This window comes from Barbus barbus, assembly GCF_936440315.1.
Source record: "Barbus barbus genome assembly, chromosome: 2".
Classification (NCBI taxonomy): Eukaryota; Metazoa; Chordata; class Actinopteri; order Cypriniformes; family Cyprinidae; genus Barbus; species Barbus barbus.
This window is the reverse complement of record NC_136730.1, coordinates 19,757,874-19,902,052: the sequence shown is the minus strand read 5'-3', so window position 1 is coordinate 19,902,052 and position 144,179 is coordinate 19,757,874. Positions and strand designations below refer to the sequence as shown.

General features: G+C 37.0%; 1 protein-coding gene and 1 pseudogene across 2 annotated transcripts; both read right to left on the bottom strand.

The window, feature by feature from the left end:
- Positions 1-59,775: 59,775 nt before the first annotated feature.
- LOC306881265 (membrane progestin receptor gamma-B-like) lies at positions 59,776-66,400 on the bottom strand (annotated as a pseudogene). Its single transcript has 8 exons — positions 66,347-66,400; positions 65,929-66,056; positions 63,779-63,984; positions 62,280-62,406; positions 61,151-61,194; positions 60,781-60,877; positions 60,355-60,499; positions 59,776-60,047 (listed from the first exon to the last, which is right to left on the bottom strand). The product of its transcript is annotated as a membrane progestin receptor gamma-B-like (transcript).
- Positions 66,401-72,118: 5,718 nt separating this feature from the next.
- On the bottom strand, positions 72,119-143,016 carry LOC306883382 (D-glucuronyl C5-epimerase B-like). Its single transcript, XM_079438587.1, has 5 exons — positions 142,870-143,016; positions 103,718-103,824; positions 95,597-96,102; positions 78,896-79,135; positions 72,119-75,925 (listed from the first exon to the last, which is right to left on the bottom strand). The coding sequence occupies exons 3-5, from the start codon at positions 96,090-96,092 to the stop codon at positions 74,901-74,903; spliced, it is 1,761 nt and encodes a 586-aa protein (XP_079294713.1). The 5' UTR covers positions 96,093-96,102; positions 103,718-103,824; positions 142,870-143,016; the 3' UTR covers positions 72,119-74,900.
- Between the last annotated feature and the right edge of the window lie 1,163 nt (positions 143,017-144,179).

Here is a 144,179-nt window from a genome sequence, read left to right as displayed (position 1 = left end):
GGCCTAATGGTTAGAGAGTCGGACTCGTAATCGAAAGGTTGCGGGTTGGAGTCTCGGGCCGGCAGGGATTGTAGGTGGGGGGAATGAATGTACAGAACCCCCAATTGCTCCCTGGGCGCCGCTGTGTGTGTGTGTGTGTGTGTGTGTGTGCGTGTGTGTGCATTTGTTCACTACTCACTGCTGTGTGTGTGCACTTGGATGGGTTAAACGCACAGCACCAATTTCAAGTATGGGTCACCATACTTCACAATACGTCACGACTTTACTTTTTTTTTTACTTTTTTTTTTAAATATAATAAAGAGTTAGACATTTAAGTTCATATAATTTCATTCATGTCACTAATTCAGCTCATCTAGTTGTGCTTATGAACAGCAGCTGTGTGAATGGCCAAAAAGAGACAAGCATAGAAAACGATATGTAAAGAAGGACGAGAACACTAATGAGCGAGAGAGAGAATCAGGATGGAGTAGTGAATGAGAGTGACACTGAGAGAGACAGAGAGATACGGAGTGGTGGCACTCGAGGGAGCGAGTAGGCAAGGTCTGATGTTAAGTGTTTTATTATGACAGAATGACTATTGCAGCAGTCAAGTGGTGCTGCTGTCAGCCAACAGCTTCCATTAGAATAAGCACAGGAGCTCTTCAGGCAGACGCTAGCACATTTTAATCCCACATCCCTCATTACAGAGCCAGCTAGGTCAACTCTCAGCGCACACTAGTCGAAATAAACTCTTCATCCACACCCTCCCTCCACCCCTCCCTGTGCCACTTTATGAAATGGTGGGTAATGTGTTTTTCTATTGTGGTTGCTATATTAGGTGGTGTGTAATGAAAGTGAATAGCATTATCAAGTAGAACACTGTTTGATTTTCAGACATGTATCATTCTGAAGGATCGTATTTTTGATTTTATGCTACTTTTTTAAAAAACTTTTTTTATTGGGTCTAGAATACCGGCATCTATCAAGACAATCCTTTATTACACCACTAAACTGTAATCCTTCAGTTTGAGTGTCTACAGAGAGGACTAGTGAGATGTAGTCTTTCAAAAGCACTGCAAGTGAGTGAGATATAGAATTGGAAATAGCATATTGTCTGTGAGGATCGAGGTAGAGCAGCAGAGTGGAAGGAAAAAAAGGCATAAAATGAAGAGGAGACAAAGAAAAAAAAAAGAATTGAAACAGGTATTTTTCTCTCATTTGTCCATAAATATAGTTTAAGATCTGCAGTTAAGTAACCTGATATCCTGATGTCACTCCTATTTGATTTAGATTTAAGTAAAATAGTTCATATTTGAGATGATTTGTTGTTGTTATTATTTATTTTATTTTATTATCGGTTTTGATCAATATTGAATATACCCATAGGAAGAATGTATTGCTCAGTGGTTGCTGTTCCAAAGCTCAGGAGACTTTGTTGAGATTGACATATATCTCTCATTTTAGTATCAACAGCTAAAACATCAACATTTCAGATGTTTCTCCTAAAATTTCTTAGGAGAAATAGAAGTAGACACAAATGAGACATGAAAAAAAAAGAGTCAAAACTGAGAATGTGGTGGTAGAAACATAGAATATCTCTTTATTGTCTTGCTGCAATCTCTATCAAGACTCCAATATTGAAATATTTTATTGCTCAGTGGTTGCTCTTTCAAAGCTCACGAGACTTAGTTGTGATTCCCATATGTCTCATTTTAGTATCAATAGCATTTCAGATGTTTCTCCTAAAATTTCTCAGGAAAAATTAAAGTAGACACAAATGAGACATGAGAAAGTTCTGAAAGGAATCCAAAATGACAATGGGAGAGAAACGTGTGAGAAACATCCGTTTATTGTCTTGTTGTAATCTCTTGCAAGACTCCATTATAAAAATGTTTTACTGCTTAGAGACTGCTTTTTTTATTTTTAATGGTCAGGACAGTATGAGTAGAAACAGGAAACAACTGGACAGGTGAAAATTGAACAGGAGCAGGAAAGTACATTTAGCTGGGATTCAAACCCATGCTGCCTCAGGTGCCTTCACATCGATGCGCTGCCCACAAGGCTATGGCTCTGACAGAGGTTACTCTACACTCAGGATACTAAGGGGTGATTCTCTTATATGTCTCATTGAGACATCAGCTTTGTCTTAAGATCTTAGTTTTATTTTAGGAGAAACATTAAACTTTTACTAATATTGTAAATACTAAAACTATAATTTCAGAATATCAAGGGTTACTAGTTTAAATCTCTCTCACAATAGTCTCCTTTAAAGCTTTAGAAGAGATCTCAACAACTTTACACACCGTGCTCAGATTTTTCTCCTAATCTAAAGACTCAGCTGGTCTCATATTTGTCTCCTCCAATGCTTCAAACAACATCACACACTGTGCTCAGCTATTTCTCCTTAGCTAGAGATGTTGGATCTCTCCCATGTGTCTTCTCAAAAGTTTAGAAAAGATCTCAACAACATTACACATTGTGCTCAGATTTTTCTCCTACAATGAAGACTTTGGAGATCTCACATTTGTCTCCTCTAAATTTCATAAGTGATCTCAATAACTTTACAAAGTGTGCACCAAGTCAAATGACTCAATATGAGCTCAAACATTTCTACCATATAATACGTATTACTAATCAAATTAGTCAATTAATAATCAAGACTGAGTCATAAGCCATTTATGTGCTTTTCAGCAAAGAAAGGTCCAGGGTTTCATTTTCTGTAAATCAGTTTTGATTAAGGCATCCGGTACATTATTATTTCCAACAACAAATTATGTGACAAAGTACAAGCATTGTCCTAAGTAACATTATTCTTATTTCTGCATAATTTCTCTCTCAATATAGCCTTTAACTCTGAATTTTTGATATCCCCCCTTTATTTAGTCCCTTCAAAGTACTTGACTTGGCGCACACTTTGTAAAGTTGTTGAGATCTCTTCTAAAGCTTTACAGGAGACAAATATGAGACCCCCAGATTATTTACCTAAAGAGTGAAATCTAAGCACAGTGTGTTATGTTGTTGAGATCTCTTTTAAAGCTTTAAAGGAGACCATTGTGAGATTATTAGATTTCTTGTCTCAGGAGACAAGTTTGAGAAGCAGGAGACTCGAGCAAAAATCTCCATTTGATCTTCAAGTAACCTCATTTCTGTCTAGGATAAATATTTGAGATGTTAAAGAGATCTCATTTCTTTATTTTTCCATCCTGTTGGTATTGGCAGATATTGGATATTTAATTGTTTATGCTTATTTCCCATTTATGTAAACTTTTATATTACATGTATTAGCTAATGCTCAGTTTAAGTTAATCTTTAAAAACAGCTAAAATGTAATAAAACTGTTAAATGTAATCTTTAGTAAATCTCAAAATGACTATGCATGTTTTGTATTGTACATTATAATGTTGTTATGTCTAAATTCATTGAAAATGACAATACTCTTGTATATATTTTTATAAAAATGAATATAAAATATAATAATAATTTATCTGTGATAGATAGCATGACAATAATTACTGACCAGATCTTTAATAGTAAAACTGGTGCAAACACACATACAAATTAAAATATTTAATATTACTATTTACTCAAAAATATCTCAATAAAATAAAAAAATACAAACAAACAAAAATGTCATCTAGTTCACAGATGTTTGTAATCATTTCATGCCTGTTGCATGGTGTCATTTCTCTCTCACTCTGGCTCTAGGCCTTTTTACCCAGGTCGACACCACAGAAGGAATCTGCACTGCTGCCTGGCGACCAGTCCAGTTTCTAAGGAAACAGTTGTCATGGCAGTGATTATGGTCTGGAGAAAGCCCATACTACTCTAATGAGACCATTTACCATCCCCTCTCAGTTGAGACGGAGGGCTGTTTCAGGCCTAATTTGGCAAATTAAATGTATTTTTTCATCCGGCCTGTCATAACGCTGCACAGATTTCTACTGCAATGATGAGCTGGAGTGAACCTTATTAGCAATAACAGGCTGATACCGGCAACAGTATCACGTAATAGAAGCCAATATGTATGAAAATTGTTAATACGACTCTTTCCGTCACAGAGGCGTCGTCGTGGAGGCTGACGATGTTTCATACATCACAATCGTCATTAGCTACACGGAGAGCCAAACTGACTGCGTGCACAGCTGAGACCTGAACCACCTCAATCAATGATCATGGCAGGCTGTTAATCAATGAACCTGTTTGAAAGAGACGGCCTTCAGGGACACCCGAGCCAAAGCCACAGAGAGATGGATAGAGCGACACAGAGAGAGAGCTATGCTGAGAGGGGGACAGATAGGAATGTTGGGGAGAACGGGGAAAGAGAGATGGATGGAGAGGGCTGTATAAGTGAGAGGGGGCATAGCTGAGGGCAGATGTATTTATCTGGGTAATGATAGTCATCTGGCGCTCTGCGGCCGAGCTCTGCATGCCGGTGACAGTGATGTAGAGCATTGTGTGTGCGTGTTTTAGTGAGCGAGAGGGAGGGAGAAAGAGAGAGAGAGAGAGACGTCCCCATGGTGCTCATTAAGCTGCCAACGACTGCCTGCTCCCCTCCACAGCCTCCCCACGCTCCCCTCACCCTGGGCCTCGAAAGTGCCTTTTATTAATTCATAAAAACACATTGCACAAGTGAGTCTGATGAGCACTAGAGCAGCAAAAACAGGAGTCGAGGGTGATGGGGGGAGCACAGCACACAGCGGATCGTTCCCACCTCCCCCTCTCAACATCGCTGGCAAACTGGCCTTGCATGAAAAAAAGAAGATGGCGCCGACACAGATGTGTTGTGAAACTTTTATAGCTGCTACTGCAGTTTCCCTCCGGCTGACAGAGGAAGGACAGTAAACGCGACTGCTGCTGCTCTTGTTTTCTCTCTCTCTTTCGCTCCATCTAGTTATTCTCACTCCTTTTTCCTTTTGCTTTCTCTCACTGTCTGCCTGACATTTCATTAGTTCGCAGATTAGGCTTCATACACTTGTCACTACTGGCTGTCTGAGGGTCTGTGATTGAATGTGTGTGTGTTGCTCTGGCGAGTTGGTGGTTGCATGCTTATTCTTATCGATACTCGACAGGCCTGCCCCTGAAGATCAGTGGGGAGTGTGTGTGCGTGAAGGGGGGGTGGGTGGGTGTGTCAGGTTGTTTATTTGCCCGTTCACCTATCTCTCTCTCTCTTCCGTCTCTCCCTTCATCTCTTTCTTCCCCCTCCAGAGTGGCTGAAAGGAACAAGGCCCTGGTATGGATTGCTGTGATTGAATTAAATACATTAGCTCCAGGGCAAAGGGATGAATCCTCATGTGGGATCCAGGGCGAGAGAGGAGAAAATGTGTTTAGCTGCAGGAGCCCTGAAAACCAAGGCTAATGGATCAGAGAAATCATAGAGGGCTGATGGAGGGGGAGCAAATAGCCTAATATTAAACACCATTACAGGCTGCTCTGTAAAGATGTGGCCCATAGGGTTAAAACAGAGCTGGAATGAGCGAGAGAGAGAGAGTGCAGAGAGAACAGTGGAGAATATAGTTGTTTCAGGATCATTCAGGTTCAGCTGTGATTACAAAGGCAGTTGGAACAAGCTTCACTGAGCAACCTACAAAAATGTATTGTGTGCGCATATATTGTTTGCTTGCATGTTTTTTCATAAGTTTGTCTTTGTTCTTTCATTGTGTTAACATATGAATTCATTCATTCATTTTGTTCATCCATTCTTTTTTACTTAATGAAATGTTCATGGACCTGTGTTCATTTGTGTGTTCGTTGTTTATTTGTTTACTCACCTGTTCATTCATTGTGACTTATGTACTCATTCATTCTTACATTAATGTGTTTATTCAATTATTAATTAATTCATGCGTTCATTCATTCATGCATTTATTCATTCATTCAGTCAGTCAGTCACTCGTGCATTCATTCTTCCACTGTGTAAACATATTAATTCAGTCGTTAATTATTCATTCGTTCGTTCATTCACTCACTCATGCATTCATTCTTCCATTATGTAAACTTATTCAATCATTATTCATTCATTCATTCATTCATTGTCACATTTACTTATTCAATTATTAATTCATTTATTGTTTTAAAATATTCATTCAATCTTTTTTTGATTGGTTATAAACTTTCATTCAATCTTTCATTTTGTTCATTTGTTCATTGATTGGTTATGGCCTTATTTACTCATTCAAATTTATTTCCTTGTTCATTCATTGATTGGTTAAGTTATTTTACACATTCCTTCAATATTTTGCTTTCTTCATTCACTGATCAGCTATTAACTTATTTACTCATTCCTTCAATCATTTCTTTGCTTGCTTATTCATTCATTCACTGTGTTATTTACTTATTTATACATTCATAAATCATTCACTCGTTTAATTTGGGGCTGTATGTGTTTGTTTCTGTTTGTGTGAGCATGTATTTCCTGTTTTTAATGCATGTTTAGCTATGATTATGGTCTGGCTAGCATGGCTGGACATAATTGGACACAGATGCATGGTGTTACTGCTGTTTCCTAACGTTTGTCTATGATTAGAATTATTTATTATAATTACTCTATTTATCTACATAATACATTATTGAATGTACCCAGAGCAATTCCATCTATCTCCTAATTAATGAATGAGTTCAACAGTATGTAATTATAGAGACACACTCGCTCACTTTTTGTTTTAAGATTTTTAAATTCATTGTTTTGTGATATTTTAAGACTATCTTGTGTGTCTCCTCACTAACAAATAATTGCTAAATGCATGTGTAAAAAAAAAGGCAGCGACAAACAAAGATAGTGAGAAAGGTAAAGAGAGAGAGGAGAAGGGTGATGTGTGGGTGGCTGGCAACAATAAACAGTTTATGTTCTGCCACCTTTTCTTTTTTCTCTCTCTCTCTCTCTCTCTCTCTCTCGCTCTCATTAGCAGTTTTCACACATTGGCAGCGAGATGGCAATCAAAGCAGCTCTGCATGTAGAAATGTATAAAATAGGCTGTTCACTGATGCTTGCGCACGCAAACGCACTCTCGCATACAAACAACAAAGAGCATTGAGTACACACTGTCACACACACCACAACTATACACACCACACTGTCACAAAAGACTGGAGACCTGCGTGTGAGACTCTGTGTGCGTGTCCTCTATGTGCGCAAAGTGATAGTGACGGGGTCAGTGCTGGTTGTGACCTCCTGTCGGCAGGTTGGCCCAAGCGGCAGACTGAGTGACATCTGTGAGGTCATCACTGCCGAAATAACAGACGTAAGGGCATAAGAGGTCAAATCAGTCTGCTGTCCCCAAGAGACTGTTCTGGTGAGAAAGAAACACTGTTTGTGTGTAAGAGTGAGTGCCCTCTGCTGGGTACTCCAGAATAGTTTTCTAACAAAGTGGCTGGATTGAGGATTGCAGGTATAGTTCACCCCTAAAAAGAAGCTCAATGAAGGGAAAGGTTATCAGTTCATAACAGCTTAAATTAAATTTCGGTCTGCTCATCAAACAAAGTTATTGTATGATTAAGTGTGCAAGTGTTGGATACTTTTAAGATGCATTTGTGGTCCCTTGTAAGCTTCAGTCCTCATTCATTGTAATTGCTTGGAAAAGAGTGACAAATACTTTTTTTAAAGCATCCTTAGTTTCTCTTTCACAGAAGGACAAAAGACATACAGGTCTTAAATACCTGAATACTAATTTTGGCTTGAACTAATATTAATATCTTATCTAATATATTCACTAATTTGTTTAATCTTGAGCAATAAAATTATCAAACAAACCTGGTTTCCTAGAGTCTTGGAAAACCCGGATATATATAGCCTTATTTTAAAAGTGTGATTTCTAGACCTGGAAAAGTAATGTATTAAAAATATAAATTTAAAATAACACTGTGTGCATTTTTATAAAGAATATAAATTGCTCTAATTATGGGGTAGTGTTACGTTTGTACTTCAGGAAGGTAAACAAGACACGGCAGGCAGGCGGGTATATCAAAAACAATAAGCTTTACTCACGACGACAAAGGCAGGAGTAACACATACAATAGCGGACAAATGAACAGGGGAGAACACAGGATATAAAGGCAGGTCACAATCAAGGGAGAACAGAAACAGGTGTGGAGAAAATTAACTAATAATCATGGGGATAAACTAGGAAGGCAGACAGAGACATAACTAAACAAAAACAGATCAGAATCGTGACAGGTAGGAACTCTACCTGAGTTAAAAAAATAATTTTCCTTAATCCTTATCAGAAATGACTGGAAAAGAATATCCTTGAAGAATATCTAGCTCTTAGGACTTCTGGAATCCTGAAATTATGTTAATTTTTATTCTAATTGGTTGTGTAAGTATAATTTAGTGATTTATTTTAATTTACAGAAACTGTAAATTGCCCATAGACATAACTAGGCCTATGGGCCTTTGAATATTTTGGTTGACAGTGATGTGTTTTGGAGTCATAAGGGTTGAGTATTAAATCTCATGAGTATTAGTCACGTCCTTTAGTGTTTTTGAGTTTATCTAAATCTAGGCCCGGATATTTTCTGCCCTATAACCATCTGACAGCTATGTTTTCTCAGTCCTCATCATACCTTTTTAAGTATGAATGAGAGTGTGTCTCAGGGACATTTGGCTACAGTGTCAGAAAGAGTCTTACTTTCTGTCACCTTTCGTGAAGAAACACACAACCCCTGCCTGATTCTCCACCACTCTAAATGTTCCCAGTGTGTGTGTGTGTGTGGAGTCAAAGTGTGTGTGAGCAAATAGATGCTCAGACACGCATATATATAGAAAGGACAGTCGTGACAGATAGCAATTCTAAGGCATCTTGATCAGCAGAGGGGAAGGCAAACACACCTTGACACTGGCTGACATTTACTGCAGCCTCGAGTGGAGTTATGTGGGATCTCGTCTTTCCTCTTTCCTGGGACAAAGATTCTCTCTCTTCCTCTCTTTGTCATCAGCAATAATTGATGTGTCACACCTGCATAATGAGTGGTTGTTGAGTGCTAATGATGCAGTGAGCATAACTAATGGGGACTAATGCAGGGCGGTGGGGTCGTTCGTGCTTCCTGCTGATTATAGCCAGCAGAAGATCTGCTCAGTAAGGGCATGTTCTGGGGTGAAGAGTGGGCAGCAGGTCAGAAATGTGATTATTTGTGGATCGACTTAGTCAGGTGTGCATGTGAGCCTGTGTGTACATGTGCAGTGTGTGTGTGTGTGAAAACATGTTTCAGCATTAATGTGTCTGTTTCCAGTGTGTGACATGTAAAGAATGTGTCACGTATCTAAGCAGACATTTGTTTTTTTAAAGTGAAGTGGAGTGTGCTTACAGTTAGTGAAACTGACAAATGTTTCTATGGAACAGGCAGTGCTGCTTTACTAGAGCAGCTGTCAACCCATACATGCAACTAGACCATATTTAGGGGGGCTTCTGTCCCTGTCTTTCATCTCAACACCACCCTTCCCCCCCAAAAATAAAATCTGTAATCTGCACCCTTCACAAGTCTGTAATTGTGATCTCTCTTTATATTTGCTCTTTATATAAAGAGCGAAATAAAAATTCCACTATGTATTTTCATGTATATAATGACATTTTTAATATTGTGTAAGTAATGTAAATTTGTGTAAAATGTTGTCTGGAAACAAATTCTTTTTTTATTTATTTATATATATATATATATATATATATATATATATATATATATATATATATATTTATCTTCCCACCATTAAGAAACAATAAAAATGTAAGTTTTGTTTAGCGACCATTTCTCACTATTAACTGTTAGCATGTATATTACTTGCATATTGGCTGTTAGTACATATTGATGCCTTATTCTGAATAACCATATTTTAGATCCCTTAATACAACTCCATATACCTAATCTTAACAACTGCCTTAATAGCGGATAATAAGCAGCAAATTAGGAGTTTAGGGCAAAAGTTATAGTAAATAGTTAGTTAACAGTGAGAACTGATACTTTCTTTTTTTTTTTTTTTCGTTAAACTTTTTCTGAGCAGTACTCCCTTGAGACCCCCTGTTGGCAAATGGACAGGGGTTTAAACCTCCCAGTTCAAACTGGTCAGTGGTCAAAATTTAAAACAAACAAAAAGAAAATCAACATGACAAGTATTATTTTGGACCCACAAACCCTGTGCCCCTTGCTCACAGATACTGTTATGACAATAATTACCAATTTGATGTCTGATTATACTGATCATACTATCCTGCAATGATTCCATGAAAAATACTGATTATTTGTTGTAGCCTTGAGCAAATGTTTACAAAAATAAAATAGATGCAGACTTGATTCCTTTGCAATCAGTGTTTCTTTCTATGATTTGCTGGCAGAAGTGAACCAGAAATGCAGCCAAGGAAGTTTAAGAAGAGACAGAAATGAAGAATAAAAGGGATCTTTACTGGCTTTGTGGTTATTTGTGAGAGGTCATCAGGCAGTCATTGAAAACAGACAAGACAATACACAAGATACAGGCATTTTACAACAAACAACAGTTGTAACAGTTGTTCTCTTTCTCTTCCAATCTGTGTTATGCTTTTCTCTCTTCTCTTCATTTATGATGCATACATTTTCCTTGTACCGCTGATGCCAATTTGAAAAGTCAAAAAGAAAAAAGAAGTCTTAGCGTTGTGTTTCTACAGTGGCTTTACTGCATGTATACTATTTGTTCATCTCCCCTTCATTCTTTTATCTCTCTCTCTCTCTCTCTCTCTTGAATTGGGACGAAAGAATAGGGCAGAGCAAAGTGTGAGAGGACGGAGTGATCTGGAGAGAGACTGGAATTCATTAAGAATAAATGATTGCTAGATGATGACTTATTTAATCACAAATGAGTACTTTGGGCCTGGAGTAGTGAAGCAAGAGGAGAAGAGAAAGTGAGAGCGAGATAAAGGGTAGAAGTATTAAACCTCTGAGGCTTTTATAGTATTCAGATTTTCATCTCAATTCATGTCATTGAGCTGGTGTTAGCATTTGAACTTTGCTAAGACACGTTTGAGTGTTTTAGAATTTGTCAGCCAATCAGACCCTTTTAAAATATTTCAGAGCCCTCTGCATGTAATAACGATACTTTAGTGTCTCCATCGCCTTTTGTATGAATAATTATTCAGCAGGTCCAACTGGCAGAGTGAAATATCTCTCCTCTGGAATGTTCTTGTGGCCTCCCCTGATTTTCTGCTCTGGAAGATTTGTTTTCTCTGTTTACCGGGATATCTGAAGACGCTCTCAATCTCTTCCACAGTGCCCCTCTTCTCTCTCTTTCTTTATGCGTTTGGCAGAAAGAATCAGGAGAGCTGGCACCAATCAGGCCAGGAACTGAGTATGCGGGAGAGAGGATGCCAGGGTGCCCGGGCCAAGCCACTCACTAGGGTATTGTTTTGCTCTGACAGAGGATTATTGTGTGTTTGTGTGTGCATGCGTTTGTACATCAGTGTGTATCTGTGCTGTCAACAGACCTCCTCCTTAACCCTAACACACCCCCGTTCTGTCTGAAAGCATCCTGCCATACGGATAAAGAGATGCAGGAGGAAGGACAATCACAAAAGGCTGACTCCCTTGCCAACCCCTAGTGTATGTGTGTGCGAATAGCTTTCTCTTATCTTTCTTTACACCTTTTTGCATCTCCAATAAGATCCTGTGTAGAAGAAACACTTCAGCTTAAGTGTTTTTATCTTTCCTGTTTTTCACAGGATTGCTTCACAATTTTTTTAAAACTGTTAATTGGTTAACTTTCAGATGTCTTTTTGCAAACAAAAAGTAGAATTTGTATATTATTATACACTGTTTAAAAGTTTGGGATCAGTAAGAATTTTAATGTTTTTAGAGAAGTTTCTTATGCTCATCAAGGCTGCATTTATTTGATAAAAACTACAGAAAAAATAGCAATATTGTGAAATATTGCAATTTTGAATAGCTGTTTTCTATGTGAATACATTGTAAAATGTAATTTATTCCTGTGATGCAAAGCTGGATTTTCAGCATCAGTACTCCAGGCTTCAGTGTCAGAAATTTGCAACAAATTATACACTACTGTTCAAAGGTTTGAGGTAAGTATTTTTATTTTAAGAAATTAATATTTTTATTCAGCAAAGGTGTATATAATTGATTTTAAAAAGTGATAGTAAAGACTTATATTGTTAAGATTTTTATTTTGAATAAATGCTGTTCTTTTAAACTTTTCATTCAAAAAGAATCCAGAAAAGTATCAAAGGTTCCAAAAAATATTAAGCAGCACAACTGTTTCTAACATTGATAATAATTCAGCGGTAACACTTTACAATACGGGTGCACACATATGCATTAAATAATGCTTAATTACTACACAGATAATCATGAGTTAATGTATAACTCATGAAGAACTAAACCATTTATTAATGATTACTGCATCAGCAACAAATGAACATTCAATATGATTCAAAGATTAAGTAATCGATAAATTGTAATTAGGTAAATGTGTCATAATGTATTAATTATCTAATAACGTATTTTATTAACTAATGAAGTAAGTAAATACCACATTGAGTTGAAGCCATGCCTTTAAACTTCCAGTTGCCTGCTTTAATTAATCATTAGCTAATGATTTGCAAAGGTATCATTATGTTATGACTTTACTTGTTGAGGCACAGAACTATTAACTAATTGTTAAGCAATATGTCATTGTGGTTATAGATTTTGAATTAGTCAGTTAGTCATGTGCCTCAACAAGTAAAGTCACACCATAATGATACCCATGCAAATCATTAGCTAATGATTAATTAAAGCAGACAACTGGAAGTTGAAATGCATGCTTGAACCCATTGTGGTAATTAAAACATGAATTTACACTATTAGTTAATATAATTTGTCATTAGGGAATTAATACTTTATGACACATTTAACTAATAACAATTTATTGATTACTTAATCTATGAATCCTATAATGTTCATTTGTTGCTGATGTAGTAATTGTTAATAAATGGTTTAGTTCTTCATTAGTTATACATTAACTCATGATTATCTGTGCATTTGTTAAGCATGAATTAATGCATATTAGTGTCACCATATTGTAAAGTGTTACCAATTCAGCATATTAGAATGATTTCTGTCACGTGACACTAAAGACTAAAAATTTAGCTTTGCATCATAGGAATAAATTATATTTTAAAATATATTAAAATAGAAAACAGTTCATTTAAATTGTAATATTTTACAATATAATTTTTTTTCTGTATTTTTGATCAAATAAATGCAGCCTTAGTGAGCAGACGAGACTTTTTTAAAAAACATTACAAATCTTACTGATACCAAACTTTTGAACGGCAGTGTATGAATGAGGAATGAATGTCTTACTATTCAGATTTATAAATTATATGTCAGCATATGTTCATGTCCGATATAGCCAAGTGGACCACAAGGTTGTGAAATAGAGGACATATACCTGTAGTGCCAGCTCAGAACTGAAGTAAAAATATGATCCTTATACATTGATGTATGTGATGTTAGTGAGGACATGCATTAGATGGAGAGGTGTTATATAACTGAAATGTCACACACTTTGATCCAGACACACTTAAGCACATTTATGCAACACAAAACTATACATTTACACATCTCACATAACTCCTTATCTCTCTTTCTGAATTTCAAAGTACTGATTAATACATGCAATATCATTATAGAGATACATTATAGATCGTGCATAAAATATAGAAAGCAGTGACATTCTAAAACAACAATAATAATAATATGCATGCAATTAGTTTTTATTAAGTTAAACTAAATTGAAGAGAGGTATGTTGCTTTGGCAACTACTTGAATTTTTTATATTGTATTTTGTTTCAGTTAACTACTTTACTTCAAATAATGAAGTAAAGTTAATGTAATGTTTTTATGGTTTTATTTTAGTATCAGTTTTTGTTAACTATAATAGCCTTGAGGCACGTATACTGAAATAAAAAGTAATGTGCAGACAGTTTAGTCTACATTTATTACACACAAGAAGCAAACAAAGTGGTCTGAAGAGGTGACCCAGCTAGGATTTGGCGAGGTGGTAGCCTACTAAGTGTAAATCTAGCTGGTGTTAAACCGGGCTGCAAATATGAGGTCCCCTGTTGCTAATGAGGGGGTTTAGGCGGAGAGGTCCTGGCATAGCTGGAAAGCTTTAAACTACCCTGCTGCTAAAAGGCATTTACCGAGGCAAGGGATCTTATTTTCACACCCGAGACAAACATGACCCTCAGTGTGAGTGTGTGTGTGCGTGCCAGATGCTTTTTCGTGAGGGGCTAAAACGTAAGCACATTTCTGGGAACTATGATTGCCGCTGGCGGAGTCACAGCATGCTACTGGCCGCTCTGATGGAGAGGGGAAGGACACGCTCTCCAACACCAGTTACACACTGTGCACTCAGGATACTGGCCAGGAGTGTGATTTGCACTATGCTTGCTTATGACTCTGTGTGCGCGTGTATGTGTGTGAGAGAGAGAGTGGTGGGGGTACACAGAGAACATTTGAGCAGGGTATTTACACAGGGTCATAATTAACAGTACATTAGCATTCCTCCACTCTCATGGTAATGTGGTCATTGTCCCAAAAGAGTAACACTATCCTGAGCTCACATGAGCGGTGTGACACTTTATTACAGAGGAGATGCTCCAACCTCATGAGATGAATTTACTTGTATGGCCAATGGAAAGTTATTGCTTTCAGCACTTCAACCAATAATAGACATATAAACAAAAGAAAGCCCTATTCGGACAGTAATACTTTTATGTTGAGAATTGCTGTCAGAATCAGAAATGTCAGGGTTTTTTTCACCACCAGTAAGAATATTCCTGACTGAATTTCCCTATTGTTTTTGGTTTGGTTGTTTTTTGGGCAAACACCAAGGTCATGCTGTAATTTAATTCCTGTCTGAATACAAAAGTAAAAAAAAAAAATCAAACTGTTCAAATAATGGCAGCAACAAGCATGTAATAAAATACACATATGCATATAAATATTATAATTTATATTCTAGGGTTCAGTGTTATTTAAGTATTACATATATACCATTATAATATTTATATTTATATTGCTATTACCATTATTATTACTGTTTAATATTGCATTTTCATTTTAGTTGTTGTCATTTTGTATTTATTTATTTTAGGTACTTATTTTAAACTTTTTTTTGTGTTGTTTTTGTTTTTTCAAACTTCAGTTAGTTGCCAAGGCAACATTTTTAATTTTCTTTTTAATTTTCACCTAATATTATGCGCTATAGCTTTTTTTCAATAAAATATTTTCTGATAGTTTTAGTTACCAATAACAACATGATCATCCTACTTGTGTCATGTTTACAATGTGAGAAGCGCATTTGTAACCTTGAGAAACAAATCTGAATAGTGTTAAATGCATTATACTACCATTATTTCCAGTCTGATTTGAAAGGAAGCGCAGTGTCCCAAGTGCTCTGGCAGCACAGGTACTTTTCACTGTTTGTATCATTATCATGTGGTTTCAAAACAGTTTTAGTGACATATCATTTAAGTCAAACTACAGATCTCAGATGAGCAATTTCCAGATAAGTCTTTCTATATAGCTTTTCTATACATAAACTCATTCAGTGCATTCAGTGAGTGGCACTTGCCCTTCTATAACTGTTTCTTGGATGCGAGTGCAGCAGTTAATGTGGCACATTGTTTGGGCATGGCAGACACATTGGACGACTCATATCTGTGTGAGCTAGTGGAACCAGCAGGAATAGCACGACATTCTGGGTTGCATGGAGCAGAGGAAAGGGCGATGGAGGACAGACCGAAAAAAGGATAGGGTAGAGAATGTGGACATTAGCTTATGACAAACAGACAGATGGACTAACAGATGGATCAGAGGTCGGTGGTGGTATTTGTATTGCTGTGGTATACCCTTATATCTCACCCCACTCAACTGTTTCCTTCTCTTTCTGTCTGCTTATCTCTGTTTCCATCGCTCTTTCCCTCAGTCTCTGACAGCAGAGTAGCAGAAGCAGCTGAGGCCGGTGACACATGTCAGCACAGAGATAGTGTATCCTCTCTGTCTGCCTCTTCCCCCACCGCTCTCCTCCTCTCTCTCCTTCCTCCACCTCCCGCCCAGTGGGTAATAAGCACAGTGGTGCTATGCCATCTAGGGACATCCTCACACACACACAAACGCACACACTCCAACACATTCGGATTGCCTTTAACAGCATAGGTTTAGTATGCAAAGACACATCAACAACCGCAGAAGCAACTGTAATGTGACATTATGAGTGTTATTGAAGCTAATAGCTTACCAGCAACATTAAATATGTGCTGATCTTACTGGGTTTCATTTAGGCTGAGTATTCCTGGCTTCTGTAGATATAGTTGAGCCAAGTGAGCATTAGAAGTGTGGAAATGACAGTTCAGGGTCTTGACATATACTGCTGGGCCTTCCCAACTCTCCAATTTAGTCTAAGTGTATTTTGAGAGAGCTGGTTGGCGCTGACACCCAATACACTGACTGGACTAAGCCGGCCTCGGGAGACTGGGGTCAGGTGACATGCTGACTTAAAGCAATGTCAACACAATCATTCTGACAGCCTTTTATTTCAGCAGCTCCAACACCAGCAGCTCAACACACACATACACACACACACTTTATCTGAAACTGTGTTTACGGGATAATGTGTTGCATGATGCTGTGGAGAGTTATAACACAAGAGATATGACCTCCACTCTTAAATTCTCTCTCAGCTATAAAGCACACATGCACTTTAAAGGTTTCATTTCAGTTGTACTAAAACAATTAAATAGCCATTTAAAATGGCATGTAATGTTGTAGACAAGGTAGAGGTATCATGGTGAATGGTAGGAACACTGTAAAAAATGTTCACCTGTTTCAACTTAAAAACTTAATTAGTGGGTGCTTGCCAAAGGCACTCACTATTGTTATTGCTCATACTTATTATTTTCTTCTATATTCCGCCGAAAGTTTGGTGCGTAACTCCTCCCGCAGCTTTTGTCACAGACCCACAAATGAGGCGTCAAATCGTGTGGATTATTCGGGAATGGTGTGCTATGACTTTTATAAGCGATCGGGGGTCCGGTGTTCGCCCCAGGGGCGAAAAAGCGGCCAAAAAATCCCATAGACTTAACATTGCGACAAACTTTGACGAGTCATATCTCAGAGCGAGGATTTCGCAGAAACTTCTGATTTGCCACATTTCAAGAGGCTGGCAGGCTCTGTAAGAACCTACCTTACAATGGGGTAAAAGTTGCACTCCTGGGGGGCAGGAGCTGCCCAAAATTTCCCATTGACTTACTATGGAGCAGGACGTCCCATGAAATGCATGTGTTTCACCTACTATGGTAAATTGCATAGGGATATTGTATTGAACATAGCTCTGGATCACAGTGTCATAGAGACAAGGGGGCGGGCTCATTTTACTCAGACGACCAATCAATCTCTCAGGATTATTGTGAAGCTATCAAGCCACGCCCTAGCAACCATTTAGAGCACCTTAGCAACAAGTTCCATAGATATCCATTGAAAGAGATTAAAGGTATATCTCCGGACTGAATTGTCATAGAAACATGAGGGTGGTCTCATTTGAGCCGGGGCAGCAAACAGCCAATCACGAATCACCTCAACACTTCCTAACCCCTCCCTAGCAACCATTGTCGAGCACCTTAGCAACCAAATTCCAAAGAGGGATATCTTCCATTCTGAATGTCACACAGGCATGGGAGTTGGTTTATATCATTCATAGTGACAAGCAGCCTTTGGAGTTTCATGATTGGCAGCTGTCAAGCCACTCCCTAGCAACCAAATATAGTACCCTAGCAACCAAAATCCCAAGAGGGATATCTTCCATTCTGAATGTCACAGAGAAATGGGAGTTGGTTTATATCATTCATAGTGACAAGAAGCCTTTGCAGTTTCATCATTGGCAGCTGCCAAGCAACTCTATAGCAACCAAATAGAGTACCCTAGCAACCAAAATCCAAAGAGGGATATCTTCCATTCTGAATGTCACAGAGGCCTGGGAGTTGGTTTATATCATTCATAGTGACAAGAAACACCCTAGCAACCGAGTGGCGAGTTTTGCCACTGCAAGCACCCACTCACATGTTCTTCAGGAAATGTACATTCTAGTTACTTTTGCTGCCTTAAAATTTTAAGTTAAATCATTTTAGAAGTACAAGTCATTACAACTCACTTTGTTGTAGTAAGTTGAAATGACTTGTAGTTTTAAGTTCTAAGGTGATGTACGTTTTTGGATATTGCAAGAAATTAAATTTTTTTTAGTTCAATTCAATGCCAATTTTATTTTAAATCATTTCAGAATATTTCAGTAATTTCAATTTTGTTTATATAGGTTTTCCACCCGCTAATGCTGCAAATGAAAAGTTATTACTTATTTAAATGAAATATAATTAATATAATTTTATAAAATTATTTAAGTGTATTATGAAAATGTTTATTTAATATACACACTACCACTCAAAAGTTTGGAGTAAGATTTTTTTTTAAATGTTTTTGAAAGACGTCTCTGCTCACAGAGGCTGCATTTATTTGATTAGAAATGCAGTAAAAATAGTAATATTCTGCCATTTCTATTGTAATATATATTTTTAATGTATTTTATTCTGTAATGGCAAAGCAGAATTTTCAGCAACCATTACTCCAGTCTTCAGTGTCACATTATTCTTCAGAAATCAATCTAATATGCCGATTTGATGCTCAAAAAACATTTCTCATTATTATTTTACAATATTGTATCACTATATGTAGTTACTATATGTATTACTGGAAGTCATTTGTTCATTAATTGGACTTGTATGCTGATATTTTTTAACTAGTTCAAAGGGGACATTTATTTGTGAATCGGGTTGTATTAATTATGCTGTATGTATTGTGTGCGGCCTGCAAGAACATCTCTGGAGGGAAAGGATGTTTTCTTACTATTATTTTGTGGTACACAGCTTTTTTATTGTATCAGGAACAGCAAAATGTTAAAAACACTTGATTCTGAGCATACTGACAGACACAGACAGTAGCCAAGCCCCACAGTCCAGTGGTCCAGACAGGACACATCATTCAGTGGCTAGCTGCTAATTGCCTGATCATTAGAGTGATGCTATTCCTGGAAACAGAGGAGCTCTGGGAGCTGCGGTTTTGTTTTAATTAGTGAGCAGCACAAGCAGTCAGGCAGGTGAAATTGAGAACTGTGCTCGTTTTCTCCTCTTCTCTCTGTTTGTTCATTTAACTGCCGACAGCGCTTGTTTTTTCCCTCCTCTGTCTCTTTATTTATCTTACCATCTCTCCTTTTTTCTCTCACTCTCTCGCTTGGTGTTCCCTGAAAGCACTTTGCAGCTTGTTAGTGCGCAGGAGGGTTGGTGCAGTGCCCTCAGGACTACAGCAGCAAGGTGACATCTATCAATTTAATGCGTTGGCACGCTATAAATACACCTGTCAGCCCTCCCTGCACTCCACCCTCCTTTACTCTCCCTCTCATGCTCGCACATACACAGAGCAGCTTGTGACAGCAAAGGGAGGAAACAGCTGAACTCAGAGGGAGGGTGGGGGAGAGAGAGTGAGCAAGAGAGAGTTTTATGTCTCCAGTTCATGCTGTCACTTCCAGAGAGGTCTTAATTACACCGCTACAGCTGTGAGTAAAGGAACACAGACTGCCAGAATCGGCAGCCCCCCGCTATGATACAGTGCTACTGCAGGGCTGCACACATGTAGTCTTGCAGTGAATGTGCAACGTTGAAATGCTTTGGTAACATTTTGCAGTAAAGTTTGGTTGTTAACATTAGTTGTTGCATGTGGTATCATGAAATGAAACGGTGAACAATACTTTAGAGAATTAATTTATATTGAATAATAGTTTATTTATATATATATATATATGTGTATATATATATGTGTATATATATGTTTTTTTTTAAAGAACGATCTGGATTTGGAAATCCCATGTTTTGCTATCCAGGATCAGGTAACCCATCTTACTTTTGTGCTGGTTTTTCAAAGCAAAATTGGATTTGATCACCCTGATCCAGATACACACTTTTTCAGATTTCCAAATCTGGATTACTAATGCTCTACGGAGCCCCTAAAGGGACATGGTGATGGAAAAAAAAACGTTTTGCATTCTAGTTTTGCATTGCATTTACACAAATGACTACTTCTGACCGGTCCATGATTGTGCCAATGTAGTTTACAATCAGTGATTAAAAAAAAAATAAAAAACTTTAAATTAAATATAATATTTTTGTTTGATTTTGACAGCTGTTTGGGGATATATTACGTTACAAATGTTGTATTTTTTTTTACCAGTTTTAAAGTTTTATTACATTTTTGTTCCTGAAATCCACGTTTCTCCTGGGATCAGAATAATCTTTTTAGTTTGTTTGTTTGTTTGTTTTTATCAAAAGTATCCCAATTTTACAAAAACGTTTTGAACAACACAAACTGAGGATTTAATCCAGATCACAACCAAGATTGGATTTTGTGATTTAATCCGAATTCAGAATAATTTTTTTTCTTCTTTTGAACAAACTTTTTAAAGATTTAATCCAATCCGATGGCCAAAATCTAATCAGATTACTTTTGATCAACTGGCCCCAGATTAAATTAACACTTAATGATGAAAACTAACTAAAGTGAACTAAACTTTAATATTTTATATTATATTTGAAACAAGTTGCTAAAGGAATTATTGTGGCATTACCAGTACTTCCTGCAAAACATTTTTGAAATACATTTTTAACCTTTGTACATTTTAAATTTAAAGATACATATTATGAGCATTTAGTTGTTTGGTAAATATGAATGAATTCCTATTAATCCACCCTATATACATGCACGTTGTTAGTCAAATGAGTCATTCCTGCATGCTATTTTTTTTTTTTTTTTTTTTTTTTTTTACATTATAACATTAAATAAAAATATCAGTGCTCTCTGGTCATGTATGATGAATTTCTCCAATTGTTTAGTCTGCTTAAACCCCGCCTCTTTCTTGCCATTGGCTGCAAGCACACATTTAGCCATATGCCTCCATTCAATCAACAACAATGGGTAATCCATTTCGCGTGGGATGTACATCACCGCATTGTGACTTTAATATTAAAGACAATTTTTAGATTGCATTTATGCTTTTGCAAGAATTCTTCAAAATAAATGAATAATTAATGCAACCAGTAAGGAACTGGAATTAATCAGTTCAAGCAATTAAACAATTTATAAATATATATACAAATCCTTTGAGGTCAATAGAAATTTATTTGAGAGATTTTCCAACCCTATCTCTATGCTACTATATTTTAATCACAAAATAGTCAAAAATACTTGAAGTACGTGTCATTCTGCGACTGGTGGTCCTGACCTGGCATCCCATGCACTTTTAAGCTTGTGACTCTTAAACTAGGCCCGCTAGCATGTAGTAAATGATTATTGGAAACCCGCAGTGCCTGATCTCACTGCAAGGTGTGAGCTGCACATTTGACCCACTCCTCTTTAATGCTTTCTGGGAGAGAAGGGCATTCTGACACGCCGAGCTGTGACGTCAGCTGACATTCTGATGACACTCAGAGGGTATTAACAGATGTGTCTTTGTCACAGTCACTGGCATGGTAATAGCTTAGCAGCTGATTGGGTTGCAGGGCTAGTATTATGGTCGCCCCGAGCACCTGTCTGTTTAATGAAAGGAGGGGAAGAGCTGAATGAGCTGCTTTTGGCTGCTCTCTTAGGTACTTATGCATTAATGCGCTTCTCTCATTGAGGAGATGAACTCTACAGAAGGCCATCTTAGCTGATGTTGTTCAATAATGTTCATTTCCCATCATGTCTATGTAGAATTTAGTAACAGATGCTTTTTAGTGTAATGGTTAAAGGTGGTTGTGAAAAAGGTACCAGGTTTGATCTCTGGCGCTGGAGTGTTTTCATTTATTTGTCATTTAATCATTTAATGGCCATTCACACTAAGACAAAAAATAAATAAATAAAACAATAACTATACCTGTGTCCACACCAGTGCACAATAACGTTACATTAATCTTAAGTATATATTGCAGTTTTGTTGTCTTTCACTTTAAATTTCTGATTCTGTCAACTTTTTTATGATTCCAATTATATAATTCCTCCTGTTTCGTTATTGTTACAGTTGTGTTGTTGAGTTCACTTTTCTCATAGAATTACAGTAGAACAATTATTAAAACTTTATAGTTATAGAGGTATTATAATTGTTGTAAATATTTTATAATATTCAAATATTATAAATGATAAAATATTATAAAGTATCATAGCTTTATGACCATTTATTTTTATATAAATTATATTTAAATATACATTTTATAATAATCTAAAAAAAAATTGAATTAAAAAGGTTTTTAATGCACACAAGTAGAGTATGTTTGTGGATCAACAACCTTTGTTGTTCCTGGAAGCATCCAAACATAGCCCTCCTAACTCTAAACTCAAAATGATTGGCTGATGGGAATGTTATTCCAGAAAAAAAAGGATGCTAATCTAGGAAAATGTTCTATTTGTGTACAACATGTTAAGTGTTCTTAACCTCAGACTGCTCCAGGTGGGCTAATCCTATAATTAACTCCTTTTTTTTCTGTTAGCATGTTCCCTTGACAATGGACACAAGCCTCTTATGAGTCACTCTTTATAAGAGTGTTTTGTGTTCATGTGGTTTCATGAGCTGATGTCAAAATTGCTGTCTCGTTTAAAATTGCATTGCTCATTATTCCATGTTAAGTGATGAACTGAAGCAGGCTGGAGGAGGGATTCAAAGCACACTCACCTCGTACCTGATTCCGGACAAGCAGCTTTTTATCATAATCATCTGTTTTCTCCCATAATTAGATGTAGTTAAATGTTTACACCATTCTTAAAGCAAAATGATGGTAATTACAAACCAGTTTTTCCTCACTGAGTGGATCATGAGATGTCATCCAAGTGTGGCTGTTCTTTGCTTTTCAAAGCAAGCATGCACCACAGATATGTAGTTTGCTATATCCCTGTGCTTTAGTCTGTTTTTCATGTATATTGGTATTTTCAGAAAAAAAGTATGTTCTGAGCAAAATAATATTCAGAAGGTTTTTTTTTTTTTTCAGGGGGTCGTTTTAATAATTGTGCTGATTGAACACTTTGATTTTCAGTAATCACCCATTGATAATAACAGGACAGGCAGTGGACTTGTGTGTGTGTGTGTGTGTTTATGTGTGTAACAGCAATTATTATAATATATACACTATTATGTGTCAGTTTTACTTTGCAGAATAAAGCTCTTTTGGCTCAGACTATGCGTTGGCTCAGAGTATGCATAACAATTCAGTGAAGTGAGAGAGTAAAAGAAAAAGAGATGTGAGAGTGGCTGAGAATGATAAAATGTGGTTAGGCGCTAAGGTTTGGGGATTCCTGCCAGGAGCTGTCAGAAAAAAAACACCCAGCAGAATAAGAGAAAAAAAAAATCCCAGTCTTAACGTCAGGAAAGAGGAAAGCTCTATAATTATGTTCTCTTGTCTATATCCCAGGGTGTGTTGTTGTTGTTTGGTTTTAGATAATGGATCCAAACTTTGCTTAGTGGGGGCATTTCTGCAGCTTCAGGAAGCCCCCTAGCAGCATTTGCAGAAATATTCTAATATTCTATAAACTTTGTGGTTACCTCGTCTCTGGGTTGATGTTTTGCTTGTTTATTCTATTGTCATGAAAATGCAAATAGTGTCCACAGGCATGTAGTGTGGAGAGATTCTTGGAAATGGAAATATCCCCATTTAAACACCTACTGTAGACATGAAGTTTTTTTTAAGCAAATAAGTAACTCATTCTTGAAAAACAGTCTGAATAAAATTGAATAAACACAATACAAATCTCAGAATGGATGAACCAGTTACACTACCCTTCGTAAGTTTGGGGTTGGCCAAGGCTGCATTTATTTGATCAAGATATAATAATAATAATAATGCAGAACAATATTACAAATTAAAATAGCTGTTTAAATTTTTTAATTAAAAACTGTTTAACATTCTTCCAAAATAAACAAACTCTTCAATTTCCCCTCATCTAAACACAGCTGAAGGTTTTAGGGTTTGCTCTTTTTGACTGCTGCTACCCATTTTCTGATTGGTTAAAAAAGCACAGACCACTCTTCTGGCTATTTAACAATGGGTGTCAATGCTACTGCCAAGGCCTCCCTTTTGTGTATCTTGGCACCCTTTAATGCCTGCGGAGTCACCAGATTTAGCTCAACATCCATTGAGATGGCCACACCTGCTCGTACAGGTACAGATAAACAGTCAAAACCAATGAAAAAACAGATAATAAAGCAAAATGCAATGATTAATCACCACATATTTTATTATTGTGTCGTGCAGGCAGATTTAATCTTTGTTTGTATACATGTAATCATTGTGAACAGTTTTTATATAAACTGCCTGGAAGTATTGGATGCTAACATTTGGTTGAGAACTGTGGCGAATTATTGCTAGCTGAGTTTGTTAATAAGCTAGTGGTATGTGGCTTGCTGCCACTCTGCTTGTGGTGGGACAGATTGGGCAGGCCATGGTGAGGTATGATTGCTGAGGAGACCAAACGTCACCTGGCAGATGGGCCAACTGTGTGTGTGTGTGTGTGTGTATGTGTGTGTAATGATAGCTTTCTGCTCTTCAGAGCACTAAGAAACACAGCATTATAACTCTCCTTGACAGAAATTATTTAGATAGTTTAATAAGCCAATAATGAGAGATAACTAGCTGAGTGGCTGATAACAAACTAAAAATATAAAAAATTCAAGTAAAGCTAAAATAAAAAATGCTGTATTAAAAAAATAAGTTAATAAATTAAAGCTAAATAGAAATATATAAAAAACTCACAAAAGAACAGCAAAATGACTAAAACCTAAATTAAATAATAATTTAAACAATTAATTACTATAATGTTTTTTTTTTTTGTTCCAGCATAATACGGTCACCACTGATTTAAGCAGCTCTGCATTGAAGCATGCACCATTGGGTTTCAGAAATGTTTTATGAGTGCCACCTACTCAGCTAGTGTCCCTGGTGCCAGTATGCAGTGATATTATACTCGGGCCTCAGCTAGCAGCCTACAAAGAGACACTCAGTGTCCGAAAGCATGAAAAGACCATTAAGAAACCTAGGCAGCTGCTGCTGTGGGATATGAAAGACAACTGATGCGAACATCACATCATTTCCCTCTCATGCCCAAACGTTTCCTGCCCTCTCCTCTCAGTCTGGTCAGCCTGTTTCTACATTGTGCACATGACTTTCTGTTAAGAAGCTTTATATCTATATATTTGTAATCAGAGTGAGAGACAGGTGAAATTAAACAGAGAGAGGAAAAGAACAAACAGAAAGAACAAAATACTCATTAGTACGTGTGTATATAGGACAATGTGAGATAAAGCCGAACGTAGAATAAGAAGTGGAAATGAAAAAATGAAAGACACCGTGTGAGTGGGTGAAACAAAACATAAAAATAACTTTAATTGCTAATTTTCTGCCTAAATTTCTATTTAATAGAATGCATAATATGACTTGTTCTTCACTTTCCTTCTGCTACAAAAGCATCTAGTGACCAGCTATATCCAATTGTCATGTCATTGACCTATAAAATACAAATTACTGAACAAAACACAACATCAGTATATTTCCAGTGTTGTCAGTAATGGAATTATTAACAGGAATGGTCAGAATTTATGGTTTACTGAGTGAAATGTATTTGAAATAAATTGGAAACACTTTAGTATAGGGACAAATTATTCCTATTAACTAGTTGCTTAGCATGCCTATTATTAATATATTGGCTGTCTATTACTTATAAAGCACCTGCATGACCATATTCTGCATCCATTATTGAGGCAAAAGTTGTGGTTAGTAGTTTGTTTATAGCGGGAATTGGACCTTAAAATAAAGCGTGACCATTAATTCTGATAAGAGCTCTCTGTTATGTATCTTTGTTGATGATTTTAAATGTATTTTGTCACTGTCCTAATTCTGACTGTAAAACAGGTGTGCTTGATTTCTGAAACCAACAATCTAAAATGAATACAGACATGTATTCATCATCCACACTGCCTACACACATGCACCCCCTACTGATATAAATACCATTCTTTGAATGGCAGGTAATGAAAAGTGTTGGCTGGCTAATCCGTGACGGAAGGCAGTTTCATGCTAGTTTAGCAGTGATGAGGGTCCGTGTCTTTTCTTGCTCCCCAGTCTTGTTGACAGCCATGCCTCTCGCTCTGTCTGATGAAGGAGAGAAAGAAACGTCCCTGATTACACACAGAGGCCTGTAACATATGCTGGTAAAGCTGATAAGACATGTCAGCGGCCTGGTGTGTCATTAGTGAGCATTGTTGCGATGGATGACAAGCAGACCGTGGAAGTGATTTGAAGACAGGACAAGCGGTAATGATAGAGAAATGTGGATTGGAGTTTGCTGCTGCGTGTTTGTTTGTCTTTGCTTAAGTTTGTTCTTCTTTTGTCTCAAAAAATATAACATTTTGCTGAAAAAGTGTAATGTTTGTGTCAGATGCAGTTATCTATTCTTCATTACATTTGATAGGATGTGCACAAACTATTTCTGACAAACTTTTTTATGCTTATTTTCAATGATGAGACATTTAAAGGGGTCCTTGATTATGATTTCACTTTTTTAACTTTAGTTAGTGTGTAATGTTGCTGTTTGAGCATAACATCTGCAAAGCTTACGATGCTCAAGTTCATTGTAAAGGGAGATATTTTCTTTTACAGAATTCACTTTTTAAGGCCTACAGCAAACGGCTGGTAGGGACTACAACCAAAATCCCTTTCAAAGAAAGTCCGTTCACTTGGCCGCCATATTTGCAATGCCTCCGGACAACTCAAAAAAGACCAAGTCCTATCTAAATGAATGGGGGAATCCTGAAATCTCAAAAACTGCTCGCTGAACTCGCGATTAAATTACATATTTCAAATCAGCAACAAAATCTGAAATTAACTGCTCCATGAATGTTGTTTCTTATGTTCAAATAACGTTTAAAATGCTTATTTTTCAGGCTAGACCAACCAGTGCGCATGTGTAGTTCCAACGCACTTATGACTGCGCATGCGCATCGGCTGGTCCAGCAGCCTCAGGTTTCTATGGGAACCGTAGCTTCTAACAGCCGCTGCAGTGACACAATGACTTTACCAATCAACGATTGGCTCTCTCATTTAGAAGGTGGGATTATCCCGCCATATTATGCGTTGTAGTTTCTCCCATTCAAAGTATAACAGTGAACCGTCTTTGTATTTGTAGTCTTTGCTATAACAAGCTACTTCCTTGGTTTTTGACACCATGAACCCTAAAATTTAGGCTACATAAAATCTGCCCCCAGGAACATGCAACAAAGGGGGGTAATGGTAAGGGGCGGGACGATTCCGGACAACGTGCACAAGGCGGTCAGCAAATCAGAACACACTGGGCCAACTAACCAATCTGCCTATTGCGTAACAGACCATTTTTAGGAGAACAGAAACAGCAATGTAGAATAAGGTAAAATTGAAAAATAATGCATTTAAAAAAAAACATGCCCCATACAGTGCCCCCATAAACATAATCAAGCCTTTGAAAATAGCTGATTGACGACCCCTTTAAAAATCTTATGACTTTTGAACAGTATGTATCTACTATATAAAAAAAACTAAGTAGTCAAAGACAAAAGGTTGTGCACTTATTTTGCCCTTTGTAATAAACAGCTGTTGTACTGCGAACTTCACTTTGATGAAGTGTCAGCGCTGCTATTCTGACTTCAGTAATCACCTGTTGGAATATTTATAGCTTTTAGAAGTCAGGCAGTTGAATTTACACACCTTCAATTTATTGAGGTTGAAGACCCCTTTGCCACATCATGTGTACTCTATACTAAATATTGCTACCATAATGGCATTTATGGGCTTATTTTAACCATAGTGAGGCGACACATTCTGATACAGCAGTTTTAAAGAGCGCTTAATGTCTTTATGGATTTTCTTTATATATATATATATATATATATATATATATATATATATATATACATATACATATATACATATACATATATACATATATATATATATATATATATATATATATATATATATATATATATATATATATATACACACATATATATATATATATATATATATATATATATATATATATATATATATATATATATATATATATATATATATATATATATATATATATATATATATATATATATATATATATGATTAAAAGATAAATATGAGACAAAACTACAGAATGCCACATTTTATTATTGAGTGATTCAACACATAGATGTTTTACCAGATAAGAAGTTCAGCACTTTTAGAGTTTCATCCCTCTCTCTGATGTGAGCATAAGTATTGGAACAGTTGCCTCACATTTCTTTCTAAGTGATCAGCTGTGTCCTGTTGCATTAATTCTTCACATATTAAAAGCAGGGAATGTGTCGTATCAGTTATATCCATTACTTCTGTATTCTGAATCTTGCATTCGATGATGACACACACAAACCAGGATGAAGATGACGGAGCTGACTTTGAGAGAAAAGCAAGCAATTTGGATGCTAAAAGAAAAGAGGAAATCAATTAGACCTATTGCAAAAACAAAGGGCATGGAGAAATCAAGAGTTTGGAAACCACCAGCAACCAACAACGACCTGATTGGCTGAGAAAACAATAGTAGTTGATGACAGACAAATCATAAAAGCTGTGAAAATGAATCCTAAAAGACGTGTCTGTAAAATCACCAACAACTTCCAGAAAGCTGGGGTGATGCTCTGACAATCTACTATCTTCAGGAGATTTTGACACAGAATTACAGATGCTACACAGCAAGATGCAAACCTCTGACCAGCACCAAAAATAGAAATACAAGATTAGAGTTTGCAAAAATGCACAAAGTTGAGCCAGAAGAGTCTTGGAACTGTGTTTATGGACCGATGAGACAAAGATGAACCTTTATCTAAGTGATGGGAAAGCAAAAATGTGGAGAAAAAAAGGGAACTGCAAATGATCCCAAGCATACAGCCTCATCTGTAAAGCATGGTGGAGGTGATGTCATGGCATGGGCATGCATGGCTGTCTCTGGAACAGGCCTTCTCAACTTTACTGATGACTTAATGTATGATGACAGTAGCAGAATGAATTTGGAAGGGTACAAAACCATCTTTGCTACCAATATTCAAGAAAATGCCACCAGATTCATTGAGAAGTGCTTCATATTGCATCAGGACAATGACCCAAAACACCCTGCCAGTTCAGTCAAGGAATTTATAAGGGCAAATAAATGGAAAGTCTTAGATTGCCCAAGTCAATCTCCAGATTTAAATCCGATTGAACATGAATTTCACCAGCTGAAGAGGAAAGTAATGACAGAAACTCCCCAAATTGGCTGCATTAAAGGCTGGGAATATTATTTTAAAGGATGAGACCAAGAGTCTGGTGATGTCTATGGGTCACAGACTCACTGCTGTGATTGTGCGCAACTAAATAATAGCTTTTAATATTTTATATCTGCCTTGTGTTCAACTGTCCCAATACTTATGCTCACATCAATGAGTGGGATGAACTCTAAAAGTGCTGTTCTTTTTATTTAGTAAAACATGTATGTGTTGAAACGGCTAATAATAAAATGTGACATTCTGTAGTTTTGTCTCATATTCATCTTTTAATCATATTTGCAAATGTCTTGACTCCACAGCCAACAGAGCAATTTTGTCTTTACTGTTCCAATACTTATGAAGGGCACTGTATATATGAAGTACATCACAGTCATAGCAGTCCTCATCTTTTCTCTGGGAATTTTGGACTATATCTTGTGTATCGTGCAGGTTTTTCAGACAGTATTAAAGAACCGGCCCGTGTGTCTTGATGGAAGCTAGCTTGCATGTAGCTTGGCAGCCCTTCCAACGGAATAGGTAATACTGAGGGAGACTTGGCTCAAAAGAGTGAGAGCACATTAGCAATTCAAACACAGAAGAGATGTCTGGAGAGCTAAAAGACTGCAGGATGAAAGTGCTTACATTGTTTTTGCTGGGGATTTGACATCCGGTGGTCACTGCTTTATACAGCAGTGTATTGTTAAGTCATCCACACTGACAGGCATTTCATCCTCTTCTCTGTCAGTTCTTTCTGTAATGCATTAGCAGCTAAATAACACAACCTGCCCTTTAACTATTCAAGATTCAAAGGATGGAGAGCATTAGATATGTGATCAAAGAGAGAGTATGTTTGTGATAAACTACAATGGCAATTTCCTCAAAGTGTACAAAGCTGTGATGAGCAGAAGAAATGACACTGTAGTGATTTGTGAGTGTGTGTATGTGTTTGGTGTTGTGGTTAAAGCTAAGGCCCAGAAAGTGGAAGGTCGGTTGGTTTAACATTGAATTTTACAGCAACGTTATTTAGGAATCTGATTAGGACTGTAATATATTTGAAAATACAGAACGTTTACTGCATTAATTCTTTATGAAATACAGAACGTTTACTGCATGTAAATATGTCTCTGTGTGTCTCAGTATATCTACTACTCTTATTACGGTAGTTTGGCAGCTTGCTGTAAATAACAGGCTCTCCATTCCAATCAGCAAGTGTCAGCACTACCCACACAGATATTAATGAGAAACACACAGGCCGTTTCATACTCACACACTCAAAAACATTCACACTTACACAGATTTTACTCACGCACACATACTACTCCAGGGCTGGAGGAAATGGTTTATGAACTTTTGGTTTTCTGTTGTCCAACGGGAAATGAAAAATGAGGCAAATGTTTTAAATCTCTGTCTGTCAGGGGAGACAATACTCTGAATGATTGTGATGATAAATGACTGAAAAATAAGCTTCAAACATTCCCTACGGTCAGAAAACAGAACAGCTTGTTTACTCTTTCAATGCATTATAGTTTATTTATAAATTGAATTTTTAATTATTTTTAAGTATAAAAGTATAAAACCACGAACAATGAACAATACATTTATTACAATGTTTACTAATCTTTGTTAATGTTAGTTATTCCATGGTCTGTCTGAACACTGGATTCTGATTGGCTGGCAGGTATGCAGTAAAACCGTTTAATTGATCCGATCAATAGCCTAATTATTTGAAATGCATGCTATAATTAATTCAAATAAATGTGGTCTTACCACACTATTTCATCTATGTGTCTAATAATAATGCATTAGTAAATGAAATGCTGAAATTAACATTAACTAAGAATAATAAATGCTGTAGAAGTATTGTTCATTATTATTTAATGCTAACAAATGTAGTTAACTAATGTTAACTAATGAACATTTTTGTAAAGTGTAACCAGAATTATTTTAGTGTTATTAGTACTACTCTGAATGTATTATTCCTGATTTTCTGAGATTTAATTTTGAATAGTTCCCATAGTTATCATGTCACTCACAATGTCATCCTGTTTTTAATTGTGAACTTTAATTGTGTCATTATAAAACAAAATGAGTTTCCCTACAGATTCCAATTCATCTTTGTTTTTTATTTTTAAATAACTATTAATGTGTAATAGACTAAGAGAGTGAATGCATTTCATGTAAAAATGGAGAAAGCCATCATATCAAAGGCTGGACCTTCAGCCTTTTTTAAAGAACGATATATAGTTGATTTCATCAGTCTGCTTCTTGTTCTCTCTCTTTCTGCTTTTGCCTGGAATCCAAACAGATGCTTCACTTTCTCAGAGGACGACCATATCTGTCTCAACTCAAGTGTTTGCAACATCACTGCAGGTGCATTATCTTAGCAAGGTTAAGAGAGCTCACGGATGAAAAGAAACAATCACGCTCACAGTCTGTGGAATGTGAGGGTTGGTGCGGGCTGCCCGTACAGTCTTTGTCAATAGGAGGTAAACGAGACTGGCAGTCAAGACATTTTTGTGCTTACAGAGCGTCCCTAGTGTTTCTAGCGAACAGATTAGATCTGAGCGAACAGCACAAATTTTGCTAACAAACTGAACAATCCACTTTCACATTTCTCCTTCAGTCACATCATGTTTGTACTCCTCAATGCATCCGTGTAATCTTAACATTCCAAATCTGCACAGGAATGAATTTTTTGTCAACACAGTTCTCTAAAAAAATTACTCACTTCCTAGTAAGCGAATCCTGTAACATGGTATGTTTGTTGTACGGGACATGTGGCTACCCCCATAACCACTGCTTTCTGATTGGCGCTCAGATAAAGCTGTAGTGTTTTAGCAGCCGTGTCTGACCCACACAAAAGACACTCTAATTTATCCACCTTAATCAAAACACTATGAAGGGAAGGAAAGGGTTGGAGATGGTCATCTCGTCTTTCATGACAAAGGTCGTCTGCTTTGGAAAGTCTCACACCCCCATGTACACAGTCTTGAAATGGTTCACTTCAAATCAAAACTCCTGTCAGTTATCACAGAGCTGCTTTCTGACAGATTTTACGTGTGATTTACTCAGGACTTCTGAGAAAACACATACACAGGCTGTGAACCGTGTAGTCACTGACCTGTGAACCTTTCTGTGTGACTGTTAACCTGCCTTTTATTCCCATCGTGTGGGTGCGTTTCTGTTGACGCTGGGCTTCCTCTCACTCATCTCAGAGTTTTAGCCCTCATAACCTTCATCACCTGCTCCTGCTTCTGCTTCCCTACCACTGTTTGTTTTTGGAGCAGCTGCAGGCCTGCTAAAGAGTTAGAAGGAGCGTTTGAGCCTCTCGCTGGCCGAGAGGAAGTCGGTTGAGAGCGCAAACGTCATTTGAGGGTCGAGAGAGAAGAACAGGTGTGGCATGAGGCAGTAATCACACATCAAAATACCGCATACATCCACACAAAACAAACAAAGCTGTGTGTCCTAAAGGAAGAGGAACAAGCTTGAAAAGTGAGAACAATCATCTTGATTTAATAATGCAATAGTTTAAGAGCAGCGCGACAGTGCAGTTTAAGTGTATCAAGTTTTATCCTTTGTAAATCTTGTAAACGGCAACTAACACGGTGTCAAATTACATGTATGTTTTGCTATTTATTCTCCCAGCAGCTAAATTCATAGGAGCAGATATAGGAGCATTTATCACATTATGTCATTCAAGAGGTCTTGAAAAGACATTTGGCAACTCAGGAATTCTACGCACTGATTTAGTGGCATGTGGACTTTGCCAGACTTAATTTAGTGTGACACCAATCTAACTTGGCTGAAACAAGAAACTGTCACCCTTACCCTGTGAAACGATCCACCTCCTGAGGTTGTGTCAGCTCAGTTGTCTTAACAGACATATTCTCTCTCACACACACACACACATTTGTGGTATGGGGACTCTCCATAGGCGTAATGGTTTTTATACTGAACAAACTGTGTGTGCTATTGCCCTACACCTAAACCTAGCCCTCACAGGAGACTTTGTGCAGTTTTAGATTTTCAAAAAAACACTATTTAGTATGTTTTTTAAGCCTTTTGAATTACGGGGACATAGGCAGTGTCCTCATAAACCACCTTCATATTGTAATACCTCTGTCATACCCATGTCATTATACACATTTGTGTCCTCATAAACCACATAAACATGCACACACACACACACACACATACACACACACACACCCCTACCTCCATTCCAGTGTTTCTTATCGTTTGCTCTGGAACACATGATCACCACATTGCTGTCTCAGGTTCACCTTGAAACTTAACAAAGAATACAACCGCTGAGGTGTCAATCTGGAGAGCAAGATGTGATCTGTGTGTGTGTGTGTGTGCATGTATGTGTGTGTGGGTTTGTTTAGCTATAGTTCAGGGACAAAACTGTCTAGAGAAATTTGCTACATCTCAGAAAAAATGTTTAAAGTTTGTTCGATCCAAGTTGGACAAAGTTTGACCAATTTGAGATTTCCCATATATATATATATATATATATATATATATATATATATATATAAAATTCATAATTTCTTTAAATGCAAGTTTTTTTTAGGTCAGGGTAATTGTCTTGTATGAGTGGATGAATGAATATAAATGAAATGAGGATGACAGATATTGAATAGATGAAATATGCCAATCATCCACACTCCCACACCCACATTTGAAAACACACACAAATGTTATTAATGTTTCATCGCACTACTTTTCTCTCTCTCTCTCTTCAGCCTCACACCTTTTTGTCCTTTCTGCTTGTGCAACATTCCATGAATTACATGCTGAGAGTTGCTCTTTAATTTGTAGAAAGTATGCTTCACTGCCTCGGGCTCTCTCTCTCTCTCGCTCTCTCTCACACACACACACACACACACTAGTATGCTGTCATAATAAGGTCAATATATATTCGTAATAGCTTTGCAGATGCAGTAGATAGTTGTAGAATATGTAGCTCCTGTAATTCCTGCAGGCTGCCAGGGAGCTTTGATTGACAGTTTGGCTGAGGGGATGTGAGGTCTGTGAGGCCTACGGTCTCATCACTAATGCATGGTCTGGGCCAGCAGCGTGCTTTAACTAAACACACACACTCTCTCATCCTGTGTGTGGTGTCAGGCTGCTAGTGCACTACTTTGCACAGAACTTTCATTGCATGTCAATGTTACATAATTAATGGTCACAGTGTCCATATGGAGTGTGTGTATATATATATATATATATCATGTATATAACGTGTGTGTACATATATATATTGGCATCAATGGTTCCACAAAGAACCTTTACCATCCATGGAACCTTTTCATTCCACATAAGGTTCTTTAGATTATTAAAATGTTCTTCACACTAAGAAAAATGGTTCTTTTAAGTTGGTTAAATGATGGTTCAATGAAAGATTCTTTGGGGAACCAAAACTGGTTCTTCTTTGGCATCGCTGTGGAAACCCCCTTTTGGAACCTTTATTTTTAAGAGTGTATATATTTACAATGACTGTTTTGTCATTTATGTACATGCTCTGTCTCATTATCCTTCATTTATACTATTCTAGTATGCTGATTTGGTGCTTATCAAACCATGATACTTTAAAAAAAATACTTTTTATAAAATTATTTGAAATAGATTTCTTTTTCTTAAAATGTAAAAGACTTTACTGTCACTTTTTATCAATTACATGCGTTCTTTTTGAATAAAAGTATTAATTTCTTTCAAATTAATGTGTGTGTGTGTGTATATGTGTTATAAATAATATATAAATTACATTACAAACCCTAAACATTTGAACAGTAGTGTATATATGTGTTATCAAATGCACACATGAAACGAAAACCTGAACCAGGTTTTATTACCCATAATGCATGTATCGGGAAGTAACAAATTCCCCTTACAAAAAATATAAGTTCCTATACCGAATATGTTTTTTGTTCTTCCCCTGATAATTACATGAACAGGGAAATGTTTCATGTAATTATTTTCAACAATGAACTAGGTGTGACTATTCATGCAAATACTGTGTATTTGCAAACATTTTGGCATGTGCCCAGATGAGCTCTTAGGGCAAAACTGCTGCTGTTATTCCCAAAAGACACACTGGGTAGATAGTTGAGCCAAAAACTAAAATCCCACAACCGTTTCCCCACCCTCATGTCATTCCAAACCTGTCAAAAGTTATTTTGAGAAATATAACTCTGTTTTTTCTCCCATTCAATGGGGGTCAATGCATGGTCACCAAAACTGTTTGGTTACCAACATTCTTCAAAATATCTCGTTTTGTGTTCTGCAGAAGGAAGTAAGCCATACAGGTTTTGAACAAAATGAGGGGCAATAAATGATAACTGAATTTTCAAACAACCAGAGACTTTAAAAAGACCAGAGAGAACATGGAAAATTTACAGAGCAGTTTCCTTTGGCAGTTTGTGTCTGTGGGCTGAGAGTTATTAGGGGGAATGGGAATTAATTTACAATTTTCTTCCTTAAAAAGCCGTCCATGATTAATGAGGGGTAATTTCACGCTCAGAGCTTCAATTTCCCCCTCAAATTATATCAATTCCCCTATGCTTCATCATCAGAACTGATCAGTGCTAGCCAACTCTTACCAAGCTGACAGGCATGCTCCCTCTCACCTGACTTTCAGCGTTACTATTAGAGCTTGGTGGCATGAAAAATGCCAGAACTGGTCAAAACGATCAAGAATGGAATTAAACAAACAGGCCAATGGAAGCTAGAGTATCATTATATGGTCCGATGAAGAGATCTTCGCTAGGCCGCTGATGCTGTCAACGGCATGTCAAAAATCTGGTTGGGTCTTCATTAATCAAGCAAAACCACTGACATTTTCATGACTTCCTCTGCTCATTGGAGGAGGAAATGTGGATAGCTGGTGTTTAAACGCAGAGCGATCCTGAATGACGCCAACAAAAACAGAGGCTTCTTTTAGAACTGTGCTCGCTGTTCTGTAAGGTGCCACTCACACACACAAACCTCATGTTTCACTGATATCTGGGGACTGGGACTATTAAATGTAAAAAAACAAACAAAAAAAATATAGAAAACCCCTACTGAATGATCATAAAAGTGATCCATATGGCTCCTGTGCTGTCTTTTGAAGTCATAATTGCTTTGTATGACGAAATAGACTCAACATTCTTTTTAAACCACTGTGACCAAATTTTTGAGTAAGTGAATTGAACTCAAATAATTTTTTTCTCTCTCTTTAGAACCAAATCAACTGATCTAACTCAAAAGAAAGATTTATTTATGAATGGGACATCAGTACTCATGTTGAACTTCAGTGAATAAGTGCTTAAAATATGCCCTGTACCTCACAAAATACTACTGTATTGCTTCAAAAGACTGAGAATATAGTGTCATATGGACCATTTTTATGATAACTTTATTATGCATTTTGCCCTCATTCACTTTTATCATATTGAAAATATTGTTCTGGATATTCCATAAAACATCTTTTGTGTTCCACAATAGCAAAAAGGGCTAATGGTTTAGCTGGATTACAATTTAATTCTGTAGGCCTGTAGTTCAGGCTTTGGTTTCAAATTCCAACATGTTCAATAAACATTTTATTATTTTTTTTTTTTAATTGCTAATTTAGTATGCCATTGAATTAAAGTTGTATGAATCTTTTTTGAGGCTGCAGTGTACCACACAGCAGTGAGAACTGGTGTATTTATTTATGTGCTGTCAGTTCACAGCAAGGTAAAATCTCTCGGCCATAACTCTGCTTGCTAAGCACAAACATCCTTCACATTATGATTGAAATACATCGATTCCCTCCCTCTCTCTTTCTCTCTCTCTCTCAATCCGTCTTTTTCTAAAAGTCTGAACAAATTCACAACAGCTGCAGTTGAGGCTTAGGTAAACATTGTCACTGAAGAGTCAGTTAACCAAAGGGTTAAACACACTGTCTGTCTTCTCTTTGTTTTTTACGCCTAAGACAAGAGGAGATTAACATCTCCACAAACATTTCACAACTGCTATCTATTCTTACATTCGTTCTTTTCATTACTCAGACTAGACCAAAGTTTAGTTTAGTCCAATTTTTCTTTTTCAGTTTCTTCATGGGTCTTGTTGTCTTTCTAATCAAACAGTTACAACGAAAAGACAATTCTTAGAATTTTAGGTTAATGTAAGGACGCACAATGACATGTCCTTAGTTGTGCATTGACTTTTCCAATTATGTTTGTGTATAAATAAAACACACTTACTGCACAAAGCCAAAGACCCGAAAAGCCAGGAATCTCTATTGAAGTTTGCCTGAACATGAGCTGAGACATGTTGACACAACAAAGATAATGACAGGAATCTAAAGCTAACAATAACCAATGCACACAAATGATAGTTGTGGAAAAGAGGGAATGTCTTTCATTGTTCTTTGTCAAACAAGGAATAACATCATGAAGCAAGCAAGCAGAATATTTGAGCTCCTTCCCTTTTTTAGATATACCCTTCTTTGTTGTTGTTGCTGGGTTTGCGAGGAGAGTACACTTAACACACAGTAGCACACATAGCAACTCTTCTCCGTCTGTATGCTCAGCCAATATTTACTCTGCTGCCAAACACTGCCACTATTGAGTTTGGCCATTTAAAATACTATTTGATGAGCATTAGAGCTACAGTGAAATAACAGCCCTGCCTGGAGCTGAAAAGAACAGGAAGTGATGTCACAATGGGCAGGTGTTGCTGTATGACGCTAGCATTTGAATCTTAACTGATTCCAAAAATGATTTTGTGACATTTTGAGTTGTATATCTTTATGGCTACTATCGGAACTGATATGTTAGTGCATATGACCTAGACAGTCTTAAGTTATCACTTTCTATTATGAATGCCTTGAAGGGGGATGGGGAATAACCTTGCAAGTGTTTGGATATGATTTTCCACAGACTTGATAACAGTTTATGGCCTCAATGCTTAACAAAAGGAACTATACAGCCCGGTATCGTTCTTTATTGAAACTGCCATAAATTTGCACAAACACTGTAGTCTCTTATCAGCTACTGGCCAGGATAGTGTGCACTAGCTGAGATGTTTCTTAGTGTTAATAAAGCTATAACTACTTTATCTAGGATTAATACTGGGATTGAGACCAGTAGATGGTGTGTGTATGAGAGAGAGAAAGAGACTCATCTCTGATAGACGGTACTGCCATCTCCTGGAGAGAGTGAATTTAATGGCCTTTATCTTAACTGATTGTATAACAAAAATTGTGATTCTTTCCTTTCACCTTGTTATTTCAGAATCGTTTGCTGAATCACATTTATTATCTGAATGAACCAATTGTGAGATATAACCGGTTAGTCATCCAGGTCAAAGTGTTTTCTTGCCATCTCTACAAGAGTATGTGAAAAACTGAAAGAATAATATGCAGTAAACCATTATGTGCTAGCACTTTTCTCTAAGTCCACTACAATAATTATCCAATTCGTCCGCAGTTGGCGGGAAAAAATGGACAGTCTTTATTGTGTCCTTATTGAAAAAATCAGCATGACTTTTCAGTGTTTCCAACAAGCTTCTGCCAATAATATGCTGGATAAACATTAGAGATGGCAGGATGCAGCATACGCAGAACACATCAGGTTGGCACATTGATTGGTTTATGGATTCTTGGGGAAAAAAAATGATGGAGAGAAAAACAGAGAGCTAAAAGAGAAGTCTGCTCTCCATTAGAATCCACTAGGTGTTTTGGCAAACACGAGGAGCTCTGTGCAAACAGGGTTGTTGGAGGAGACTTCTCAGCCCGCCATTAGCTCTGCAAACCCAGCGCTGTGCAAACAACTTCAAAGAATGTGGCCACCTCCTCCTGGCCCTTTGATGTAGGTATTGATTGAGGTGAGGCAGGTAGTAGAATATGGGAGAATGGGAGAGAGAGAGACTCTGAGGGGCTCCAGCGAGCCAGCGTGAGGGTCTTCCCTTCTCCACTGGAAACAGCTGGCGATCAAACAGACCCTGAGCTCCCTCAGTCAAATGCACCCCATCCTCAAACACACACACACACACACACCTCATCTGTTTAGCACTATGCAGGGCATGAATTTATTACAGTATGCTGTAGAATTACTGTAATTACATGTTGCTGGTAAAGTCTTTTCTAAACTCATAGTAGCGTGTTGGAAAGCTGAGAAATTTATGAAAGCTAAACTGTTGAAGGCAGTTCTGTAGCCACTTTTTTAAATTGAATGCGTTACATATAGTGCAGTTGTGCTTCGGGCATCCCGAGTTCTAGTCCCGGCTTGCGGACCTTTCCCAGTCCCACCCCGTCTCTCTCACCCACTTCACTTCCAGTCTTGAGTACTGTCCTATCATAATAAAGGTAAAAACCACCCAAAATAAATCTTAAAAAAGAGATGACTTCAGTATAATAAAAAATATATATATTCTGTTATAAGTGCTGCCATAGAAACCAATAATTCTAACAAGAATTTGAATAGTTCATTGAAGAAATTCTTGTCTACACACTCATCCAAAAGCTTGTAGTTGCTAGGATTTTTTACATTTTTAAAGAAGTCAGTTATTCTCTCCAAGACTGCATTTAATTGATCAAACAGTACAGTACAGTATGGTAAAAATATTATGAAATATGAATTTAAAATAACTGTTTTCTATTTGAATATATTCTAAAATGTAATTTATTCTTGTGATGGCAAAGCTGAATTTTTAGCATCATTACTCCAGTTGTTAGCGTCACATGATCCTCCAGAAATCATTTTAAAGGGGACCTATTATGCAAAAATCACTTTTATACGGTGTTTGAACACAGTTGTGTGGCCGCAGTAAGTGAAAACAACCAGCCTATAATGGTAAAAATCCACCCACTCATTTTTTATAATGGCAATAAATCATAAACAGTCTCTCGGAACAAGGCATACCAGATTTCTCCCTACTTTGATGTCATCATAGGGAGAAATCCCCGCCCATTTGTGATGCTCTCTGCCCTGTTAGCATAGACACAGCCCTGAGTGAGAAGCAGCAGTCCACCATTACTGTTTTCTTGCTGTAGCTGACACAATGTCAGCGCCAAAGAGGCATTACAAGTGTTGTGCTTTGGGATGCACCAACGAACATAGGGGTCTCTACAGACTCCCTCCATCTGAGCCACTGACGACACTGTAGTTAAGTTTAATTTTCAAAGTGTCCTGGAAACAATTGGTAAAGTCCCCTATATGTTTGTGCCAGTCAGTCAACGGACTGCCTCATTATCCAGGGTCAGTTCAACACTGGATTTTCACAAATTTAATTCTAAAAGAGGGATCAATACCAATGCTTTGTGCGTGAGCGTCAGCTCCATCAGACAAAGTAAGTATCACATGTCATATTTTGTTTACCATATTGCCTTTCTGAAAGAGCTTCTTGGCACTCTGTAAGGCTAATGTTGCTAAAGCTACATCGTCTCTGCCTGTTTTCACTGATGCTGCCTTCACGTGCTACCAGAATGATTGTAAATAGGAATATGGTAGTTAAAAATTGCATATGAAAGCAATGTGAAGTCAACCTCTTGAGAGTTTCTCACATTTTCAGTGCGTGAGATTGTCCTGTAGTGTTTTGTTTGAAGCACCCTCTCTGCTGAATAGAAAGTTCAAACGAACAGCTTTTGATTAAAAAAATAATTAATATTATAAATGTCTTTACAGCCATTTTTGTTAAAATTAACACATTCTTGCTAAATAAAAGTATTAATTTATGTGCAAGTTATTAAATTAATATGCACACACATGTTAATTGCAAAAGCTAGGTTATTAGGTACAAGCTTAGGTTTGTGATGAGGTTAGAATACTGTTGGTTAAACATTAATGTCTGTAAAAAATATACTTACAGGAAATGGTTTCATCCGGTTTGGATACTATCTATATTTGATATTATTTAGTATAAACAGCACTGTTGCAAGAAGGTCCAATATGCTGTCTTGAACAGGGTTTTGTCCCTCCAGTTATTTGCAAGCCTCTATTTACATACGTAATGTAATGAGAAGAACACAACTATGCATTTGTTCTAAATGGCTTTTTTAATCGCACGATAAGCCATAAACGTTTACTGTATCTTGTACAAGCTCTGTATCGGCTATTAAACTTATCATTTCAGAGGAAAGTTTAGCAGGCACCAAAGCTCACTTGGATTGAACTGCTATTTCATGTGCATGTTCACGTTCTCCTCCTTCCCGTCACACACACATTCTTATCTCACTTACACACTCAATCAGTCCAGTTGTAAAATGAGTCATTTTTAAGCTGACTTGAGTTTCTTTGTTTGCAAAAGCTTTTTATCTTCCTTTCATACCACAGCAACTACGGAATTGTGATGATTTGCTCTTTTCACAGATAAATGAGTCACCTATTCAGTTATTAAAGTCCAAACATACTCCAAACACACAATCAGCAGGAGATTTCTTGGAACGCTATAATCCACTGCACAGGCTCCACTGTGAGCTCCCTCCGCAGGTGCTTGAGCCAATCACATTCCCCAAATACTCCAAGACCGCTTGAGTTACACTGCCCAAATTTTCTAGTAGACTATAATAGTTATTTGTGAAATGCTAGAAGGGCCAATAACAGGATTAGACTAAATAAAGCCTAGCAGTGCACAACTGCAACAAACCCTCATTTTAAAGGGAAAGTTCACCCAAAATGATCATTCTGCCAATATTTACGTATGCTTTTTTTATTTTAAACGTGTGACTTGATTTCTTCTGTGGAACATAAAAGATGTTTTGTGTCTGTAGAGAAAGTCAAAACCCAGTGACTGAAGACTGCAGAATTGTAATTTTTGGGTAAACTATCTCTTTGAGAACCTCTCATAGGATAGAAGAGGCCACAGCAGTTCTTGAAGTTTGATTAGGTTCTAAACTAGAATCTAAAACAGCTTAACTCAGACAAAGGACATGGAAAACGTTTCCATGTGTTTCCTGAACTGTCTTTTATCATTCCAAAAAGGATTTTACTGCATGTGATTTAATTGCATGAAAGATATGAGAAAAGGGAGAGAAAAAGAGCGAGCAATCAGTGTTACATGATGGGAATGCAAGAGAAAAAAAGTCAGTGCACTGTAATGATTATCCTTTCAACATTATTCAGTGAAAACTACCCTTCATTTGTATTGTTTTGGCAGCTCTGCCATCCTTGACAAAAAAATCAGCCTAAATGTCTTTTATCTTTCACAATTCATTACCACATTGGAGTTACATCACTCTTTGTGTCAGGAAGTCTGACGTCATTTGTCTGAAGTGTAAGGAATTACTACAAGCCCTCAACTATAGGATTGTTTATCCACTGAAATCAGCTAAAGCTTGATGCCAGAAAAAACACAATCATTTGTTTCATGGCTGTGTGGGTATTAAAGTAAGCTGAACACTCTTTGGCATAGAGCGTGGTGCACGACGGGACAGCTTAGCAAACAAAGACAGATTAACACATTTTGAAGCTGTACATGGGCAGCGCTTTGTGCGAAAGACGGATAGCAGCTCTAATCTATTTGCTGTGAAATGTTGTGCTCTGTCTGTCACTGAAAACAGGTTAATGCGATTCCCAGGACTACCACACCAAACATCTAATGCTGGCAAAAGACAGGTAACACCACAGACGTGGATGTCTGCTAAACTAGCCAGAGTGTTATTGTCAAATCATGCATGCAAACACCTTAGCACCATTTAAACACTGCCTCTAGATGTTTTTTTCCCCATCCAAAATGACTCTTTTGCATGAGCACCTTCTAATGGAAAATAAAAGTTACTGTACTTTTGTCTGTGAGACAACTTGAAAACACCAGCCAGCATTCAGGCCTCATGAAATTCTGAAGTGAGCTGTTTTTGATTACACACTGTTAGATGCCAGGAGATATTTTAGTAGATGTTTTCCATTTCTCCAAAGTGGGAAATGTTGAACTCTGATATGTTGAACTCTGAAGTGATATAAACATTGCAATGTGAGATTTCATTGTTAGTTTCATTCAGATTCATTTTTACCTTCATAAAGCACTAAATCCATTCATGAATGGCTGTGATATCTGGTTGGGTGTTTTGTTTCACTTACTGCTTAACTCCAAATGGAAAAGTTGCCAGGGTGTTTAACATTTTATACAGTAGTTTGTTTATTCCAGCAGATAATTACATGACATTTTAATTCACTAAGATCAACCTGAGATGTTAAATTCACAAGATTTTGTTAAACTTTTCCAAAGGTATGCCAATATACCAATAACTTGGTATATTAATTTGGCATGTTCATTTTCTGTTTGATAATAAAATATTTGTAACACTTTAGAATAGGGAACACTTATTCACTATTAACTACGACTTTTACCTCAATAAATTCCTAATTTGCTGCTTATTAATAGTTAGTAAGGTGGTAGTTAAGTTTAAGTATTGGGTAGGATTAGGGATGTAGAATAAGGTCATGCAGAATAAGGCATTAATATGTGCTTAATTACTACTAATAAATGGCTAATATTCTAGTAATATACATGCTAATAAGCAACTAAAGAGACCCTAAAATAAAGTGTTACCAAAATAGTTTATGATAATATAATGCAATTAAAAAACATGAGACATTTAATTTGCAACTGGTAGTCATTAGAAAATGTTACCTAGTGCAGTTAGCATTTATTAGATGTTTCATTGGTTGCTGTTTATTTCACCAGAACATTTAGCATAATGATGTTTAATTCTTGGAATGTGTTATATTACATTAATCTGTAATGAAAGTTACAATAATAGAAGCTATAATGGAGGCAGAGCTCTGACAAACCATCAGGCAAAATACACTGAGTGTTATTAAAATCAGCAGAGCATTTTATTTAGTGTCGTGAAATTCAACAAGTAAACGTTTACTGGGTTTTAGATGTGTTGGATGATTCAGAAATTACTTGAACGATTTGTGGAATTATTTGGAAATGAGTTATATATAGTATGAGGTATATATATATATATATATATATATATATATATACCTCACACACTCAAGATAAATACTGATAAAATATAAAATAAATTCTGTATAAATGCTGTCCTTTTGAACAAAAGGATATTCATCAAAGAATCTTGGCAAGGAAAAAGTAAGAAGAAAGAAGCTGGCAGGGATTGTAGGTGGGGGGAGTGAATGTCCAGCGCTCTCTCCATCCTCAATACCACGACTGAGGTGCCCTTGAGCAAGGCACCGAACCCCCAATTGCTCCCCGGGCGCCGCAGCATGGCTGCCCACTGCTCCGGGTGTGTGTTCACGGTGTGTGTGTGTGTGTGTGTGTGTGTGTGCATTTGTTCACTACTCACTGCTGTGTGTGTGCACTTGGATGGGTTAAACGCAGAGCACCAATTTCGAGTATGGGTCACCATACTTGACAATACGTCACGACTTTAAAATGCAACCTGATCATCAAATCAGCATATTAGAATGACTTCTGAAGGATCATGTTACACTGAAGTCTGCTGTAAGACTGGAGTAAAATTCATCAAAGTTTACCCTCACATCATTAAAATAGATAACAGATATTTTAAATTGTAATAAAATAATATGCTATTGTTTTTACTGCATTTTGGATCAATCACAGCCTTGGTGAGCATAAGAAACCTATTTCCATTCATTTTTTTAATTTTTTTAAAATTTTAGTCTTTTTACAGTCAAATTTCACAGCCCTGCAAGCGTACCCTACAGTAGTGTATCTTCCAAAATATATCTGTATATCAATATGTGTATGTGTAAAGTTGCAAATAGTTGATACAAACCCAATGCATGCTTAGCCTAATCTAGGTGATATCAATTAAAACTTGTGTTAATGCTAGTGTAATTATGCATATGATATAAGATTACAAGGCCAAAAGCATGAGCCTGAGAGTGTGTTGATTCGGTTAATTTCTCCTGAGTAAACTGATCTGACGGAGTGTTCACTCGTTGCTAAATGACAATCATCTAATTGAGAGAGCTCACTGGTGTCTCAGTATCTACATTCTCTGTCTTTTCTTTACAAACGCTCATATACTCACTCACACATATGCAAATACACTGGCTTTGGGAAAGCTTTAGACATATTGAGATGTAAGTCTGTGGGCATTGTGTGTGGGTAATGCACTTTCCTGCTGCATTATTTAGTGCGTGGGACCCTAATTGAGTTTTAATGTCAGCGACTGCTCTCTTGTGGGTGTCTGAGTCCACAGTGCAAGTTAAGATCCCGATAGATGATAGCTGGCCGCTCAAAAGGTCAGACCTGACAGCGGGTGACCTGCTGCGAACCCCTGATGCACATGAACCCACACGCTCTCACGCAACCTCAGATATACAGCCACACTTCTGCACACAGGTCTCTACAAATGCCATACTTTTGTCCTATGAATAATGTATGTTTAAATTAAGACATGTCAAGTCTTTCTTCACTAACAGAATAATACAGTATTGTCAATCAGTACTTTGCTCTGAGAACAATCAGTAATTATTTTTTTTTCTATATTGAAATTTTTCCTTCAGAAGTTGCCAGTTTAAAAGTTATCTCAGTAGTGTTATTTTAGTATAGAAATACTGTTCATCATTTTCTTATTTATTTCCATTTTCAAAACAATTTTAAAGTTTAAATAATTTTTAAAAAATTATATAATTTTGCTAATTTGTTCATTTTATATATATATATATATATATATATATATATATATATTAAGTTTTTTTAAATACATTTTTTATATAAAGTTTTTTTAAATACATTTTTATTTCAGCTCTAGTTATTTTAGTATATCACGTTAAACTAAATTAAAATGTAAATGAAATAAAAAAAAAATCTACATTTTATTTAGTCAATTAATGTTTATTTCAAGCAATGGCAGTTTTCATCTTGTTTTTAATTTTACTTTTAGTTAGGATTTTAAATGTTCACAACAGCAGGGTGTTGACCTCTTGAACCTAGTCACTTCACTTCCAGTCTATTTTCATGTATAACAGTTGGATATCGTGTGCAGTTTTATTAGAAACTCCAGTATCAGTTTTTCTCGAAGCAAATCCAGTCCCCTCATATTGTGCAAACCATCCCATAATACTCACTCATCCACATCTTAGATAAAGCAGAACAATAATTCATTTTTAAAAATCCAGGCACTAGCTAATTAACATTGTGAATTCAAGCAGAAAGGTGATGTTTCGCCAGCGAGTTTAATTGTATTGCGCACACTGTAATTTAATGGCTTCAAATAAAGCGTGGTTTAACTCCAATAATTGCCAGAATTTGTCTGCTACTCAAAGACATGTGCTCATTTATTTAGTTCTGAGGAAACAAGTTGAGCTTTACCTGAGTTCATTTAATCACTTAATAAGCTTGAATAGCTTTTGCTCCCAAGACTAATTATGCTGTACAGAAGGCAATTATCTTATGTGATGATTGCTTACTGTTCAAATTGTCAAAATGTCTGCATTTGTCCGATTTAAGGGACCTAAATTGTGCCACACGCTAGGGTTCAGACTGGTTAGCGTAGACCCTACTACTATAACTATACTACTATGCAAGCAAAAAGTGTCTTTTTTCAATTGAAGACCATGTATCTGACAAAACAAAATGTTTGCAATATATAGGCTATATGGACTGCTGGAACCAAATAACTACTAAGTTTTGAAGCATCATATAACAAAATTAAAACATTAATTGACTGAGATTAATTACCAGCTAGACCGGGAGGTTTAATATGTGAGAGCATACGGTAAATGCTGTATTCATGAAGCAAAGTGAATGCATGTAATCCATGATGTATCCAACGTATGAAAAGATTTGTAAAAGTGTAAATCGCGTTTCAAGCGTACGAAAAAAAAAAGATTTGCAGCCTTTTACTGATTTTTGTAAGCGTAATTCATGTATTGTGAAACTGCAACTTCATGCTAAGGCAAAATAAATATGATCTGTATTCTTCTGACTTCCATTTTTCCGCGCTTACACTTTTGGCACTGTTGTTTCACCCAAATACAGCCAAAAGTATTGCAAGCCTGTGCGCAGCGTTTTGCAAGCGAACACATCTTTTTCTTAATTTGACTCAGCGTCATTCTTATTGTGGGGATGGTATTTTTAATGCACAGATACATATTTAAAAAAAAAAATAATTAATAATGCAATAAAATAAAATAATAAAACAAAAAAAGCATGAGGCCCTTTCACACAGGATGCGGCATGCCTGCGCCGGCCGCTGGGTTTAGCGCAACCCTTCAGGTACAAGGCTGCCCGTAATCAATGAATAGCACACGTTCATGCCAAGCGATTGCTTATAAAGTAGTTGATTTAATTATGACAATGTTTACTACGATGTTTATATGGTAATATGTTTTAGACGGTTGTAATAATGCATATTTTATCTGAACTTGAACGAGGAGCGTCCACCGTGCAGACATTTCAAAATAAGAGCCACGGTGTATTTCAAGCTTTTTTCCTGGACATTATTGATATTTTGGGTACATATACTGTATTTAATTTACATTTAATTAACAACTATTGTAGCTTCTGTCTGGGATTCCCCATCACAGAATGGACAGACTAAGAAAATTATTCAAAATATTATTTAATAAATAGCATCAGGTTTTTAATAGTTAAAACTAAAACCATAAAAAAATATTCTTCATTAACTGAAATAAAATAAATGTTAACTGAAATTAAAAACAAATCTATAAAAAAGGAAATAATTTATAAAATACATATATTCTAAAAACATTTTATTTCATTTAGATTATAAACTTTAGCTTAACCTGATGTACTAAAATAACCAAAACAGAAATAATAATAATAATAGCGCATTACAATTTAACGAAACCCTATAGATTTGAGTTGACTAAATCTACTGTAGATTGTTGACTAAAATTTTATGATATTTATTCGCCTAAAGCTAGACTAAAACTAAAACAATTCAGATGGCAAAAATGTGACTAAAACTAAATAGCATTTTCGTCAAAAGCTAAATCAAATTCGTCAAACTAAATCAAAATTTGCTGTCAAAACTAACACTGACACAGACAGAGAAAGAATATCAGCTAATATTTAACACAGAGATTGACTGAAATTTGTTTTTGTATGACAATCTGTCAAATTGATCTTATGCCGTCCTATTATGTGCAAGGTGTGGGAAAGTGGCTCAAAGACAAATATAGGTAAGGCAACTTCAACAGAAAAGAGCACTTCAAAATACTAAAACAAAAAAACATTTGACCATTTTCCTTTGTTTTAATTTATGTGGCCAAATGGCTTAAAGTATTAATGTTTTCTATAAAAAGGAGTTAAATATTCACCATGAATGTGATGCTTTACATACAAAACAAGAAGAGAAATCTTTGATGACTGGCCTTCCCTTCATTCTTTCTCTCTCTCTCTGCCTCGCATCCACATGTTTGTGAGCGTCGGTAACTGCGGTTGGTCCACGAGTCATGCTCTCACACATAGTGTGTGGTTTGCTTTAACTGCCAGCTCAAAACCAGTGACGTGAATAACTGGATTCTGAGAGACTTCACTAGGACCTGCTTGAGAAGTACAGCTTCACTCAGAGCTTGTGAAATAGACTCACATCTGACCTACAGTTGTTTTTTTAAGAATTTATTTTTGGTATCTGATAACTATTGTGCAGAGTTCCAGATAAAAAAAAATAAAATAAAAACACACACACAATTAAACCACAAAAGCACTTGTTTGAAATGAATCCTGCAAGGGTACTGAAATGCTCTCAATCTCAAAAGTCCAACAAAGTGTTTCTTCTCTGATACGTTCTGTCCAGAGAGGAATCCAATGTTTTCCTCACACTACAGCAGGTCTGACCTTGCAGATCTGCCAAGACACAGACTTCAGGATGCTGTGCTGGAACGGCACACTGCCGAACGTGCTTGCAGTCTGTTTGAATTGAAAACAGATGTAGAATACTTGAACCTGGCAGTACAACAAGGTTGTTGTGGTTTTGACTGTAAGATGTGATATCCACCTGTTTTAGGAATCGTTGTGTGTTTTGGGACCCATCGGTATAATTCTTAACACGCTTTTTACGTGTGTCTTTTGAGGGAAAACAGGCCTGAATACGCTGCTGTTTCTCATCAAATAAACTGCACCTCAGGCAGAGGGGGTTTATTTTCCCTGTGGTATTAGAGGTGAGCTCTTCAATCCCGAGGTAAATTCTGCTTGCCGACAAGGAAAAATAATGTATAAATATTTTGAAGGAAGCTGGTCCCTGGGTGAAAAAAATGTGTTGGCTCTCTTTTCCTTCACGCCACCCTCGTACATGAAGCACAGGTCCTCTGCTGCTGAACGGACCAACACGACTGTTTATTTTTCCCATGCCTACCACAAATTCCGACATTTCCCCTCTCTGAAAGGATCCATGTGTTCCTAGGCCAAGAAATAGAGAGAGAGGAGGAAGAAAACAGGGGGAGGCCGAGAGGTTGGGCAGGAAAATATCAACAAGTCGTCATTTACATCAGAACAAAAACAAATAAAGCGTGAAGAAAAGAGCTGCTAAGGAGTTCAGGCTTTTTTACGAAAATAATCCATCTCATGTGGTTTAGGCAGCCTGCCAGAAAAATCTAATATGGATTTATATACAAAGAAAGTGCCTAGTTTAACATAATGAATATTCAATCATGCATGCACCCTATAAAACAATTTCACAGGAGTAACTGAAAGCCGACTTTGTTTATAACAAGATGGTGGGGGGGAAATAAAGAGCTAAACTGTTGACCCATCGGGGCCTGGAAATCTCACGCTGGATTAAGTGTTTATACTTTTGGCATACTCTTGGCTAAATGAGGCTGAATTCCAGCTCTGGATCAGTGAGTTCTGTCCCTAGTGATTGTGTCACTGTGGGCTCCCACAACACAAACTCACTCTTTCCAGCAGCAGAACCATCCGTCCTGACTCGGGCCACAGGCCCAGTGCGGGATCATTCACATCCAGAAGCCCAATTTGGATGCCCCCTTTCATTCTGTGTGCTTAATAACATTACAATCATCTGACAGATTCCATCACATTTAGAGTGCATTTCATGAAAAATCTGACACATGGGTCAATGACAAAAAAAAGTATCCATGATATTTAAAAAAATAAAAAATCGAAATAAATCTAGTTTTAAACACGTGGCAAAATGCACCCTTGTATTACTGATTTCATATGGTTCTTAAAAAACATTTTCAATAAAAGCTTCAAGAAGTCATTACTTGTTGTTCAGTGTCATTTTTTTGTAATCATCAAGAAAAAAGCAATACATTTTTCTGTCACACAGGGTCAAACGTGAGTGTACACGTGGGAACATTAGTTTATTTTAGTTTATTGGTTGGGTTATTAAAATGTGTCTGAATGTGCAATATATATGTTCATAAGTTAACAATAGTTTATGCAGTGAGTAGCAAGATCTACCGGTTATCAATACTTTTACCAGTTTTTTTTAACAATACCTATTTTTTTAAAGCAGCTTAACAGAAAATAATAATGTAATGTCTATAATGCCTTAATTAACATAAATCAGTTTTAGAGTTTTAGAGATCTAAATGATCTTCCGGATTTAGCTATATTTTATGTATTACTTGTGTAGCAGATACAAATACAGATACAACACAGCATTTATTAATCTAGGTTATGTTCATTTCTCTACAGTATATATTAATACATAAATTAATAGTAATGTATTATGGATGAGCGTGAATTAACAATGTGTTATGAATCTGGTTAATGGACTTCCATCCGCTAGCCACCAGAGATCGCTATTCTATTTCATTGATACCATGCCACACAGACTGTTACGTATCACCCTGGACTGCATTTCCCATCATCCATTGCACCGAGTACACACAGCTGTCACCAATCACACACTCACCTGAAGGCTATTACACCTACTATATCAGTGGTTTTCAAACCTGTCCTGCAAGCACCCTTGCCCTACACATTTTGTATATCTCCCTTATCAGACACACCTGATTCAACTCATCAGCTCGTTAGTAGAGACTGCAAGACCTGAATTGGGTGTGTCTGACAAGGGAGACATACAAAATGTGTAGGACAAGGGTGCTTGCAGGACAGGTTTGAAAACCACGGCATTATATAACACCTACTCAGATCGTTCTTAAACTGCCGAGTATTGTTCTGCTTATATCACTCACATAGTGATAGGTGCTTTACGGAGCCTAGTTTCTTGTTCTCGATTAGTCTATAGTCATTTTGTGCTTCCTTGTTTCCTGTTTCCAGATTCCTGTTTATCTTAGATTTACCCTTGTCTCGCCGCTCGGACTCTTTTTGTACCTCATGTGGATTATTGCTCATATTCTGGATTACTCCTGTTGTCAAGCCCTCTGGATTTTGTACGCCAATCGATGAGCTACTCCAGCTTTAGGAATACTCTTTGTCTTGCCTTATACATATCTGTTTGCTGATGCTCGACCGTGTCTGTGCAGAACCATGTCTGTGAATACAGATTTGCGTATGGATCCGCACATCTCACGTCTCGTTCACCCTGTTACACAATGTTAGTAGCTACTGTATGTACATGTATACATTAACATTAACCGAGATTAATAAACACTGTTCACTTCGATTAGAGTTTATATGTTTCGAAAAATGTAATGCTTTCCTGTAGCTCAAATGGTAGAGCATGGCGCTAGCAACACTAAGGTCATGGGTTCGATTCCCAGGGAAAGCAAGAGCTGCTAAAATGTAAGTCGCTTTGGATAAAAAGCGTCTGCTAAATGCATAAATGTAAATGTTAAATTAATCGGTCTTATAATGCAGTCTTTTAAATTGAATTGAAATTAACTAAATAAAGTTTTATTAATCTCCTCATTTCGAATGACTCATTCATCCACTTGACTGAATGTCATTTGTTGCAAGTCGTTCTGTTCGGACTAAATGTTTCATTACTTTGAATTTAGAATAAATATGTTAATTACTTTCCGCAAGGTTAGGTTAGCTTTCACTGGCGAATGGATTAAGACTTCATTAATAGTTTACACTGACAGAGAATATTCTTGCTGATGGTTTGTTTAAAATATGAATACGAAAAGGGGCCATATAAATAATTGTTCACTTTCATTCTGTAAAATAAAAACAATTTGTAAGGTTTATTTGAGATTCTAGGTGACCTTAATAAATCGGCTTAGCGTCAGCCTAACAGCTCCATTTACTGCAAAGCTGTCATCCACAATAGCATGCATTGCTAATCAAAGATTAATTTAATATCTCTTTAATATTCTACACTGAGAAGGAAAACTCTGAGTCCACTGCAAATGGTTGGATTAATAGAAAACTACAGTGACAACACATTAAAAATGACATAAACACACCATGTGTTCTGTTCAATGTTTCCAGCACTGAGTTTTGGCCACAAAATCCTTCTTCTGTCACTGAGGTGATTAAGGTGTTAAACATTTCTAAGGTGTCATCGTTATTGAGTATGTGCAGTCATGCAGTATTGTGTTTCCTGTGCTATATTAACCTCTCACGTTCATTTGTCTTCAACTGTCAAGCTAGGCAGCTCTGATATGTGCCTTATGTTTCAAACATATTTCAGATTAATGTTTTTCATCTAATTTGGGCTTTCCTGTAAATGTCCCACAGCACTTTTCTTCTCTGTGTGGTCTGTGTCTGGTTTCTGTGTCAGTCTCTCACTCAGCTCTGTCCCCATGTCACTCTGACAGTAGCATTGCTGGCTAATTGGTATACTTGGTGGTTTGCCCTATTATGGTTAGCCTCGAAAACCCCAAAGTTTTCATGCTTTTCCTTTTTCCTTTTTTTTTACGAGCCACTTAAAGCAAGCCCTTTCAGAGGTGGTTAAAATAAGACTTGTGGTTTGCCTCACTAGATAAATGACTATGGAAAGAAAGCGAGGCCTAGCTGATATTACCTCAAGGATATTCAATATCCAGCAATCAACACAGAGGACTGCACACAACGGCCTTTGGTCAACACATGCCAGCTAATGGAAAAGCCAGCATTGGCTCCCTCAACAAGAAAATAAACCGAGTGAACCAGAAGTTATAAATGGAGAATTATCTGCTTTCGGTGGTTTCCTGCCCACTAAATAGTCACAGCTGCTTGTGATTGGGGTAAAGATACACAGTGCAGTTCAGAACAGGCAGCCAGTTAGATATCTGTAGCCCAGAGATTAAAAAGAGTTTGGAGTTTGCATAAAATTCATTATAATTTTTAGGTAATATCCTCAATACAAACACACACAGCCTCTGGCACTAGTAATTCATGAATACTGTTCTTTGCTATATCTCACACATTTTTGTCATTCAAAATGTTTCTATATTTACATGTAGACAGTTCTTAAATGAGTATGCACTGATATTAAAATTATCATATATTATATTATAGTATTATATTATATCAGCAATAATTACAGTACTATATTATAATCATATTTCTGAAAACCAGTACTATTCTATACATTTTATATAAATAATTTAAAAACTAATCTAAAATCAACAATTTGCTAAAGGCATTATAATGTACAGTATAAAAATGTGATATTCATTGTGACATTTCCTAAAGATCACATTTAAAAGTTTCTTTCTAAATTCCAAAATGCAATACTTTGATTTAAAAAAAAAAAAAAAGAAAGTTAATAATCAGTATGGTACCGATATATTGTGTATTCCTACTTGTGTGTTGCAATTAAAGTTTGTTTACATAGGAAAGTCAGTTAATTTTGTAAGTTAATTCAGGGCCTCAGCAAATAAATAAAAAATAAGACAAAACGAACATGAATAATTCACCCCTTTTTTTTCTTTGAATAAATGGGATTCACAGGGTAAAAAAATATATATATTATAAATGTGTGGTTTATAGACCTGGAAAAGTCTACAAGTTTATAGACACAGAAATATAAATAAGATACATTTAAAAATATATAAATAAATGTTTTAAGCTCTAAAATATTTTATTGGGTAGAAATTGGGTAAAATGATTGGAAAAGTCATGCTGCATTTCAATTTTGTTGTGAACAATGGGAGTCAAAAGGTGGAGAACCACAGCTCTTCGCTGAATAAGCTACATTGCAGTAATTTTCATAACTGTTGTTCCACACATACACACACCTGTTCTCTTTCTCATGCTGACTCACAGCTGTGACAGTTATCCTGACGGAGCCTGGGAGTGAATCATTGCACCAATCACTCATGGGATGTGTTCTATTTAACAGGTGAAAGCAGCCTCTGAATAAAGAGACAGGAAACAAGTCAGGCCAACAAAAGCTTCAAAACCTGCTTGTGTACTTTGAAAACATCATGCCGGCTGTACAAACACACTCTGTGTAATTAGGAGAAACAGAAAGAGGGGAGGGAATGGATGGGGATATATTTTCTATCACTGCTGAGTCGTAGGCTTTCATATGAGTAGAGAGCTAAGGGCTAAACAAACACAGCCAAACTGAATCTATCAACGTGCACAAACACAGAGCGTCAGGACCAGGAGCGCGGCATGCTGGAGCCAATCCAGTTTATAGTCTACTGGAATGCAAATGACCTGATTGCCACCGATCAAATGGTCACTTGAAATAACTCATCTCAATTTAATCCACAGGGTAAGTGATAAAATATGCTAACTCGTCTTTAGCACTTTGCAATGAGTGAGGCAGGGCTGTAGGCCGTTGTTGTTTTGAAATTTCATCCACCACATTATTTGTCTGCCACCTCTGAATTCAGTTCCTAAACCCCTCAAATACATGAGAAATTAAACACCCAGCTGGCATACACAGAAGAGTCAATCAGTCATAATTATCACAATGCTTCAGTGGATGTTTAAGTGGCCAAATGTGTGTGCTGTGCGCTAACACAAACAGGCAGCACAGGGAGATAAGAGGGTATTTAAGGCAGTAATTAGCGAGTGTGAGAGTGAAATGGTGCAGCAGACAGCGGCAGCCCTGTGTGATATTTGCTGGTGCTGTGTTTAAAGGCAGCCCGAGTAAACAGTACAGGGAAGGTCAATATTATCACAAGGAGGTCTTGGAACAGTGGGACTATGGAGCAGAGGAAGAACTGACAGCTGTTTCCCTGTTCCCTGATCAAACATGACAGGATGTCAGTTCCTACCTGTCATGAAGAAGGATTTTGAAGATGAATTAGGATGTTTAGCACCTATTAAAACTGGAGAAAAGGTCAAGTACACACACAGACACACAATATATATGTATCATTAATGTTTCTATTGCTGACTCTCTTACATAAAAAAATACTTTGATGTGGCTCATTAATATTCAGGGATGCAAGAAAATTAGCAAAAATGTTAGAACTTATTAATGATAAAGTAATTACTTCAATTCACCAAAATGTTTTTTGTTGTCTGCATATAAAACAAGAGAACATACATTGTCCTATGCTGCCCCCTGCTGATGGTAGTCCTAAATACAAAGCCCCTGAAGTCCATGGATTCAAAAGTAAATTGCGTTTGTTAGTTTATGAACTATCACTATTCACTGTCAAGAAAAGTTTTTCTTAAATTTTTCCTAATTTAATTTCGATAATAATGTCTTTCAAATGGGAATCTACTGGGATTCCCTACAGTTTACCAGCAAACCACTCACACCGTTTTGCGCTGGAACAAAACAATCAGATACAAATACTGCTATGTAAAGATCTCAAGCTCTCATTTCATCGAGCTCTTTGAATGTGTGAGTGTGAGAAGAGCAGTTAAATCTCCACCAACAAGGCTTTCTTAGCGGGGCTCTAAAATATACTGTCAGCTGGTGTGTGTGTAGCCTATATGTGTGCTTTTGTCAGCTTGTATGTTTGCGATTCACAATTTGCTTTGACATTTTTCATCCTCTGCCAACAAAACAGAGAATGCTGAGCAAACAGCATCAGTCAGAATGTGTGCACAGTAAACCACGTGACAACAAAAAAAATAAATAAAAAAATAAACTGGTGGGGGAGGAAGTGAGGCACAAAGGAGAGGACCAGCTCACAAACCCACCAAACACCTAACAAACTTTTGAAGTATCTCAGTTGTGAAGATGTACATAAAACATGTACACACACCACTGCGTACCCCCTATGGAAGCATATGTGTAGCTAAATTCAATTTGCAATGCAATATGTAAAATGGCAATGTATTTCTGTATTTAAATTTACATTTTCCAATTCATATGTGCAACATTTAGTGCAAAATGAAAATGAAAATTCAATTATATAATTTAAATTTGCCATTTTCTACACTAGCTTTAATATGCAAATTAAAAGCATATTTTAAAGCATTATAAGTTGCAAAATTAAAATGAAAATGTACTACCCAAATTGATTAGATATGTTTAACATGTCCAAGCAAAAACTGTAGCAAAATTATAATTTAAATGCTGTTTTTCCTAAATGCATTTACACTTGGGATTGCATTTTCATCGTGAGACCGCGTTATAATTGTAGCAAAATGCAATGAGAGTTTCAAAATGCTTTCTGAGCCAAAGGTGCAGAAAAAGGGTAGCAAAATGTAAATTTGTAATGGCAATGCACACATATGCTTCCATATGTACCTGCCTATTGAAACTAGGACACACTGGAAGTTGTGATGGGAGAAACGAACCTATTCGAAGCGCTCGAAAGACCACAAGCTCGTGGCACCTGCTGGTCAAAACTGTAAATGCAACAAAACTCAAGCCAAAATATACAACTAACCAGCTTTTACAAACCCATTCCAAATGTTTTCTTGAATAATAAAACATTTTATTGCATTAAATGCAATTAAAATAATAAAATGAAATAAATATTTAAATAATAATAATAATAATAAGTGTCTGTATAATGTGTGTTTTTAAATAATTATTATTAACTTTCAGGGCTTTTTTTTAAAGCTTGTCCACGACTGAGGTGCCCTTGAGCAAGGCACCGAACCCCCAACTGCTCCCCGGGCGCTGCAGCATAAAATGGCTGCCCACTGCTCCGGGTGTGTGTTCACGGTGTGTGTGTGTGTGTGTTCACTGCTGTGTGTGTGCACGTTGGATGGGTTAAATGCAGAGCACGAATTCCGAGTATGGGTCACCATACTTGGCTGAATGTCACTTCACTTAATAATAAGTGTCTGTATAATGTGTGTTTTTAAATAATTATTATTAACTTTCAGGGCTTTTTTTAAAGCTTGTCCAAACAGGCCAGCCTAGTTTTCTGAAATCACGGGTCTTTGTCAGTTGCTACGCTCGAACCTTTGAAACAAATGATTCACGAAGGTTTCGTAGCTTCACGAAGCAGTGGTTCAAAAGCGCCCATCACTAATTGCAAGTAGAAGGTTTGTTCATTGTTGATAAACAAATACGACATGATAAATGGTCATTTCGATGCAATACTTTATTGCCACCACCCTTCTGTCAGCCATTGTTTTAAATTCAGTGGTATTTCAGGTTTGAGCAGATGTATAGCCTACAGAAACTAGAAATGTGTATACTTTGTCTTAAATCCCTCTTTTCAACACAAACCTTGTTTTAGAGGACAATCAGTTATTGTAGAGTTTGCGTTACTTTTCTATACATTAGCTTCCAGCAGGCTGTAGAGGGCAGTGTAGAGTGAAGTCAGTTTCTGTTATTTTTTCTTCTTCTTTTCTGGCTTCTACCTAACTTAGTGTTTTTTTTTCTTCTGTGAACCGAACATTAAGCAATGCATTACTTTTTAATTTATATGGTGTCCCACTTTAGCTGAACTACAGTCCAAATTTATCTAACATGTTCAGGTAAATTAGGACGGTAAAAAATAAAAAAAAATAAACACTTTTTACTTTTAGAAAATAGAATGATGAAACTTGCACATCATTGCATAAAATCGAATGATACAATTTGTTTCATGTAGATTGAAACACGGTTTGTATTAGAAATCAAACCTTTACCATTTTTATAGACTTGTACTATGAAATTTCTCAGACCTTCGAGCACTTGAGTGGTAACCACACCCGTATGATTTTCATTTGACTAATACAATTTTGATATTCAACACTGTTATTATAACATTTCAAGACAACCCATTATCAGTATTTTTTAAAGGAGCACTACACCAAAAGCTTATTTGTCCCATTGTAACGGATGTCCCACTTTTGCTGACTTCACCCTATTTACAATATCAATATAACCTTCTCTTGGCATCATGACGATAAAGGTAACTATAGGTCTCAATAAAAAATAAAAACCAGGTCTAGGTTGATTAGAAATAAATATTTTATCATAAAGAATCATGCAAACAATAAAGTTTCATTTTAGGTGTGACGTGCTGTTATGAAAATATGTAATACCTCCCACACTCTTTATTGACACCACAAGAAAAAAAGTGGTGCAGTTTTACAGAAAATAAATAAGTAGACTATACAACAGCTGTCACTGTGGACTTTGGCAGACTGTGCACACAGGTAATTGTGCATATATTTATTTAACAGTGCTAGTTCATTTGTTGAGTTGTTTGTCTGTACATAAAAGAAATAGGACCATGTATGAATGAAATAGTGGAGTGCATTTTCATTTAATTTTAAGACATTTGGTCATAATCTAGGGACATATATTAACAAGAATACCCCCCCCCCCCCACAATTTTTATTTTTTTTTGCTGTTAATTCATTTAACCTTAGACCATCTGTGATATGAGTGATGTTTTTAGCTGAAACCATGGTCCTTAGTGATTCATAAAAGGCAATGCCTACCATCACTTGAGTCAAAAAAAATAAAAAGATAAAAAAGCATATACAGTCATCACAAAATGATTACCTGTCGCTCCATTTGCTACCAAGTGACGGTAGCCATTTACTTGCATTTTATGAATCTACAAAGATGATGTTTCAGCTAAAAATCTTTTTTACTCCACATCTTGGATGGCTTGATGGTTAACAGCAAGTTAACAGCAAATTTTCATATTTGAGTTGAGCATTATGTCCTGTGATTATGACCAAATGTCTTAAAATTTCAATTGCTATTGTAGGGAAGTCAGATTAATTCTAGTGAATTGGTTCATTCCAAACAATCCTCTTTCTCCAATGGTCCCCTCTCTCATTTGTAGCATAGAAAAGTCTGATTCATTCAACTGAATTAGTTCATTCCAAATGCATGTTCTAATATATAGCGTAGGAAAATGGGACAGATCATTTTGGACTAACGGAATAGTAACCAATTTGAGTATGAAAGTGTGATGGTTATGTAAATGATGTAAATTTAATAATAATTTAATAAATGGGTTTCTATACACCATAAAAAAGACCACTTTCACACAACCTCCCACTGACTTACATTGTCCTTAGATTCAGTGCCCTTTTTTTTTTTTTGCTCTTCCCTGAGAAGCAGAACTCATGCAGTAACGCATTCATTACTCTTTGCAATTTCAGGTTGCATAGCTTCAGTAAATGTACAAACCCCTCTTGGAGATTTTTTTATAATGTAATATCCAGTAAGAACGTCCTAGATATATTTTCATAATAACTTTGGTAACTTGTGCAAGACTGCAATTAATCTTTCAGAGAACCCCTGTCACAAGGAGCTTTTAGTGTTGCATTTCTTTCCTTCAGTCTTTGTTGGGTGTGTTTCTGAGGAGCCATACAGCAGAGGTAGACTATAAAGACATATGATCCCCAGACTGATGCAGACACAGACCAGAGCTGATCCAACTGTGTTATTAAATGTGATAGGAGGAGCAGTGACCAGCAGCTGTGGCTGTCTCAACACCATGTCAGCTTCAAGGGCCTTCATCTGAAAGTGTGTCCCAATTATTGCACACACGTGAAACAGTTGATGGCTGTGGCCTGCAGGGATCAGAAGAGAGCCTTGCATGAATCAAGATTTCCTGAAGAAATACCTGTGGTCCTGTTTTAAAGATGCATTTTCTAGAATGTGCTTTCTGAATCTCTTAGAAATTTTGGAGTCTGGACTTTTTAATTAAACACAGATTATAATTCAGATACTAACCCTCAGTAATGAACTAGTTCACACCCGTAGAGTATTCTTAGAAGAGATTGTGAAAATAAAAAAAATGTAGCGCTAGAAACATACACTATAAACTAATCTAATATTTATAATTATTTAATATCTATGTGAGCAGGCATTAATTACCTATGTAATCAAAGCGTCCAGGTGCCAGTCTCTCAGGCAAGTGTGTTGTAAACAGGAAGCCGGTGAGAAAAGCAAGCAATGCATGGTGAACATGAATGGAGTTTGCTTCATTATTAGTGCAACCCTCACCTACACACAGAAACAACTAGAAAGAGACAACAGAAAATTGTATTCATATACTCAAGTAACATGCATAAACATTTCTAGAAACTTTTTTTTTTAACAACGCAATGAAGTGTGTAAAAAATATGGCCCTGGTGATAAACAATTATAACATGATAAATAGATAAAACAGTCATTTCCAATACAAATCACAAAATTGCCAGCTTCATTCCTTTAGATATTTGGTTATTTATCCGGACTAATCTTTGACTGAGCAGCTTGGGTATTTGTGTTGAATGTACTATACAGTGTGCTGAAACTTACCCTGTAGAAGAGAGGAATGTTGTCAAACAGGTAAGGGTAGGCAAAGGCAAGAATTCGCAACACTTTACTCAGCCGTAGGCTCTGTCTCTCCGAGAATCTGACGGAGAAAGAGAAAGACATTTTTATGTTCATCGATGATAACAACAGTTTCAGTGAGGTGGTGAGGTTATGTAATTGTAAGTAGCAGTTAAGAGATGTTGATTGTTCATAACCCCAAAAACACATAACCACCTCACTGACCAAATTAGGTGGAAGTGTTTTGTGTTAATATTATAAAGCATTTTCATGGGTTCAAAGGTAAAGAAAGCATATTAGTGAGTGGCAGAGACGCATTTGTCTCTTTGGACACATTCTGTGTTTAAACTGTTACCTTTCGTCGATGTCATGGCAATATGAAGATATGGTAAACCGAGCCTTAACAAAAAAGTGGAACATGAAAATAACATTGAATTAGGACTTGTTATATAAACATGACTGCCATGCCATGTTTATATAACAAGCCATGTATTTCACACACTTACTGTAGAACAGACTTTATAACATGTCTTTATTTATAATATAGCATACAGCATTTTCTTTCTTGATGCTGTTTGCGTCAGTATTGAGGAGTTAGTGAGGACGCTAACTAAACTACATTTTTCAGTAGCATAAGCCAGTTTCATAACTTTTTCCAGTAACGCTCATCCTGTGAGTAGCGATATAGCGCAATCATGCTAACACAAACACTCTCACCTAAACAGTCATCTGTCTCAGAATAATTTATTATAGTAAATCAGTTCATCCCAAATGCTCAATTCCCTACTACATATGTAGTAATACAAAATACAGTATTTGAAAAGAGTAGTACAGAATTCGCAGCTAATATTTGCAAAACAGGAGGCAAAAAGCACCCGGTTGACGGACTTGATTGATGCTTTAATACCCCATGAGGCCATTGTCACGGAACACTGAGAGCGCCGTGGAAAAGACAACGTCTGGGTCCAAGTGCAGGTAAGGATATATTTAACACGAAACAAAAAGGCAACAAGGCAAAAAAAACAAAGCAGTATAAGGAATGGGATACAAGTCGGCAACACAGTGCATGTATCCCCAGAGATGAACGAACACTACAACAATTAATTCAACCAGGCAGAGTGGTGAGAGAGAGGAGAATATATAGTCTGTGGCAATGGGGAACATCTGAGGATGTAATAATGAGTGTCAGGTGAATAGAATCTGGAGAATTGAGTCCGGGAAGATGGGAGATGGCGACCTCTTGTGGTGAGAGAGAGAAGTGCAGGACCCGGACTCATGACAGCCATGAGAGCGGATATGTGAACGGCTGTGAAATTTCCTATATACTTATATAAAAGTTGCATAACAAATGTAGTACGTCGGGTTTACATACTTCCATACTCTCTCATCAAAACTACGTAACCCACATTTTTGCAACCTGCATTAGTGTTACCAGTATAGTGGTGTGTTGGCAAGGAGGATTATAGAATGAAATGGAGCCTTACCTGGAGTAGCAGGCCATGCTGGTTGAGAGGATGGTGTTTAGTACAGCTGCAGGGATGTAGTATGCATGAAATGTGCTGTTCACCCATGCATCAGGAAAAACATATGCAGAGTAGCTGATCGCTGAACCTGCATCAACATGCAATCAGTCACATGAATACAACTTAATGCTGAGTGGAGGATTAGAGAATAACATGTGGAAGTGTGTCCATTTGTGGCGTAAGTCTATAGGGTTTTAAAACAGTTTATTACACATAAATACTACTTGTGAGTTAAAGGGTCATAACACTGGCAGGTACAATCACAAGTGCAGTAAGTTGTCTGTATTGTACTTATATGCTGATTTTATTGATATTCATATTAAATTAATATTATCTGTTAAGGGATGCACAAGTACCATACTGGTTATTAGTATTTAAAATTTACTTTATTCCTGTGATGGCAAAGCTGAATTTTTCACCAATCATTACTCCAGTCTTCAGTGCCACATGATCCTTCAGAAATCATTCTAAGATGCTTATTTGGTACTGGGTTAATATTGGTGCTCAAATGATTAAAAATGGTTGAAAACAAAAGTTGAAAACATTGTTCATATTTTTTGTGGAAACCGTTATTTTATTTATTTATTTGGATTATTTCATAAATAGAAAGTTAATTGAACAGCATTTATTTGCAGTAGATTTTTGGTTACTGTACATTATACAGGTCTTTACTGAGTTTTTTTTTTTATCTCTTTCTTTCTTTCTTTCTTTCTTTCAATAATAAGCAACAAATAATTACAAGAAAATATTATTTGTAAGACAATGAAATAAAAATAAGAATATGTTATTTGAGCACCAAATCTGCATATTAGATTACTATTGAAGGATCATGTGACACTGAAGACTGGAGTAATGACGGCTGTAAATTCAGCTTTGCCTTCACAGGAATAAATTACGTTCCAAAATTTATTCAAATAGAAAACTGTTATTTTAAATTGTAATAATACTGCACATTATTGCTGTTTTTGTGATCAAATAATTACCTGGATGAGCATAAGTAACTTCTCTCAGAAACATTAAAAACATTCCAAACGTTTGGCTACCAGTGTATTTTTATATTTGGATTACCTTGCATCCTCTAAAGCGCATTAAAAGTTTATATTTAAAAACTATAATAATTTAACACTGTTTAACAATTTTTAGCAAGTCTGAAAATAAATACAATTATAATGTTGCGATCCCTAAATTGACATTTGAAATTTACTAGTTATTGGCCAAAATTTTAAATATTGATCAGCTTATGTGTGTTGGACAGAATTCTATAAAATACAGAGTGTTGTGACGTATGCTGTGTAATGTAATTTCTATTTGCATTAATTGTGCAAGAATTCCATTGCGTCTGTAAAATATTGTACTACAGAACTTTAAACCTTGAACTCTGTCTTTATAGCAATCTTTTCTTTAACAATCCAAGGAACAGATAGTGTTGAAGCGAATGTGCCTGTGCGTTCCTCTCTTACCGAGACTGTACAGGCTGAGCGCTCCATAGTCAAAGAAGTAGCAGATATGGCGAGCGCTGGTAGACATGGTGCTGAAGGTGTGGGCGCAGCTGGAGGCCAATGGATACACACAGCAGGAGAACAAGAAGACCAGCAGAGGCCATTTGTATGCATCATACCACGCATCCTCCATCAACAACACTGTCATCAACTTCCAGAGAAAATACCTGATGGAGAAACAGAGAGGGATGAGATGATGACAGACAATGATGTTGACAGCACTGAAATGCTGCAATGCTGCATCCCTTAATTTAATATGAATATCAATAAAATCAGCATATAAGTACAATACAGACAACTTACTGCACCTATTTACACAACAAACTATTTACACAGTGAAACAATAATTCCATGAAGTTTTCTGTTGCTGGAATCAACATTATACATTGTACATGTTTCAGTTCTTTTCCACAGAAAGGCTAAAAGGACATTGCATAGTTTCTACACGTAGTAGTTGACATGAAAACCACAGAATCTATATCTAAGTAAAAATGCAACAATAAATTGTATTCAAATGATTAGCCTGCCCAGACTTGCTGGCAGAGTTCGTTACCATAGGGATGTACAGTATGAGGACACAGAAACAACACACAGATGACACAAATCAGTCTTATCAGTCTAGGTTTCTATAATCTCTACAGAGCACCTGTAATGCTGCTTTCTATGTTGTATGGAATGTACAGTAAAGATAAGAATTAATACAGATGGTAGGGTTTTTAAAAGGAGATTTTCCAAAGACATCATCAGGGTTCCCACCCCTGCAGACTAGCTATATATTAATTATACAAACACACAAATTCCCTGCGTTTGCTATTTCTACGGGAACATAACATATACTACTTACAAAGAGCATCTTAGATTTAGCAATGTCAGCTTTGCCCTAAAAATATGTGGTATTCAGAGTTGTCTTATTAAAGCTAGTCTTCAAATCTCAGAATTTTGAGTGATGAATCACGTTTACATGTCTGATTTACTTTTGCTTGCTTTAGAGGGATCAGTGAGTTTAATATAACCAAACATTAACACAGTCAGGTTACAGATTCCAAGATTTGTCCTATTGATTTACTGTCGGTTGACTGTGTATTTAACTATTGTGTGGGATCAGAGGATGTGTTAGCTTTGAGATATGGTGTACTTTAAATAGACAAGTAATGGAAAAATGTGTTTGCAATGAACTGTAAATTTACATTTAATCATTTAGAATATCAAACAGCAGTCAATACTGCAGTAGTGAGTTATGCTAGAGTAGTATACAATTTAGTGAGAGATAATAACAATGTTTTTAAATAATATTAATAAAACAATGCTATATTTTATACTATGTTTATTATAGCTTTATATTATATATTTTATATTTATACATACACATGTGTGACTTAAAACACAGGCTTATTGTCAAGCACTGGTTTGTAGTTAATAAAGATATAGTTTTATCTGCAAGTCTGTTGTGTGCAGGATCCATTTTTTTCTTCTTTCTACTGTAAAACACTGGTTAAAATGAGGCTGGATTGAAACATATTAATGACAACGATCTCAGTTCTGTTCACAGATCTCAGATGGAAGTTGTCTTGAAAAAAAAAGTAATGCAGTGACAATCTAACAATGCTTGAGGCTTATGACGGACCATTACAGCAACAATTGAATTACCATAAAAAATAATAAAAATAAACAAAACCCTACAAGATCACAAGAAAGCCAAATAGACTGACACAAGATAAAGAATCAAAGGTGACATGAGCAACTCTCCAACATGTTTACGTCTGGAGAATCACACTAGGAGCTCATTAACATTCTGTCATCATCCAGCGAGGTGAACTCCCCCAGGAGTGACTCAGCTGGGTTAAAGCTCGGTGAGGGACATAATCCACTGTGGAAATTTTCAAACTACTGTAAGTCTCAGCATACCAGTCTAAATACGGTTGACATGGAACCCAGGGCCATTGTGCTGTTAAAGTTGTGAGAGTTCATTTACTATCGTCTGTGAGTTATAAGATAACAAAATTTATTGTAAAAGTCATACTGAGAAAGTGGCAAAAGCATGGAGATATGAATATAGAGAGAGAGAGAAAGCATGCATGAGAGATTGCGCAAATGAACTTGTTTCACTGTACCAGGTTGGTAGAAAGTGAGTCCAGACATTGAGGGTCTCATTGGTGAGCTGAAAGAGACTCAAGACACAGTCTGTGGCCGAACTACGAGGGTGTCGATATCCAGAGATGATGCTGTCCTCGTGAAATGCCTACCATGGGAAAAGAGTCAACAAACACCTCATTTAATAGAGACAGCAAAGCAGTTCTCTCCACAGGCAAGCTTGCAAAATAACGCAAAGCATTAATATGAAAATGTTTGGGTACCTTAAAACTGTTTCACATCAGGTTGCATAGTTATGAGAGGGTAAAGAAAAAAAATCAAGTGATTCTTGACTTCCTACCATCAATTGTTCTATACCAAGAACACCTTAAACTACTACAGCTAGTTTAGTATTTGTTTGTTGTGGTAGTTTTGTGTTTGCTAAATGAATGAACTTACTTTGGGCACTTGGTGCACAGAGAAGACACGCTGAAGTTTGATAAGGCTGAACATGTTCCCCAGATGAACGGCCCTCAGTGCCTGACTCAGGAGAGAGAGGCTAAACATACATCTACACAGCAGCAGGTACAGAGAGACAAATGCACATACAGACAATCTTCCACTCCACCTAATCTGAGACTGGCTCAATTAGCCCTGCCCTTTTCATCACACCTACAGACATCAACCTCTATCATGAACACACACACACCCGACACACCAGCTAGGTGAGAACGTCACAGGAGCTATTCATGAGAATATTGTTTCAGAGGTCAGAGAGTTTCACTCCAAATAAATACATATGAATGCACACAACAGATTTGTTGATACGTTTCCATATACACCGCCATTCAAAAGTCTGGGGTCAGTAAGAGGTTCCCACTAAAACATAAAGCTCTACAGCTGTTTTTAACATTGATAATATTAAGAAATGTTTCTTGAGCACCAAGTCAGCATATTAGAATAATTTCTGAAGGATCATGTGACACTGAAGACTGGCTGCTGAAATTCAGTTTTGGAATAAATTACATTTTAAAATACACTGAAATAGATATTGTAACATTAATAGAAATTGTAATAATATATCACAATATATTTTTATATACCGCAGTTTTACTTTATTAAAAAAAAAAAAAATCTAAAAATTTTAAAAAATCTTCCTCACACCAAACATTTGAAGGGTAATGTGTACTGTATGTAGCCTATGTAAATTCTAAATAAGGAAAAATATAAATATTTAAGAATTATAGAAGCAAAATCTGATTGAAAGTATTTAGAAAATCTGTCTAAATACTGTCCGATTTAAGCAGGTGTGCTAGCACAGAAAAAATAAATGGAGACTGGAGAGAGAGTATATTTGAAACACAGGATTGACCCATTATATCTATGCAGAAAACTGCTGGGACAGACCCCACTTGCTCATTCAGGGTAGGGTGTTTAAGGCAGATTCAGGAAGTGTAGGTGAAGTTGTGTAATGAATGGAGGGTGTGAAATGACATATTTAAAATGTTAATCCATAACATGCTTAAACAGAGCCGTTACCATTCTCCTGTACTACAATGACAATGCAGAAACATTATTTCTATTCAAGAACAAGTATCTTAAGCAAACCGTAACCATTGGTAGTGAATTTATTACCTCTTGACGGAAATGAGACGCATGGACTGGCAGGGAAAGCTAAAAGCAAAAAAAAGGATAACAATAAAAAGCAAGAGAGAGAGAAAATTACACTTCATTGACAGAAATGTCACACTAAAGGAAATACATTTAGGATGTGAATTATACTGATACCTTTTATCAGTGTGACATTTCTGGCACCCTTCAATAATAGTGCAATTACAACAAATTAAGTGTGATTATCATACATAAACAGCCATACAGTGATACATAATCTACCAATTATGTGTGATATTATAATAGTGTCAGCCCTTTATAGAAGATGATGAAAATGTTGTGGTATATCTCTTATTTCTGATAACCGATATATATAACACATTTGTAAGATTATTTATCACATTTACTCTGTATATAATATTTTATATGTCCTGTCAACTGAGAATTTCCTTTAAAACCATACAACTGTGTTAAATAATAGGCCTATCAAATGATCAACCATATCATGTGAAAATAGTGTGGAAATATTTTTCCATTTAAAATATATCAGTATGGATACATTGTGATTTTGGTGTGCATATTTTGAAATGAAATTAAGAATAACTGCAAAGCAGGCATTATACAATATGTTTAAATATTACAGAGAAGGCAGAATGTACAGTTGGTGAAGGTGTGGGAGAAGCGCTTTTGAGTGGTTATGTAACAGTAATGCCAAATGTCACCCCATGATGGCAGCATTTTCTAATCTAAAATAATCCACCATGTCTCTCGGTATCCAGTGTCATGTCAAAATTCATATTCTTACAGAAGTTGTCAATTTTCATTTTATTTATGGATTCTTGTTTTAAATGGGTTCTTATTTAAATCCTCTCTGAATGGCTGCATGAAGAAAACACAGTCAGAAACACTGATGAAAATTAAATTAATATAGTCACTTCAAAGGGAAAATGTATGGGTAAAATGTTCAAAAAAAAAAAAATATTTGCTCCACAAGTGAAAACCTATTTTTATTTATTTATAAGAAAAAAATAATAATAAATCAATCAATTAGTCCCGAATTTAAGGAAAATATATATAAATAATCTAAATCGGTATTTTTCTATATTCTCTGATGTAGGACACAGACTGGGAGGAGGATAACCGAATGTTTGCTCATATGAAATCACTTTTTTGTCTCTGTTGCAATTTAATATGATAAGACTGTAAACACCGAACCTAAATCAGGAGTTTGTCTTTTAAGAAGTGGGTTGCATATGAATTATGATGTAAAAAGGCTATTTCAGAAACCACCATATCCACCGTAACACTGGTACTTGTCCAGTTTTCCTAGATTAGCAGAGAAGGACGTTTGTTTTATAACTGCAGCAACTCTCTCATTACCTCTCGCTCTCTATTCAGCTCAAACACTCTTCATCTGCTTCATTAAGTGTGTGTTTGTGTGTGTATCGTCTGGAGGGCAAACATGAGAGGATGTGTATGGGAGTAAGCGGGGCTATGTGTGTGTGTGTGTGTGTGTGTGTGGCCTTGTTTACTGCATAATTAAGCATCAGCAGCAGTGGTGTGGAGGGCAGATGCAGACAGACAGAATCAAACAGTGCTGCGGAGGGCATGGCCCATATGACCCCCCAGACTGCTACAATATGCTAGCGTCAACTCCTGCCTCCACATCTGTCTGTCTCTCGCTGCAGCACTGATATCTTTGTCGCTTTGGTCACAGTGATATTACCAAGGGTAAAATATATCAGAACATCTCAGGGTGTGCCAGATGAGAAGAGTTTGAACTCTGCATAGCTGAGGTATTAGGTCATAAATGAGAAATGACACGTGTGTGTGTGTGTGTGTGTGTGTGTGTGTGTGTGTGTGTGTGTTTGTGCACTTCTCAGACACAATAGCCACATCACTCACTGTGTTCTGTTACAATGCCAAGCCAAGCAGACAACTGAAACGCCTGCTGCAGACATCAGGGAGGCAGACATGAGTTGAATGTAATGAAACACTCAAGAATAAACTGATATTTGACAGTTTGGTGTTAGTCTGGGAATTGTTTTGCTGTGCACTGCAGGTATGTGTGAGCGAGTCAATCTCTGAACAAGTCAAAGACATTTCCAGGCAAGACACCACAGGTGAATAGGGGAACAAATGTAACTAATAGATATCACCATACTTCCCCAGTTGATTAACCACAGAACATGAAGACAGTTGATTTGTATTACAAAATGTTGTCTAAATATGCAAATGAAGCATTATCTAATTAAATATGCACTTATTTGCATACAATTACAGAACAGAAATCTGAACATTGGATAAAGCCATGTTTAAAATTATTTTGTTTTGTTGACATTTTTTACAGAGGAGATCAATAAATACATTTTTAAATAAATTTTAAATAAATAATAGTCAACAGCCATGAAAGAAAAAAAAATCACCATGTTAACTACATTAAATCAGGAAAAAGACATATCAGCAAATCTCTCTCTAAAAACTATAAGAATTTAGATAGGAATAAAACTCAAAACTTTGGTGTATGTAAGTGCTATTGAAGTGGATATTTGTGATCTCAAATTTGATCAGGGCATGAAAAAAAGGCATTTGCCTGTTATGTCTTGCTTTAAAAGAATAAACTAAGGGCTCAGAAAGAATATTGATCTACTGATAATCATTTTTGATTCATAAAAAGGACAATAATCTGCTGCGCCTAATGAAACTAAAGCCAGGGTTTTCAGTCTAAACAGAATTTGCTAAGAAATTTGCTTAAACAAAAACAAAACAAGACTTTCTATTGAGTTGCCCTTGGGTGCAAAAAACAAAACAAAAAATCCCTACAGTGTGACCAGAGCAGTCGAAGAAAAGAAAGTCTATTTAATACGGTGGCTGAGAAGTGCAAAACAAATCACGATTCTGAAAACAAAATAACAAATTACAAACTCAAATGCAAATCTAAAAAACAAAATAACAATTCAGAAAACACAACAACAATTCAGAAAACATCATAAGTCAGAAAACACAATGACAAATCAGACAAACCGGAAGAGGTAGGTATAGTTGGAGACAGCGCCATTGGTTTGGGAATAGATTACTCACCGCTGACTGGACGGCATCTGTTAAAATAGCAGGATTTTATGCTATGTATACTACTTGTTGCAAATAGTGGCAATTATCTGCACCTCAGTATTGTAGTAAAATAAACAGTATGCAATAATAACGTACTGAGTGTAAATTATAATTTTAATTCAAATGGATGCCACCTTATTGGTACAATAAAGCCCTCCCTACTCCTACCCGATACTTTATTTTCAACTTTTTGATTATTTCCTTAATTTCTATTGAAAATAAATGCCTTTCCAATGCGATATGTGATTTGAAAAGGGAGGGAAAAAAAGTTTGGTAAAGGGCGGGATCGAACCAGTCCAAAAACACAGTAAGACACGTTCTACTATCTGCACCACTGGAGCTGATGCTTTAATTGACTCTGCTATTCTTCTTCTGGTTCTTCCTCTACACCTTGATTGACAGATGCCTCGTCCAGTCAGCGGTGAGTAATCTATTCCCAAACCAATGGCGCTGTCTCAAACTATACCTACCTCTTCCGGTTTGTCGTTGTGTTTTCTGACTTATATTGTTTTTGGGTTTGTCATTGTGTTTTCTGACCTATAATGTTTTCTGAATTGTGTTTTCTGAATTGTTATTTTGTTTTTTAGATTTGCATTTGTAATTTATTTAGTTGTTTTCAGAATCGTGATTTGTTTTGCACTTCTCGGCCACCGTAATTTATTTTTTTTGGTTCATTAAAAGCATGAATCACATATGGATTGGCTCATCTTATGATCTTATTTGATCATCGTATCATCGTCTAATCATCTGAGAAAAGGATCAGCTCATCAGTTATTTGTTCAAGAATAGGACTACATTTGTTTTTGATCCAGTAAAAACAACCAGTTTAAACAGTATTATCATTGCAGCATGATCACAAACATCAATCTTACTTGAATCAAAAACATACAAATGAAAACAAACTAGGCCCATTCATGAACAAATGACTCTTACAATCTAATCCTTTTAATAAACCATGTTCACCGAAATATGCCCAAATAAATTCAAAATAAATAAAATCTCTTTAAACTAAATTCCTTATCCAGCCTAAGAAAAAAACTCCTAAGGCCACAAGTGTCAGCTGTCTTGAGTCTGGGTAAAAACAGTGATAATCTGATCAGACAGTCATTAAAAGATGAGCTCTATGGGGCGCCTTCACCCACTGTCTACCAGTGCTATGAGCTGAGCTAATGGTGGCTAAAATAACATGCGGCCTATTGAGCAAGGCAGAGACAGGACAGAAGAATGAGAAGGGAGTTTAATGTGCCGGATCAGACCCCAGGCTGCAGCTAGTAATTAAACCGCACTGTCCATATGTGTGACTGAGATAGAGAGAATGTTGTGGGGATTATAGTGAACAGGGACATTGGAGATAAATGCTAGCAGACACCCCAGGCAGTGTTCAACACTGGTCATTTCTGCTCAGCTAGTGAGGAATGATAAGTGACTTAACAAATGAATCAAAATCTAAAGAGATAAAGTCTGATAATGCTGTTTAGGTAAAAGAAACACCGGACAAATGTATGTATAAAAAGAAATGCCTTTATTTATACAATTTTAAAAAAGCAATTTAAAGCACAAAGACTTTAATAAACATTTGTCCTGCATAAAAATGATCGTACATTGTGCTTCCTTTGCAAAGTCTGTACAACCTCTGGGTGTGCAGCTGTTGCAATCCAGTTCAACCATTTATTGCATACACACGAAATACACCTCGCATGTCAATTTATAACTCGAGACTGAAATAAAACAGAAATAAAGAAGAGCGAAAAAAACACTTTTCTACTGTTTTACATTTCTAAACTGCAGAAGCTTGCAGAGGAAGGCTTTGCACATAGTCCAGACTGGAAACATTGTTTAAAAAACAAACAAAAAAAGAGACCGAGACAGAGAGATGAGAATAAATTAATTAAAGAAACTATAGTTGTGCTTTAACATTGCTTACTCAAAGGAGTTCTCAAATGCAAACAACGTTTGGTTAACTCAACTCGAAAAGGAGGCTGCTTTGAAACAAGGCTTTCAAGAACAGACAGTGTTCCAAGTCTCTCTTTTCCCTTTTGAAATATGTAGCACTGAGCGCTAGCTCTACATCAAGATTTGCACACATCCCCATTGATAGCAGTGATTAATAATATTCCCAGTTCCCTTCTATACCCACTCCATTTTATACAAATCTAGACTGAAGGTGAAAAAAAAAAATGGTATCAAAAGGCATTTCTACGGAAGAAGGTGGCATGTAACTACCACCTCAAAGTGTTCCTTTCGTCACATCTTTTCAAAAAAAAAAAAAGCCTACACAAATGCTCCATGGTCTTCCATACAGCACGATACAACAACTAAAGTTTCAGATAAAAATAACCCAAACTTTAAAGACTTTGGTACAGTATAAATGAAATGTAGTGCCTCTGCCTTACTCATGCTAACGTCTTTTCCTCTTTAAATGGTCTTTCTGTCCATTAAGCGACAAGTATGAAATGTGCATAGTATTATATGTGAGATGTGTGTTGGCGAGACTACAAGCAACCTGATTTTCATGGGAAAACATGATTTTTAAACCAAAAAAAAAAGGTCAACAAAAGCTACGCCTCAGGTCTAAAGCACCCACAGTTTCTAAACGCTATCTCTGCCAAACAAATCTGAAGCTTTCATATCAAACATTCAGAAAAGCCACATTTATCTTCTCTGACATAAAAAAAAAAAACTGAAGCCAAAAGCCCACACTGGAATGTGAACATCTGTTTGAAATGGATCAGAACAGCAGGATGCCAGATAATGGGATAAAATCTCGACTTCTTAGCAGCTGCGGTTATGTGAGATAAAGATCGACAGGATTCAGACAGGTGGAGCTTTTACCGCTGAGGTCAAGCGGCTGACCGCTCCGAGAAACATCGAGAAGTGATAGCCAAAACTCTTTTGAACTCCATCTGTAGTCTCAGACACTTGGCTGCACTAGTCAGAAGGCTGCTGAAATTATTCTTTCGGATTAAAAAAACAAAACATGATGCTATAGTCTTACATGCAAATCATTTCTCTATTTTAATGAGGAAGTACTGATCATTAGTATCTTTTTGCTTGGTTGAGATGCAAGTTATTCAACTAAATGTGACAGAAACATTTTCATTCTTTTGCTCCACATTACGGCAATTGATGTTATTATAAAAATAATATCAAGAGAAATAATACAGCTGTCCAAAAATAAATTGTATAAAAGAATCACCTAATAAAAAAAAAATGGTGAGTAATTTAAAGAAATGGGTATAGCTACAATAAACTTGCAATCAGCAAACAAAAGTTGAAAATTCCCTTATAAATGATTCACTGCCATTAAGGCATTAGAGTGAGAGAAAAAAACAAACTGGATTGATGTCAAAAAATGAAGTCAGAATTCATTACATGTTTGCATAAACGCATCTTCACCACACACACACACACGCCACACAAGTAAAGTGCATGACCAGTCTACATGTAGCACAACTGAACTGAGGTTTGACGTCTTACAGGGATGAACACCAGCTACACGACCATTCAGAGTCCCTCAGATTTCTCAAAAAGCAGCCTCTGCGTTTGTTAGTCCGGGACAGTGGTGTCTTAAAAACTACAGCAATGTTTCCTGAAATCTGTTGTAAACATGAAGCAAGTGACCTGCGACCACCTCTCTAAAGCTTTAAGTGCATTATGGGCAGGACTGGGCCGCATTAGTGACAGCTCAATCTGATTGTGGGGTTATGAAATGCAGACCAAAGGCTGGACAGTGGGTTGAACAAAAGGCGAGTAAACCTTCAGTGCTCTGTGACATATAGCAATGCTACACTTGAGGACATTTTCAGCATTTTTATCCCTAGCTTATATGCAATAATGTTCTGCTCACAGGCTATGAACTTAAATAACTATTGCAGCTAAAGTTGGTTCTCTACGATTTATTTCTCGGCAATTGATGACTAATTATCTTCTGAGCTTTACTTTGGAAGAAGGTTCTGAAAGCTGCTTTGCAATTCCTCATCTCGACTGAAGTGAGCCCAAATGTGGCAAATCTCAGCAGACGCATTTCTCACTCAAACCTGCAGATCTGGAGCTTTGAATTTTAAATACCTAAGCCCTCCCTCCTCCTTATCCAGACACATGCTGCAAGCAGCTGCGTTTGTACCTAATTAAAACCTCAGCACAGACACAAGAAGTACTGTAATTACTGTCTCAAACAGAAAAATCCGAAGTGTTCATTCATTCTTTCTCCTCGCTAGACACAGTGGCCCTCATGGTGGCAGTCGGGAAGAGGAAGTGAGGGCCTGAAGAGATCGTAGAGGTGTGCTCCGCTTTAGTTGTGCTTGGCTCTCCCTCCTTTCAGGTAGCTTTTCCAGCGCTTGACGAAGTCCCTGAAGATGGGTGAGTTGTCGATAGTACCCAGCAGCTGGAGCTGGTTGATGTGCGTCGTATGGTAGTCCCAACGGGCCAGATTGGGCGCCGTGCCCAGTATAAAGTGGCGCAGGTCATAGATGGTGCCCGACCCAGTGTCGTACAGGGGCAGCATAACTTTTAAGGACTCCATCCCCTTGCTGTACAGCTGACCTGCGTCCCGACCGAGTTTCTCACCCGCTGTTTGTGCCAGGTCATACAAGCCTATGAGGGAATAGATGAACCCGTTTAGAACGAAGGAGCTAGGGGTTGTGGGGTATTCCTCGTACCAGTCATACTTGTTCATGAACACAGCTTTGACGCCGTGCTGCTCCGATGGCAGTTTGAAAGGTCCGGTGGCACGCAGGGCAGCTTTTAGGTACGTGTCATCTTTTGTCATTAGATAGGCACGCACTAGAGTGGACATGGCCTGCCCCTGTGCCATGGCTGAATACCAACCTGGCTCCAGCGAACGGAAATTCTCCCCGAGTTTACGAGTCACCATGATTGGCCAACCGCCACGCTCGTCTTGGTTGCGCACCAACCAGTCGCTGGCGGCGAAAAAAGCCGCCATGTGCGAAGTGGTGGAGATTGTGATATTGTCTATCATCCCGTGGCCGTGCACCACGAACTTTACGACACGTCGTGGCATGGTCTTGGTGGCTTTGACCGCTTTGGTGTTAGAGAGGCCAATGCCTTTGCGGAGGTCAGTGAGAAGGTCACGGGTGACCGTGGTCCATGCAGTCCGAGGGCCGATCCCGTAGGTGATGTCACGGTCCTTGAAAGAAATAAGCTGGGTGGTGGTGACATAGTGGATAACAAACGGAGGACCTCTCTCTGTGGTCTCCAAGATGACGGAGACACTACCGTTAGATGTGAACTTCAGGTCAAAAGAGATGATGAAATCTTTAGTGTTGCCAAGAGGAAGTGAGACGCCCTCTGAGTTTTCTAGAAACAAGGAATAGAAAAAAAAAAGTTTAGCAGGATGCCTGTTGGATCCAAAACAAAGCTCATGGTGCGAGATACTAAACTTACATGACCATTAAAATGAATTGACTATGACTATAAAAATTATTTTTATGAACAACACAGTGTAAACCATTTCAAGTATAAAAGTATAATATTAATAACACAATTTTTTTGAGCCTCTATGTATTTTTGACAATACTTTTAAATGGATTATAAAATGACATAAGGGTGAATAATTGGTGACAGTTGTTCATTTTAGATTAAATATTCCTTTAAAATAACGCGTAGCTTAATGCACCTCAGCTAAAAGAAATCTAATATTATTAGTGAAGTGTGAATTTGTTGATGAATGTCAAACTGTGTGGCAGATTGGCATGAAATGTGGCATTGTTTGCAGACTGCTGCTGCTTCATTCACCACTTTAGCTACGTCTATATACGAATTCCATATTTCACTTGTACTTCACATTATCGCCATTTGCTGCAGATCGCACCAAGTAAGCTGACAAACTGTTGTCAGGTAAAATCTGTGAAATACTGATATATTTTTGGCAAATTTTGGCTTCACTGTGATATTAGCAGTATAACACGTCGTCTACAGCGACGTTCTTTTGTTTCCCTTACAGTATCATTTGCATACACAAACAAGTACTCAAACAAGTACAGATTCACACACACACACACACACACACACACGTTTGTCTTTGCGAAAAGTGGGGACATCCCATAGGTGTAAAGGTTTTTATACTGTACAAACTGTATGTACTATTGCCCTACACCTACACATACCCTACACCTAAACTTAGCCCTCACAGGAGACTGTGCATTTCTACATTCCCCCCAAAAAACTCACTCTGTATGATTTATAAGTGTTTTGAAAAGTGGGGACATGGGTCAATGTCCTGAAGTCACCTTCACCTTGTAATACCTGTGTCCTCAAATTTATGTCCTCATTTGTCACAAAAACGCGCGCGCGCACACACACAAAGTTTCACTAGTCACTTTCTCCTGGGGTTAATTATACAGACAAGTTGGTGCCAGAGAGGCAGAAAAGCTCAGACCGTGAACAACTTTAAAACAATCCATCTGACATTGTACAGTGCTAAAACTCATTTCTCCTCCAGAAGAAAGTTGAACACTGCAGTGCAATCCGCTGCAAAGCGAGCAGATCAGTTTTCCAACTCTCAATCAAAGTACTTTATCTCTCTTTTTACAGAAGTGCACATTCAACACTTTATACAAAAGTCATCTCTCACTGTTAAACTCAAATCCCTCTCTGTCTGTGCTGCCTTCTGACAAGGTTATACAGAACAAAAAGGAAACCAACTCATACTCTCTACTGGAGAAGAAGGCATGAAAGAGCATGAGAACAAGAATGAGGTTGAGTGCTTGAGCAAGAGAAAACGCAAGACTGAGTAATATCGACAACATTAAAGCAACACAGAAAATAGGACAGGAGAGGGATAAAGGACAAAGGCAAATCAAAGGAAAAAAGATGCAGCAAAGGACATTTTGGCTCAAACAGCCCCTATCACTATTTAATGCACTCATAAATCCATTACTTAAGGCAATGCAGAGACTAAGTGGATTTGTACTGTCCTGCTCTGATTACCCTCCCATCAATAGCAGTGATATGGAGGACGGAGAGAGCAGGAGGGAGGCAGCGCCCTGCTGGAGCCTTGGACCCAGTGTGTCCTAGTTGACCCCGTTCTAATCAATGCTCCGGGTGATGACACCAATTACTGCCTGCCGGCGCGACAGCCCTGCTAATTCTAATGGCTATTGATTAGCTCAATGCTAAGCACGGTGTGTCCGAAACCCCAAAAATGCTGCCTTATCGTGCAGTATCCTGAGGGAGGAACAGAATGTACTGTCAACTGTGATGCGTCCATCTGTTTGATTTCTGAAGGAAGGCTGCAGAGATGTTTCCGCCACTATCTGTGATACCCCATAATCCCTTGTGTGCAATTTGGTGACTGAAAGAATAAAAATGCTGTCTGATGAAAGAATTATTCTATTGTTACAGAGAAATAAGCATTGTAGACATTAAACAGCCTCTTTGTTATCTATAAATTTGACAGTGGTGCTTGAATATATTTTAAAAACTTATATTTTCAGCAGCTATTACTTCAGTCTTCAGTGTCACATGACCCTTCAAAAATCATTCTAATATGCTGATTAGGTGCTCAAAAAACATTTCTTATTATCAATTTTGAAAACAGGTTGGTTGAAACATTTCTTTCAGGATTCTCTGATGAATAGAAAATTCAAAAGAACAGCATTTATTTAATATAGAAATCTGGGTAACACTTTATTTTAAGGTGTCCTTGCAACATGTACTTCCTAAAATAATAACAATTAATTATGCATAATTACATGCAAGTACCCTTAAGCCAACCATATAGTAAATACATGTAGTTAATTAATATTACTCAGTACTTAAATGTATAATCACACTAACAAGGACACCTTAAAATAAAGAGTAACTGATTGCTTTTATTATTAATCTAATACCTCCTTTCTGAATAAAAGCCTTAATTTCATTTAAAAAAATAAATAATACTGACCGCAAATGTTCCAGCGGTAGCGTATGAGGCACTGTTAGTAGAGTGTGTTTTGACGTTTTGAGGGTGTTTATGTGCATGCCCAGTGGAGCAGGACTATAAGGGGCCACGCAAAGATGCTGATAGAAGAACACAGAAGAGATAAGAAAACAGGTAGGGATGAAGCAACACTCGATTTCATCAGACTAAAGGGTTTACATGGCGTTTTAAAAAGATAAATTATTGTTTTAGTCCAACTGATGTTGAACGGTATACATACTAGGTGTGAATCTGGAGGATATAGAATACAAAACAGAATGGAGTGTATAAAAGAACAAAAGAATACCAGACAAATGAAACTAGACAAAATAAACTGAAAGCATGTAGTTCAATATCTGCTTCGGTACCTGGAGCGCTGAACTGTCGTACTGATGTGGCTCTGGTCTTGTCATAGACTCTGGCGAGAGAACAGCCTTTAGGGATAGTCCACGCGCTAGACCTCCTGTCTCTCTCCTCCGCTGTGTCATACACCTCCATGTGTGGTGGCCGCTCTGTCAGGTTCTTACTGTAATGACTCAGGCCATACTGAGCTATCTGGATAGCATAGAAATACCCTTGAGGGCCCCACTGGGTGGACAAAGGTACTCCTGTAGGGAGGAACCAGGTAAAGATATATTAGAGAATGGGTGTTAAACTGAAGAGAAGAGTAACAAATATATATTTACACTACCATTCAAAAGTGTGGAGCCAGTATGATACTGTTATTCAGCACAGACACAATAAATTGATCACTTACAATGTTACAAAATTTAAACAAATGCTGTTTTTCTGAACTTTCGATTCTTTACAGAATTTCAAAAAAATAGTATCACAACTTCCATGAAATAATTAAGCAGCACAACTGTTTATCATCACTGATAAGAAGAAATGTTTTTGGAGGAACAAATCAACATATTACATTGTTTTCTGAAGGATCATGAGACACTGTCAAGTGATTAATCGCGATTAAATCGCATACGAAATAAGTTTTTGTTTGCGTAATATATGTGTGTTCTGTGTATATTTATTAAGTATATATAAACGCACACACATACAATATATATTTTGAAAATATTTACATGTCTTTATGTCTATTTATATTCATATAATTTATATTATAAATAAATATATTTAATATATAAACATAACATTTTACTGAAATATATACATGCATGTGTGTGTGTTTATATATACATAATGTATATACACAGCACACATACATATATGTAAACAAAACCTATTTTGGATGTGATTAATCGCAATTAATCGCTTGACAGCACTACTTAAGACTGGAGTAATGGCTGCTGAAAATTCAGCTTTGCAATCACAGAAATAAATTATATTTTTAAATATATTAAAATACAAAAACAGAAGATTTTTGATTGTAATAATGTTTTACAATATTTCAATTTTTTATGTATTTTTGATCAGATAAATGCCATCTTGGTGAGCTTAAGAGACTTAATGACCCTTAACTTTTGAATGGCAGTGTATGTCAGGAATATTGGATGATGTGTGTCTGTGTAAAGTTTTGGCAAACTGAACAAATCAATAACATGATTAAACAAAGCTGGCATTTTCTCATTGTGAGCTGGTAAAGTGTTACACATCTGCCACTAGTTCTTGTGCTGGTACTCACACTGATACTGGAATTGGACCCAAAAGTAAAATGTGATGCATTTAAAATGCTTTTTTTAAAATGAAAACAGTACTATAAACATAAATGTTCAATACATAGTTGAAATCATAAAAAAAGTGTTAAATAATTATTCCTCTGGAGTCTAAAGGCTAATAACCTGCATTACTCCGTTTCTTTTTAGTTGCCAAGCAACATAGCATTACCACATTAACATAAAATTCAAAAATCACAAGTGTTCATACACACATTGTTTACCTTGGTCAATTTAGGCTTCAAATTTGAAGAATTTTGAAAATTCTAACTTTTCACATTTGTGTTTTAGGACGTTATGCATTTTAAACTGATATTGCTTTACAGCATTTTCTAGCTTTTAATGTGTAGTCTTTTTTGTTTTTAACTCAACTGTGATAATGTGAAGCAGTGGTTTCTGCACGGATGCCATCTTCATTCATTATACATAATCTTGTTTTTGGTTTCAAGACTTTTACACAATATAGATCAGATACACAACCCAGAGTACACAGTGACAAGTGAAAACATATAAACCTTCAATTAGCCAGAGATGTACAAAAGACACTGTGGGAATGACACTGGACCACTGAAGCCCCTAAGCAAATAGCCTTGGTCTGTAAGTTGTGCTTTCAGCACTGACATAAATGCTGAGGGTTACAGTTCACCAGGCTTTCATTCACCTTCTTTCTATCTTTATTTTTTATTTATTTATTTTTTTTTAAATCACAGCTCATCTACTCTACAGCCTGGAATGACAATAATCAAGCCTCAGGCAAAGTACTGCGACCGTGCTGCTGGTTTATAGCAGGCATGAAAGGATCTATTCACAAACATACACATAAAAAAAAAAACACATGCAGGGTTAAACACAGACATAACAAGGCAATATAGATGACAAACACACCAATGAGACTGCCTCCCGCTTTCCAGGACACACACATACACATGCAGGCTCTAAGCGGGACCTGCATCAGGAGGCAGATGGGCACTGTGGAGGCGCTCCCTGGCCTAGATACTATTCAGAGCACTCTGATCCTCTGCTGGAGGAGACGCCATCCCTCAAACTGAAGGAGGAGGAAAAAGGAGCTCTCTTTCACTGTCACCCTCCGTACTCATCTCCTTTTCATTCCTTTTTATTCTCTTTCCCTCTCTCTCTCTCCTTCAGTGGAGACTGATGAGTCTGTCCGCTGTCTCTGATAATAGGCTCTCTGCTCTAACACACTGCCGCAGGCTCATGTGGGTTATTACCTCTGAGCTCAACACACTGTTTTTGTGCCTCTGACGCTTGGGATGAAAACGAGGGGAACAGAACCTCTAATTAATCTTTGTTTTGAGTGTTTGTATGAGCAACACTTTTCAAAAATGGCCATATTTCTTACTACAGTGAATTAAACCTTCTGAGGCGATCAAAGCGGTTTTCTGTTGGCATAATTTTGACAGTTAAAAATACATGCCAATTGATTACCTCAGAGAGATCCAACACTGACGGACACCAGCAGGTCGCACGACCTTCATACCAGCACCCTAACATTGCTTGAACACTGGACTCAAGCCTGTTCTTAAATGTTACACTTGTGTTTTGAGGCAGCGCTTGCTTTAATTTTCCATGGTTACTGGAGGAGGCAATGCTTCAAACCTCAGATGATTCCCTACAGGCTCCTTCATTCCTACATGGTCATTACTGCTATAGAGCTTCTCTGTAGCGTGCAGAACACAGAGCAGCTCCATGTAAACAGACTCAGAGTAATGGACTGGCTCTTGGTTATGGAGGAGAAGAGGCTAGAAAGGAAACAAAAGTAGGGGACTACTACGAACTCCATTGCTTTAGTACTGCCACAGACATTGAGAATTTCATCTCAACAAACAGACAACCCAATTTTTCCACCTGCCACAGAAGATTATGATATGAATGTGCCTCTTTGTGGTGCTACAAAAAAAGGGGGTCCTTTGAATGCACACACAAAACAAGGTCTGCATGTTTTAAAAGCTTTCACCAGAAAAGAGTTGAAAGTGGTTTAATCCTGAATGCTGATCAATGACTTTGCAAAGAGTGAAAGCTTCTCAGACCAGCATGTCTGGAAGTGCTTAATTTCAGCATTTTAAACAGAGTACTGTAGAATGCTCTCTGTTTTTGAGCAAGTGAAGTGAGCAATGGTTGCACTGTAAAAAGATTGCTGTAAATTTTACCGTAACTTACTGGCAGCTGGATGCCAGTAAGTTACTGTAAAAACGGTTACAGTATTATTGTAATTGCTGTAGTGCCTGATCAGGATACCACACATCTAGGTTCAACACATTCCTGATGCAAAGATGGATCAAAGCTCGCATTCCAGCGGAACCTATCGCTCCGAACTCCCCTTCCCGGAGCCTAAACTTTACTGGCGCCATATTCCCTAAATCTCTATCCATTAAGTCGCAGTAAAGGATGACGTTTTTACAAGCGACTCGAACTAAAGACAATTCCCAGACTTTTCGAACCAAAGACCTTATGACCCGGCTATCACGCGCATTCCTGAAAACGCGCGCCTTTTCTCTGTTGCGCTCTCTAAAACAGACAAAGGAATTCAACTGGTCCATGTTCGCTCATCTAACAAAGAGAAAGAAAGAGCCACACCCGGAAAGATGTTGTTTTAAAAGAACAAAGTTATACTGGCTTCTGCGACTGAAATTATACCCTGAAACAAAACACTATAGACAATGTAGTTTATACATTAAAGGGTGGTTTTGTTTGTGACATTTATAAGCTGTTGCATTATTTTAAATCTATGGTAAATCTGTTTCCAGAATTTATAATCTTCCTGAGTACTAGTTGTTCATTATCACATGCTCTGATTATTTAGGATCGTTTAATCAATGCCTTAACTACGAAATCGAATATAAAGGATATTTGTATTTTGGTGCCTGTTAAACGGCTACTGTTTGGTCTCGGATGAAAGCTGATTTAATGAATAATAATATTGTGGTATGAATTAAATCTTATCTGTTTTTCATTAACGCCTATTTACAAGATGAATGGAAGTCTGCTGTTATAAGTTTTTATGTGATAAAATACTTGCGCAGATAATGTATGCAACACGAAACTCTGCAGGGCGGGGCTCCGCCCACAGAGACGCTTGCGATTGGGCCACGCGCCAAAAAGGCGGACCCCAAATCGTCCCGTTAAAAACGGATACTCAACCATGAGAGTTGAGTTGGAGTTTGAAAACAACAGGAGGACACGCACGCCAGCGAGTCTCTCGTTCTGCTCACGCTTTGCTTCTCGCCTCTTAACACCACGGCTGAGTACTGCAAACGACCAAAGAACTTTAACCTTAAACTTCTAAGAACTGGATAGCCTTCCTGAAAGGTTCACCACGTCAGAAAGAGACAACCAACCACTGAAGAGTGCGCTAGTCACACGACCTCCCGAGCAGCCAATCCGAACGCAGCCACAGTTCGTCTCTACCAAAGCAAAGGAGGAAAAAGTCACTTTGAACCGAAGAAAGCCTGAACTGAGTTCGATCGAAACAACTGAAAGACCAAGTAAGGCAAATCTCTTTATTGACTGAAACCTGGATATCTCTCCGTTGAGAGTAAAGATAAAATACTTCTTTGTCTATGAGTTTCCTCAGGTTGAAAAGCTTTAAAACCTAAGTCTCTCTCTCTTCAGATATAAATAACTCGCTCCCATTGCAACGTATGTGTGTTTATGTCTGTTTGTGTTGTCTAGTCAGTTAATGTTGTGTTAGAATAGTGAATAAAACTTTGACTTTATTAAGAAATCTTTGTCTGTGTTATGTGATTTAACATGTCGTAACTATTTGCCAAAAAGATCGCGTTTTACCTACGCTCAGGAGCTAACTAAGTTGACTCAATTTAACTATTTGATTTATTTTAATAGTTGGCCACGAATTAAATAAACAAAGCGTTAAGAAATAACTTGCTGTTATTAATGCTTGCTGGACAAGTCGTTAACAAGGCATACGTTGTACATTATGATTGATAACAATTAATCATATGCAGATCAACTCTTAAGAGTGATTCCCTAAAAGCTAAATAATAAAATAAATATATTTTTGTAGGATTCATTTTCTACATTGCATTTACAGTATAATAATGGCCTTACTGTATTTTCAATTACAGTATCTTTACCATATTTTCATTTACAGTATCAGTGCTGCAGTGTTTATTTTCATGTAGTTTAAACATCTGGTGCCTGTAAAAAACAATCAAATTGTGGTACAGCACTGTAATGCATGATTTTTACCACCCCAACCCCATAAAAATCACAATAACTCGTTGAACATTTTCTTTTTAAAAGTACAAATTACAAGTCATGATCTCTAGGATGAACCAGCTGAAAAAAGGCATCACCACAGTCCCCTGGGCACTTTGTTTCATGGTAAAACATACACATACTGAAAAGCAAAAACAAGTAATTACACTAACAGTCAAATGTTTTTGAACATTTAGATGTTTTATGTTTTTAAAGGATTCTATTCTGCTCACCAAGCCTGCATTTATTTGATCCAAAATACAGCAAAAGCAGTAATACTGTGAATTTTTTTTACTATGACTATTTAAAATAACAGCTTTCTATTTGAATATATTTTAAAATGTAATTTATTCCTGTGATCAAAACAAAATTTTCAGCATCATTACTCCAGTCTTCAGTGTCACATGATCCTTCAGAAATCATTCTAATAAGCTGATAAACATTTATTATTAATATTATCATCATAAATATTTAAAACAGTTGAATACATTTTTTCAGGATACTTTGATGAATAGAAAGATCCAAAGATCAACATTTATCTGAAATAAAAAGATTTTATAACACATGTATAGAAATTACTACTTTTATTTAACAAGGATGGGTTAAATTGATCTAAAGTGAAGATAAAGACATTTATAATGTTACAAAAGATTTCTATTTCAGATAAATGCTGTTCTTCGGAACTTTCTATTCATCAAGGAAACCTGAAAAAATTAGACTCAGCTGTTTTCAACATCATAATATTTTTTTTTTGAGCAGCAAATCAGAATATTATAATGATTTATAAAGGATCATGTGACACTGAAGTGTAGGATATCAGAGACCGAATCAGACAAAGTTAAGATTCGATCAGAACATTGAAACATGAGAAGTTGAAATTCCAGAGACGCCCAAGAGGACGTTGTAAATCAGATTCCTAGCTCCAGCCATCTGAAGAAAGCCTAACCAATCCTCTTTCACAAAACAGCTTGCAACATTAAGACAAAAGAACACTTATTGATAATTCCAATTCAGGAAGGAGATCGTCAAATTTGGGAGCAAGTAATCAAGACTGATGGTCAAAGAGATGGCCATCATGTGGTCCACGATTGAAATCACGAGCTTCCTTAGATTGACTTTTCCACCACACATAGAAGACAAAGAACCAGACTGAAATATCTTTGTTCACAGAGACTGCCGTTTCCATATGCACCTAAAATCATCTTAAAAGACTTTCATTTTCATTTTAATGAAACTAATCATTTTTATGCATCACTCCATATTATGCATGCAAGACACATATTATACTATCATGTTTTAATCAAATATTATGTATGTCTTTTTAATCATTATTGAATAGCTGAAGGATTCATTTGCATGTTTGGTATGTATGAGTTTGAAAAATTATGCTTTAAATGTTTCTTCCAATCAATTCTTTGGCAAATGTATCATAGTCTTGTTATAGAAATCATGTTCAAAAGTATACTTTGCAAGAGCCTGTAAAAATCGGACCATGTGATTGATAACATGCTGATTTATGATGGAAGGAACACCCCTAGCTAAGATAATAATCTAATTGGTCAAGACACCAGATGGGATGTGTTCAGAAGCCGAGTTTAAAAACTCAGGATACCATCAAACCTTCTCTCTTTTCGCTCTCATTTTTTTGCTTCAACTTTTGCCACCGCGTTTTTGACGCTGCTCTTTGAGCGTGCTCTGGCCTACGTGCCAGCTGCTACCACAATGAGAAGAAAACCCACCTAGTCTCTTTACATCCCTTTATTCTTTTACTTTAATTTATTTTATTTTCCGTTGCGAGTTTCGTGTACTCAGTTAAGTTTTGCCGCCACTCCTCTAGTCAGTGATCGCTTCAAAACTTTTACCAGCCAAAACTCTGCATCCTCAGCCAACGCCCAACCATTGGCTTCCCCAAGACGTCACTTTACGACTACTGAACTCTCAGCCAATCAGCAACTTCGGGGAACCCTCTTTCCTGCAACTACGACACAAAAGGGATTCCCTTTGCAACAAGCAAGTAACCTCCAAATTCTAACTGAATTGGTGCAGTTAATACAAATTTTAGCCTCATTGTGAAACTCAAAGCGAGGGTTAAATAAGTGATTGATGGTTGTTCAGGTCTATGCAATAGTGCATATTGCTGTAAACTTGGGATTTCACATTTTCATTCTCTTAAACTCATCCTTTCCTCACTCTCTCTCTTTCTGCAACGGGTGAATGCGTGAATACGTGTGTTCATGTGTTTGATTAGTTTATGTCTTAGGTTTATATAAATAAAAACTTATTTATATTGAAATTTATGTGTTTTCACTATATTTTGGATTTTAATATCCAGTGCAGAGTTGATGTTATATGGCTTGGTCAATGAATCGCTGTCGCCTCAGTGATCAGCGAGTCTGTTCAAATTCCCTATAAAATCATAAATGATTCCCTTTGAGCTAAATTAAACTATTTGCTTTATATCACATTTTTACATTACAGAAGACTGGAGTAATTTAAAAATTCAGCTTTGATGACAGGAATAAATTACATTTTTAATATTATATTTGAATAGAAAACATTTATTTTAAATAGTAAAAATATTTCAAAATTGTACTGTTTTTGCTGTACTTTGGATCAAATAAATGCAGGCTTGGTGAGCAGAAGAGGCTTCTTTAAAAACATTAAAAATCTTTTGACTGGTAGTGTTAACAAAATGAAATTATACAGTAAAAATTAGTTTCTGCTGTTTCAGTAATTTTGACAGTCAAAGTTGACAAGCTCTCCGATGAGAAAAAGCAGGATGGGATTCAGGCAGATCCTTTTTCTTTGCACCCTCTTTCCAGAATTCCAGCTGATCTGTGACTTTCAATGCATTTGGTGCCACAAAGACTGACTGTCTGAATGAACCTGCAAGCACAAGAAAAAGAAAAAAAAAACATTATTGTTCAAAGCGGTGTTTACAGAATTTGCCTCAACTGGTGCTGTGTGCACTTTGATGTTAATAAAAATGTTATATACTACATCTGAACGCACCTACAAGGGAAAGTACATAATTAGTTGATAATCCATCACATTCAAATTATTAAAGCTCCATTTTAGAGGAAAGTGCTAGAATGCTGAATTAATGGGTTTGATTCCAGGGGCGGTTCTAGGGTGAGTGGATATCTGGGGCTTAGCCTAGAGACATTAATTTATGTATCAGAATACACGGGATACAAGTCAAATAAAACAGGCTATGCTGAAAAGTTACACCGTCAGTCCTCTGTCGTGTGTGTCATGTGTTCCCGCCTCTTGTTTCCTTATTTGGTTTGTTTCCTGTCCTCGTCTAATGTGATCATTAGTTAATTCTTGTCCAGCTGTGTTCGTCTCATTATCTATGACTATCCTGTGTATTTATAGTCCTGTCTGTTCAGTTTGATTTCGGCTGGTCTACTCGTTACTCCCCGGTGTTCCTGTCTGTGACTGCCTTGCCTTGTCTTGCCCTGCTTTGATGTCTTCAGTAAAGACTGTTATTTTGACTTACATCCTCATCTGCGTGTTCCTTGTTCCTCCCTGCTGTGTGCACTGTGACATAATTTTTTTTTTTTAAGTGACAACAATAATTTGCACTTACAAATTGCATAAATATTATGAAATTAATATTTTAAATATAAACAAAAACAATTGAACACAAAAATATGTGATAAAAAAAAAATAGAATGATAATGAGACTAAAACTAGTACCAGTAGGTGGTAGCAAGACACTGCCTTAACGGAGCCATTGAGTCATTTATTCTATCAGTTCATTAAAAACGGCTGATTGATATCCATTGATATGAATGGATCAGTGAATCACTGATTCAAGGCATTCAAAAAAGGTAAATTAATTCAGTAATGAAACACTGTTGTGTGCAGAGACGCACAACATGGCTTTGTTTAGAACCATTTTTGCGAAATAGAGCAAAAAGACAATATTTTCTTCACGATTTAAATCACTTAATATTAACTTTTTTTATTGAATTTTGTTGCCCTGACACTTTGTAAAGTCTGCCACAGACCATGCTAAATGCTAACCAATCTGTTCATATATTCTAGTCAATCTAAATGTGTGTGTGTCCTAGAAAATCTGTGATTATAATACCATGATTAAAAATCTATATTTGTTGCTATACAGTAACAGTAATCTAATTTTGTCAGATGGGGATATCGATATTATGAATTTATAGGTTACAGTAAATTAAAGATACCTGAAGCAGCTGCATTTTGCCGTTTAAAAGGAACACTCCACTTTTTGGAAATAGGTTCATTTTACAACTCCCCTACAGATAAACAGTTGAGTTTTACCATTTTTGAATCCATTCAGCCGATCTCCGGTTCTGGCGGTAGTACTTTTAGCTTAGCTTAGCATAGATCATTGAATCAGATTAGACCATTAGCATCTCGCTCAAAAATGACTAAAGAGTTTCGATAATTTTCATATTTAAAACTTGACTCTTCTGTAGTTACATCGTGTACAAAAACTGATGGAAAATGAAAAGTTGCGATTTTCTAGGCTGATATGGCTAGGAACTATACTCTCGTTCCGGCGTAATAATCAAGGAAATTTGTTGCCGTACCATGAGTGCAGCAGGCGCAGTGATATTACACAGCGCCTGAAAGTAGTCCCAGCTAGGTAACAGGTTATGATATAGTTGAGGACTGCTTTCAGGCGCTGCGTAATATCACTACGCCTGCTGCACTCATGGTACGGCAGCAAATTTCCTTGATTATTCGTACACAATGTAACTACAGAAGAGTCAAGTTTTAAATAGGAAAATTATCGAAACTCTTTAGTAATTTTTGAGCGAGATGCTAATGGTCTAATCCGATTCAATGATCTATGCTAAACTAAGCTAAACTAAAAGTGAATGGATTAAAAAAAGAATTGGCTGAATGGATTAAAAAAACGGTAAAACTCAACTGTTTAACTCTTGGGGAGTTTTTTTCCAAAAAAAGTGGAGTGTTCCTTTAAGTGCTGGTTTAATAGAAATAATTTTAATGCGCATGAAAACTTTCGGGGCCTTCCCCTAGCGCCACCCCTGTTTGATTCCCAGGGAATGAATAACTTAATAAAATGTGTAGGGGAGTGCAGGGCACAAACTAACACGGGGTTAGTTGTAACACACATGGTTTAAATATTTCCACATGCTAGCATAACCAAATTTACAATATTTACTAGCTGCCATATCAATGATCCTATATTCAATGATCTGCCATATATTAGATCCGATAACATTTTAAGCTGTCATATGGTTATGTTACAACGTGCCCCTCATATGTTACAATGTACCCCACCAACGGGGCATGTTGTCACATTTCACTTCCATTCTTTTGAGATAAATAGCGAAAAACATATACACTGTAATTCTGAAACAACCCAACATATTTACACTAGACAAGTGTGAAATTAAACTGTATAAAAAAAAATATATATACTCTGAACCCCATGTGGATTTACACAAACTAAGAAAGTCAAACAGTGTTAGGTTGTGCTCCTCTACTTTAAATATAACTTGCTTTGGATAAAAGCATCTGGCAAGTGCATGAATGTAAATGCAATGCAAAACAAAATGTATTTTGGGCTACCTAATTCTGCATTTCTGTAAAATGGACAGCTGCCTGGATGATGATTCTGCCCTCATAGTCAGGATCCTGTTTTTGCCTGGAGAAATCTCCTGTAACAGACAGAGTCACAACACCCTTTTAGTGTTACTATAGTTTATGATCAGGAGGGACAAAAAAAAAAAAAAAAAAAAAAAAAACAGCAATACAAACATTTTTAATAAAATTTTTGGTAACACTTTACAATAAGGTGTCATTTGTTAACATTAGTTAATGTATTACCTAACAAACAATTAACAATGCATTTATTACACTATTTATTAAGCTTTGTTAATGTTAGCTAATGAAAATACAGTTGATGTTTATTCATGTTAGTTCACAGTGCATCATTAACTAATGTTAACAAACACAACTTGTGATTTTAATCAGGGACGGATTATGCCGCAAAGTTGCCCTGGGGACGGACGGATTTATAGGCCCCCCTCAGTTGAAATTGCGGTCATTTTTCTTAAATTCAAATAGCAGTATTTTTAGCAATATGTTATTTACACTAAGTGCAAATAGCTATAGATTACATTTACACTATTTTAAAATAGCAGGATTTTCTGCTATTTATACTACTTGTTGCAAAATAGTGGCAATTATCTGCACTTCAGTATTGTATTACACTATAAAACAGTATGCAATAATAACGTATTGAGTGTAAATTATCATTTTGATTCAGATTATTAAATGGATGCCACCTTATTGATATATAAAGCCCTCCCTACACCTACCCTAACTCTACCCGATACTTTATTTTCAACTTTTATTTCTTTAATTTTTATTAAAAATAAATGCCTTTACGATGTGATATGAGATTTGAAAAGGGAGAAAAAAAGTTCGGCAAAAGGCGAGTTCGAACCCTAGTCGATCGCGTCAAAAATACCACAGAACGCGCTTTACCATCTGCGCCACTGGAGCGGTTGTTTCATAGCAGTAGGCCCGTGTGTTAATCCGTCCCTGATTTTAATAATCCATTAGTAAATGCTGAAATTAACATTAACTAAGACTAATAAGTGCTGTAGAAGTATTGTTTATTCTTAGTTCATGTTTACTAATGTTTTTAACTAACATTAATGTTAACTAATGAACCTTATTGTAAAGTGTTACCACATTTTTAATATTTATAAGCAAAACTTACTATATTAATATATTGCTAGCCCGTTCCTCTTTTTAAAAAGTAAACTCGTTCTGGAGTTAGTGGAGAACAGCAGCCCGTGGCTAATTTGGCTACTTTAGTAACATTAGTTAAGTTGATGAAAGCTCACCTGTTGTTACGACGGCAATCACAGGAAAAGACTCCAATACTCCACCGATGCAGATGACATGACCACAAACTTGAAAATAAAATACAAAAAGATGTACTTTACAGTGGTATTTCTTAACTCAGTTTTCCTCAGTATTTCATGTTAGCTTGCGGTTTTATTTTACGTCTCTCACTGAATAGGGACCGTCTCTAAAGTTACATACAACATTGGTACACATGATTCTAACGTAAATAGCATTTGAAGAGAATTGCACTTGCGATAAAGAGGCAGTATACAAAAGATATTATGCTTCTCTGTGTTTGTTAACTTCGTCTAACTGACATTATTAACTTACCAGATGATGTTATCATCGATGGCATTCACAAGAAGAGGCTCCAAAATACACCTCCGACGTAGACAACATCTAGACTAGAAACTTGAAAAGAACAAACAAAAGAAGTTCTTGAAAATACGGTTTAAAATCTCCAATGAAACAGTGGTGTTGCCTACGCACTTTACCTCAGTAACGTTATGTCACGTTAGTTCGTTGTTAAGGTTAAGTAAGGACTAGCCAGATTAACTAACTTGCATTAAAGGGCAGCAGAATCTACAAACGTGTTTCTCGGTTTAACTAAACTTTATTTCGACTAATATAGGTGACCTTAATTTACTCACCAGTCGATGTTATCCCCGTTATGGCAGCGTTAATCCACCCGTCAGTCAGAAAAAAAGGCCCCAACTCCTGACATGAAAAAAGACACGATGAATAAATGTTAGTTTGCTGTTAACAAGTTAAAACATCTTAAAAAATCTCAGTTTTGCACAAAACACAAATAATATACTAACCTTTTTGTCCATTTAACTTGTGCGTTTCTTTTGTCCTTTTACAGCTGCTTCCACCAAACAGTAAATAAAAGAAATCTCCCTTGCCATTGGTCAGTTTTTCGCGGGCAAGTTTACTACTGTAAATTTACAGTAGTTTACTGTAAAATACATATATTTTCCCACAATCCTTTGCAGTTTACAGTAAAATACTGTTCAAATTACAAAAATCGGTTACAGTGTGGTTTACACCAAGGGTCACCAGACTCGGTCCTGGAGGGCCGGTGTCCTGCAGAGTTTAGCTCCACCAACCCTACTCAAACAAACCTGAACCAGCTAATCAAGGTCTTACTAGGCATAGAAACTCCCAGGCAGGTGTGTTGAGGCAAGTTGGAGCTAAACTCTGCAGGACAAGTTTGGTGACCCCTGGTATACACGCTTGTCATTGGTTACATTGACGTACACTCACATACAAACACACAGATTAGGCCTGCTTTGAATTAGATTTATATTCATTTAATTTAAAAATTCTTCCACTTTGTTTGGCATTAGTATCCTGTGAAGCACTGCGAAAGGCTTCACCATATTCAGTGAATAGTAATTAAGTTGTGGTTGGGAAGGCATTCTTTATACTCAAGTATTGATCAGACTGACCTCATTTTCAATACTTCCTTAAGAAGTGATTACTTCATTACCCAGTCTCATTATAAAAGAATATAGATGAGCGAATAGCACTGAACGACTCTCTATTCTCTTTAGAGAGCATCACAAACTTTGTGAAAATAGCTTCGATATGGTGGTGTTAGCCTGACGTGATCCGAGAACTGGAGTGAGACTGGGATCAGACTTCTGCTCTATCAGTGTGATGGCTCGAACAGGGCACTTAACCCCGACTGCTGAAGGACGGTCCTTGCAAAGTGATAGAGAGGTGGAGAGAAGAGTGAGCCAGCAGGAAATGGCTGAAAGTAATCTGTCAGGGCAGCGAAACAGTGATGGATCACTGACACAGTGAAGAGAAAAATGCAGTTTCTGGACAGTAAAACGCCTCTGAAGGACACAACCGAGACCACCATAATCAGCTTTTTCCTGTCACGGAGTGTCATCTCTGAATTAATTTTGAATTGCTTGTCATTTAAGTTCCTTAACAAAAAATGAAATGATTTTGCTTTAATTTGGTTTTGCTTTTCCTCATTGACATTCACCAGAAGACACATGGGAGTCTGAGTGCAAAATTATTCTCCATTACGTTTAAGGTCATCAAATCAGCTCTTGTGTTTCAGTTCTTGGCTGAATCAATTCCACTTTCATTTGCTTAATGTATAGTCCATTGAGGGTGCATTACTCACTAAGAACCAGACGTAAATCATTCGAGTCTGGCTTCCAGGAAACTACTCTTGGACTGCACTAAATGACTATTAATGGCCACTAACAAGTTGTGTTAGAAATGAGGCAGGTCGCTTTGCCTCTCACTTCTCCCAATGTGCCACAATTAAGTGCTACTTTAATGTGACATGTATTTAGGTGAATCTTGACGATGAGGGAAAAAGTAACTGTGTGAGACACATTAGGAGAGGCAGTTATGAGTAGTCCCAGGCAGAATCTGCTGATTTTTCTCACATTTTCTGCTCTAATTAGGATTGAAAAAACAAGCAGAATGGATTTAAACATGGTAAAATGGTCAAAAGATCTAAGAATACTAGATTGGCAGATGAATACATACTGATGACAGTGTGGACCGAAAGTACAGTCCATACAACCTAAGGCAACCTAACCAATTGAACACCAGCTATTAACGTTCACCTCAGGTGGACCAAAATAATTAGTCAACATTTGAAGTGGATCAAAACCTTTCATAAAAGTTGTCCTAAAACCAAAAATGCGTTCTTGTCTTAGGACAACTTTGATCCACTTCAAAAAGTGAAAGTGAAAGTGACGTGACCAAGTATGATAACCCATACTCGGAATTTGTGCTCTGCATTTATCCCATCCAAAGTGCACACACACAGAGCAGTGGGCAGCCATTTATGCTGTGGTGCCCGGGGAGCAGTTGGGGGTTCGGTGCCTTGCACTCAGTCGTGGTATTGAGGGTGGAGAAGGCGCTGTACATTCACTCCCCCCAACGACAATTCCTGCCGGACCTGAGAATCGAACCCGCAACCTTTGGGTTACGAGTCCGACTCTCTAACCATTAGGCCATGACAGCCCCTAACTGTTCAAATGAAGTTCTTGGGTAACAAGTTGCCTCTTGATATTTTAGCTGAACCAGTGTTACATATCGCAACTGTAGCATAATTTATGGTCACGGTGTAGGGCGTTTACACAGTTGACATGTTTACCTCTTCTGGATCATTTGTTTATTTCGACATTTAATGATGGGTTTTTGACTGTTTTAGCATCTGTGTCATGCACACAATGTGAATAAACAACATAAACAATATATATATTCGTTGCAATATATATATTCGTCACAATATATATATTCGCCGCCCTTCACCAGGCTCCCGACGGGAGTGGGTGTGTGAGAGAGGAGGGGCGCTGAACACGCAAGGCTGGCGGCGTGTGATGAGGCGCACCTGACGTGAATAGAGCCTCATCACCGTCGCCGTTTAAACACCGAGCGCGCCTCTCCTCGGGAGACCGGTCTCTTCCCCGTGCATGCACGCTGGTGTCCTCGTGGGTCCAGGAAGGGTGCGTCGAGGAGGACTGCCGCACCCGTGAGACGGCTGACGGGCCAGGATGCCGGGCCGTCGTTTCCGCCAGAAGCGCCGGGAACCAAGGAGCTGGAAGGTGCCGCGCAAGAGACGCCGCCGCCACTCGCTCCCGGCCCCGAGAGGGGAGCGCGTGCGGCCACCGGACTCCGCCCCTTCCCTGGACCCTTCCCTGACGAACACTACCCTCCTGCACAAGCCCCGTGACACAACGAGGACACCAGATTCCCCGTTTATTTGGACACTTTTTCCCCTTTGGACACGTTATTTTTACCCCTTATTGTTTAATAAAAACCTCTCCGAGGCTTGACGCCACACCCACTGTGTCTGTCGTTGGCTCCTCCCGCCACAATATATAACAGTATATATAACACTATTTCACTTTTGATGCATGTTTAAAGACACAAGTTAATACCAGGTGTAAACTGCAATTACTTGTGTTTGAACACATTTCTGATGTTGTGTTTGTATTTATGGATGTTCTGTTATGATGTGGTCATCCTCTTTTTAATTGTGATATAGCCGCTCACATGATTTACCTTGATTACCAACAGGTGTTAGCAATTGGAACTCTGCCTTAAATCTTAGTATTTATTGAGAGTCTTGCTTCTGTTTGTATGTGTTTGCTTGATGAAGGTCTTCTGACCGAAACGTCGCTTTTTAAACATTTAAAATAAAGGGATTAACAGTGTGCAGATCTTTTTTCTACTTTTTCTGAACACAAAGCAACCATTATCAGAGAAGATCGATCAGAAGTGAAGCGTAACCATTACCACATAACTCACCTTCCACTCCACTGATGCACTTGACTCTGTCACGCACCTCCACGTTATACCCCTCAAAGGACATGAAGACTCCGCTGGGGTGGTACGGCTCTCTCTGGGCATATACTTTGGAGTAACTGTGTGAAAACTCGAATCGATCGTAGCCGTCGTACTGTACCACCTTGCCGTACACCTCAAAGTACTTCTCCATCCAGCTGAAGGGCAGGTACACCTCACTGCCTTCTCGGCGGCCCTTAATTGTGGCATCGTCATTGATCAGGCAGTCGATCTCTTCGTAGCGCACTCCGCCAACCACAGGTGGAGGTTCGGGGGGCTGGGGCTGCTGCGGATGGCTGTCTATTTTTGGGCTGGGAGGGGGCTGGGGGTGCCGGGGAAGGAAGTGCAGCGCTTTCTCGCTCGTACACTTATTCCACAGAACGACCGTGAGCAGAGATAGGAGAGCGCAGATCACTATCAGGGTCTTGTAGTGAACACGGGCTACCAGACAACGCATCATCACTGCTTACCTATAATACAAACACACAAACATTAAATTAAAACGCATTCTATGAAAGACCCATTCGTTGATCTGAAATAACAGGCAAACATGCAATTACATATTTATACACCCCACACTACACCAGTGACATTTCAGATCTAAGCTGTCGAGTAATCAGTAATCCAGTCAGAGGAAAATTTTATGCATACCTACATGGAATTAATCAGAGTTTAAAGGTCTAATCAATATTTTCCCACTGCATGAATAATCAAAGGTAGCATTAGAGAAATTCAATATCTGTCTGGGTGACACTGTTCGCTGTTTTGCATATTTCTTCTAAAATTCATAGCAGCAGAGGAAAAGCTTCTTTTTTTTTTTTTCAACTACATATTTATTGTTCGGGGAAGAACATGTGGCATTTGACCAAAATCAAGTACAATGGAGCCTGTTTCTGGATTTTCTAAAACAGGAACATTTATTTTTGCATGTTACTTGTATTACATTATAATTATTTTGTATTTATTTTGAATTAGCTTTTATTTTCATATTTTTAGTTTTAATTTTCATTTGTTTATGTTTCAGTAATTTTGTTGTGCTTTTGTCAATTTTATAATTTTTACAGTAATTTTTAAGAAATTTTTGTTATTTTTATTTAGCTTTAGACAAGGCAACTTAAATTCTAATTTATGTTCTAATTCTAATTTTGCCATTTTAATTTTTGACATTAAAAGTTTATGGAACTTTTATTTTATTTTATAATAAAAATAAAAATGACTAATAGTTTTAGTTAACTAACAAATTCTGTGGGATTTTGTCAACGTTTCCATTGAAGAAAAATCTTTATATATAAAAAAAAAAAAAAAATTGGGGAACAAAAATTTAGATGTCTGATAATATTCATCTTCCCGAAATATACTATTTAGTCACATAATTTTTAAACTGCCCATCTGCTATGTGTTTCCACTAGAGTTTATGTGCATGTGTCCTTGCTAAGAAAAAAAAAAGTATCCACCAAAAAAAAAGCATAGATTTTTTTTTTTTGTGCACTTTGGAAACTTTTGTCTCATTTTGGATTTTCCATTCATCAGTTTTGATACAAAAGCTCAAAACCTGCAGAAAAATATGGATGCAAACCCTACTGGTAGTTTATGCAATGACTACTGTTTCTCGCTACTGTTCTTACAATAGTCTTAAGCAAAACAGAAAAGACATATCTTTCTTCTTTTCACAAATCATAATCTGTTGCTGCGGTTTCTGTAATAGGGAGAGAATTGCATTAACTTTGTAAATGTACCTCAACGTGAATCAGCAGCCTCTCTCTCATATCATCTCTTCTCTCTTTGGCATGTTATCTTCCTCGCAAAGAATAAAAATCAATAAGCAAAACAGCACTGCCTCTCACTACAGCTAATTACTGTGCTGGGTTTGGCATGGACAACACGCCAGTGCCATCATTAGCAGTCCACACCACTGTGAATCTAAAGCTAAGTCTAAGGTCAGCGGAGAACGAAAACGCATCAATCCATCAACCCAAACGAAGTGGCACATTGCGTCAAACACTCCATATTTAACGAACTGAGCGGAAAAGACCCATGCATGATGAATGGTAGCGGTAATTACATGCCTTTAGCCTGCCCTACATATGTATTAGGTGGAAACCTGATTTCATAAACTTCTGAAGTATTCACTGCTACGGAAGATCAGGGCAAGTGAATCGTTCTTTCTTCCAATCTTCCCGTTTAATCCTCTTTGCAGAGTTTGCACTTGTTTCACAGACCTGCGCTCCATCTCTTTTTAATCTCTCCCCCCTTTACTTCGTCTTCCCCATGTCGACTGTTCAGAGTATGCGGAGGAGAGCAGCGTCTGACTGCACCGTGAAAGATAAGCAGCTCATCTCGTTTGCAGAGGCTATAAATAATTTGATCTTTGTGGCTTTCGCAGGCAGAGTTCAGATGCCGTTACTTTGAGATTCAGGGACATGCTCGGAAAGTGCCATCTGAATCCTAACGTGGAGCACCTGATCAAGCCTCACTGATGGAGCATCTGGTTCAGGCGGCCCACCGCAGTGCAGGTTGCATCTGTGTACAAGGATAATTTGCATTCAAATCCACTAATATGCAGGAGATATGGCTGAGCTCTGTATAATCCAGAGATCAAACTAAAAACAGGAGGAACATGGATGTAATCCCTTCTCTGAACAAGTGGCACAGCGGACTTAAAAGGAAGAGCACGCTATGTCCTAGGGAGCATCATGCCATGCTAGATTTAAGAAAATGGCTTTTCGAGGCTTACGGCTGGTAATAGGAGTCAGGGATGAATGCGGTTTAACAATGTGCCATCCCCACAGCAACAGCTGTGGCCGATCAGCTCCCATGAGGAAAGCAGAGTTCAGCTGACTTATTAAACGCAGTGCTCTCGAAAACTGAATTCAAAACAAGCACATCCATCTCAGTAGAGCGCTCACCATCAGAATGCGCTTAGCGCGGTCTCAGTCGCAGAGACGACCTGATGCTGGCCACGCCCCCTCTGCATCCTCATCATGTTGATTCATGAGCTGCTCTTTCATCTAATGCAGGCCGCTATCGATTCTCCACATCTTTAGTTGTTTCCTGCTACCTGGATCAGGACCTCAACACCCACAGCTGCCCTGGTCAATCCCAACAAAGCTGTATAAATATAATCTTATGTCACTATATCTCATACCATAATTAATCAACGTAACTGCTCGATGAAAAAAAGTGCAAAGGCAGCTTAACATGATGTAACATTTGAGTTAAACACAAGACTCAAAACAGATAAAGAAATAATTTAATTTAGATTTATAACAGATAGTTATGACTAAATTCATTATGTAATAAAAATAACATTCTTGTATAATATAATTAATTTATATTATATATTTATTTAGTTAATATTGTTATAATAATAAAGATAAAAGCTCAAGGTCAAGCTACAAGAAAATGATCACATTCAATTACATTCAAGTACATACATCTTAGGTATGTTCATGTGCACTAATTTTTGGCAACCGGAATGAATCCAATTCTGAATCCATACTGAAAGATCTGTTTACATGAACCCTAAAAGCTGCAATGTGATTCACATATTTGTTTACATCTGCATCACATTCATTTCAAGCAAGACTTCAGCACATACATAAGTTGCTATGTTCAGAACAGGAGAAAGCCACAGTAAGAATGTAACCGGAGCTACTACGAGTATAATTTTAGAAAATATTTAGTAAATATTCTCATCCACAGACCAGCTCGTAAAACGAGACGTAAATAAACATCTGCATATTTGTATGACATAAAACATATGCATCATGGCTCTGCACGTATGACCAAGACATCTGAATCCAGTTTAAAAAGTCAGATTCAGCCGTTTCACATGCTTACTTTTTCCTTTTGACAGGATTATTAAAAAGGTCTACACCACCCCTTTCAATCCAATCAAACATACATTCAGTTTGAGACCATTCGGATCAACTAGGTGTTTACATGAAAGCTTTTCTATCCGAATGAACCATCAAGCAGTTATAAAAATATTATTCGGGGGGGGGGAATCAAATGATATTTGATTCTGTATCATGTGTAAACAACATCAAGCAGTCCAACCCATTGAAAATATCTACCTGGGCATAAAAGAATTCATAGGAAATCTCTAGTGGTTAATACGTCTATGGTCACACAATATATACAGTCTTACCGCCCAGCCCTAGGCCACACCTTTGCAGGCTGCTGTCCTCTGCTGGCACCTTGAGCCCAGGGAACAGTGGGAGGTATTGTTGACACATGAAAGGCTGTCAGTGAAGGGAGGACAGGGCTGGCACAGGAGAGCTGGTGCAATGAATACCAAGCTTTCAGCTCATTTGTCACCACAACCTACACAGACCTGCTCCCGAGACTGCACACCTGTCCTCCCCACTCAGGCCTGCCATGGGCTCTTCATGCAACACCAGACAATGCCGAGAGGAGCTGGAGCCCCATTGATGATTTTGTTTTAATATGGTACAGCTTATAATGTGGGAGTTATGGTAATCAAAATCAATTCTACTAAAGAGAATAAAAGCCTTAAACATTGGCTTTAGAATTAAGAAAATTGTGCCAAACAAAGTGACAAATCTAACCACAGGGTATTTACTAATGTGCATGTTTAATCCACTAGGAAACTTCTGTCAAACCTAAAACGTTTTGTGACAAGGCTTTGGCAGTGAAGGAAACAGATCGAGAATCTGAGACCTATTTAAGGGAACTTAATAAGGGTTAAATGGTATACAACCACATTTTGAAATGCCACAAGGAAAAGGATTTCCTGCTCGATTACACAACACATTAATCACAGAATACCTCAAATATGAGCCTTTGTGCTGGTTTGTACATTTCAAGCCAAACACAGGAAGGAAAGAGGCAAGATTTGGATCATATACAATATGACTTCTGGAAAAGAAGAGCAAGACTCAGAAGGGCAGTTACGCCCATGTTGAGGTCTTTTATCACTCATTGGTTGGCTGGAACCGTAGATGGTCGTTTGCCAACTGCATGCAAACAGCTGCACCAAATTGTTAACATAACAGAAATCACTGGCTAAATTTGCGGTCAGAACACAACCCTGGATCATGGCGACCCAACGGAGCATTCAAAGTTCATTCAACTAAGAAACAGAAAAAAATTTGATGGTTCTCATATCAACTAAAGCGGCAATAAACTTTACTATCTACTTCAACATTGAATTTCGGTTTTTTTTCCCCATTCGCAGGGCCATTCATAGCAGAACATTTTCAATAAACTTGCATCAGAGGTGGTTAATGTTGCCATTTTGATTAAAAAACATGAAACCATTTCATTATAATGTAGTACACTTATGAATCTAGTACAATATGATTTCTTGAAGTCTATAAGCATGATCAAATGTAATCTAATTTTGGACATTTAAGTGTGCTTACACTGTAAAAATAGAAATATTGCAATATTATGCATATTATTACATTATGTGTGACATTCTTGAACAATTCACTGCTGAAGTTGCTTCATGGCACAATAGTCAGGATCAGGTGGTGGCATGCTCCTAGTCGAGGACATAGTCTGACCCGCCAACAACAGCAGAAATAGTACAAGGCAAGCCAATGCCAAGGAGAAGTGTTGCCCTCTGGGCAGCACTGAGTAGTGAGTCATGTGTTTGAGCTCAGGTGTGTCAGATCTAACTAAACTCGGAACATTTCCACTCCTCTGAACTGCTGATCAGCCTGGGGGATGAATCAAGGGCAATCAGCAGCTTCAAAAGAAGCTTATTACTGCTGCCAGATCTAGAAGCTAAAGGAACGATGCGGATAAATGAAAGAAGTAAACCAATGAAACAAAAACACACCAATTCCCTCTGTTCTGGTGTGAAACAACTACATTATTAGGCTCATTAGAGAAAAAGATATTGCCAGAGGGACATCACAGGGATTCCCCCGTGTAACAGATGCAGCCCATAATAAGCACCGTTGATAATAATGCGCTGGATGTAATTTAGTCTAATTCTCATTAGAAAGGGAGTAGGGGAGAACTCCCGTATCAACAAAATGGCAGTTATAGAGGACACGCACACATGAAGGAACACACGGACAGTATCAAGCCTTAAAATTAGCCCTTCATTTTGGTGTAATATCAGGAGAGTAAGGTTCAAACCCAACCAATCAGATGAAGTAGAACAGAACCTCTTTGCAGGTTTGATCTGACATTAGACTGAGGTACAGTGATATTTACTCTCCCACTAAAATGCAAATCCAGTTTATAGCTGGAAAGGCAAGATGATCAAAGAGCAGATGTTGCAAAGACCTCCTTCTGGCTGTGATTCATGATCTAATCAACACACCTGTTCCATCAACAGCACCATGAAGGCCTTAGGAAAAACAACTTTGGCTTCTACATGAATGCAATTAACCACAGCATATCCAGAAGTAGCACTAAAGACAGCTGGAAAGAGCGGTATATAATCCATGAAGACACCTGACTGATAAAAGAAAGATTTCACTAAGGAGGCTTAAAAAACATTATTCCCTTTGTTTACTCTTAGTACACTACACTATAGGTTTTCAAAATTGGGGTCACCAGAAATGTGGAAGTTAACTTAATATTCAAATTAATTCAAATTAATAGATTATTCATACTATATATATTACAGATTATAACAGATATTTCCAGAATGACTCAATTGCGGCATTTTATGACACATTATTTAGTATCTGTAAAAAATTAAAACAAAAATCAAAATTACTGGTCAATGGTCTATTTAAACTAGTCTGTGTGATAAACCAGTGTTTATAGTCATATCTCTTCTTGCAGTGGGTGAACAGAGAAATTGCTTTGAAGGTAATGCCCCTCATCCAATTCATCAGCAGTCAGGGGATTAGAGCTGTTATATTACCAAAAAGCTTATGATATTACGGCCAACGGAGGGATTAAACACTTCTTGTAAAATGAAGACAGGAGAAGCAAACCATCTGACAGGGCCATTATGACCCCCCTACACACACACATAAACAGCACTAGCAAACATGCTGCAGTCACTCTTACACTTTTCCTAACCAGATGCGATGCAACGCAATGTGGCGACTACCAATGGGAATGAAGACTGGATATAGGCTAAATACAGCCAGCTTGCATCCATCAGCACAGACTGCAACTTCCAGTGATTTAATCTCTGTCAGTGTGAACGGGGCTTTATGGGTGGAAAGAGGCTGATCATCAGATCAAGCTAAAGTCAGATGGAGCGTGTAAAACAAGACAGAATGACATTCGTAAGAGACTTGCATGGATGATTTGACAAGATATGAGGCTTAAACTTAAATCTGACCACACTATCTCATTTACACATACCTAACAGCCTCACCATTGTACTGACTGACTAATGAGGAAGAATAAAAGTCATTTTCCCCACTGACTCATGGCTAAATCCACCTTTGCTTCATTTGTGCAAAGTGCCTTGTTATGTAGCTTAGATCTGTAATATGTAAATTAAGATCTCAGTAAATTAGTATCTGGGATTTGTCTATATTAAGACAAAGTCAAAAATCTGGGGTCAGTACATTTTTTTTTTCTGGTAAGAAATTAATACCTTTATTCAGCAAGGACACATTAAATTGATCAAAAGTGACATTTAAGACATTTATAAAGTTACAAAAGATTTCTACTTCAAATAAATCCTGTTCTTTTGAACTTTCTATTTAAAGAATCCTGAAACCTGTCTCAGAGTTTCCACAAATATATAAAGAAGCACAATTAGAAGAAAAGTTTGAGCACCAAATCAATAAAGTAGAATGATTTCTGACGGATCACGTGACACTGAAGCCTGGAGTAATGGCTCCAGTTCAGTAATGGCTTGAATTCAGCTGTCATGACAGGAATAAATTACATTTTAAAAACATATTACAATAAAAAAATTAAAAATTAAAAAAAAGATTTTAACTATAATTATATTTTCACAACATTACTGTTTTTACTGTTTTTTCATAAAATAAATGTAGCATTGGTAGACAAAAACATAGGTACAATAAGAACTTCAATCATTTGTTTTGAAGCAGTGAAATGTTAAAGATCCAAATTCACTGCTTGCTAACTTCAGGTTGGTAAATCACAGCATTGGTTCTTGTTTCTTACCCAGCTCCAATCACCAGTGAACGTCTGACTGTGCCGTCATTGCGCTTTATGCCAGTTTCGATCCTCTACTCCAATTCATTTAGGGATCTGCTTCACAAAAGTCATATCTGAAACATAGGAAACAGAAACAGTAATGAGGTACTGCTCTCGCTGAGCTGTGTTGACAGGGGGGAAAAAATTAAAAGAAAAAGAAACTTCACAAGATTTTTTAAAGAACAATTTTCCTTGTATTCAAGAAACTACAAAAATATTTTCTGCAACCTGAGGACTAAGTCCTCACTGTGTCCTTATCTCTTCTGAGGTGGTGGCCCAATTTCAGATTTCATCTAACTCCAGCTAAGCCCGTTTACTGGTTGCCCGTTTGCGTCGTTGATGGCATATCCCATTGCTGGCAAACATCTGATTGAAAACAGCTTTAACGGCTTCCACAGGAGAACAAGTTATTCAAACCGCAGATTAAATGTACTATCAAATATCATCTGATGGTGTTGGCGGTTGTTTGAGTTGACTGCTTGGTCGAACAAATGAAAAAGGCAGCATTGTTGTAGGATGTTAAGATGAGATCAACTCCAAGCTAATTAGGCAGTTATCCATAAATGAAATCTGTCGTGAGTGCAAATGAAACTGGCACAGCACATTTGGCCTAGGCGTTAAGTACACTTTCACGTCAAGGAACACTGACTTACAGGCTTTAAATAGACCATAAATGATGGAGAAGAAACAAATACATATTAGTAATTGCATTCATGATGAATTTACAGGCTTGTCGACAGCCCGGTCGTTAATGTAGTGACGATCCATCAGCAGCAGTGTGTGGAGAGTGACTGCAACTCTTCACCCCACAATTAATCTCCGCCATAACAGTCTTCCAGCACCCGAGGAAAGGCTTGTTAAATTAAAAACTGCAGTAAATCACACCGTAAAGAGGGTATTGATCCTTTTTTATAAAATGGGAATATTGACGAAGTACTTAAATCAGTTATTTGCTAGTTTATAACAGTCTGTCGGTATACAAGCCTCATTGACAAGGCTCCCATTTGTCACAATGTACCAATGTTATGGCGTATAAAAAGAATAGGTATACCAGGAATGTTTAGACGGGTATAGATCATTTATGATGATTCAGCCAAGAAGAGCTTTAAAAGGCAACATAAGCAACAAACATTTTCATTAATCCTTTCTGTAAAATTTATTTAATGCTTTTCAGTGCACGTCTACTTAATAAAAAGTCACAGAGGCTGATCTTCAGGATGCCTGTCAGAGAGTCACAGCAGCAAAATCTCAGCGTGTCAGTGCTAGTTAACACCTCATTTACGTGTGGCTGTCAGCGCGGCATTGTCAGCAGTTACTATTAAAAGCCTCATCTTTTATGCCTGCTTCTCACACAAATCACAGAAGCTCAAATATGAAATCCCAGCAATTTAGTAATTCCTTCAGGTCGTACTCTCCTCTCATGGACTAGACAAGGAGGAAGGCTGCAGACAAAAGAAGCGTGACATTAAACAGTCTTTTCAGATCACCCCAGCGGCCATCAAGTATCAATGAGAACTTGAGAAAAGCTCATCGTGCCGGTTCACTTTTTCTCAAGCTACTGATCTTTTCTTTTGAGCCCGATCTTTACAATGAATAAGTTCATAAAACCAGTCTGAAAAATAAGGCGAGTTCAAATTGTTTCTCAGACAAAACCATCAAACGACTTGATCAAATGACACTGATCAGGGTACATACATAGGGCTCATCAAATATGGTAAGCAGAAGTTCAAACATGCTTGTTTGAGGCACGTGTCAAGTAAGTACAATGGAGCTTCAATGTTTACCATATTTAATGAGCTCTATACATTCCTAAATGTTCATAAATTTATATACACATTTTCGGGTTTAACTATTCCTTACACAACTCCCACAGTCCACACAAACGTGTTTATCATTTATGTTTCGCAAGATAAGGAGGGGCAAAAAACACAGTCAAAGTGAATGATGTATTTAAGTACAGGTTGTCCACTGTGCCCATGCGGTGCGTCTAATGTTCTCCATACACCAAATAAGGATGTACTTTAGCTAAAAGCCCCAGAGGGTTAGTCAATGTTCAGAGCACATGCCATATGCTTGAGATAGAGAGAGAGAGAGATGCACTCCTCTTGTTAACGTGGCAGCTCCTTCAGGACACTTCTCACACTGGAATGTGCATATGAACAGAGGTCATTCTAAACCCATCCTCCATCACACGTCTGCATGCACACACATACACACTCTCATGAATGGAGGCAATTAAAAAGCTAATCAAATTAGTCTGAAACAAATCTCTAAAGAAGAGAGTGGAGTTTCAAAGACTAAGGTGAGAGGAGGAGATTTTGAAGAAGACTTGAGATGGTGGAGGCGGGGTGAAAAAAAGAATTTGAGGTTGAAGAGTTCATTCGCAACAATACACACAAAACAGTAAAGCTTTTTCAATTTTCCTTTTGAAGAGACAGAATAAACTAACACCAACACACTTCATTCTGCAATACGTGGATGATTTCCCAAACATAACATTACAGACTCAAATCAATAGCTCTCACACCCTTATCAGATATTGAGGGAGAAATACATTGAATATAAAAACAACGCCCACACACGTCTACTCTACAAAAGCAACTATGATGTTCTTGAGAGCAAGGACATTTCCAGGAGTTCTTGTCGAGTACGCTCACAATGTGCAGAAGTGTGGAATCTATTAAGAGCGAGAGTAACGAGAGTCAGCACATGGCCACATTCACAGGAAATCATCTCACACTTCATCTCCCCAGCTCTGTGTTCGAGAGTAATGGAGGTTTCAGCTTCATATGATAGAAAGAATGAAAGTGGGAGAGAGGCAGAAAGAAGCCGACAGAGGAGCGGCGGATAAAATATGGCCAGTTATCAGATGTGCACTAGAAAGCACCCCATTCTTAACTTACTGCGGGCTGGCAGATTCAGTGCCTGTGAGGATGGATTGGACAAGAACATCTTAATATCAGATTCTGAGGATTCTGGAAGCACTCAGGCTTGTGTGCAAACAGAAAAACAGAACATGCTGTCGAAAACAGTCAGAAGCTGAACCCTCTTTGAAGACTTGCTTTATTTCGTCCGGCCCCATGTATACGAAGGACAACATTAAAAACACTGAGAGCGCCAAAACAACAGCAACAAAAGCAACATCAAATGTCTCAAAAAGGAGAAAGACCTCTTTGTTTGACCCTGTGGACACATATCCAGGGCCCCAGCACTTTTTTGTGGCCCTATAAATGGCCCGTGTGATCCTGCAGCCCCTCCTCCAGTCAGGCCCTTTGCAGTGGAAATGCGACCCTCACGGTCACAGTGGATTATGGGAACAAAGAGAAGCTGGGAGTTTGAGTGTCGCAGTAGGGGAGATGTGTGGGGCCTGTCATAGTCTCTCAGGGATATGCTGCTCATCTGTAAAATTCCTATGGCTCTTGAAGAGGCTTTACATACATTCTCCCGATAGCTCTACACTGCCTCCTGGTATTCGCAGTCTCATCTCATAATCTTACTCAGGGTCCAAAATTAACTTTTTTTAAGGTGGGTAACTGGCTATGAAATGTTTGAAATGCCATGACACCGTTTTGTGAATTGTTTTAATAAAACACAATTAATTGTTCACAATGAGATGCATTTTAAAAATAGATACATTTTAATTTCATGCTGATTTTAAACTAGAGAAAGTGTGTAAGAGTATTTAAAAACAAATATACATATATTTTTAGTGTATTTTTGATCAAATAAATGCAGCCCTGGGGAACATAAAAGGCTTCAAAAACATTTTTAAAAATCTTACTGACCCCAAATTTTTTACATTTACTGCATATACAGCAAGATTATGTTCACTAGTTAACATTACCAACCAAATCAGCATAATTTGCAACAATGGAGAATACATAATCACAGAAAAATGACATGTACAAGATCAATAAATGTTACCTTTTCAATGGCAGTGCAGCACTGGCCTGTAAGAGCAAGTACTGTTCTGTTAACTGGCCTGAAATGCTGTAACACTGACCTCAGTCCGTCGCTCTTAAACCGTATAATGTTGCAGTTTTTAATAGCATTACCAGACAACTCAACTAAGTCAATTCATACTCACATTTGGTGTTTGCCAAGTGTTAATTTTGGACCTTGGCCTTACTCACTCTCTTGCCATCTCTCCATATGAGCAGAGACTGAAGATCCTCACTCTGAATTGAAGACCTGAGACGCCTTAGCAGCTGCTTCATAAATGCTTCCCTGCAGAGTGTCTCTACCTAAAGATATCTCATGATTTCCAGCAGCTCTCTCTCACAACCTCCCCCTCTCTCTCATTCATCCATTGCTCTCTTTCTGCAAGGCTTTATGGTATACGCTATAACTTAGTTTCTCACAACTGTGATCTCTCTTTCCTCTCATCATCTAATCTCAGAGCCCTGTGAGAGTTAGGAAAGGTAAATTAGGAAACTCCAAGTGAGAAAAAGTGTGGCATAGAACGCAATCGAAATTTATTTTCCGTTTCATTTCTTGACATTTCTTCCCTTTCATTTCAACGTCAGACAAACAAGTTCAGCTGAAGTACAAATCAATTCGAAGCAGAAGCTATATTACAAGAGACCTTTTCAGCAGCAGCACTGTGAACTGAAGACCCGAGGCATTCTCCTGAAAGCTTTTGCCATGCACACAAGTCCATCCAAATAACAGCCTTGAAGGAAGCTCTCTTGGAGTGCTCAAGTGCAGACATGGCTCTAAGGAAGCTTAAAGTATATTCACACCAAGAGCAAATGTGAATCATTGAGAGCTCTTTACAAATCAACAAGATGTTTATAAGCTTGTTATGGGGGTTTCTTTAACTATGGGCACTACTTAAAAAAAAAAATATATATATCTTTCTGAAAGCAAACTTTTCGCACTCTCTCTAGTTTAAAATCAGCATGAAATTAAAATATATCTATTTTCTAAATGCATCTCATTGTGAACAATTAATCTGTGCATGTTTCTGCTGAAAGACTTCTCTCTGCTGACATATGCTGGACTCCAGTCATTTAATCACATTAAACCCATTAGTACAATCAAATGCAAGCTCGTATTCAGCTGATCTGCCTCCACCCAAATAACAACTGATGGATAGAATCATGTCCCCACACTATATTTAGTCTTTTTTTTTTATAATCTTAGATGTACATCACAATGAGGAACTAAAGATCTGCTGCTACTTCGGTTTCATCACAACTTTAATATGTCAGCTGACAATGTCCAGCAATGAACAAGCATGCATCAAAGAGGAATTCTAACAGATTATGTATAGTGTTAAATATCCTTATATATATATATATATATATATATATATATATATATATATATATATATATATATATATATATATATATATATATATATATATATATATATATATATGTAATATTTTATATATAATGTAATATTTATATTTACATACATATATATTTTTTAGGGGTGTAACGATAATCACAAACCGAACCGAAAGATCACGATACATCACCCACGATACGAATCACGGTACTCTCCCGCCCCCTGTTGCCCATTGTTGAGATTAATGGCACTTATCTCTAACTAACTATTAATTTAAACTAATTTTTCTTTGCTTACATTTGATTAAATTGTATTAGTAACTACTAATTAAATTTTGTTCTAAATATTATATTCTAAAGTTACTGTTTTCCAAGTGCATGTCATTTCACATGACTTGGGAGTGAGCGTCACACTCGGTTGCTAGTATATGCAGGATGGCTGCTTCAGATAGTACTGAAATTGCAGATCCCCCGGACACATTTAAGTCTCCTGTGTGGGAACACTTTGGTTTTTCAGTGGAGTACAGGAATGGAATTCGTGTCGTAGACAAAGCGCACACAATCTGTCGTAACTGTTTCACAAAACTCTCTTATACGACAGGAAACACATCTCACGGTGCGTTCACACCAGACGCGAACGAAGCGAGATAAGCGTGAGTGATTTACATGTTAAGTCCATGCAAAGACGCGATTAGACATCCTGTGGCGCGATTCGCACGAATGAGCCGACCGCATTTCAGTCAGAATGTGCTGCATGATGGTGTTTTTGAAAAAGAACTTAAAACTTAATTGAACTTCCAAATGTTTCTTAGAGTGGACAAGCCAGTGTTTATTCTTGACTAGAGTACATTGGAGTTTATTTATTTCATTTTAGTTTACTTCAGGTAAGCTGACTTCACTAAAAAGACAAATGTTTATTTATGACTACCCACATTGGAGTTATTTCATTTTAGTTTACTCTGTTAAGCTGGCTGCACTAAAGAGAGAAATGTTTTATTCTGACTAGTCTACATTGGAGGTATTTATTTCATTTTTGTTTACTCCGATATGCTGACTGCACTAAAAATGTGAAGCCAAAGTTAAGTCAAGTTATTGTTATTATGGAGTTAAGTGAATCTATTGTTCCTAGCTTACCTAGCATTGCTGGTAAGATGACATGAACCCTACCCCCACAGCAGGGCTCGACAGTGCGAGCATTTCACTCGCATTTGCGACTAAAAATAGATGTGTGCGAACTGGAAAATGTATTTAGGAGCACAAGTGCGAATACAAAACAAAATACAAAACAGCCTAACTTATACAGTAGCCTATAACAAACGTATTAATTTATTCTGTTTATTTATGGATACATTGCGATGCAGCCTCATATGATTACTTTAGAACTTTAAAAAGGCAACGTTTTAATTTAAATGAGCACAGATGAGAAGAAAAGCGGAGCGAGTTAAAGTGAAGACGCGCTGAATGACGCACATTCGCCGTAGAGGGCGCTGCCGTTACCCCGGTAACCCAGTAAACAAATCAGCTGCGCTACTTTCCTAAAACTGTGTAAATAATGTTTCACACTCGCAGTCATTTAGATATTTATATTCGCTTTAGTCTTCACAATAGCATCAAATAATTCTTACTTAAAGACTTAATGAGCTATTTATTTTCAAACATTGTTTCTAAGCTAAAACATGGCCCATCCACTGATCTATAATAGAAAAACAGTGGGCCTATCTATATATCAACGACTGATTCGTTATTATTGTTCAGTAACACAAGTTCCATTAGTTAACATGAAAAAAACAATGACTGCATTTATTAATAATGCTATCTTAATTTCAACTTTTAATAATACATTATAAAATCAAAAGTTGTCTTAATATAATTCAATGGAGCTAACATTAACTAGCATAGTTGTATTTTTTATTAAATCAACATTAAGAATATTAACTACTGCAACAATTAGCTATTGCACATTTATAGTTAATGTTAACCTGCTTTAACTAATGTTAACAAATGGGACCTTACTTACCTATTGTTCTTTCGTTCATTTGAACAATCTTTTGCACTCTAATCTTGAAACACTTGTTTACTTTATATTTTTATGTATTTTTTATAAAAGTCTTTTAGTAAATTATCTTTAATAAAGTTATTTAACCTGTTAGGAGGACAACACTTTTTTTCACTTAGAAATGATATATTGTGATTTAAAAACAAAAACATATACCGTGACAAAAGCTTCAATGATTATTGTGAAAATTTTATACCGACACAGTTTAATAGGATTATAACTAATTACATAATTAGCCTATTAAATAGTGTCTGAAGTAAAATTATTTAAAAACCTTGTGTACTTTCTGTATTCTGATAAATTAAATAATGGTGCTTGTAAATGTCTCTTTGTATCCCCTTATTAAGCAAAAACCCCTAATTAGAAAAATTTGCATTGCGCCCCTAAATGTTTTTAATGCGCTCCTAAATTTTTTGATTTAGGAGCACATGTGCTCCTTGGGGAATAGGTAAGCGTCAAGCCCTGCCCCCACAGCAACCCGGACCGAACCGTGGCTCCAAAACCGTGAACCGAACCACTGGTGGATCGTTACACCCCTAATATATATATAAACATTTAAATTTTTTAAATAAAATTGCCAACTCTTTTGTCTAGGGCTAATTATTTTAACTCTTAGCATAAATTAACAAAATTGCAGTTTGACTGGAAATGACAATAAACTATTGAAAATGTGGGTCTGAGAAAAGATAAAAGATATTGTAACAAAAACAATACATAAAGGGCAACAGAAGTAGCAAGAATTAATAAATGCATGGTTTAAAAAAAAAAAGTTTCCAAGGCTAATATGACCTTGTAACAAAAAGAAAAAGTTGAAATGTTAATAAAAATCAACCCCTGTGACATAAATGCCTTAAATTGTAGAAACATCCATATACATAAAAACTATCTGAAGGTTTATTTCTGACACATACATCTGCTAAACAACCTGCAGCAAATTCAAGCTCTGGACTGTAAGGATAATCCAGGAGAGATTGGTTCCATCAGAGTCACCAAAGCCCCCAAGCCCTGCAAATTAAAAAAGAAAGAAGTTCTTTTTTAAGTCCAGGCGAGATGCGCTGCATTTCTCCTTATGCATAAACAGCCTCGAATCTTACACATTAAACAGCTGCAGTGAGGCTAAGATTTCAAAGGTCTGCCTCAGGAGAATGCCTCAGCCTCCCTTCAAACCCAAGATGTGGAATCGCATGATCAAAACAAACAGACGTTTGGTCAGACGGCCGTGGGCTCGTGCCTGACTACGGGGGTATGTGTGCGATTATTCACTGATGACGAGTTCAGATGGGCTAATGCTTCAGTGACGGCACCGAGCAGGCCCACTCGCAACCCACCAACCCGAGCCGAGTGTTACTCATGGCAGCCTTCTGCTGATTACAGAGATACAATCACGAAAACACACAAAGGCACAGGTGCATTTCGCAACCTCTGCCCCTCATGTCAGTCCTGAGAGCGGCAGTGCGCCTTCCGGCTGTCGGTGAAGAGATAAGCGCCACATTCTCTGAACCTTGTTTGCTTATGAAAGGAACTTGCATGGAATATTTAACAGCTGATGCTTGAAATCAAAAGCGTTTGAGAGAAGAGTGCTTCAAAAAGCCATATCACAGCATCTCCGCAAGGGTGATACGAGGGCAAAGACAAAATGCAGTGCAACAGGAAACAGCATTTTAGGAGCAGACAGATTATTCATCCATATCTGAACTTTGCATAAGTGCAAGGCATTATTTACTAATCAAAGGCTTCGCGTTCATATCAGGATTTATAATTCATACTCCATGAGAAGAGTCTGTCACAGTGAGGGGGAAAATCAAAGACAGAGAGAGAGCGAGACTAGGGGATGGAAGAAGCTCTTTCATAGATATAGATGATGATGATCTTCGGCAAGCATCTGGAATCAAGTCTTCTCATCAGTCTCTCCTGAGGTCTCTTCAGCGCAGCAAATGGATGTTACCAAGCCTGGGGCTGACACCACACAAATCAAATGCTTGAAACAAAACCCCACAAGCACAGAAGAACTGTCTAAAATTCCTACTCTTGTCATGGTGAAAAAGCGTCTCTGCACAGAGGCTGCAAACGACAGCTGGAAGTGTTCTTGCATGTCTGTACTGTTGCTGTGTTTCTTAATGCTGTTTCTATGCAAAAGGAAGCACACACAGAGCTGGTGAGAAATGGGTGCAAAACAATCCACTATCTATCTACCAATTTTCTGGATAGCAAAATGTAAAAAAAGGGCCTTAGTTGGAAAATATCAAGCGTTTCATTATTGGTTGACAATATTTTCAGACAATATCAAGTATGTTGGCTATGTTGGGTTAGCTTGACAACCAGCCCACCATGATGTTAAAACATTTTTGCGTATATGAATGTTTGGTGATGTGAATATTAAAACAAGAGTTAAGCACAAAGCTTTGTTCGCAAAAGAAAGAATTGGTTACGTAGCAACACTTGGATTCTTGTTGAATGAGAGAAGTATATGTGCCCATAAATTTGAATTAAGCCATATGCGGCTTTGTGCTATGCTTATTTAAAAAAAAACAAATTATAATAAATAAATAAAGCAACCCTCTACATTGCGAGTAAATCCCTCGCATATGCGACTAAATCTTCACTCTGGGCGACTAAATGATGTGTAATATTAGCCACTGGCTAATAAGTTCTCCGATTTTACTAGCCAGTGTGTGAGTTGGAGGCTAAGAATAAATTTAGCACAGATATATTTTCACTCGTCGAACACACTGACAGAGCGCTTCAGATTTTCACTCTCCATCAAGCGATCTGTGCTATAGGCCCATTTCAACTTTGCATTTCAACTCATCCCAATGGATGCACAGCGCACCTGTGTTTGATGTACCGAAAACTCTAGTGTAAAGGCGTATGTCTCGTCGTTGTTTTGTCTCACAAACACGTAAAGAGACAGAAAAAGCGAGTGAGTCTTACTGTACATAGAATGCAGCATTGACACGCTACATGTAAACAATATTCTTTGTTGTTTTTCTTGTCAAAATAACAGAGTTCTTTTGGAATTCTTCAGCTTTTAAAGGTGCTGTATGTAGGATTGACACTTAGCGGTTGACCTAGGTATTGCAGTCCAAATTTAAAATATTGGAGAGGGTTTTTTTTTTTTTTTTTTTTTTTTCACCCGGCCCCTCCTCCTCAGACTTGATGCACACACAGGTTGCCAGATTAACGACACCAATAGGAACGAGCGCACATGATGATGAATGAAATGAAATGCGCTGTGTTTTCCGTCAACTGGCAACCAAAATACAACTGGGGTGCCAAAATACAATTGGGTAAATTGGCAGTGGGCGGGTTTCACAAACCAAAACAGAGATTGACATTCCGACCGGGAATGCACATTTTCAAAGGAAAATAACTGACTGTAGCATTGTTTTTCAGATAAATAAAGTACGTTAACTTAGCATGTTTCTTAAATATCTGCAAACATATTATGGTATTCTTATGCTTTAGTAGAGTCAAAAACTTACAGCACCTTTAAGAACAGCCGGTTTCTCCGGTATTAGGCTAAACTAATGAGCAATCGGCAATCTCATTGGCTGGCACTCACCTATTATGATTAGTCATCGGCCGATATTGATTTTTTTATAACCGATACCAATTATTTGCGTGTTTATGTGCCCCGATAACCGATATGCAGAACCGATATTTATTTACTGTTATAAAGTAAATAAATGACTGCGTGAAGTAAGTCCATACTTCACTTTGGTTTTTCCTCCTTTCAGTCATCTTAAAAAATGTTTTGAGAATTAACAGCCTTTCACGCAGGGCTCTAGACTCATTCTTCCCACTGATCTCACTTTTGCGACTAACTTTCTCAATTGGTCGCACGAGCACATAATTTGGTTGCAATTTGTTTTTTGTTTTTTTGTTTTTGCTACAACATTTGATTAATCAATGCATGCTGATGAACTTTTATCATAGTTTATAGTTATATGTTAACGAAAGTGTTCAACATTCAACTCGTTCTTTTTCAACTCGTATTATTTGTGATTTAAATTTTGTGATCAGGAATTCCTTTTTTCGTGCGCTCTCACTTTCAAATTTGCAATCTTGGTGTCACATTTTACAAGAAAAGATAATTGTCTAAAAAGACTCGAGTTGCTTTTAAAATATTCACAAGTCCTTTTCCTCGAATCAAATAAAGTCTGGAGTCATTTCAGGTCAAGTCAAGTCTGAAGGCTATAAAAATGCGACTCGAGTCCTAGCCCATCTCTTTTCTTTTTTTTGCATCAGACATTTTGTTTGCATTTATTTTTGTCTTATATTAAGTATCCCTGATATATATAATGTTATGCATAAACACCATTATAAAGGAATATTAAAATGTTCACTGTATAAGGAATAATTTTTATGATTATTTATATAATATTATTACATATGTTATATAAAGCTTGAAGCATCAGAATCGGCATCGGTATCGGCCGATCATCATGACAAGAAATGGGTACTCGGTATCGGCTGCAAAAATCCTGATCGGAGCATCCCTAATACATACCATACATACCATACATACGTCTGGCGAGTAAACTAAAAAATGTACTAGCCAATGGCGGTTTCAATTGAAAAGGTGTCCGTAGAGGGTTGAATAAATACATAAACTTGGTCTATGAATAAATATTTAATTTTATTGAAAAAATAGGTAGGCCATCTAGACATAATGGAGGGTCCTATGATCATGAGCCTAAATTAATCGATCTTATAATCAGCATATTTTACAAATTGGCCCAACACTGATTAAAAAGTGTTTACTGGTCAGTACTGACTGTAAATTCCTACAGAACACATTTTAAGACTGAACAAAAGGCAAATAAAAAAAGATGGAAAGTGGAGTCCTATGGCTACTTTTAATATAACTGCACATTAATATGAGGTACCGCAAAAACACACACATTCAGAAATGTCGAGTATAATATTTTATAATAGGTTCACTGTGGTTTTATTCAAATGTTCTCCTTCCTTCCACAGATATATCAATCATCTTAAATCATTACCAGAGGTGAGATGAATGGGTCACTAAAATCATCCCTAATTCTCATCTAATCTACAATGCCATTAGAAAGAGGAAAATGAAATAACAGCTCAGAGTTTCTTAACAGATGCAGAATCAGGAAAGAGTTCACAGACAGACATTCAGAGGACCGCCACAGCTTGATTAGCCAAGCTTATCTAACAGTGACAAAAAGAAAAACTACTGAACAAAGTCTTTTGTGATGGATAAGATGGAGCGTGTGACAGAGGGTAACATTTAGGAATTAACCTTAATCCCAAAGCAGGGACTTGCAACAGTTTTCAAAGCTTTTTCCAGTGTTTTCAGAGCTTGCTCAAACAACCATTATGACATGTAAGAACTACTCAGCGACATTAATTAGAGACGACAAACCAGCAAACAAAACAGAGTTAAACAGTGCTGACACATCAGAGAGCGAGTCTATATAAAGCCTTTGGTATGCATTCAGACAGCAGCATGGCAAGTTCTCAAAGGCCAAACATGAGTAACTGTGACCGGTAGTGTTGGGCGATATGGTCATTTTGTGTCATATCGCCAGCCTGTGAGATCGCCGATACACGATAATATCGTGCATGGGTGGGTATGGCCAAGAGAGAGACTCTCTGTACTTGTCACAGGCTATTTCATAACTATTTGGTGATTTCAAACCACGCAGTACTTCCTGAAAAACTAACATGTTAAATATAAAAATATTTAAAACAGCTAGTTAATATAGGCTATTCAGATACAGCAGTCATACATCTCTATTAGGACCACGCGTCATACTGTTACAAGTTTGCCGCATCCGCGTGGAAGTTATCAGTCTAAAAAAAGTCAGAAAATCAAAAGTAGATTTATTTTAAAGATCAACAGTTTAACACTAAATATTGGACATAAACAAACACGTTAAAGATAAAAGTATCTTCATGCCAGTTCATACATCAGTCATACAGCGCTTCGGACCGCGCGCCCCATGACAAACCCTGTTTTAGACTGATAACTTATTAACTGCATATTTTTTATAATAACGATGATGAAGAATAAGCATCAATATTTTTTGTTAATGTGCTGTAAAGAAAAGGAAATGCCGGTGACGATGCAGCTTCTTAAAGTTCATTCTGTTCAAGAAAAGATGTCTAAAAGATGTCTCTTTTAGCACTCTTGACATAATTTGTAAATAAAGGTTTATCACCCTGCAGTTCAATTTCGATGTGTGCTTAGTTTTAGAGTCAGTTTTTAAAACATTTCCAATGAGGACGAGAAACCTAATCCTCATTGTTTGTGAAGTGAAATAGCGGGACAATTTTATAATAATAGCCCAATAATAATATGCCACCTAATAATAATAATAATAATAATAATAATAATAATAGTTTTATACATTAATAGGAAAATGAGCCTAATATAGTCTTAACTATCGACAAAGACATCTGCTATAGTCGATATCTCTGACTATCGTCGAGACACGATACTATCGTCTATCGGCACAACCCTAGTGACAGGGGGAAAAAAGCATGACGCTAAATCTGCACCATACTGCCATCTCAAACTTTCTAAAAATAAATAAAGTAAAAAGACTAACACATACATGATTAAAAATGTTAAAATGGTTTCATAAAAATATGAAATATAAAATATTGAATTACTAACATTAAATATTTTATATATAAAAATATGAAACTGAATATACAATAATAACAAGATATTTTACACTCATAAATGTAATTCCATGACAGCTATAAACCAATGTTTGCAAGACTATTCTCATAAAAAACTGTCAGTCAACAAGATAATGTTGGTGTTTTTTTACATCACTCTAGAAATCCCAATGTTTCAGTAATCAATGCATCAATCAATCAATCAATCTCCATCACAGTTACACGCTCACATAATACAGCTACATGGTCACAAAAACTTCATTTACATGTTTTTAAGCACTGCGGTTTAAAAACAAGAGATGCACCGATTGCAATTTTTTTGGCCCATTTCTGATTTCCGATTTTTTATAAGTGTGACCTGCCAATACCGATTTTTGCCGAATCCAATTTTCTTTCTAAAAACAATAATTGACAGCATATACAAACAAAAAATCTATACTTTTTTTAACCCTCTGGGGCCTGCTGTATCGCCGGCGATACGAACTCGGTTTTTTTAAGATAAGTGCAAAAGACACTAAAAGTACTCTGTTGATTTTGGTCACACAAATAAGTGTTATACATCAATCGAAACTGTTAAGTGTCTACTTTTTTTTGAGTACACTCACGATTACAACAAAACTTTGTGGTTTTGGAAAAAAAAAGAAAACCAACAGGATGCGCTCTCTGTCTTCTCCGTCTCCGCGATATATTTATAGTAACGCGTCACTAAAATGAAGTGTAACTCAGCGAATACTCAACACAGAAACATTAGAGTTATCTCTATAGAAAGCCTGAAGTGTCTGCTTTCAAATGAAGTAAGTGTTATCGAAAACAAATGTTCTGTGATAAAGTAATCAGTATGAAACCGACACCATGTTCAGTCTGTCCAGTCTAACTCATTATTTCTAATGAGATCCCGCCCCCTCGTGTTCACATGTAAATAACCACGTGACGCGCGCGCGCTTGGAGACGCCCAACAACAAACACACAGTCACGAGACTCTGTTGCTGCTCGTTTCTGGAAGGAGTAAAGGCTGGATTTACCTCAGAATAAGTGCAAGACTTCATACAGAAGATCGATCTGAGTAAGTAATGCTTCTTTTTTGCATTAGTTAGCGTGTTATTGTGACAAACTTGAACGCGTTTAGTTAGGTTTTTCCCAACCGACAACATGATGAATGCTACGCATCTAAGAATGTTTAGAAGAATATTTAATGTTCACAAATAGATTTAATAGCGTGCTAAACAATAACAATTAGTTTCTCAGATATAAAATATCCTTTTTTAATGGTACAAAGTACATCCTTTTGTAGTTCACAGCATACTTGAGTCTATGGCTGCAGAATCATAACAGCTACTATAAAATCATGCATACTAGACTATATGACTGCAAAATCATAGTTGTTTTTCTCCCAAACTGTAATTCCAGACTACAGTGTTTGAATATGATGGGCAATTCATTGTATTTAAATTTCTTATGGCACGGTGATGTTTTAATGCTCTAGATAAAACAATAAAAGTAATATGAGAGTACACTGTAACATGATGAATGCTACGAGTCTAAGTATGTTTAGAACATGTTTATTATTAATAGCCTACTCTGTTCAAAAATAGATTATAATAGCGTGCTAAACAATAATAGTTTCTCCGATATAAAATATAATTTTTTATAGTACAAAGTACATCCTTTTGTGGTTCACATCACAGCATACTTGAGTCTAGTGCTGCAGAATCATAACAGCTGCTATAAAATCATGCATACTAAGCTATATGACTACACAATCATAGTTGTTTTTTTCCCCAAACTGTTGTTTTCATGCTCTATATAAAACAATAAAAGTAATATGAGAGTACATTGTAACATGATGAATACTACGAGTCTGTTTAGAACATGTTTATTATTAGTAGCCTACTCTGTTCAAAAATAGATTTTAATAACATACTAAACAATAATAATTAGTTTCTCAGATAGTAAATGTCTTTTTTGTGTATGATAGTACAAAGCATGCATGAGTCTATGCTCACAAATGTTTTTTTTTTTTTGGTTGTTTGTATTTTTTTGGATCAGGTACCTGAACCACAGATGAATCCTGATGACTTTCTTCAAGATGTTTTCCTCTGAGAGCGCTGTACCAACATCAGATGGTCAACTACACTGATATTCTATGGTAAAACAAAATCCTTGCCTACTGATTGTGTTTTTTTTCTTCTTGAATCCATGGAAATAAGTAAATATCAGGTATTTGTTTCACTTGTTGAACAATCTGTTGCAGGAATGACTCAAAGTCTGTTCACATCTCTGTGGTTAGATCAGTGTGCACAATAATGTGTCTTTGACCTTCATTATGTATGTTTTGATTATACTGTGTTGTAAATAAAATACAAATAATTTAAAAACCCCATTTTTTCAGTCTCCTCACACTCTCTCTCTTACCTGCCTCAGTCACAGTCACACTGATGGGCCATTAGCAGCTTTAGGGGAGGGCCCTTTGTCTCTCAGGTGAAAACCACTTAATATTCAAGACCATTACCACTCCCTCACATATTGGCTTTAGATCACAAAACATGTCTTTAAAAATTTAAATCAATATATTGTTTTCTGTGAATGACTAAGCTGAATGATTTTCACATAATTGTGAAGTAAATATTCTAGCTTACAAGACTGATTACTCAAAAGTCTTATTCAGGACGATTTAGTGTGGCTTTTATGGCCTTATTTCAGCTACATTATTTTCCCCAAAACTTACTAACCACGCATAATATTTTTTTTCTAAGAAATGCAGACATGTACATCCATCTTGGTCACATATTATTGTAGCACAGTTTGTGCTGAATACAAAAAAAATTACATGTTGGTCAATAGTATGATTTAAGAAGCTGAAATAAGCACAAATATCAGGGCATGTCAACACATCTCAAGGGCCCCAAAATGACCTCAGACCCCAGAGGGTTAATGCAAAAAATAAATAAATAAATAAATAAATAAATAAATATATATATATATATATATATATATATATATATATATATATATATATATATATATATATATATATATATATATATATATTTAAAAACTAAACATTACAATTCCCCCAATCTGGACAAAGTTACAGATGTTCTCTCACTTAAACAACGCAAAATAAAGTGCTCTGTGACTAGAAAATAGGTAGAAATAACAATTAACTGAGAAGGAGTTGCAGTATAACAAAACAGATGTCATTCTGTTTCTTAAATTGTCATTTTTTCACTAACCTTATTAAATGTGTTCTCTTTCACAAAATTCTTACATTGTTTCAGTTAATTCAGTTAGAATAATAAGAAACTGTAGAGCTGTTACCATCAAATCAGTATCAACAAACTCCATCTTTCCACTGCAGCAGTGTTAATTTCGTTAACGAAGAGGACGACGAAAAATATTCGTTAACGAACCTTTTTTCTGTGACTAAGACGAGAAGTTGACGAGATAAAACTAATATCTGATGATAAAAACTATGACGAAATTTATGCGCGTCTTCGTTAACAAGACGAGACGGGACTAAACTGTTATTTGAGGACTACCGGACATTCAAAATACATCCTATAGGCTAAGTTAACTGTCTTGTCTGCGTCCCTGTCACTGGATCGCAATCAGATGAGGGGCGTTTGTATATCTAGTCACAGTATGGCAGCCGCAGTGGGCGGATACGCTACCAAAACGCAAACTAGCGATCTGAAACAATGGCCTCAGCACCTGAATGGTTATAGGGATAGGGTGACCAGACATCCCGTTTTTCCCAGGAGTCACAATTCGTTGTTGATTAACTTAAAGTTAGTGAAGGCGCGATAGGCGGAATCACTCTGATAGAAGTGCTCCACTTTCTCAGTTCTCACACAGCGCGCGATCAGTTCTCAGAGCTCAAATATACACACAGCAGTCCAAATGTATATCGTGTAGAGCATCTCATGTAAATACAGTCGGTTATGGCTTAAGTGAACGTAAACAGGTGGGTGAAATCTGAATGTGTGTCAGTATTACATGCATCCGTCTTAAATGGACAGCATTCCTAATTAAATAGTCTACCTATCTATGCCATTAATATTAACCAACAAAAGACGTTAAATAAATGTATACTTGTTATATAAACCTACTGTATCTGAAAAATTTGTTAAATTTGTATCTCTACCAAAAAATTTGAATTTATTCCAGTTTTTCCCAAATTCAAAATTATAATTCAAATTTCTCATAAACTTAATTGATTTGGTAATGACTATTTTTGTTTGAAGACTACATATAGAATAGCTACAAAAATAAATGTTGGTAACTGCAGTTTGACTAAAAGTTTTCGTCGACTGAAACTAGACTAAAACTATGATAGACTCAAATGACTAAAATTTGACTAAGCATTTTTCTCTCAAGATAAAGACTAAGACTAAATCAAAAAAGCATGCCAAAATTAACACTGCACTGCAGGAAACACAGAAGCTACATCTGAAGTGGCATTAGATGTATTTACACAGAATGTTTGATGAAGCTGAGGTGCCATAAATGCATTTACACTGCAAGATTTCGAATGCATAAAGAATTTTATAAGATTAATGTTTAAAAATTTTAAAAGAAACGCTGGGAAAAATGCAATGACAGTTTTAAATATGAAACCTAATCAGTGGGTGGTGGCAAATGACTGTTTGAATGAGTGAGTCATTTAGTCCTTCACTTAGTTTATTCAACAGATTCCTTCAAATGGCTGATTCATTCAGAAACGAGGCAAGTGACTACTGTCTTATGAATGGGTTACTGAATCATTAACTCACTTGATTTGTTCAAAATGCAGATTCGCAACACCGCTGTGTTGCTCAGAGACACAAAACTGTTCTGCTGTGACTTTGATTGGAGCTATTTTCATCAGTGAAATTGAGCAAAGCAGTCAATATTGTTTCTAAAATGTAAGTCACTTAATTTTAACTTCTTATTTAATGAACTACTATTGTATAAAATCACATTGCAATCGCGTTGAAACATTTTGGTCGTGTAATGTTGAGCACCTTATATTTTTTGTTACTACCCACAGTATGCATCTATAACATTCATTGGTTTTGATTTCTGCAAGAGTCTCTCTCACACACTAACTTAGGCTGCGCAAACCTCATCTGGCACAACATAAATACATTATCAGTCGCCGTAAGTGTTACGTCAAAACAGATCGGCTCGGAATGGGCAGACTGCGGAAAATCGGCTATTTCCGGTCCCTGGCCGATCGATCAGTGCATCTCTGATATTGTTTCTCTTTGCCTTTATCATTATAGCTGTGGTGTGGCCTCTGCTATTCCTTAATATTGAGAACAATTTTTAAAACTATATATTTATCGTTATCTTTATAGTTATCGTCGTTGGTGTGAACAGGCCTTTAAGTGAAAGCAAACAGCTGAGAAAGAAAACGTGTAACAAAATACTGGATCCGGGCAGCTCTTAAAGTGACAGCAGTCTAATATTCCTGTCGTTTATGTTAATCAAAACAACAAAAGAGAAAAAAATGTATCACTGCTAGAAGAAATTAGAAGAAATACATATTTAAGGTTTTACATTTGATTACTTTATACAATGTAGCATTTCTTATTTATTTGTTGTCTTATTGCTTGTAATTAGTTTCTTATTTAATCGCGGACTGCTTACTTGTCTTCAGTGAGCCTGAGTTTTGATTGTTTTTTATTTATGATAGTATTTGTTTTTGTGATATCGACACTGGTGACAAAAATTCTGAAATTTCTATGTTATTAAAAATTTGTATATCATAAAAGCCTTTTTTAAAGCAAAAATATATATATTGTGTATAATATATATATATATATATATATATATATATATATATATATATATATATATATATATATATATATATATCAGATCAGATGACGCTCAGGCCTACAGCATATCCAGGGCTAACCTGAAGAGGGGCATCAAGAAGGCCAAGCACTGCTACAAGCTAAAGGTAGAGGAGCATTTTTCCAACTCTGACCCCCGGCGCATGTGGCAGGGCATCCAGGTCATCAGTGACTACAAGCCATGCAACTCCACTCCAACGGTCACAGACGTCTCCTTCCTTGATGAGCTAAATGACTTTTATGCTCGCTTTGAGAATAACAACAAGGAGACAGCCACCAAGATCACACTCTCAGGAGACCATCAGACCCTCAAACTCACCTCCACAGATGTCTGCACAGCATTGAGCCGGATCAATGCATGCAAGGCCGCTGGCCCTGACGGCATTCCTGGACGTGTGCTCAGGATATGTGCAGAGCAGCTCGCAGAGGTCTTCACAGACATTTTCAACCTGTCCCTCACCCAAGCAACTGTGCCAACATGCCTTAAGGCCACATCCATTGTGCCAGTGCCGAAACACTCCTCCCCGACGTGCCTGAATGACTACCGCCCCGTAGCACTCACACCCATTGTAATGAAGTGCTTTGAGCGACTGGTCCTGGCACACCTCAAGAACTGCCTCCCACCCACACTGGACCCACACCAATTTGCCTACCGTAGCAATAGGAGCACTGAGGATGCAGTATGCACAGTACTGCACTCGGTACTCACACACCTGGATAATAACAACACTTATGCACGGATTTTGTTTGTTGATTTCAGCTCAGCATTCAACACCGTCATTCCCTCCAAGCTGATCACTAAACTTGGAGACTTGGGTGTTAACACCTCCCTCTGTAGCTGGATTATGGACTTTCTGACCAACAGACCTCAGCATGTTAGGTCAGGCCACACCTGCTCCACCACCATCACACTCAACACCGGCGTACCACAGGGCTGTGTGCTGAGCCCATTCCTCTACTCCCTCTACACCCATGACTGCAGGCCTGTGCATGGATCCAACTCCATCATCAAGTTTGCTGACGACACCACAGTGATTGGCCTCATCAGAGACAACGATGAGACTGCCTACAGGGAGGAGGTACAGCACCTGGCTGCATGGTGCGCTGACAATAACCTGCTCCTCAACACCAGCAAGACAAAGGAACTTATTGTGGACTTCAGGAAGAAGAAAAGTGGAACGCATGACCCCATCCACATTAACGGGATGGTTGTTGAACGTGTCTCCAGCTTCAAGTTCCTGGGAACCCACATCTCGGAGGACCTGACCTGGACCACCAACACATCCAGCCTAGTCAAGAAGGCTCACCAACGCCTCTTCTTCCTTAGGACACTGAAGAAGAACCACCTGTCTCCAATCATCCAGCGGAACTTCTACCGGTGTGCAATTGAAAGCATCCTGACCAACTGCATCACAGTCTGGTATGGGAACTGCACAGTTGCTGACCGCAAGGCACTGCAGAGGGTGGTGAAAACCGCCCAACGCATCACAGGGACACCACTTCCTGCCATTGAGGACGTCCAGAGAAAACGCTGTTTACGTAGAGCTCGCGGCATTCTTAAGGACTCCTCTCACCCTGACCATAGACTGTTTAAATCACTGCCCTCTGGGAGGCGCTTCAGGAGCCTCCGATCAAGGACAAGCAGACTCAGGAACAGCTTTTTCCCTACAGCTGTTTCCCTACTAAACTCTGCCCAATGATACCCCCCTCACACACCACCACAAACTCTTCACCCCTCCCCATCATTAAAATCGGTTAAAAAACAAAAACAAAAAACATCCACACACTGAGTACTATGCACTGGAAATTTTTATTTCTATGCACTTTCAATGTTCATTGCACTAGTATTTATATATCTTAATGTATAGCTTATTCATATCCATTTGTAATTATATTCATAGTTTTTGCTCATAGTGTACATACATTTACTGTACAATCCATCTGTATAGTATGTTCATATCACCCATCTGTATATCATACTGATAGTATTTAAAAATTTGTAAATTATGTCCATAGTACTACTGCCTTATCTGTATATTCTGTACATATGTAACTATTGTAGACACTGTATATCCTGTACCTCTGCTTATTGCACTTCTGGTTAGATGCTAACTGCATTTCGTTGCCCTGTACCTTACATGTGCAATGACAATAAAGTTGAATCTAATCTAATCTAATCTAATATATAGGGGTAGACAATAAGGGAAATTTGCCACTGGCCCTCTGGGCCAGTGTCTTTTGAAGTTCACTGGCCCAGGTCAACGCGTCGGGTATTGATCCCAATAATCACGAAAAAGAACAGTTTGCTTGAACAACATGAATAACATTTATTTTTTTTAAGGTAGGTTTAGTGCAAAGTGCAGCAAAACTGTGCAAAAACATGAAACAAGTGCAAATAAACCTATTGCATAGGATTCATTCTCCGTAGTCACACAGCAATTCATTATGTTATGTTCATACCATAGGTTTCATACACGTTAACTTTTCTCTAACTTACTTGTCTGCATATGTGGGCATTGATCTGCAGAGCTCACAGTAAACCTCTTTTTTTTTTCTTGATCGTAGCCCAGCTAGGGGTGGGCGATATGGGAAAAATATCATATCACGATTTTTTTTTAGAAATATCACGATTCTTTGTCATGTTGGTTTTACAAGTTGTCTGAGCATTACAGCCAAACTAGAAAGACAAAGCCTTTCAAGGTAACAAAAAACAAAAAAAAAGACATGGCAGATATTTAGGCCAAAGTGGGCAAAGATAAAAATCTTTGTCATCATTCTATCTTTCTTATTAAAAAATAAGAACAAAGATACACATTACAAATACACATAATATACAAATAAAACAAACAGTGCTTTATTTCCAGGTACAATAGATGTATTTAGCAGAGCATTCAATGAAATTGAATGAACAAATATAAAAATAAAACACTAGATAGACTGATTCCTAAAGCAACTGTATTAAAGATTTTCAGTCAAGAATAGTGAGTGATTTTTCTCTTTGCGTTTTGTTGTTTTGTTAACGTTAAATGAATAGTCCCCCCAAAAATAAATATTCTGTCATCTGTCTGTCAATTCTGTCATAATGTTTTATTTTTATACCATCATTTACTCAAAAGTTGTTTTAAACCTGAATGAGTTTCTTTCTTCTGCTGAACATAAATGCTATTTTGAAGAAGGTGGAAAACCAAACAGTTGCTGGTCCTCAGTGACTTCCATAGGATTTTTCTTTCCTGCTGTCAAAGTCAATGTGGACCAGCAACTGTTTGGTTACCCTCATTCTTCAAAATATCTTCTTTTGGGTTCAGCACAATAAACTAATAGAGGTTTGGGACAACATGTGAGTGAGTAAATAATGACAGAAATTAAATTTTAGGGTGAACTATCCCTTTAATGACAGTCGACAGCATGTTTAGTGTCCTGTCCCTTTAAGAGCTGCACGCATCTAATATACAGGCACGCATCCGTTTCTCTCTTAACTATTTACTTTCATTTTAGAGATAACCAACTGAGTCTGTATGTAAACCTTGTGTGTTTTGACAGTATTAGCGCAAAAGATAAGTTAGTTGAGTAATCAGGCGCTGTTAGACAGGCTTTTTAGTGCGCGTGCTTCAGGTGTATGCGATCAGAAAAAGCGCACGTCAGACCAGCGCGGGAATGAAACATTTAACCAGCAAGGCTTGTGTGCAAATATGTACTTTTGCGATCGCGAATAAGTGCTGTCGGGATCACGTAACGTGTTAGCGGTGGTTACCGAGACGATTAAACAGATATCAAAACACAGAACCACAGGTAATTAATGTGAAATTAGACTTTTTTTTAATCGAGGCATTATTTTTACTGGCCCCACCGGGCTAGTGGTTGGAGCGATCTGGTGGCCCTGACGGTTTTAAAAGTACGTCCGGGCCACCGGGCCAATTATATTGTCGACCCTATATATATATATATATATATATATATATATATATATATATATATATATATATATATATATATATATATATATATATATATATATATATATATATATATATATATATATATATAAATATATAACACACGATACGAGTAATTTTATTTCACGATAACTAATATATATATATATATATATATATATATATATATATATATATATATATATATATATATATATATATATAGATATAGATATAGACATATATAGATAGTTATCGTGAAATAAAATTACTCGTATCGTGATATAAGATTTTGGTGATATCGCCCAGCCCAAAACAAAGCATAAAAGCACAGGAAATTAACAACAATTTACTGGAATGCAAGTACTGTGAGCTGAGTTCCAGCTCCAACTAGTCTAAAATTATCACTGAGGCATCATTAAAGTTAATATTAGTCTTGATATTAACAAGAGATGCCGCAAAACATTCATGAATATTCATAAAGCAGAATGCAAGAATGCAGTTCCTTCTTCCGTTTGTCTCTGGAGCAGCGATGAGCTAAACAACAGTAAAAGATAATCTGAGAAAGCCGTTTGACTCTTCTCCACCACGCTCGTCTTCTAAACCTAAATATATAAAAAAAAAACCTCACCCCCCACTCCTGAGCTCCCTACCTGGCATCATGGCAGTCAACAGGGAGAAAATTCCTCTTACTGAGCTTGTGAACAACTCTGTTCCCCAGTGAGAGAGCCTCACACTGGGCTCCCCACCCCCCACACAGGCTGGAATATTCCACACAGGCCTGCGGGAAGAGAGACAACTAACTAGGTGCAATGGGTTTCCGAGAGCGTGTGCGTGCCTGCAGTACAGCACCATGAGAAACAAAGTGCAAAATTTTAGTGCGTGACTCAAATACCATGCTAAAGTGGGTCATTTTAAAGTGAACATGTGCTTCAGTCTCTCTGAACCGGAAATGAACATGCATGGTGAAAAAAAAAAAAAAAAGCAAAACTCACCTTAACTTCAAATTAGAAAGACAGTGGCAAAATAACACTCTTTTATAACAAATCGGACACAAAATTATCCCAAATCTCAGCTGGATTTTAAGGGTACTTAAAGGGAGAGCACAAACACAACAGAGAAAAGTAAACATCCACCAATATGAGATATCATCCTGCGTCCACAGAGAGCTTTCCCATATTTCAGAGCGTTCTTTGATGTACACTGCTGGAACTGAATCTAACTTCCTGCCTTCTGTGGAAATTACATGTTTCAGTCAGAGGGCTTTCAGGGCACTCACCACATTAACAGATATCCAAGCTGTTGCTCCTCTTCAGAGCGAGCGCAAAAACGTATTTGCAAGGTTTATGGTTTCCATACCCGTGTATATGAGTGTTTCTGTGTAAAATATCTGAAGACAGGATGCACAGCAGGGTTCATTTCAAGGCTGTCTGCTTGGAAAACACTTCCTGGTGAAAATCCTCAGTTTTCTCAACAACGTGGTTTCTTGCCAAAGAAAGAGACACAACAGGCTTATTTTTGAAAGCAATCTTCAAACAGAGATGATACCAGTTGCGATAATAAACTGAAACGGTGTCTTTTTTTTTTTTTTTTAAAGAAGAGATCATATAGGATGTTTTCACAAGAAGTTATAAAATAACCAAACTCATTTCAGTTCCTTGAAATGAACCAAGAATGTGACAGAATGAAGAAAAAAAATGACGGTAGTTCTTATTACACTCACACTGTTCCTTACCTTGGAAGTGGGCTCAAATCTGTTTTTGATCCACTTTAACACTGACAGAGTATCAATTAATTCTCCTCTCATCTTTTTTGTGAATTAGAATGTTTTTCCTATTATTTTTTTACTGTCAAATAAAAAAAGTTTTAAACAAAAATGTCAATTATCTAGATTAATGCAAATAATTTAACATCCTAAATAATGATCACCAGCACAGATAGCTGTGTTCAGCAAAACACACCTTATTAAAGGGGTCATCAGATGCCCATTTTGCAAGTTTATATGATTCTTTAGGGTCTTAATAAAAGTCTATAACATACTTTGGTTAAAATTTCTCAATGGTAGTATAAAAAACACCTTGTTAAACCCGTCAAAATTAGCTCTGTTTTCAGGAAGCAGTTTTTCAGTCCATGTTGCTTTAAATGCTAATGAGCTCTGCTGACCCCGCCCCTCTCTTCTGTGGGGTGATGAGCAATACTGTTTACTTTAACCGCAAAACTGGCCAAGTAGTACATTAGGAAAGGTGATTTGCAAAGATTCATTAAAAAAAACCTTATACTCACTTCTGTAGATGAAGCTGGATCACAAATGATTCGCGCAAACATAAATCCCTCTATGTAGATCGGGGATTGGCGCATTCACCTCAAAGCGAAAGTAAGGTTAATCCTCTGCGTCTTCAGTGGCTCAGATGTCGGGAGTTAATGACGACTGCTATATTCATTATTACATCCAACAACAAAGCACCTCAATCACTTAATCGGAGATATCTTGTCTTTCCCTGCACCGGAGTCAACACAATGGCGGACAGCTCACTCAGGGTAGGTCTAAGGTCAGACGGTCTTGTCAATCAACTATCGTGGGAGGGGCCTGTACAGAACTACGTCATTCTGACAGGAATCTCAGAACAGCCTAATTTGAGAAAGGGGATTTTAAAATAGGGATTGAAAAAAAACACTGGGTGGATTTTTATCATTATAGGATGGATGTGTACACACACTTCCAACACACATTTATGTTCAAACAAATTGAAAAGTGAATTTTGTATCCGACGAACCCTTTTTGGCGCCAACAAAATATCTTTATTAGATACGGTTTTGTTTTCTAAAAGAGATAATAGCATAAAAAATCAGCACTAAATTCATGTAAAATGTAGTGTGTTCTGTTTTAGGGGCAAATTTAATCTTATTATATTAAAATAAGTGGCTTTTCTCCTCTGTTTTGCATTCAAAAACTGAACCGCACTAAAGACTAACAGCAAACCATACTCAGAGCACTGCTTGAAATGGTCTGTTTGAATCACTTTAAAGAAGCTCAGGTTGCTTTCACTTTTCATGTGTGTACAAGTGCATATGACCCTCCTTTGTCCTTTTCTCTGCAACAGACTGAATGGATGCAAGCAGGCCAAACACATGGGTCTTATGAAACTGGACACGTCACATATCCAAGGCTTTGCTTATGTTTCTGCGGCTGTAGTTGAGAGTCATAAAAATACCCTACTTTCCTATCACACACAGACCACACAAACCCGAGCGCCATTCACCTTTAATAAAAACAGCCACACTACAACTCAAGAATGCTTTCTTTTGATGAGGCAGGCTCCTTATGAGAGCGATCCATTTAAGCATAACTTCAAATGTTGGCTAAATGTGCTTTTCAAGAACTCTCCTATAAGTTTCACTAAAGAAGGCCTGATAAATAGCAGTTCTCTTGACCTCAAAGCACTCCATCAGCCAAAGGAGCCAAAGGAGCACAAAGGATGCTTAAAAAAGAGCTATTATGCATGCAGAGAGATGGGCAAATAAGTGCAGACGACTGAGCTGAACACTTTGAAGGGATTTTTCAGACAGCCCTTCAGAGGCACTGTATAATAATAATAAAAAAAAAAAAAACTTCCACAGTGGAAAAAAGTGTGTTTAACTGCCAAACTTTATAAATAGAAGTTAAGAAACAAGGATGCCCGAATTCACATGAAAGCATTATCGTAATACTTCAGTCATATTATAAGTCTCATTGCTGACAGTAAGGGACTATTCATTTTAAATTATGAATAAATATGTGTGATCCAATATCTTTACTTGGCTAAATCTGATATTATGGCTATTTAATGCACTAATATCTTAGATAATGTTAGGACAATGTTTTCTGTTGTAGACCTTAAAATACTTCAGTGCCCATTTTTTAAGATTTACAGAATTGTTTGACATAAATGGTTATAGATGGTTCAATAGTCTGCCTGATAAAAAAAAAAAGAATATACAGAATGTAAAGCATTAATTATAGATTATAAAATAAACAATACAATGACTGGTTCAATGAGAAAGTCAATTGTGAACTCTGAATGATTTGTGAATGAGTCTGACTTATGAGGCTAACTTGTAAGTTTGAGAATCTTTTTACTGACTGATTAAATTAATTTGTTCAAGAGGCAATTGTGAGGTCTAAACAGTAGGTGAAGCTATGCCATTTACTTTCTGCATTATTTCAATAACACTAAGACTTCAAAACTCTCCTCCAGTACTCTTTAATTGCTGAAGTCTGTTACTTATATGACTAGACTAGAACTATAAAAGACAAATAAGTATCAACCAGAGGATGGGTTCCCAGTCAGGGTGTTTTTCCCTTTAGATGATATAGGCAGGAATGGTGTTTCTCTTTCTTTTTTTTTTTTTTTTTTTTTTTTTTTTTTTTTTTTTTTTTTTTTTTTTTTTTTGGCCTGTCAGTAACACAGATAACACATGACAGTACGTATGTGTAGTTATGCTATCATCATTCACAGCCTTTTTTTTTTTTTTTTTTTATATTATTTATTTTTTATTAATTAATTAAATTTTATATACCCTTTTATTTAACCATACTATGACCGACAAGACCAGGGGACAGAGGAAACAAGAGAGAGAAAAAAAAATAAATAATAAAAAAAAAAAATTATAATAATAATAATAATAATAAAAAAAAAATAATAATTATAATTATAATGATAATAATAAAAATAATAATAATAATAAAAAAAAAAAAAAAAAAAAAAAAAAAAAATTGTGGATAAAGTCAACAGAGAAGGGGGAGAGAGAGAGAGGAAAAAACAAGACAAAAAAAAAAAAAAAAAAAAAAAACAGACAATTTGCTTCGATACCTGCTGACAAAAAGAGAAAACAACAGAAGACACAACAGAAGACACAACATCAGAGAAACTGCAGCAACAACCAACATCTGTATGAATCACAATAAATTCTAAATGTTAAATGTTATTGAGCAACACGCATAACTAATATTACAAAGTAAGTTTTGAAGCAACAGCAGATCAGAACAATGTGTGTCTGTGAGCACCCGTTTTTACACCAATGTGAATGCTTGAGTGTACACCTGTGTGTGTGAGCGCGCTTGTGTTCATAAGGTTCCTCCATGTAAATGTTTAATAGTGTGTGTGTGGGTGTTTCTCTTTCTACTGTCACTGGGGGTTTAAAGCATTGATCTTTCTAAAGCTGCTTTCAGAAAACATGCATTGAGAAGAGTGCAATAAAAAAAAATTGAACTGACAATGCCCAACAGCAGTGTATGGCCAGAACTGTCCTTTTCAAAAATACAGCTTTTTCAGTCAAAACAGGCCAACAGCAAGTCCAGCACATCCAAATTGCATTAAAGATTTGTAAAACTTTCTTTGTATTAGCTGAACTCAAAGGGTTCAAGCTTGTCATGAGACGCCGAAGCTCACGTGACACAATCCTTTCATGGATTTTAAGAAGCTTTAAGATAATCAGCAGCACAATATTTGCTGAAGATCAAGGCAAAGCTCTACAGTTACACCTTGTCTTTCACAGGTCACATTCTTATTCTCTTCACACCTGCAAACTATCGAGAGGCGACATGGCGTGAAAGTAGATCCTTGTAGGAGGTCCGAGGACACATGTCTCGGCTGAAAATTGGAAAACTAGAGGAAAAGGTACAATATAGTGATAGTGCAAGTGATATATTTTGGTTTCAAAACCGCAGATTTCATCAAAAAGTCAGAGGCCGTGCAGGTGTGTGACAGTAACTCATAGATCAACTCAACCGTCAACGATGCCTCGACTAGCTCGACCAGGCATGTGCTACTGAAAACTCACAGGAGCACTAAAGAGACTGGAAAAATCAAGACCTTGGGAAGGGTCCAGGCCCTTGCATCTGATCTCAGCCGGGTGGCGGAGTAGAGCAGGTGGGGTGTGACATGTCCAACAGTCATGTCAATAGCTTGACAGCTTATTGGACAGCAGGAAACATAGCAGGCCAACGAGAACTCCTCTCTTCACAACCCAGTGTGTGCAGTTTGATCACTACCATAACTCTGAGAACGTCACAAAGCTGGCATACACACACACAAAGTCTGGCTGGTGGCTGCTTTGCCAAATAATAATTACTAGACTGGACCCCCTGACACCCTCTCCCTTTGCTTTGTTTGTTCAGCAGCTAAAACAATAGATAAGAGAAAGAACAACACCATCCCTATTGTTTTCAAAATACCGTTTTTCTTGATACCCGGGTAGGCAGGGCTCAAGGTCTTTGTTACAGGGCTGGTGGGATTTGCACTGTTGAAGTTAGGATAGTTGGGCATTACTGAAATATGAATGGGTGCGTTTGTGAACCGAACTGGGTTGGAGGTGCCCCGAGTGACACAGCAAGGGGCTCAACTGCCAGGATACCCCCCAGACCCCCACCCCCCCATGAGATCCCCATGGACCATGACACTTACTTATGTACTGCAGCACAACAGACGAGATGTCTACAGTCCCTCTGTGAGTTCAGCTCACAACTCACAAACTTTGTTATTTATCTAGGTTACAAAGCAGAAAGCAAAACAAAAACTTGCAGAACATGTTTATTTTAAATTAAATACAAAGAAAAAAAAAATGCCTTTTTCAAATTCTTAACATTTGAGCGGCAGTTCAGTCAGGAATCTAACAACCAATTTGAGGTCTACAGAAGGCAGCATTTAAAAGAGAAGCAAAAACCAGACCTGAAAGGCAAAAACAGTGCTGCACTAAAATGGCTTCATTAAAGGCCTCTGACATGCAGAGCTTAAAGACTTTTAAGAGCAGACCTTACGCTGTGAGATGAGTGTCATTTACCAACAAGACAGAAATTATCCAGCAGTGGCTGCTAGCTATGCACAATGACTTTAGAGAAGAAGACTGATAGACAACCCAAGATGCACCAAACAAAAAAGCAGAAATAGAGACTTGTCATTGCACATTTGAAATGGGATACGAAACTGAGGACAAGTGAGGATGAAGAGTATTGTCATTGCTGACTAGAGCAAGAGAAGGAATTAAATCCATTTCCTCCAGTGATGAGCTATAGTTGAGCAACAACATTGTTCTGTCTATTTAAGTCCATTACACAATGTGTCTTTCAGAGCAAGTTCACAATGGCAAGGCCAACTCTAGCCCAATAAACGTGAATACATGCTGAACGAAGCGATTACCTAGGTCTGTGATTTATTTATTTATTTTTTAATATACTTGCCAACTTTGTTAATTGTTACATAAAAAAATGGCCATCGTTTAATAATAGACAGAAGATCAAATGCTACCAGACTTTCAACTTTTCCAAAAAACACATGCAGACACACACACAAAAAACATATGTAGTCTTATTACAATTCCAAAACAATTACATGTTCAAAAATCAACTCAAAAAAATCAGACATGTTTTATATGATATCCTCCGACTCATAGTCTGAAGCTTAAAAAAAAATTATAATAATAAAAAAAAAAAAAAAAAAAAAAAAAAAAGAGTATGTGCCCAACATAGACTGAATGTTTCTGGCTTTTGCAAACTAGCATCAACACATCCAGACTGCAAATCATGGCAAAAGCCACATACTAGTGTATTACAGCCTCACCGTCTTACAGCATCTTTCAATTTTCACTTTGTAAGAAAGATCAGTTGACCTCAAAAGACTCAAAACAAGCTTTAGTAAACTTGTTATTCATATCAAAGTCCATTTGAGAGTATATAAAGTCTTTGCTTATCTGGAAGTACTGGTCAGTTTTTCAAACTCTTAAACCCTGCAAACTCAACACTTTATTGATTAAGAATATGAACGCAACATGGTAAATTGCAAGGTAGGTGCTTTTTCCCTGTTCATATTCGCCTGTACATGTATACATAGTAACATATATTTTATTAAGAAGTATAGAAATCGGTCCACCATTGTCACTGTCTTAATTTGCAATTAAAAAGCATTACATTCACATTCTGGGCGAATTTGCTCGCCTATGCTTATATTATGCATGTACAAATAAGATTATGTTAATCTTATAAGTAATAATAACTGATATCATCTTTGTGTTCCGATGAAAAGTGAAACATAGGCATGAGGTTGTGATTAAACTGTCATTACATATTGGATCGTTGATTATGAAAATTGCATCTATCCTGGACATTTACACCCCTAGGTAGTAATATGAAGCAGCTAAGTCAAAGTAAATAATGTAAATTTACTTTCTAAATTTAGCTAAAATCATATTTAGCAAACATCACTGTTAACCTTTCCTGCTCAGCTTCCAGATCATTGTCTCAGTGGAACATAGGCTGTGATGTGTGAATGTAAATACATAGTATTAAAAAATGTTTTTGTGGAAATGTTTTCGTGTGGAAAGACTGTGGAGATCTACAGCATACGAGCATGGCAATTCAGGTGTGGAACAAGTCAACTTTTATGATTATTATTATTATTAATAATAATAATATTTAAATCTGTAATCAGCATAGACTATTCTTATGCCATATGGTCGTTGACAAATTCTGTATTTTATTTTCATGCAGCCGTTTTTTCTTTCTTTTTTAAATGGTTCTTTTTTGTGTATCATTTTCAGTTCCAATGTGGTAAGGGGTAAATAAATAAACCAAGGACCATTTAAAACCCAAATCAGTGTAAAACAGCTGCATGAAAAGATGTTTGTGAATTTAATTGTACGAGGGGAAATCTGCATTATGTAATTCATTGTCATTTTAAGCAGAATCAAAAGTTTATAGTTAAACCGTAGTGCTTTGTTTCATTAACTCGAACCATATGGATTACCTTCATGCTGGTATACCCAGCATAAAGGTCAAATTGTTGGTATACCCACTCAAATGCATTTTATGCCTCAACAGATATTGGACAACTTTCTAAAAAAAAAAAAAAAAAAACCTCCAAAAGTGATCTGCAGAAGAAAGAAAAACATCTTGGAAGGCATTGTGGTGAGTACATCTTTCATCTTTGGGTAGGGCCGGGCATCGATTAAGGTACTTTTTAGGCACTGACCAAATCAGGAACCAGAATCAAAGTAAAGGCATCATTATTGATAGTGAAAATTTTTGAATGTTTACATTAATTTTGGGGTTAACTGGGACCATGAAAACATGCAGTTTGGGCCTAGAGTTAAAAAATAATTTCTCCTTTATGTTATTTTTTCATATGAAAACAAACATTGTGTCTCTAAAACACTTCAACATCAGAACAATTGTATTAATTTAATAAAAATTAATTAGTCATGTTCAACCTCTGCTTTCTCACTTTCTCACACAGAACAACCTCATGGACAGCAACTAGTCTTTCTCATGAACCGAGCATTACAGTAGTTCAAGTCTTAACTCTCAGGTAAGTCATTCAGGGTGTCACAACATCTTGTTTCTGGTGTGCCTCAGGGCTCAGTGCTTGGAACAGTTCTACTCTCCATGTACATATCATGACAATGGCTCTGTCATTCAGAAACATGGATTTTCATATTACTGCTATTGTAATGACACACATCTCTCCCTTTCAGTCCAGCTGGATGTTCCGATGTATGCTGCTCGCATCTCTGCCTCCTGGACAGAAATGTCTTGCTGGATGTTGGATGACCATCAACTCACCCTGACCAAGACAGAATTGCGCAAGTTTTCAGTCAACCCATCCTTAATGTTACAGTTGACAAATATAAACACTGACTACATTGCACTGGCCCAATCCTGCAGATTTGCCCTGTACAACATTAGGAAGATCAGACCCTTCCTTACGGGGCATGCTACAGAACTCCTTGTCCAAGCTCTTGCTCTCTCCAGACTGGACTATTGCACTGCTCTCTTGGCAGATCTTCCAGCATGTACTATCAAGCCTTTGCAACTAATCCAGCATGTGGCACTGAGAGTGCTCTATAACAAGCTGAAGAGAGTGCACGTCACTAACCACATCACTTTGCTCTGGTTGCTAGTAGCCACCTACATCACATCCCAAAGAGGTATAAATTCACTTTCACAGACCTCTACTTTGACCGTTTGTTGCTGTTGTAATAAACTGCCTAACTCTGCCCGTTTTCATGAAATGTCTAAAAATGCTTTTTTTTTTTCCATGAACACTTGACCCATTTAAGGGATAGATCACCCAAAAATGAAAATGACCCCACGAAGCCATCATATGTGTATATGACTGACTTCTTTCAGACAAACACAATCAGAGTTATATTGATAAACTTCTGGGCTCTTCCAGGCTTTATATTGGCAGTGAATGGCTGCCATGACTTTGAAGCTCAAAAAAGTGCATCCATCCTTCATAAACATACTCCATATGGCTCCAGGGTTTAATAAAGGCAAAGCATATTTTACACTATGTATTATTGTATTATTGTAATTATGTACTAAACGTATTTCCTGTAATTTTTTTATTCATTTAACTTGACATGTAATGCTTCTGTACAATGACTAATACTGTGAATGTGCAGGTTCCTTTTAATAGATACAAAATACATTATTCATTTTACAGAGATTGGCTGACAATGTTATTTTTTTATTTTTTACATTTCTAAGTAACTATGCTCACTTCTCTACTGTCCAAACATTTTAAACTGTAATATTTCTGGAAAATGAACGATTAAAATGTATATCTACAGACATCGGTCTTTGTATTATGAATTTACTACATTTTTATACAACATTTCTTGATTATTGTAGTTATTAATATCTGTATTTTAACCAAATTATTCTAGGTAGACATTAACTTCTAAATACCTTTTAATTTACAGAGGTTGGTTGAAGTTGTGAGATTGATTCTGTAAAAAGAGGTATTAATGCTGTAAATATACAAGCTTTTTAAAAAAAAAAAGTGTTTACTGCATTTTTATAAATTATTTCTTAGTTATTGTACATGGAAAGACTGTACTTTAAAAGTAATTTCCTGTAGATTGACAGAGCAGTTTTATAAAATAACTTAAAACCTTAAATTTATGGTGATTAACCTGAAAGTTGCTTCTATGTAATTTGACATACATTGTTTTTCCATAGTTTAAAAATAACTATCAACAGTAATATACTGTAATTTAATTAATTTTGACCGTTAAGTCTTTTCTGTATTTTTACCGTTTTTGCTTGTAATTTTGTGAGATGGTTATTTTCTGTAATTTAATGGAATACGTCTGGAAGCCCTGCTGCCAGTCTTTTTACAGTTTTTTTTACAGTGCTTATAGCATTAGCATGATATTTCAAAACATTTCATAACTATTTTAGTCCAACAGAAACTGAACTTTTAAAGTCTAAACATATTGCATTAATTGGTACAAAACAATGAAAAGAACTGCAGGTCATATTCAAAAAACAATGTGTATACAGCACATGAAAAAGCTATAAAAAGTTACTACAGAAATTAAATTAATCTTTTAAAAGAGTTGCACCTACTTCATAAACAGACTCTGCAAAAATGATGGATATATTTCTTGGGAAACAAACAAAAGACCATGCACATTGCTAAAGTACAACCCACTATTCTTCAATTGAGAAAAACGTCAATTTCAAAGCCAGCAACACGGTAAGCATATTGGTTACAAGAAAGCCATAAACCTTTCTGTCTGCTGGTTTTATTGATTTTGGATGCCCGAAATCCATTAGCGCCCTTTACATACACAGTGTTTTTCTGTCCCAGTTTGGTAGAGCAAGATTTTGCTCGAGTTTCCTTTCAACCTGCCCATGTGGAGGGAGAGAGCGGCAGCAGTGGATTAGTGATGCTGGCAGAAGGCCTGGGCCAGCACTGCTCCATGGCCAGCTCTCCACTCATCAAGAGCATCCGAGTGATCCAAATTACGAGTGGCCCCTGTGTCCAAGGGCTCAGGAAGTGTCCAGCCAAGGGCCAAGTGGGACCGACTTCCCACAATTGGCTGATATTAGTCCCCACAGGAGGCCCTGTCCATGTGTTTACAACAGTAACACAGACAACCATCCATTATAATGGACTCCATAAGCTCAAGTATGGCACACAATACCTTTTTAAATCAACAACCTCTATTTTTCGAACAGGTGAATAGTGGATTTTCATGTTAAAGCCTTCTTCAGCAATGACTTTATGTAGACACTTCCCCACACAATAACTATGACAGAGCTTCTTTTTTTTTTATTTTGTTATGAACAGCTGAAGGTCTTCTTCCTTCACCCACATAACAATGCAGCCTCAGAAGCTGAACATCAACGTACTCTCAGCGGCCTTTTGAAAACTAGGCCTCATAATGAGTCAGAGTTCCTGCCAATTTACTTGCCCTCTTTTGTGCTCCAAATTTCCCCCCTGGCCAAAATCAACCAGAATTCCCTCATGCACTTTCCAGTACAATTAGTGTGACAAAATATCATACGCTTCTTAATAAAACTGAACTACGGGGTTTGAAGCAGTCCCATTATAATAAGTTGTGATAAGAGGTTGATAAAAAGACAAGTAAGGTAAGAGATCACATCTCTGAAGAAAACTGAAGTCTGCGTTTTCTTATCAGAGGACGCCAACTTGTTATGCTTATGAAAATGGGTTTAGTCTGTTTTAATTCATTTCTTTGGAGTGCAAATGTGCAGCATGTGATAAAGCTGATCAGAGACAGTGAAACGTGACCGAGCCATTGAGAATTGTTCGCCTCATTTACAGGTCTAGGCAGATAGTTACCAGGCACACTAGCAAAGTCAGGAACACTATATCCCAATTACGGCGGCACGATAAACCGAAATAAAAAGAAACTGTGATATGGCTGCAATTATCAAATTGAGAAGGCTGTGATTTAATTAAATAAATATATGCACTGTGTTTTAGAGTGAACATTTATATGCAAGCAGTTCATGTTTCAGTGTTTTTTCTTTGCATCACTTCTGCAATTGGACTGCTGGTAATGTAATTCTGGGAACACAACATGCGCCAACCAACTTCCCAAACTTGTACTAAGAACCATTTTAAAACCAGCTGTTGTCCACAAAAGAAAACTATAAGTGATCCCTGTGGTTTTCAGCCAAAATAAAATCAATGATTTAACGTTTTTAAAAAAAGGACAAAATAAGACAACAAAACTATGAGTACTGTAATTTTACAATTGAGTTGTGAAATATATATTTTTTTTCTTAAATACTCGACTGTTTTATTTTATAGTAAAATAGGGTTGGCGCTATAACGGTAAATTAAATTTGTCAACCTGATGGACTATCATATCTTTTGCAGGTATGCTCATGTGACATTTCTGTGCATTTTCAAAATATATTTATGTTTTGAAGCACTGTGGTTTAAAAAACAAGTGATTTTAAATAATGAGCAATTAGCAGCAAAAAAAATTGGCATATGTGCGCACTGTCTGAGAGACACGGTTTGAGCACACTCCTGTAAAACATGCACACATAAAGCATTGTCATTTTGATATTTAATCAAAATGTTGTCATTTTAAACAGCGATCACAATTTTAGTTTCATCTGTTTTTAACTGAAGACTTTACCTACTCTTGTTCCCCATTCACCCTTCGGCACTCGAGCGGTGACTGCAGAGAGGAGATGAAGATCTTGAAGAAGAGCAGCACAAAATAGCTATTTGTTTCTTTCTGGAGACAGCAGAGCTGGCACAACCTACAACTTCAAAAAATAGTTCTACAAATCTCACCTTATACTGGACTGGACTCTTTTCTGCAAGTGAGGTTATCAGATGGACAGTTTGGCAATTCCACACACCTCAAATATGATGACTCCACTCTATCCTTTGAACACCTGATCCCTGAAACTATAACCGACTCATGTAGCCATTTCAGATAGCACTTAGCTAATGTAAAGCCCATACCGCAGCCAATTTGTTACTGGTCCAGGTGTCTGCTGAGCGCAAATGAGCATGCATACTTAAAATTGGGAGCTAGTTGGTATTTTTGTGACAATCCGAAAGGTTGAAAAAACAAATATTCATAACATTTCTTTCACTACAACATCAGACTTATTTCAACTAAGTGGCTTTGCAATTTATGGACCCTTTTCACATTTCCACATTGAAGCATGGAAGTCAATAATAGCAGGCTAAATTTCATAAGATGTACAATGGAGATAGCAAATATCATTATTATTATTATTATTAAGAAAATCCACTATTACATTTCCTAGACTTTCCAAAATTGGGGGGGTGTATCAATACACCACCAACAGTCTGTGAAACGCAATGTGTTGCATCTAAAACTACAACAAATAATTTTGGTCACTGAAATAAAGCTAAAATAAAATAAATAATAGATATATAAAAAATAAAAATATATAGATGAAAAATGTAAACAAAATATTTTACCCTGGAAACTGATAAATAAGTGTAAGTTAAAGTACTGAAATAACTAAAACTGGAGAAAAAAAAAAAAAAAAAAAAAAAAGCTAAACAGAATTTATTTATTTATTTAGTTTCAACGAGCACAAAAATACTAATGCTAAAAATAAAATGAAAACTGAAATAATACAAATAAAGGCTAATTCAAAATATTAATAAATACTATAATATTATAGAAATAAGAATAAAATATCACCTACACTGAGCAGTTGCAGTTTCCCGGATGAGCAATTTAATATACAGGGAATGACAGCAAATATTGGGAAATATCTGACCACGATCTGACCAAATATCTGACCACAATTGACCAGAATCATAACCAAGTATTGTATACAGCTGTGTAATATATAAAGTAAGTATGTTATTTAACAAGTCACTCTGTCCACTTTATAATGTCATGTATCATGGGATGTCCCTTCATGACCGATGCGTGTCTTCTCATATAATTTATATTTTATAATTTCTATAATTATATTTCTTGCTTTTTTTTTAAATTACCAAAATAAGACAAAGTACCCCTTTAGGAAGCATTAGCACTGTGCCACCTCAACTCTTAAGGTCAATTTTATATTCAGGTATGAGCTCATTCAACATGTAATACCTGCACTATGCCAAGGACCACTTCAGCTTTTAAAAGCGACAATAACATATCTGAACAGTCCATTACTGCGGTCATCTCAAAGAAAAACAGACAGTCAAACAAAAAACTACCTACCGATATATCTATAGTATCTTGTAAACAAAACTATATGTGCCCAAAGGAGGCAATCCTGCATAGATGCATCCTCAGCGAGAGTCCGATCACTAACAGTGCAGCACACGCCACGTCCACGCAACACAAACACTGGCAGAGCGTGAACAGAAAGAAGAGGTTCATTGATTTAAGCAATTAAGAGCTAAACGAACTAAAATGTGTGAGACTAGCTGCTAGCAGTCCTGATGCTCAACTCAAAGGCACTGCACTGTCGACATGTTAGCACTGCAACTAAATGAGCAAAAACACTCATACTCGCTACAAAGAAGCAGTATTTACTCACCTTTGCGACATTCACGCACGCTGTTCCTCAGGCCCTTTAAAAGTTAAAAGGCAACGTAAACAGCCTTGATATTTCAGCTTGGACTTGAAAGAGAGAGAGAGAGAGAGACGGTGGCTCCACCGGCAGTCAAGCACCCACACTCAGCCCGCTACAACGATGCAGCGAGAGAACATATGCCACAAATATCGCGATATCACAACGCTCCTGACGGCGCTGGACTGACCAATCATACTCGAGACACGTCGTCCAATGAGGAAGCGGAGGGCGAGACATCCCGACATTATTGGTCAGTTTACTGAGATTGACTTCCTGGAGAGCAATTTATAGAGCTCAATCATGCAGTTTGTTTACAGGATTGAGGAGAAACTGAGGGAACTGGGGTGTGTGAATTGTTAGAGTTTTGCCAAACCAAACAGGAAAACCGATATGTACACGTTACAGAAAATATGAGCAAATCTACAGACTTTACAGTCATGTATACTAAACCAGAGTGAAAAATAAGAGGTTGTGCTCCTTTAAAACCTGATATATGAATAATAGTCTCAAGAATCTTTCTCAGAGACCCAAACTGAGCAAAAAATTCAAATTAAAATATGCAATTTGGTAAAATGAATCTCTGATTACTTATTTAACTAAAATGCATAGGCCTATAAGTATCAGTTTATACTGTGTATCTCCCAATAATATGTCTAGTAAGATGATACCCATGAAAAATCTATGGCTTTATTATTAAAGCTCTGCAGTTTTAACTGGGGGCTAAACATATAATGCATAGGTGAATAGAGATGCGCAAATAAACATTCCCTTAGAAGCCTTATGTATATGATACATTTTACTGTGTAGTCTATTTGAAAAAAAAAAAACATGTATGGGTAATCAATCATTTGCTTCAATCCAGTAAATGTGTATGCTTAAATATTACTAACAATATAAAAGTTATTCTTATATGTACTTTTTAAAAATCATTAAGGATTTTACAGCAAACAGACACATGTAAGCATATGGACAACCTAAAAGTATGAACTATCAATTAAAGGACAGAAAGCATGTAGTGGATTGTGCGTAGCAGATTTTTCAGGAAGGTTTTGATCCTATTGATAATTTAGAGGCCTTAGAAACTTAGAACTTATTTAAGAGAGGAAAAAAAATAAGAGCATAAAATAGAAAGAGAAGGAAGAGGGGCATAATGTGTAAGTATCAATCAACTTCAACTTTAATCAACTGCAGCAACTTTTTACATTACTAATTAATTTGGCAAATTAGGTATAGCCACATATTCAAAGCTATGTGTATCTGTGTGTGTTCTGCCT

Excerpts from the sequence above, each read along its gene's own strand:
- LOC306883382 (XM_079438587.1), bottom strand. The coding sequence starts at position 96,092 with ATGATGCGTTGTCTGGTAGCCCGTGTTCACTACAAGACCCTGATAGTG. Across the intron at positions 79,136-95,596 it reads GTGCATCAGTGGAGTGGAAG|GAGTACCTTTGTCCACCCAG; the intron begins GTGAGTTATGTG and ends TCCTCCCTACAG. Across the intron at positions 75,926-78,895 it reads ACGACAGTTCAGCGCTCCAG|AAAACTCAGAGGGCGTCTCA; the intron begins GTACCGAAGCAG and ends CCTTGTTTCTAG.